Here is a 131457-nt window from a genome sequence, read left to right on the forward strand (position 1 = left end):
TTTGAGTTCAGCTCATGAAAAATGGGAGCAAAAACAAAAGTGGTGCGTTTATATTTTTGTTCAATGTATTTTACTAAAAAATTCACTTTTTCTTCAGTTTTCTCTGTTTCTCATATAATAACCTTCAACTTTCAATATGAGTTTTTATTAACATCTACATTTCAGTGTAAAACAACTAATTTTCCCTGAAAAATGCAAATTGCAGAGCATAAGATATATAAATAAATGGAGATAAATCACTTAAGAAAGGTTATAATATAAATAGGGAAAAATTGATTTGGGAAGTGACATAAACGTAACACTGGGTCTTTATGGGTTTAACAAATACACACTGAACAGTCTAAATGTAAGACACCACCATGAGTATCAGACTGTAAATAATAAATACCTCATTGTGAGGAAAGAACAACCTTTGACAAGGGCTTACAGGAAATGTTCCTACCATTCAATATATAGAATAAATATTAGGTCCCACATTAAGACAACCTAAATCCGCCTCTTTAACATCCACATCTGTCTAACAAGACACTTTCGACGCTATGAACTGTTAATCTCAATCACGTTTAACACCACTGGACTGGTCTACCTGCATCCATGTACAGTTTAACAGCCGAAACAGGGTTTTTTTTATTCCTTGTGCTTTGTGCACTGTCACCGTGTTGGCTGCTCCTCATACGAACAAGGTCTCTTCAAACCACCGTTACTTCCAAACAATCGTTATCTGATGCCCTTAGAAGACAACATGTTCTGTATTCATTTGGCGGTCGCCACGTCTGGAGGAGACAGGAGGGAAGGGGGTGGGGGGTGGGTGGGATGAAAAATTACTCATTTTGTTTTGAATTACACAATAAATGACGGGATACCCTTGTGAGTGCATCTACAGGTTATTTGCTTTGAATAAATCAGACGGAAATTTACGTAACAAGGATGTTTTTGATTGCAGGAACATAAATCAACACTGAGCAGCCGTGCACTAATGTTTTAAGACATAATACATCATAGTAAAATCAATCCAAGGTTATTAATGTAGCAATTTTTGTGATTTTTTTTACAGTCAAGGCACAAATATCAACTATGATTAGGTTTACGACATTACAAAAATCACGCATGCAGGAATATTTTACCTTTATGTGCTTCAAACAGCTGCAAAATATTAGACGTAGATATTAGAGAAGTCTGAACTTTCAATGGTGCATGAACTGACTGTAAGTTTTTTACAGTGTGTATCCATTTCATAGTTTATGTTTTAAAACTGTAAAATGAATAAGGGCAATATTTTAGTATTTTCAGGTGCGTTTTTCTCTGAATTAACCATAAAATCATCAGTTCTTACCTCGTCGTGTGGTATACAGTGATGGAAGTCCACCATTCCAGACACTAACTTTTCTGATCGTGTTGTGTAGAGTTGTCTGGGGATCTGAGGAGACAAGGAGGAGACGAGGAGGAGATGAGGAGGAGATGAGGAGGAGACGAGGAGGAGCCAAGGAGGAAACGAGGAAGAGATGAGGAGTAGATAAGGAGGAGACGAGGAAGAGGTAAGGAGGAGACAAGCAGGAGATAAGGAGGAGACAAGGAAGAGGTAAGGAGGAGACAAGGTGGAGATAAGGAGGAGACAAAGAGGAGACAAGGAGGAGATAAGGAGGAGGCGAGGAGGAGACGAAGAGGAGATGAGGAGGAGACAAGGACAAGACAAGGAGGAGATGAGGAGGAGACAAGGAGGAGACAAGAAGGAGACGAGGAGGAGACGAGGAGGAAACGAGGAAGAGACGAGGAGGAGACAAGGAGGAGACAAGGAAGAGGTAAGGAGGAGACAAGGAGGAGACAAAGAGGAGACAAGGAGGAGATAAGGAGGAGATGAGGAGGAGACAAAGAGGAGACAAGGAGGAGATAAGGAGGAGACGAGGAGGAGACGAGGAGGAGACAAGGAGGAGACAAGGAGGAGATGAGGAGGAGATGAGGAGGAGATAAGGAGAAGACGAGGAGGAGACAAGAAGGAGATGAGGAGGAGACAAGGAAGAGACAAGGAGGAGACGAGGAAGAGACAATGAGGAAACGAGGAGACAATGAGGAGACAAGAAGGAGACAAGGAGGAGACAAGGAAGAGACAAGGAGGAGATGAGGAGGAGACAAGGAGGAGACAAGGAGATGAGGAGGAGACGAGGAGGAGACAAGGAAGAGATAAGGAGAAGACGAGGAGGAGACGAGAAGGAAATGAGGAGGAGATGAGGAAGAGACAAGGAGGAGACGAGGAAGAGACAAGGAGGAGACAAGGAAGAGACAATGAGGAAACGAGGAGACAATAAGGAGACAATGAGGAGACAAGAAGGAGACAAGGAGGAGACGAGGAGACGACAAGGAGGAGACAAGGAAGAGACAAGGAGGAGACAAGAAGGAGACAAGAAGGAGACGAGGAGACGACAAGGAGGAGACAAGGAAGAGACAAGGAGGAGATGAGGAGGAGACAAGGAGGAGACAAGAAGGAGACGAGGAGGAGACAAGGAAGAGATAAGGAGAAGACGAGGAGGAGACGAGAAGGAAATGAGGAGGAGATGAGGAAGAGACAAGGAGGAGATGAGGAAGAGACAAGGAGGAGACGAGGAGGAGATGAGGAAGAGACAAGGAGGAGATGAGGAAGAGACAAGGAGGAGACGAGGAAGAGACAATGAGGAAACGAGGAGACAATAAGGAGACAATGAGGAGACAAGAAGGAGACAAGGAGGAGACGAGGAGACGACAAGAAGGAGACAAGGAAGAGACAAGGAGGAGATAAGGAGGAGATAAGGAGGAGACAAGGAGGAGACAAGGAGGAGACAGGCTCAGTGTTCAGTAAATGCTTTACGGATCTACATATATTTGAAAAGCCATATACCAGAAAAGCAGATGCAGTGCAGATGCAGGTTAGACAGTACTAGACAGAGGACAGACTGGGTTCTGTCTGCAGCTCCTTCTACACAGCTCAGACTAAAAACTACACGTCGTTGCATAAGGGTCCTGAATGTAATGGACTGTATGCATCTTTAATCTGTGAACCTGGTCTGGTTCCCAAAGTGGGGTACACGTACCCCCAGGGGAACTTAAAATTGAAAAATACATTAAATAAGTCATCATGTACGGAATACAAAATAAATAATGAGGGTTAATTCTAAAATATAAAACGCAATAAATACATTCATACAATAAAACTGACACTCCTCATTTTATTTCATTTCAATACTTGTATTTGTTATATTATTATTATAATTATTATTATTATTTTTATTTTTATTTTTTTTAATTATTGTGTGTCATCTTGCTTAAGCTTTGGAAACATTTTAAGAACATTTCTATTTTATATTATTCGAAATGAGTTTATTTGAGTAATTAAGCAATTATTTTTTGTTGCTGAAAGGTTCATTTATTCATTCATAACCATTTAATTTATTTTTCAAAGTTTCAATTTTTTATGAATTTTTTAAAATCTTTTTTCTTCTTACATTTACTTATAATGGGCGAAATGTCAAATGTCTATAAAAACATCCATTTTGTTTCAATTTACTTCAGATTTGGCACATATATAGAGGTAATTATTATGCTGACATCACTACACTATAGACATGATGACATCAGCTGGATTGATGACAAAATAAGATACAATATGTGTGAGGGGCGGGGCTTGTTGTGCCTGAAACCCAGGGGCGCCACTACTAACTGTGGGCGCTTTCATAAAATTCAGTATCTTGTCGATCTGAGGGGGGTGCACGATCTACACATAATATCACTTGCGATAGCGTGAAAACGAACACTTAACATGGTTTCAACGTCCAATTCCCGACCTCTATGCCTCTGTCATCCCATAGGGGTCTGAGCCTATTTTGGCCGTTTTTCAGTACTTCTGATTTTATATACTATATAAAGAAATGTTTATTATGCCCATGTTTTGTTTTTTTTGTTTTTTTTCCAGCACAATTTCATCTCTGTCATCTGCCTATTATTTTTTCACTTTAACCTACTATATCAACACAAAAGGACAAAAAAACTCACAAAAAATCTAAAACCGATTTGAAAAATTTATATAATTCATTGCATAAATAACACAAAGATGCTTAATGAACCTTTTCAAAGACTTTAAAAGTAAATATTGGTTCCAAATATTAGGTATATAATATCAAAATTGTAATAAATTAAAACTATACTGAAATATTTGACATAAAAGCAGATCTTAACATTCTCCGGTTTTCTCACCCCCCCCATTCCAGTTCAGGTGGGGGTCATTCTCCCTCTTACCTGCAATGCTAATGCAAAGAAATATAATGCTTGCTTTATATCGCTATAATAACACTATATCGCTTGTTTGCTCTAGTTTCTAACACCATACCTCCAGTTGTATTTATCAACATCAGATAAAAATGGGAGTGTTTTAAATCAGCACTTTCGAATGCAGTTATCCCCAGTGGTCTACGTGACCGACTTCCGATGCTACGACGTGTTGAAAATGTCATGTGATTCAGTCACAAATGCTGGAACCCATGAATCTGTCACGTTTACCCCCTCTTATCGGCGCCCCACCTGGCACCACTTGTTTGTTTTTTCTGATTTCTTCCAAACGCAGCTTTAACAAGTACTTTTTAACTACTGATTACAAGCCAATATTCTACCAATATGTGTGCAAATAAGTGAACAGTTCACGGTCTGTATGTGCATCTTAATATAAAGTTTTATATATCCTCCTGAGACCCAAAAATGCATTTTTGTCCTCTGTAGGGGACAAAAGTTTAACAGTTTTACTTAACCTCCTCAGACCCAGCTAGGGGTTTTCTGTCCACATTTGTGGACAAGAGTTTCACAACTTTATACAAAAAAAAAAAAAAACGAAAAGAAAACTGTCCACCACAAAGGACATTCCATAAAAATTTTAAAAACTGCATCTGAAAAAACTGTTGCATCATGTTTCCAGTATAGGCACTTACAGGGTGGGGAAGCAAAATTTACAATATTTTGAGGCAGGGATTGAAAGACAGTGTATGACCAATTAGTTTATTGAAAGTCATGAGAATTTATTTGCCACAAGAAAATTGACATAATAGAAAATGTTTTTATTCTATGTGTCCTCCTTCTTTCTCAAACTGCCTTCACACGCTTCCTGAAACTTGCGCAAGTGTTCCTCAAATATTCGGGTGACAACTTCTCCCATTCTTCTTTAATAGTATCTTTAAGAACGTCGACATTGCTGTGTGATGTTCTATTGGGAGCATGTTCTAAAACGTCCCAAATAGCAGAATCCAGAGGGTTTAGATCTGGGCTAGAAGGCGGCCATAAACATGATTCCCAAAAATTGCTAAAGTTGGATTTGTTTCTGTTGTCAACAAGTGTGTTGGTGTTCTTGTGTAAGATTTTAACTTCAAATCATATTTTACTGCATTTCTAACGGTCTTGTTGTCTACCTCAAGTTCAATTGCCATTTTTCTCATGGATTTGGTTGGATCCTTTAGGATTTTGGATTTGAGAGCTTTAATAAAAGCTTTGGTACGTTTTTTGTTGCTTCCTCCACTTCCAGACTTTCTCATAATAGTTTTGCTCATAGTCATTCTCTTCTTTCCATTATAAACAGTCTTTATGGACACTCCAACTAGTTTTGAAATCTCCTTTGGTGTGACGAGTGCATTCAGCAAATCACACACTCTTTGACGTTTGCTTTCCTGATTACTCATATGGGCAAAAGTTTCTGAAAAGGTATGGATAATAGTGTTAGGTATGATTATGACATCAATATATGTTTGGTTTCAAAACAATTGATGTAGTGCCTGCTGAGAAAAAACAACTAAATGTTCATTGTAAATTTTGCTTCCCCACCCTGTATTTAATAAAAAACAAAAAAAGCTTGTACTTTGCTGACATTTCCTGGGTCTTAGGAGGTTAAAAAATACTGTCCATTGCAAAGGATATTCCATTAAAACATAAATGAATAAATAAAAAATAATAATTTTTAAAAATGTGTTTGAAAAAACTGTTGCATTATGCAATTTCCAATCAAGACAATAACTTAAAGTAAAACAGCTAAAATTTTCACTTTCCTGGGTCTCAGGAGGATATAGCAGAGAAATCAACAACTGTGAAGGTGAATGTTAAATTATGATACAAAACAAAGATATGAAATATAATACAGACAGTTTGTTAGGGTAGTTAGTTCCTGTTAGTTAAAGGTTGAAGGCTGGTTTTAGTATAGTTTAGTCACGTTAGCCATTAATGCTCAACTCCGTTTTATACCTCGATACTTAGATGTACATTTTCAATGGAGGCAAAATGCTCCTGTTCAGAATGTCTGGACTGAGTAGAAGCAGAACTTGAAGGACACGGTAATGTGGACACTTGAGTTAAGACACCATCGTCATTCTCAAACACTGGGTTCACCCTCAAAGTATTCTCAAAGGCATAAGGGGCGAGGGTGTGCCTATAAGGTAAACGAGACCAGGTAAGGCTTACAAACGAAACACAACAACAGCACAAACATCAAGAAATAGAAACTCAGCCAGTATGTCCATGTGGGCCCCAGAAGGGTTACATGTGGGCTGTATATAAGGGTCCCATGTGGGTTTGTCCACAGTTTCCATGGTGACCCCACGTGTGTTTGCCCACATCAGAACCAGAATCAGAGACCTGAATATGTCATATTATTTATTCTTCACACTATTTATCCCACGATATTTGTCTCACATGTCATTTGCACTACTGCTCATGTTATTTGCACTACTTAAATTCTATATTTTACAACTATCTTAGTTAGCAATACTTTTTATTTTTTAATGTAAATAACTGCACCTTTTACTGATATGTGTTGTTGTTTTACTGATATGTGTTTTTATTTTACTGATATTTGTTATTGTTTTACTGATATTTGTTTTTATTTTACTGATATTTGTTGTTGTTTTACTGATATTTGTTGTTTTACTGATATTTGTTATTGTTTTACTGATATTTGTTTTTATTTTACTGATATTTGTTGTTGTTTTACTGCTATTTGTTGTTTTACTGATATTTGTTGTTGTTTTACTGATATTTGTTTTTATTTTACTGATATTTGTTGTTTTACTGATATTTGTTATTGTTTTACTGATATTTGTTGTTGTTTTACTGATATTTGCTGTTGTTTTGCTGATATTTGTTATTGTTTTACTGATATTTGTTGTTGTTTTACTGATATTTGTTCTTGTTTTACTGATATTTGTTCTTGTTTTACTGATATTTGTTCTTGTTTTACTGATATTTGTTGTTTTACTGATATGTGTTGTTGTTGTTTTACTGATATTTGTTATTGTTTTACTGATATTTGCTGTTGTTTTACTGATATTTGTTGTTTTACTGATATGTGTTGTTTTATTACTGATATTTGTTGTTGTTTTACTGATATTTGTTGTTTTACTGATATTTGTTTTTATTTTACTGATATTTGTTGTTTTACTGATATTTGTTATTGTTTTACTGATATTTGTTGTTGTTTTACTGATATTTGCTGTTGTTTTACTGATATGTGTTTTTATTTTACTGATATTTGTTTGTTTTACTGATATTTGTTGTTTTACTGATATGTGTTGTTGTTTTACTGATATTTGTTATTGTTTTACTGATATTTGTTATTGTTTTACTGATATTTGTTATTGTTTTACTGATATTTGTTATCTGTCTGTAAATTCTTGCACTGAACCTGAGAGCTTTGCCTCATTTTCATTGTACTTGGTCCAATGACAGTAAAGAGATTCTGATTCTGATTTTTATTCTGATTTTGATTCTGATTCTGATATGGGCAAACACATGTGGGACCACCATGGAAACTGTGGACAAACCCACATGGGACCCTTATATGCAGCCCAGTGGTAACCCTTGTGGGGCCCACATGGACATGCTGGCTGGGAACAGGGGGTTATACTTACACCAGCGTTATAGCCTTTTTGGGTTTTAAACATTTCTTGTTAATAAATATCAAAATGCCGATGATAGCGCAGACAAGGCAGAGACTTCCCACGAGGCATGTTACAATAAGCGGCGGGTCGACGGGCATCGACACCAGCTCGTTGCAGCGTTCTCCGTGGTAGTGCCAGTATTTACCCACAGGGCATCTGCGACACATGAGATAACATTTTAGGCTGCGATAAAACAACATGCACAAACAGATTAATTAATGTCTTACAACAGAACATTTCCCACCTCGGACATGCATTAAATGTTCAACAAATTCCATCAAATGTACCCTTCAGCAATTCTGCCTTTTCTAATTCTAATTGTAATTCGCCCATGTGGAAGTGACTGGTTCCTGTGTATGATGCCTGACTTGTGCTAAATGGGCAGCCAGATGCTTCATTGTCATTTTAAAGGATCACTGAACTTGCTAGCCTAAAGATGCTGACTGTACACTGAAGTGAACTGTGTCCAGTGGAGGAACATTAAATTTGCATATGCTTTTGTCAAAGTGGAAGTAATTTGGGACTCAAGGACACTTTAACATGTAGACAGAAGCAGCTGGGGCATCTCATTTCTGGTTTTCGATTAATAGCTAGCATTTATTCATTCTGCGTCAATTAATGCAAGATATTCCACTTTGTCATCACGATAGAGCTAAAGTGGCTTTATGTGATTATTTTATCCTAATTCACACTTAATTCACAGTTGCTCCATATATACTTGCAGTAAAACCCACGGTGTTTGATCAACGAGAGTGGATGGAGACACTTGGTTTATGTTCAGTTAATGATAGATTTTGCTGAAAAAGTCACTTTTTCTTCAGTTGTCTGTATTTCTGGTATAATAATCCTCAACTGTGCTCCAAGCTTTTATGAATATCTACAAGATCAGTGAATTAAATGTTGGAAAATACCTGATTTTTACTGAAAAAAAAATAAAAATAAAAAAAATAAAGAAGATCATATTACAATAAATGGTGATAAACCACTTAAATATGGTTAAATACAGACAAGAATTAATTTGGGAACTGCGACAAATCAAACTGGGTTCTTATGGGTTAATATAACCTATAGAACCCCCAGGATCATTATACATTATCTTTAACTGAAGTTTGGAAATCTTTTGACCTTGAATTTATCTCCCATGCAACTGAGTGTAAAATACATCTTTATGCTGATGACACCATACTGTACTGTGATGAAGTAGCTATATAAACTTGGCCAATAAATCAACTTTAGCACTACTGTACTCATTTTGAAGTTGCAGTCCTTCATATAAACTAGTTCCAAATGCAGAAAAAGTCAATCCATGTTCATATTGAGATAAATATTGACCACAATAACCTCGTCGTCTTCACTAAAAATGTGGCATCAAGCTTTTTCTTGTATTGTTTTTGGCCTGCACTGTCTGTTGTCAGTTATGAGGTCAGTTTCTATCAAAAATATTTTTAAAAAATGTATACAATTTTCAGATAATCAGCAAAAGAAAACGCAAATTTATGCAGTTTTTCATCCACTTGTATTATGTGGATATGAAGTACTGGTACTTCATCATGATAATACCCAAGTTGTTGACTGAGGAGCTGACCGATGTTAATTAATTTTAGTAAAACTTTGGGCTGAAACCTTCGTATACCAAACCAAACTGCTGGTCTGGATCAAACCCTTCCACAGTTTATCAAAGCCCTTCATTGATCCCCACATGCACTGATGTAATCATTCATTAAATCTGTTTTCCACTCCATTTATTTGCATTAACCTTTCGGTGATTCACCAGTATCTCCGTACCTCCCAAGGCTGGCAATGTTTACTGATATTTCTATATTTTATTTTTCAATTTTTTTAATTTTGTATTTTCACTCAGGTTTTTAAATGAGTAAATTAAACAATCTAATCAACCACAACAGCACTGGTTTTCATGTATAGAATAATTGGATAATTTTTGCCTCTGATGACCAGTTGGGTTTAGGAAAGCTTAACATATATGTTCTCTGATATTAGACACTATATCATCTGTCTTACTGAGTGGCTAATTAAGTCCAACCTAATTAAGCTGCATTTCATGTCACATTTAAGGTAACTGTTAATTAATCTTCTTTAATTAATGGTGAAGTAGAAAGTGATCAAATCATCTGACAGTGACTTGATCATAACAGAAATTAATGCATTAACCGTCAAACATCTACAGAGTTACTGGCAACAAAATACATCCACTGATGTAAAATGTAAAATAAGTTTTGACCCACTAATTCTATCAATATTTTGAAATAATTAAGGTAAAATACTCTTCAGAAGCATTAAATGTGGCCCATTTGGATGTTCAGAAGCTCCATAGTGAACATGGAAACATAATCAGGTTCTGCAACATGTTGTAGACACTGGTTATTAAGTTCAATTAATGATATATTTTGTTAAAAAAGTCTTATTTCTTCATTTTTTTCTCTGATCTGATATAACCTTGAAATGTGCTCAGAGCTTTTATGAACACCTACATGGTAAGTAAATGAAATGTAGGAAAATGCCTGCTTTTAACATCAAAATTCAGAGGATAATTGTATAAGTAGTGATAAAAGGAAAGGTTGGATGTGGACAGAAAAAAAAAAACAAAACACTTGTGGAAGTCACCATAATAGTAGTTCTAGGTCTTTACAGGTTAAACCATGATGAGTCATGCATTAGATCAGCATTATCTGTATATAGTTGTATAATGTTATACATACAGTTCTGGGAAAAAAAAAAAATGAAGAGACTACTGCAATTCCCTGTGAAATCAGCATGTGTGCATATATGACAGCCATTCCATTCCTGTGTCTGTTGAATTCCAACGCAAACACACCTTACTCTACTTAACCCTTTCATGCATGAATTATGAGAACCTTAACCAAGATTTTTTTTTCCTGAGTGTTTTTATTCCTCTTTAGGCATGAAAAAATAATAATGTGATTGATTTTTTTTTTTTTTTTTTTTTTTTAAATCAACCTGTTTTTCATGGAGTTACAAAAATGTCCACTCAGCTACACCATGAATTTTATTCTTGAAGCAAAGAAACATGTATTTAAAACCCAATATCATACAGTGATATGAGAACAGTGAAATGAAACCATGTTTAATGCAGCTAATCTGATGTTTTCTCACATTTTAGCATATTCTAATACTAGTTATTACTCACTTCATGGAGATAATATGCAAAAAATAAATATTAACAATTGATTTCCACTCAAGAACCAATCAAGAACAGCGAAGTTACAATAATGGTATGAATTGCAGTTTATGAGATGATGCATAAGTGTTCACTGTGTTGGTTGATATGGAACTAAAACAACAAAACCCATGAATAAGGTTAACAACGTTCATCTAAAAACTATTCCTTGACTGAACAAAAGAAAATAGTATATTTATTTATTTAAAACCCATGAATATACAAGAGTAAAGCTGTAGAGTAACTGTCCACTGTAGTGACCACTATGCACGAAAGGGTTAAAGGTGCAGTATGTAGGAATTATGTTCTAATTATAAAATGACCCTGACTGTCACCAGACATTAAGGAATCATGTTCATTTCAAATACTGATATCACTGACTGTAGTAGTCCAGCCAGAATATTTGCATTTGAAAAGCTCAGTGTCAGCGCCAAAATGATGTTTATGTTGTCATTGTGTGTTTTGGTCTGAGGCTCCGCCCATCACCTGTCTGCCAATCACAGAGTCAGTGGCCTTTCAGCATCCAGGTTGCCAGTTCCCACTGAGCTGCAGCTGGAACATTTCTGATCATAAATGTCTGACGTTATTAAACCTAAAAGGCCTCTTATTATTCACAAATACATCGTGACAAAGTGAGAAACAGAACAAGGAGATGTATAGGAGATGATTTTGAAACATGGAGACGGATGAAAGAGGAGAAGAATTTGAAGACCGACGCCGGCCAGTCTGACCACCCGGTAAGAACCACTGAGAGCCGGGGCTGCAGTCTCTTCACCCGATCCCAGACCGTCGGTGTTTTCTCCCGGGGCCGGGCTGCAGTCTGTTCTCCTGGCCCTGGTGAAGAGACTGCTGGTCCGGGACTGGTGAAGAGACCGAGTACTGGTGCAGGACTTGTCTCTTGCCATGGTAGCTCCTTGTAGTTCAGTGTTTTCTGTGGAAGTGGCCTCTTCATGTAGCGGTGTGTAATCCAAAAGGGGGGAAAGCTCTGTAGTCCAGTGTCCGTGGTTCAGCCGGGGGGGGGGGGGGGGGGGGGGGGGGGGGTACTGTGGTGATCCGTGCCACTTGTACTTCATGGAAGTAAAAGTGCAACTTAAGGCTCATTTCCCTTTTCCCTACCTCCTGAATCTGTGCAAACTTTCATTTGAGTGGGCAGGATGTTCGTCCTGGAGTATTATATATTATACTTATGTATAATAAGTCTGGTGATTTTTTTTTTTTTTTTTTTTTTGTATGATTATGGTGTGGTGACAAGGATTAGTGGAAATACTAGTAGTAGACGCTCATGTTGGATCTGGCAACCCCTAGCCTGGGGGGAGGCGGAGAGGATACCACGCTCTACAGTATTTTGAATGTGATTACAGTACCAGTTTTGGCCACAATCCTACATACAGCACCTTTAATAAACACCTGATACATGTCTTATTCAAGAAGGAGAAGTAAAAACCACTACTGTGGCCATCACTTTCTTCTTACAATAGGCAAAAACAGTGTTATTAGTTCCACAAAAGTAATTGGAATCCAAAAATAACTATAGAAAACTACTGGACTTCTGCTCTGACAGTGTTCCCAAACTCTGAGGACTGGTTCTTCTATCAGGACAATGCTCCTGACCTCAGCTAGGTCAATAAAGATGTGGATGACAGACCACCAGATGAAGACCCTGTCATGGTCACACCAATATCCTGACCTGAACCCACTTTGAAAACTTCTGGAATATAATCAAGAGGAAGATGGATGGTCACGAGCCATCGAACATTGCTGAGCTTCTTGAATTTCTCTGCCAGGAGCTGCATAAAGTCATCCAACAGCAACGGTGGAGAGCCAAGGCATTATTTGAGGTCTGAAAACACTCATCTTTTTGTTATTTTGACCACGTTCTGCAAATACATGCTCTAAATAACAATATTTTTATTCGGAATTTGGGAGAAATGTTGTTGGTGGTTTAGAGAATAAAACAAAAATGTTGATTTTAATCAAACAAAGTGCTAATTTTACAGTGGTCTCTTATTTTTTCCAGAGCTGTGTATTATACATAATGTACAAATGTCTGTTCTAATTGTGTGTTATAGAGTAGAATACAGTGTTTTAACATGTATATTTGTATTGTATGTATTTTTTTTTAATTTTTATTGATAATTTCTTTTCTGCTACTTTTTATTATATTTGAATGGAGCAACTGTAACACACAGCCAGTGGTGTAATCCAGGGGGTACAGCAGTAAACAGAGTATACCTACTTATTTTTCAGTCATCATTGCGTATACCCACTTCTAAATCCCCCTGATGCACACCATTCAGTAGTATCTGCAGCCAAATTGCCCTCGTTTCCCCCTAGGATGGTGAAGCCATGACCCGCCCTACTCTGCCTCTAATTGGCTAGTACTTGGTACCGTCACTGATTAGATTGGTTAACTTTAGGCATGAGGACTGATGAGCCAATCAGAGGCAGAGTAGGGCGGGTCATGCCAGGGAAAATATGGCTGACTAGTGCTGACCACCTCTGGAACCTGATTGGACACCTCAGGTGCCAGTGCCACCCCAGTTGATTGACGGGTCATTGCATGTCTCGTTGAAAGATGCACGATTATTAGAAATGTGAAAGAGAAAGGCAGAATAAACGTCTTTCAAATGAGTGACACATATTGAGAGAATCTACTTTCGTGGAATATATAATTCTTAGGTACGTTTTAAGGTGGTTTCAGAATGAGTCACTATTTTAAACAACTGACCATATGACTGCACATTTAGAGGAAAAGAGATGTTGTCGCTAATAGTTAAACTGTGTGAGTAGGCTAACCTTATGAAAGGCTAATGTTATCCTGTGGTTGCCTCATGTTGAATACATTTACATTCATGCAGCTACTTGTGTGACCAGTAAAACCTACAAACTGCACCTGATCAAGTCCAAGGTTATAATAGTTTTGGATTTTTCATTATAGTTTAGTTTTATTTAGTTTTGACTTTTTTTTTCTCTAATTCAGTTAGTTTTAATTTGTTTTTAGAGCAGGTTTGCTAGTTTTTATTAGTTTTCTTTTTTTTCTAAATGGTTAGTTTCAGTTTAGTTTTAGTTTTAGTTTTGTCGTATCTTTTATCTTCTTTTCGTATTCAAATAAATCCCATACAGGACTCTGCTTTCTCCCAACTTTAGTCTCTATGTTTCCAGGTGGAGTGGGGATGAGAAGCCAACTCTAAACGACAAGTGACGAGAAGTGACGGACCGTGAAGTGTCATATGGTGCCGCTAGCTAAAACTGTTAGAGCGAAATAAGTCAATTTTGTATCAATCCGACATTGACAAAGACGACAACGAGGGGAATTTTATGCATAATTTTTATACGTTTTAGTTAGTTTTGTAAGCACACAATACAGTTTCAGTTAATTATCGTTTTTTCTTTTAATTATACTTTTTATTTATTTCAGTGAACAAAATGTTTTTTCAATTCTAGTTTTCGTCATTTCGTTAGTTTTTTCGTTAGCGATAATAACCTTGATCAAGTCATGATAATTTTATAATAGTGAGCAAATACTGACGGATTTTTGGGTAAACTAAATAGAGTAGTTTGACATGTCACTATTTCTAAAGTTTTTCTGGCATTCTTTAAAAAAAAAAAAAAAAGGGCAAAAATTGAGAGTATACCCACTTCTCCAGGGGCCACTACACCACTGCACACAACAATAATTTCCCTTTAGGATTAATCAAATATTCAGATTATTTAAGTGTATGATGTGTACCTTTTATACAGGGTGACACAAAAAAACAGGAACTTTTTAACAATCCAATGAAACCAAGAGTGATGGAAGAAAAATATTTTATTCATAGTAATTGAAACCTTAAAACATGCCATTTAAGAAACAATGATGGAATTTTAATTTTTTTTAAATTACAGGGTGACCCAAAAAAATGGGAATTTTTGAAGTGCATATTGGCAGACATGAGCAAGTGGCAGCACTGTGAGACAGTGACCTTGAGCAAGTAAACACACCTCCATTTTAGTAACCATTGGCAGCCGTGCGAGAATTGTTCGGTAACCGTGTGATTTCAAGATTCGGTAACGTTCCCTGGCCCCCTAGATCGCCAGATTTGTCCGTTTGTGATTTTTTCTTGTGGGGCTATCTCAAGAGTAAAGTGTACACGACTTGACCAAGAACTCTGGATGAGTTAAAACAGAGAATTCAGGATGAAATTCACAGTATCCCAGCTGAGATGTTGCAGCGGTCAATGAGGAATCTCAACAGCAGATTTCGAGAATGCATTCGTACAGGAGGATGCCATCTACAGGAAGTAGTTTTTAAAAAATGAAAATTCCATCATTGTTTCTTAAAGGCATGTTTTAAGGTTTCAATTACTATGAATAAAATATTTTTCTTCCATCACTCTTGGTTTTATTGGATTGTTAAAAAGTTCCCGTTTTTTTGTGTCACCCTGTATAAAGTGTATCCTACATTGTGGAAAAAAAATCTGTCTCCATAAAAACCTTTAGAGCTGTTTTGGAAAATGGCTGACAGTGATAAAGTATAATGTTTGCTGTTCTGTCACACATCAGCGTTGGCGTACCTGCATGTGGCTCCATGCCCCGGGATTATTTCACACAGTCCACCATTAAGGCAGTAGTCGGGCTGCAGCGTACAGGTGCTCTGACACGGCAGGCCGTCCACGGTGCTGTAGCCCGGGTCGCAAAGACACTCCGCCTCCTCCGTCCAACTGTTTACCACACAGCGGGAGAACTCGTTGCAGGCCAGAAACTTACAGGGGTCTGCTTGGTCAGCTGAAACCACCATGATGGAGGCAGCAGAAGAAGAAATACAGAGGAGAGAGAGGCTCATGAATATTAACGTGGCGTCCACCTGTCTCTCACAGTCTACAGACTCAGTGCAGAGATGAAAGGCCATTTTGATGGATGTGAATAGAGGTGTCTGCTTTCAATAAGGTGTGTTTAATGAGGTCACATACAGTCATGAACTCAGGCGTCAGATTTATGCTCCTCTACACCTACAGACTGCACAACAGCAAAATGAAAAAAAGCTATGTGTTGTAGATAGGCTCTCTGACCTTGTGGCATGAATGAGCACAAGTCACTTTATGGATTTTTTTCTGCGTTCGGTGGATGCACAAGAATGACAATACTTCAATAACATAACAGAAAAGCCTGGGTTTCACTTCTGTACATTTGATTCTGCTACAATGATGCATTGGCACGCATTTTTCCGAGACGAGCAGATTGCAGAATCCAAAAAGTATGGCAGTGTATTAGAGTCACAGAGAGGGGAAAAAATCTGATATTGACAAAACAGAACACTGGGTTCAGACTGTTCAGCTGGTAACTGAGACATCCTTTTTTTCTTTCTACAATGCTTGGCTTTGAGGTTAACCTTTAATCAGTCAAGTGACTCTTATTCATGCAATAACTTGTTTTTACCTTTCAGTACTGTTATTATTATTATTATTATTATTATTATTATTACTTTTTTCCTGATCAGTACTCTATTTTACAAATGTGTATTTGTGTTTGTCTGTGCAATTATTGTTTTTTATATGTTTTAGCTGTGTTTCTGTTTTGTTTCTGTTTTTATTCATGTCTTTTTCTAACTCCGTGACTCAGGGAAACGCACAAGAATTCCAATGTAACTATACTGCCATGTGTCTGTGCAAATGGCAAATAAAGTCTATTCTATTCTATTCTATTCTATTCTATTCTATTCTATTCTATTCTATTCTATTCTATTCTATTCTATTCTACTCTAATTTCCGTAAACATTAAATATGGGGCCAATCCCATGCCTCAGTAGTCACTTTTCCATCTGACATATGCGCAAAACTTTACCAATATTTACTAAATGTCAAAAAAACAGAAGTGCAAAAATTCATTTTTTCCATTAAACGAGTGATATTTTGCTTTTTTCATGGAATTATGCATTTTAAAACATCTCCCTGTAGTCTACATAAACTGTAAAGGCTATGCTTTGGTCTGAATTCTTCATTAATTCAACTCCACAGGTCCATCTTCAACCCTATTTCTGAGTAATAACAGCAGAAAGGTGGTTTTGAACGCTGGCCCTTTGAATGCAAATTAACAACGAATTAAGAACAAATTAAAATGGGTTGTAGTTGTACTTTTGGAACTATTAGGCTCCACAAATACACAAATAAATGTACCAAAGATTTCTAAAATGGGTTTAGTAAAATATGACCCCTTTAAATCCCAAATGCAATGATTTGTTTATTTATTATCACAACATGTCATGAGAAGTCATTCCATAATCATGGCAACGAACATAAATATCTGTTCTTTTGAATCTAGAATGCTCGTTACCTGTCTACCCTGTACTAAATTCAAAAATGATTTGGTTTCCTCCTGTGCCCACACATTCCACGCCATGTTTGTTTTAAAACTCTTCTCCTTCGCTTGTTGTAACATCTGTCACCATCTGGGTTTTTTTTTTGTTCACATGACTCTAGTTGCACAAAAAGGTCTTTTCATTGCAGTTTTGTGTGATGTACCAATTTTGCTCCACTCAAAAAAATAGGACCAATGGCCCTGTAGCTTACCGGCCAAATTAAAAGCTTTGGGAAATGTATCCAGATGCCACTTATTATCACCCAGTTCTGTGTATTCATTCTATTACAGAAATAGCCCAAGGTGAAAGCATGGATGGTTGGGATTTATTCTTTAATAGACCTGGCTTTGTTGAAACAAGTGTTTCACAAATATTATTCTGAAAACAATGTGCATACAATAATGGCTTGACTGACTAACCATAGGTCAACTTTGGTCATAAATTCTAGTGAAATGTGTTGGCAATATATATCTCAAATTATTTAACCATCAAATAACAATGGAAGGACTTTAAGGATCTATATGCAGCAAAGGGTGCCTGAATGCCTTTGGAATGAAAATATGGTATTTCAAGACGGGTCATCTATCATGGTATTTGGAGGGGCTGTGTGGTCCAGAGGGTTAGGTGATGGACAGACATACCAGAGGCTATAATTGCATCAATCCACTTCCTATCTCTTATAATGGGGAAACTTTTCAAAGTCGCACCAAATCCAGAATCAGATCTGGATCCAAATAATTTCCCTAACTTTTGTTGACATCATCATAAAGAAGCTGTATACCAAGTTTGAAGTCAATCGGAATTGTAGTTTTGGAGAAGAAGATGATTGAAAGTTTTGTAACGGACTACAGACAACGACGACGCTGGACGCCGCACGATGACAGTAGCTTACAGCCTATCAGCCGGTAAGTTAAAAATCACCTCCTGCAAGCATAAAACTTTCTGTCAAAAAACGAGTTTTGGTGAAATTTTCATGAGGAAAATTTTTATGTGTAAGTTATATTCGCGCATTTTGAGGGTCAATGGAAAAGTGACCAGTGAGGTCAAGAAGCATGTTGGTTTTTATAACACTGTACAGAGATTCAGAGAAACTGTCAAGAAATTTTGAAGTTGTGAATAGTGAATATGAGTGATTTTTGTCCGTTTATGACCTTATAACAGTTGTTTTATCGCATATGTTTACTTTTTAGCAAGTGCTGCGAGGATGTTTTATGGCAAGAGAAGGGAGACTGTTGTCACGGCAATAGCAGGAGGCAGATGACGATACATTTCTGAATTTTTTCTCAAACTATTACGACTTCATTTTAAAAAAAGATTTCTGTTTCCTAATAGTCTTTCATTAAAAACTCCCCTAATGGGGAAAATTATTCTATTTTCTTCAAAATCACAAAATGTACATCTGTTACTGGGAAAAGCTAATTTTGTTAGGCTGATTTCCTAAAATTACTATCCACTGACACATTAAACTGAAAAATGATGCTAAAAAATGGCTAAAAGTCATGTTTATTTAAAATAATGAGGACACAGTCATTCAAAACCAACTTCTTATGCTTTAACTGAGAAGTTCTGCAAATGGACAAGTAATTCAATATGTTCCTAGTTTGTTTCTGGTTAATTTTAGCTCAGTAGCAGAACAAAAGATATGGAATAAACATGAAAATCATCCTTTTTGGAAAATTAAACAAGACTCAATTCCTGGACGTAAGGCCTTTTTTTAATGTTCTTCTCACCTGGTTCTACTTCCAAGGACCGACTGTCAATCTCGATGTCGAGCCGTTTAGATGCTGCGTTACAGAAATCCTCCAGAACACAGTGTACAGACTCTGTGACGTTATACGGTACCGGTTTGTCCAGTTTCATCTTGCTGTTGACCACAACGCTGCCGTTCCGGAAGTTGAGGATTTCCAGTTGTTTGAAACCGGTCAAATTGGTCTCTAGATACGGTAAAAGCTGCCGAGAAAAGAGAAATCATTTACAATTTTGCTTATAAATTGTTTTGTTTTCTATTCTACAGGTAGACATAAAGTAGTTCTCTAATACTTCAGTTAGATCAGTTTTGTGTGCTGTTGTATGTTGGGTTAGTGGAAGGATACAGTCACGGAAAAAATTATTAGACCATCAAAAGTCATCAAAAACAATCAAGTACTAACTCCTGTGTGTATCATGTGACTAAAACAGACAGAAAAGAAAACGTGGAATACCTAAAAGCACTGTTTTGGCAGTACAATGCTAAAGAACTGAAGTGATTTATTGTTATTATCAAGAAAACCATGGAAAATAGCTAGATATCAGCTCTGAAATTAAATTCTTATGAGCTATTTTTGTTGTTACCATTATATTTGTCCAAACAAATGTACCTTTAGTTGTACCAGGCATTAAAATGAGCAAGAAATTGAAGAAAAAAAGGGTGGTCTAATAATTTTTTCCATGACTATAGGTTACAAAATAAACTTTAAGCGCTAAAAAAAAAGTCCACTTTAAGTCAGCATCAAGTGTCTGGAAGGAAAAGAGCCGGGAACAGAAACTACATCTAATCCTGTGGTTTTACTTCCACAGTGACACAGCTGAGGTTGTTATAGCACAGTTCATTTCTGAATTATTCAGGTCACATTTTACAGTGTGAACGCTATGAATAGTTAGTAATTAAATTTTGATGCAAGCATGAAATCCTGCCATTACTGCACTGACTGTGTAATGAGATCCAGAACAAAATTAGGGTTAGGTTTATATGCGTTAGCATAAGAACAGAGGAAGTGTTAATGCCAGTCATGGAAAAGTCAGAGAACACATGATGAAAAGATCTGACACTTATAATAAAAGAATTGCATGACAACAAAGCTAGCTCCAGACCAAAAAAGCAATCAATAATATATGCTGTTTGGTAGAGGCTTTTATCTAAAGTGCCCTACAGTAACAAACACATGCTATTGTATCTTTGCATTTTAAGTACACAGAATTACCAACACCATCTGGGCACTAAATAAATCAACGCAGCCAACTTTTAACTTATATTTAAAATTTTTCCACATTGCTGCTTTTGGGACTCAGACTTGCAGCTCAGATAACCGAGGAACCAATCTATTAAGACTATGGACCTGGACTGATGACGGTGGTGATATTTAGGCAGGGAGGAAGTCAACCAGCTGGAGTAATGGACCTGCATCAATGTTCATCGATCTGAACCACTCTCCTCACAGCCACTTGCGTTCACTTCAGACGAGGCAAACATCAAACCGCCGCGGTGTGAGAGGGAGAGATTACGATGCTTTAGCAGGCCTGGCTGTCGAACGGGAGATAAGAGGCCTTAAGGAGCTCTGCACTGATCGGGTTACTTCACTTATCACAGGCCGACAGTTTACAGAGGGCAAGTTCCCTATAGCTAACAGTCTGTGAGGGAAGAGGAGAGTTAGAGGGAGTCCAGAACTCCAAACAAATGGGTGGAAACCGCCTCTGGTGCCCGACACACAACTAGGGGTGTGTATTGGCAAGAATCTGGCGATAAGATACAAATCACAATACTAGGATCACAATGCAATATATCACGATATATCATGATACTGTTAAAAGGCAATTTTTTGTTTGTTTCTTTTTTTTGTAAAGATTATTTCCTGGAAGAATTGAATTCCACCAGAAATATGTACAAATACTAAACACATTGTTATTTGATCAGAACAGAATCTAATGCTATATCAAAATTTTTTTCTAATTCTCTTAGTTTCCAAAGGAACTCACATCTGCCTCTCTCAGACAGTAAAAAGTGCTTTTAGGATGCTTCAAATAACCATTACTTAATAAAACAGTGTTAAATAATAATAAATCGGCTAAAATTTACTTAGGGGGTCAAATGAGTGGCCATTTTTGTCAAAAAAAAAAAAAAAAAACTGTAAGAAATGCACAGAACTGGGTCGAAATAATGCTAATCCATTTGTGCACAGACTACTGATATTATTTGACAGTGGAAGCTCTATTTTCAGAAATATTGGATTTCGAATAGCATGTGTGTATGTGAAAACTTTTGCTGGTGGACGGACGTGACATTACCCATGATGCTCTGGTCAGTACCAGTACTTTATTAGTAATAAACTTATAGACTTACTATTGCTAATTCTCCTCTTATTCATAAATGTTAGTATTGTGGATCTAAAACAATAACAGCTGACACAAAAACACAACATGTGGCAGTGGACGGATGTGACATGGTTGTTACAGATCCCATCATACTGATGCTCAGCAGCCATGTCACCGTTTCCACAAATGATCCCTGTGCAAAAACTAGGATCAGAATTATTTATTGTATAGTTTATCATCATACTAAAGAGTAAATAACAATATAGAATTATTATTTCTTTATAAAAATGCTTATTATTAGAAAACTGTTGATTTAAAAAGTGAAGTGTGACATTCTTAATGTATGTATTGGCGTAACATAAGCAGGATGGATCAGCACCATACTCCATGTTATTACAACCTGTAAAAATAAAACACGTGATATATAGTATATAATCTTGTAAGAAAAATTGGGGAATCTAAAAGAATAGAATATTTGTTTTTCAGGTAAATTCATTTAAAATATAACTTGGCCATTTGTGACATGAACATATGGCATTAATTGTGATGAAATTGGACATTTTTGAGCTGAAAACATAGTTCATATGAGCATCAACATGTTGAACAGAACTGAAATCCTGTAAATTTGCATAACTTGCATTTACCAACACAAAGTTCCTTTGGGGATTCACTTCTATTGATTTCTTATGCACAAAGACGGAAATAAGACCTCTAAGGAAATTTTAGCCGAAATAAGATATAAACAATAAAGAAAAACAAAAAACTAAAATGAACCTCTGCCACATCTGCATTTGAATAAATACCTAAAAATATCGATACAGTATTGTGAAATGAAATATCACGATATATTGCAGAACCGATATTTTCTAACACCCCTACACCCAACTTGTCATCCATTTGTCTCAATGCAGAATGTCAGGTTATACATGTGCAGCGTAGATTAGATACCGATCTTTGCCAATATTGCTTTCAACACAAGGTCAAAGCACGATTCTTTCACAGTCAAACCTCAGCGACCTCTGTATTGTGAACGAAGGCTCCACAGAAACACTATTGTTGTTCTATAGAAAAGCATTCTTCCACTACAGACAGACTAACACAAACACAACCATCCATAGACACAATCACACATGTATCTACTGGTTCTTGTGTTGTAGTGAAACACCCCACCCCCATGATATCAACAGTCTCAAATGTAATGTTGCAGCTGCATGAAAATGTTACTGTAGGAAATAAAATGGTTCCAACCTCCAAGTCCAATTTTAGTGGTTGCGTCACAAACCAGTAGGTACAAGAGCAGCGGACTGGGCTAATGGTTCATATATATATATAAGACATATATATGATAGACAGTCAAGTGTCACAAATGGGTCCAGTATTCATCCAAAAGTTGTCCATTTAAATGGGCTGTGTGATGTATAATATATCACATTTCTGCTTTATTGTCCTCAAGAAATTTATGGGATTCATAAAAACCAGTTGGTACCATCTGTTCATAAATAGCCCATTTAAAGGAAGACTATCCCTATAAGACTGAATGATAACAGACAGGTAATACTTACCCATTCTCATGTCTGACCACATTAGTTATGCCAGGAAGAGCTAAACACATTCATTATTGAGGAGAACCTAGTTTGGGCAACCATTAAAGATTGGAGATGGAGTGTTATTTTGTACTGGATTGGAGTTTTGTCTGTAATGTGTATGTTTGTATCTGTTTGTTTCCCATAAATATTTATAGAAACGCTGAGAAATTCTACATTTGCCACGAAAATAACTAAACCTTCCTGTTGTGTTAGGGTCCGCACCAACACATTTTAGTTTTAAACGCATAAATAAACCACATAAAAGTTGTGTATTACTTCAAGGCTTTTTGACTTTGTCAGGAACCTCTATTTCAACAAAATAATACTTTTATTTTTTTTTTTAAACTAAATTGTGAAATGCTCTGGTTGGAATTGTGACCTTTGTACCTACAGTTAAGGGACTTTTATGACAAAAAAATAAAGCAACAATAAGCTTCTAAAAATGATTATTGGAGTATATTATTCTCAAAAAAATACAAAATTATATCTTCTTTTTTACAAACATTTAATGGGGAATAGAGGTTGGAACACTGGATGTGAAACAGAAATGGGAAAAAGAACTAGGAATGTGTGTCTCAGAGGAGGAACGGATCAATATATGGAGAACTCAACAGTCAACCACTTCTTTAAGAACATGGAGGGAACATTGCTGGAAAAATATAATCTGATTTTTCATAACTCCTAAAATTACAGCTAAATATGTGTGCAGAGTTCAAGAGAATCAGTGTAAATCATGTACATGTCTTTTGGTTAGGTCCTAAACTTGCAACTTTTGGGATAATGTATATTCAACAATTGTTAAGATATAATAATAATAATACATTTTATTTGTAATGCACTTGATATTTTTATCTAAAAATCTCAAAATGCTACAGGCAGGGTACAATAAATACGATTAAAAGGGAAGTCAGAGAATAAAAATAGAAAGTAAGACATGAAAATGGTTAAAAAAAGACAGTTAAAACAGGTGAAGCATGCACAAATGTGGGGAGATCATGGTTATGCTTTCCTGAATAAAATGGTCTTCAGGCCTGATATTCAGATATTGGGTTATGCAATCCCTAAAAGATGTTTAGTGATGTATTTCGGATGTATTATTGGTAATAATGTAAGAAAAAATTATAGATATTTGTTCAACTAAAAAGCTAAAAAAAAAAAAAAAAATAGATGGTAACAAAGAGTCAACTGTCAACCACTTCTTCAAGAACATGGAGAGAACATTGCTGAAAAAATATAATTCAATTTTTCATAACTCCTAAAATTACAGCTAAATATGTGTCCAGAGTTGAGAGAGTTGTGGAGATGTCAGTGTAGATCATGCACATGTCTTTTGGTTATTGTCCTAAACTTGCATCATTTTGGGATAATGCATATTCAACAATTAACCCTTTCATGCATAGTGGTCCCGCCAGTGGACAGTTATTCTCCGGCTGTTCTCTTGTATATTCATGGGTTTTGTTGTTTTAGTTCCATATCAGCCAACACAGTGGATGCTCATGCACCATCCCATAATACACTGACATTCAGTCTATTGCTGTAACTTTGCTGTTCTTGATAAACCTGATCTGCACTATCATATTTGGGTGTAAATCAATTGCTAATTGTTATTAGACTGTAATTAACAGTTTTTTTTTCTTTGTTTTTTTTTTTTAAACAAAAAGTTTTTTTTTTCATATTATTTGAGTGAATAATAACTAGCATAAAATATGAGAAAACATCAGATCAGCGGCATTAAAAATGTTTTTTTATATTATAGTTTTCACACAGTATATCAGTAAATACATGTTTCTTTGCTTCCAAAATTAAAATAATTAAATGGTGTCCAGCGAAGTGGACATTTTTGTAACTCCATGTAAAATAGGTTCATAAAAAACTTTCAATCACATTGTTTTTTTCATGCCTAAAGTTGACTAAAAACACTCAAGGAAAAATCTTGATTAAGGTTCTCATAATTCTTACATGAAAGGGTTAAGATACTGGGTTATGCAATCCCTAAAACATGTTTGGTGATGTATTTCAGATGTATTATTGGTAATAATGTAAGAAAAAATGATAGATATTTGTTTAAAATTATATTTGCAGCCTGTAAAAAGGCTATTATCAAAAAAAAAAAAAAAAAAAAAATGGTGCAGATTAGAACCACCTACAACTAACGACTGGATGTAAATAGTGAATGGAATATTTGAGATGGAGATTCTGATGCATAGATTGAAGACTCAAGAAGAACAGTGTCATGATAAATGGAAGAAATGGACAATTTTCATGTCAACGTCACATGACTAAAACCAATTGATAGTCACAAAGGTTCTTTTTATGGTCAATGTATCCCAAATGTTCTTCATGTTTGTTTTGTATTGTACAGAAATCAAACAATAAAAATTAAAAATTAAAAAAAGAGATGGTAACAGAAAGCTAACGCAAGAGGAAGGTTCAAAGTGTTCAATTCGATTTCAGGAAACAATGTAAAAACCCAAACACTAAACCTAAAACTCTAGATTCTAGCCCTTTATAATCTATTTATCGTAAGCCTGAAGGCATGTCGCTCATTGGAAAACTTAACTGCCCCAGTAGCTTACATCTCCTGTGCTGCTTGGCATCGCGGCAAACACACAATCCAATTTGTATCGATACACAGGTTGAAGCCGAGGCCTTTACATAATACCAAGGCATTTGTGAACAAGCCTAAAAATATGCCCTCTCTAACAACCCCCGGGTAAGCCTTGAAACTAAATAAGGATGTCAAGTGACGCGTCTTTCGGAGATGTATGCTAATCGGCTGAGGTTTACACAGACACAATCCTCGCCCCACTTACAGCCCACTAGTGTAAAATGCAAAAGTCTAAAACTCCTAATAAGAGAAAAAACCTGATGTTTAGGTCCTTAGAAATGAAACTAAAACAGAAAACAGTGCATCGGTTTGTCGGATTTAAACACAAATGCTCCACAATGATGAGATGAGCTCCATGAATCTGTAATGAATTTTATTAGCGTCTTTGATGAGAGATAACCAGCACATGCATACAGATGTCCACACGAACGGGCTGATGTCGCACTAAGCTGATCTGAGCCATTATTAGAACAATGGGTACGGTTACATGATGTTTTTTAAATCCGATTTATTTTTGCAGAAGAAATTAATTCGGAACTAAAGTATTTTCTCTTCTGTTTACATGGAAATGTTAAACCCCAATAAAGGTTTACATGAGGTATTAATGAGGTAGATAAGTGAGTAAAAGGGTTTGTGCTGCAGTGCTCACGTTGCCTTGTTCTTACAGCCCTTCTGTTAGCTTAGCTTAGCATAGTCACTGCATTTCCATGGTCACACGTAGCCAGTTTTTTAAAGGTGATTTGTTGTCTTTTGTAAGTGATTTTCTGAAATCCGATTCTCCTTAATTATTTCTTTAGATCCTTGACTCACTGCACTCATACAATCTTGGGACTGTTGTGTTGACGGAAGTTGGAAAATCTTTTTGTTGGAAGGGATGCATGCGCTACCGTTTTAGCTTTGCATTAGTTTTTATTTCCCAAGATTTTATTAGTGCACATCGCCATGATTTGAGCCTCAATTTGTGATCATATTGACCCCACCGGACTAAAGTAATGATTAGGGAGAACTGAATTTCACAAAACCACTCATAAAATACTACAAATCACCTACAAAAGCCTGGCAATGTCTGACCATAGGAATGAAGCCTTTATGCTAAGCTAGGCTAAGCTAAGCTAACGGAAGGGCTGCGAGAACAAGGCATTCGGTGCACTGCAGTGCAAACTGATTTGCCCACTTATCGAACTCATTAGTGTAATACAAATGAATGAATAAAAAATAAGTGGTGAACTCTTCCTTCAGGGTTTTCCAGGCTGGTAGATCCCATCAGAATAGCCCACTGGAACGGTTTGGGTTGACTAGACTGCATTACATATTCTTCCACCAACGCAGAATGTGTGCGTCATCGCGACAGGACAAGACAACGAACATGTGCAGAATGGAAGGAATAAAGTCCAAACAGAATAAAGGGTTTACATGTCCGAGGAATAATTTAAATCAGAATTAAAAGGGTTAAACCAGTGACTTTGTTCGGGTTTAAATTTAATCCGAACTTTTCTTTTTCAACTGGAATAAGGTGTTTACATGGGCATCTTAAATAGGATCTAACCTTTAATCAGATTAAACCAGGAATAAAAGTTGTCATGTAAACGCACAGAATGAGATGAGCTCAATGAATCTATGATGAATTTTATTAGTGTCTTTGATGAGAGATAACCAGCACATGCATACAGATGTCCACACGAACGGGCTGATGTCGCACTAAGCTGATCTGAGCCATTATTAGAACAATGTGTGTGGTGCTGGAACTGACCAGAATTACTTAAAGCTTCTTAACCTCTGAGGTCTTGCAGTGACTAAAACACTTCCAGGTCTCATGATTCAGACTGCTGACCCTGGGCTACTGCTCTCCCTGACGTCGACCAAACAATGCAGTTTTAGTAACACGAAAGCTAAGTGAATTTCCTTGCTATTGGCTTCTTAAGCATCTGATAAAATCTTGTTATAAGTAGGACTCAGTCTGCAAGTTAAGGCCTCAAACACATTAACATATGGAAAAAGACATCGCTCTAAAGCATGGGTGTCAAACTCATTTATGTTCAAGGGCCACATGTAGGCCAGTATAATCTAAAGTGGGCCAGACCAGGGAAATAATACTATATTAACCTATAAATAATGTCAACTTCAAGCTTTCTCTGTGTTTTAGAGTGAAAACATTAAAATTCCATTAACCCAAAAAGACCCAAACATCCACCATCTACCTACATAATACCTGTTGATCCACTAATCTGATCAATACATGCCAATAATCGGTGTAAAATACAGTTATTCATATTTTCATGGTCATCAGATATGACATATTTGGATGTTCAGAGGCTCTGTAGTTATCATGGAAACACCGTCATCTTCTACAACATTAATTCACCAGTAAAACCCACTGAGTTGGATCAATGACAGTAAATGGAGACACTGGGTTTATGTTCAGTTAATGATAGATTTGACTGAAAAAGTCACTTTTTCTTCAGTTTTGTCCATTTCTAAAATAATCATCCTCAACTTTAATATGAACTTTTATGAACATCTACATAATCAATAAATTAAATATAAGAAAACATCTGATTTTTACTGGAAAAACACAAAATAAAGAGGACAATATTACAATAAATGATGATGGTGATTTAGATATTCATGCCTTCAGGGTTTTTTCTTTTGTATTTTAGTTTTTATACTCTTTTAAAAACATCATTTATACTTTTTATGGCACCTAGGACGTTTGCACTTTTTTAAGATTTTGTTGTACCTGTACAATGACAATAAGGACATTCTATTCTATTCTATTCTATTCTATTCTATTCTATTCTATTCTATTCTATTCTATTCTATTCTATTCTATTCTATTCTAAATCACATAAAAAAAGTTAAATATAGAGAAAAAATTATTTGGGAATTGCTCCAAAAGTAGCACTAGGTTTTATGGGTTAAGGAAATTAAGGAAAATGTTTACATCTACAAACTATTCTAAAAAAAATTTGAATAACATGAGCAACCTGAAATTTCTAAGGAAAAATAAGTGCAATTTTAACAATATTATGCCTATTATGTTTATTAATATTTACACATTTACATTACAACTTACAGATTGCAGTCAATCTACAAATACACAAAACATTTAATAACAAGCAGAATATTGTTAAAATTGCACTTAGTTCTCTTAAGACATTTCAAGTTGTTCATATTTTTTGGTGAAAAACTTATGTGTAAATGTAAGCATTTTCATGTAATTTTCCTTTTTTTTTTTTTTACACTAAAACAAAGGAAAAAAATTGGTTATAGGTTATTATGATAGTATTTTACTGATCTGACCCACTTCGGATCTGACCCTGGCTCTTTTTCAGATTAATTTGGTTTTCTATGTAGAACCTGAACTAAAATCATTTGAACGCCTTTGATTTTAATATCTTCAGTAAAATTTTTGAATGGGCCGGATTGGATCCCTTGGCTTTTGGCCCGTGGGCCGTACGTTTAACACCCTTGCTCTAAAAGCAACAAATTTACAAAAAATAAATTAGAACTTTTGTTATTAAGCATACATATTTTCTCTATGATACGTCATTTCCTGACAGTTCATCTCTATACATTCATTTCAGCTTCTATTAACACCAACAGATCCATGTTATATTATAATACAGAGACAGTTTAACAAACAGCAGCCCTAGAGTAAAACCTATCACTCCAGAATGCTCGTCTGCACACAGAAATGTGTTAATCATTCAAAAGCTTTCACACACATAAAGTCAATTGTTGTTTTGTCCTTTGGAGAAATACTTTCACACTGATTTCACAAAATGAAACAAAGTGTGTAAGAATCTGTAAAGTCCCTGAAAGAGCAGAAATGCTGCACGATTCAAGGATTTAAGGCAAAACACAAAATCAACTTGGGAACCACTTTACAATTCGGCATCAATTTTAAAGAGCAAATAATATGATACGGTGAGATCATTTACTCTACACTTACGTACTGTTTATACAGCCTTTATTAGAATTCATTTGGGTTTCCAAGGTTTGAGTCTATCTATATAAACATTTAATTTATGTCAGTCATTTACTGTGGGGTTTGGGTTCTCATTTTCTATTCATCAAATTAAACAAATACAAGTTTGCTCCTGTAAATATTAATAGAGTCTTTGAATTTTCATCTGGATGTCCCAGCTGCCATTTCCATAAGATAAGAGGGTGAACATTAGAGATGCTTTTCTGAACACTTTGATAAATCTAATGAATTTGATGAAAACCCTCTGGAATAGATGGATTTTTTTGAAACTTGACAACCCAGACTGTAATGTCCTTCAACAGGCAGCTCATGGTACAGCACTGAATAGAAGATATAGACACACTTTTACACAAATTATGCTGCCACAATGTTCATCTGCTGATTGCTTGATGAATGTTTGATAAATATTAAAATATTGATACGGAAGATTTGTACTCTGTGTTGCGCTGGGAAGCAGTTGTTTGTTAACACGACAATAAAGTAGCTCGTGTTATCACTGTAGAAGAACCAATAAAGACCCAAACATCCACTAGTGACCAAAACCATCTACTGATCTGAACTGTTTCATACCTGTTGATCCACTAATTCTATCAGTCCATGTAAATAATTGGTGTAAAATGCAGTTTGTCATCTTTTCATGGTCATCAGATATGACCCGTAGTTACTGTGGAAACACTGTCATCTTCTACAACATTGACTCACCAGTAAAACCCATGGAGTTGGATCAATAACAGAGGATGGAAACACTTGTCTTATGATCAGTTATTAATAGATTTTGCTAAAAAAAAAAAAAAAAAAATCCCTTTTTCTTCAGTTTTTCTTTGTTATGATATAATAACTTTTGAATTTACTATGTTTTTATGAACATCTGCATGATCAGCTAATTAAACATAGGGAAAAATACATGATTTACACTGAAAAATGAAAAATATAGAGGATAATGTTATAATAAATGATTCATTCTTTATTCTTTATGAGCTGAAGTGGCTCTATGAAGTATTAATATTCCAAACTCTCAACAGCAGGGGCAGGTCATGTACCAGAACACACTTAGTACGACCAAAAGCACCAACAAATCAACACTATGTATCCACAGATCACTCACTGAAAAAAGAATAAAGCTCATTATTTACCAAGTTTTCTTCTTCAAACATAACCTCATGGCCAGTTATTTGGACAGTCAGACAAATTAACCACGTCCTATAATCTTCATGTGCTGCATCAGCTGATAGTTTACATTACAGCTCTGTTAGCTTAGCTCTGTTTATAGACAGAAAACAGCCACAGGAAAACCACCAATCACTTCTGTTTTCTGTACAGTTTAAGTTGCCATTAGATGCACTAAAGATCTGTTCGGAATCGTCCAAACAAGGTCAGAACTGTCACAGTTTAGTCTGAACCATGGATCAAGAAACGGTAACTTAGCAAAGATAATAACATTACATAACAAGTGGTGCCAGGCACAACAAACCCCACCCCTGGCACAGAGTGTAGCTTAGTTTGGCATCGGTCCAGCTGATGTCATCATGTCTATGCGTGTGCTGATGTCAGAATATCAATTGCCTCAATATTTGTGCCAAGTTTGAAGTAAATTGAAGCTAAATTGTTTTGAAATTTCGCCCATTATAAGTAAATAGGGAAAAAAATTATTTTAAAAATTCATTAAAAATTTGAACTTTGACCTACTTTCCCCAAAATGTAATCAGATCTATTCTGGATCACTGACAATTTATAAACCAAATTTGGTATGAATTCAATCAATAGTTTTGCTGTTACAGACATTTGAAATTTCACCTATTATAAGTAAATGAAGAAAAATACTGATTTTAAAAATTCATAAAAAATTGGAACTTTGACCTATTTTCCCCAAAATGTAATCAGATCTATTCTGGGTCACTGGCAATCTATAAACCCAATTTCATTTGAATTCAACTAATAATTTTGCGGCTACAGACATGTGAAATTTTAGCCATTATAAGTAAATGGAGAAAAAACAATATTTTAAAGGTCCCGTATTATGCAAATCTCACTTTGTGAAAGTTTTCTTATATTAGTGTGTGTTGCAGTAGCCTCATTATGAGGTTCGAATTTGAAAACTGTCTGTTTCCTCCCTGCCTTGCTACACCACATCTTGTGAAAATGTCTGCTCAAACGGCCGAGTTTGAGTTGGGTCCGCTTATGACGACATAAGCGGATTTAACTCCTCCCTCTGACTGTGCCCCCACCCTGGCAAAGCGAGCCCCGCCCTGGCAAAGTACCTCTTGGACAACAAACATGGCGAAGGCGAGACACGCAAGTTGTGGTGTTGTTGGCTGCACACACCAACACGAACGTTTATTTTTGCTCCCCACTTCCGAGCCTCTCCGTAAAAAGTGGCTGGATTCTATCTTTGATGGTCATGGACCAAACAACATTCCCAAACGCTTGTATGTGTGTGCCCGGCATTTCACGGACGAGTGTTTTTTGAACATGGGCCCATACAGCTCCGGCTTAGCACAAAGACTCCGAATCAAGAAGGACGCAGTACCAACGCTTCGTGACCCAAGTACAAGTGTGGGAGATGTAAGTTCTTCTCATTTTTTTGTATCTTTACTGCATAACCCTACATTACGGATAAGCTGGTGGTTGTTGACGTGTACAACTTTAGCATGGCAGCTAACATAGCTCGGTTACTGCTGCTAACATTTGCGTCCCCGTTAACATGCAAGAGCTGATAATATCGAGAGACATTCAACATAACTACTTTGAACACGGGCCTTTTGTGGTTAGCTTCAGTATAGTTAGCATCAAGCTTGTTAGTAGCTGCCTGCATTAGTGGCGGCAGGCGTCTTTCCGTGTCAGGTCCACGAACCACCGCCACAACACCGCCGTTTTCCGTCGGGGCTAAATCACGCCTCAAGGCAAAGAAAGCCAGTGTTTGGAAAGACGTTCTGTCTGAGACATGTGTATTGTAGACGAGAGAGCCATGGCTTCACAGTCAACATTAGCGCGTAGTACCGCTAGCGGAAGCCGCGTCCTCTCCCAGAGAGGGGAGGGGGAGTGGGCGTGGACAGATGCGTTCATTTGCATACCCGGAAGCAGGCCCAGAAACAGCCTGTTCTGAGGAGGGCTGGTGAGAGTGACTTTTTCGACCGCTGAAACTCCGAACAAAGGATGATTTTGGGGCGAACAAACTTAAATACTATGTTTTTGGGCTTCTGAGACCTATATGACGTGACTGAAAAATAGCATAATAGGGGACCTTTAAAAATTCATTAAAAATTGGAACTTTGTCCTACTTTTCCCAAAATGTAATCAGATCTATTACTGGTCACTGGCAATCTATAAACCCAATTTGGTATGAATTCAACCAATAGTTTTGCTGTTAGAGTGTTAACAAACAAACCAAATCAAAAACAATACCCCTTGCCTCCCCTTGGGGGGGGTTAATAACTAATACACTGATCAATGCACAGGCTGGTATCATGGATGTAGGAACTAAGACATGGAGTTAAATAACCTCAACAACTGTTTCCCAGCACAAAACATTCCAATGCAGACTTCCCATAAGCACATGAACCTGCACCTTGACCCTTTAATAAGGTTAAGGTTAAATGGGTAAGACCATCTCGTAAACCCTTTAGAATACATGCCTCATAGTAAAGAGGTAAACAAGCTTGCTGAAATAACACTCAAACTAACAGTGAAGAGGAGCTGCAGCAGCAAAGGTCTATTATCTACTGTAAGAATGAAAGCAAAGTCAAAAGCTGAAGCTGTCTGTTTTAGAAATGTTAGGTGCTTTCAGATTAGGTTAGATACTGCATGTTGGAAAGGTTAGTTAAGAAACAGAAAGGTCATGCTCTCTCTGAGGCGTTGGACATGTAGTTCCAATATGGAAAAACGAAATACCGGTATGGAAGCTAAAGTTGTCTGTCTCTTAGGCCCAGATTTACTGGAGGCTCCAGGGTTTGGCGAGTTTCTGGACCCAGAGTGCTGTGTCTAAGTGAGACAAAGTGATTTGACCTTCGTTTAAATGGTTCACTACATCATTTGCATACTGTATACAATGACCACACAGCTGGCTACTGTTTGAAGAAATACCAGACTTAAAACTTATACAAAAATAGAAATTTACTGAGGAAATAAAAATATAAATCTTCACTTTTTTTGGAGAAAAATGGCAGCTGTGAGGATAAGGCTTCCTCTAAAGTGCATCCTCACTTCTACAGGGTAACAAGACATTAACCCATAAAGACCCAAACATCCACCATCGACCAAATCCATCTATAACGTTTAATACCTGTTGAACTGCTAATCTAAATAACTGTTGTAAAATTCAGTTTCTAATCTTTTTTTGGTCATCAAATATGACCCATTTGGACGCTCAGAGGCTCTGTAGTGAACGTGGAAACACTGTCATCTTCTACAACATCAATTCACCAGTAAAGCTATGGAGTTGGATCAATGACAGTGGATGGACACACTTGATTTACGTTGAGTTCATGCTATATTTTACTGAAAAAGTCCATTTTTCTTAAGTTTTCTATGTTTTTGATATAACAACCCTCAACTTTTAATTGAAACTTTTATGAACATCTGCATGATCAGTAAAATATTGGGAAATATGTGATTTTCATTTAAAAATGCTAAATACAGAGCATAATGTTACAATAAATGGTGGTAAATCACTTGAGAAAGGTTAAAAATAGAGAAAAATTCAAACTATCACTGGGTCTTTTGTGAACATTTACATGATCAATGAATGAAATAAAGGGAAACGGGTGATTTTCATTTAAAAATGCTGAATACAGAGCATAATATTACAATAAATGGTAATACATTGCTTGAAAAAGGTTAAAAATAGAGAAAAATTCAAAGTATCACTGGGTCTTTATGGGTTAAGCCAACATGAGACTACTCTTCAACATCTTACTCTTACTAAAGTACCACTTTGGTCAAACACTATACTCTCTATATCGCAATATTTACATTCAGTCCTGTTACATGCTTCATCTACCAAAGTAAGTATGAGAAAGAAGCATGAAGGAACATGATATCCAACACAAACGCTTGTGTACCTACCAGTTCAAGGAAGGTATTCTCCAGTGACTTATACTCAGGTGAGTTCTTGTTGAACAGGTCATCAGAAAACATCATGTTAGTGACCCTTAAGCTAAAGAAAACCACTAACTCTCTGCTTTTGTCCACGGCTGTCATCAGAGGGGTGGTGGCCTGTCTCATGGCCGGGGCAGCCGTGGATTCATGTGGACGTTCATCAGATTCTGAAGGGAACCCACTCCCACTCTCCTCCTCTAGAAGCTTGGTTATTTCTGCGTCTGTCCTATTCTGACTCGACTCTAAATCCTCTCGAACGTTTGAAACCGTGCTGACTCCGCCGTGACCTCCACCGGTGTCGTTTCCATCTTCGGGGGCTTCACCGCTTTCTGCAGGGGACGGTAAAGGCTCCATATTTGGTTCCGGTTCTATGCTTTGTATTGTATTCTCATGAGATACAGGTTTTGAGGCGGGGAGTTCTGCCTCTGTGACGGATATTTGTGTAACTGTAGGACCAGCAGACGGTGGCGGGGCAGGGTTCATGTCAGCCGGGGTATCTGTGATTGATTCTTCGGGCTGGGGTTGGGGTTGTGGAGTTCCCTGGGGAAGATCATGTTGTTCTGGAAGTTCATTGTTCGCCATATCAGCTGGTCCAAGTACTGCTGAAAAGAAAAGGAAAGACAGCAAAAGTTAAGCTGCTATTCTGTAGATCAGGGGTTTCAGAGTCATTTAAGTTCAGGTTCCACATTCAGCCCAATATGAGCTCAACTTGACCGGACCAGTAACAGTGAAAAAAGTTAAATGTTCACATGTACAAAGTATCCCTAAAAATCTGAATAATCTGAACAAGCTGAAATTTCTAAGGAAAAATAAGTGCAATTTTACTAATATTCGACCTCAGTTTATCATTTACACATGTACATTATAACTAAAAACAAGACAGAGTGGCTAAAAAAACAGATGTAGACTAATGTTATGAAGCACGTTCGGAAGCACTTTGGGTCTATTTTGAAAATAAATATTTACTGAGATAAAAGAGGAACAATTTTTCAGATAAAACACATTTTTATATTATTTTTATACAAAATACCGCATGTAACACGGTAAAAAGGACATGAAAATTACTATTTTTTTTTTTTTTCAAATATCTTTTTACTCTCTCACAGGTACATTTTGGGAATCAAGCTAATTATCCAAGGCAGAGTGTTTCATAAAAATGACGATTTATATGCATTTAAATGGGCAGGTTCTGCATGTAACACCAGTGGACACAATGGGTTACACGCGAAACCTGGAATGAGACTAAGATTCATGAAAAACCTGCATGTCTAGATTAGAAAAACCACTAGGATCATCAAATTTACCACAGTGTCCTTATTTATGAGAACTTTTCAAGCCATGTTTTCCAGATTAAATACACTGACACCTAGGTAGTTTTTCCTGTCCCAATTTTGGTCCTATTTTTGGCCCCAAAATTTTATTAAAAAATCATTAATTTTGGGATGACTCAGAGTATCATTTTTTTGCAATTATCTGAGGTCATCATTAGGTACATCCTGGGGGGAAATATGTTTAAATTTCTCTTTTATTATTGGGTTTAAAAAGCTGGTAAAGTGCCAGGTACCAAAATGAACCCAGTTTCATAGATGCACCCAGATCACAGTGGATCTACAAATACACAAAACATTTCGTAAATGGCAGAACATTGGTCGAATTGGACTTAGTTCTCTTGAGACATTTAATGTTGTTTATATTTGTTCAAGTGATTCACATTTCTTGTGAAAGGATAATTAGTAAATGTCAACATTTTCATCTAATTTTACTTTTTTACACTAAAACAAAAGAAAGAATTTGTCATTATTTATAGGATGTTATGCTATTATTCTACTGGTCTGATCCACTTTAGATCATAGTGGTCTGTATGTGGAATATGAACTAAAAATATTTTAACACCCCTGATTGTTAATATCTTCAGTGTAATTTTTGCATTTTTAAAATTCATCCCACGGGCTGGACTGGACCCTTTACCGGGCTAGTTTTGGCCCATGAGCCGTATGTTTGACACCTGTTCTGTAGATGATATAGGTCACTGTGTTTTATTATTTAACTGCATGATTAAACCAACATAAATACTGTTAACCTCCTGTGCAGTGTGTTTGATCAGATCTTAAATGTGGCTTTGCTAAAATAATCTAATTTAAAACTCTAATACTTATTGCATTCTCTGTTGTATTTTCTCATGAAAGCTGTATAATGTTTACGCTACACCCTTCTTCACCTATTAGAGCATACATCCATCAGACGTTCCTCTTGCTGTTTCCATCATTTTGTCGACACTTTCTAAAATCTAACCAGACATTTGATGTTTGGGAAACCTGTCAGAACTCCACCAGACTTTAAAAGGAGGCTCTGTGGGTTTGAACAGTTTGAAGAAGTTTGACAGCACAGCATGAGTTTGTAATGAATCATCCTGTTGGCAGGTTTGCTTCTTGTTAAAGGTTTTTCTAATATTCTTTATTGACCCTGCAGGGAGCAATACTTATGATGTAGAACTAATCTACCAAATCTAATTGTACTGGCAATTTCATTTCCTGTTAGAAGTCAGTGGGGTTTTTTTTTCTTTTCTTTTTTTTTTTACTAACACCTTACAGTAAGAAGGTACTTTTTTCTCTCTGCCTCTGAAAAAGATGCATTGTGATATTTTCAATAATACAAATGAATTGGAAAAGATTGGATGTTAGTTTTTAGATGCATTTCTATAACACCCTGTCTCTGATTTTTAATTTTTTTTTTTTTTTTAATTTTTATTCTGTCCACACAGAAAATATGTGTCCACATGGCAATGTACAAAGAACTGAAAACCACTACAAATGCTTAGACAAACCATTGTTTCTTGAACAAACGGTAAAGAGGAGCGCTTCATGGACATCCAGGCGGTAATGAAAAATACTAATGAAAAACGGTAAAAGAGGTGCTCTTTGGTAACGGGACCATCAATGCACAAAAAATACAAAAACCAAGGCACTCTCCTATAATTTCAAAATGTCTTTTTTTTTTATTAATTATGGGATGTCTCATGTCTAAATGGACCTCACTGAGCCCCAACACATTTCAGCCTGCTGGCCTTCATCAGGGGGACAATCAATATCATAATTATTAAAGACATTTTAAAATGATGAGAGTGCCTTGGTTTTTGTATTTTTTGTGCAAACCATTGTTTCTGTTGGATTTAAAACTGAGGACATTGATGTGAAAGATTCGACCTATCAGATGAAATGCCTCTTATGCCTGCCAAAAAACACTGACATTTTAGCTTTTCGAAACTCCCCCTCCAACCTAAAGAAGCACACTGAGGTAAATTAAGTTAAATTGAAATGGGACCTGGATAAACTATATAATACTCCAAATTCTGACTGCTTTTGGTTGTTATTCACATTCACTTGTACTTTTGATTTTACTACTTGAGTACATTTAATGGTCGATTACTTGATAGACTTAAGTACACTGAATACTAGATACTTAAAGACTTTAACTTTTAGATGTAAATCACTTTGGTCTTCTGCAGGTTGTTGTAAAGTGCTATATAAGTAAACTTTGATTGATTGATTGATTGATTGGCTGGTTGGTTGATTGATTGATTGATTGATTGATTATCTCTGCCAGGAGGTATTGTGATCACTTTGCTTTGTGTCTTTGATTATTTGCTTGCTTGTTTGTTTTTTTGTTAGCAACTTTAGGGGAAAACTATTCCAACCATCTTTACCAAATTGTACCCACAGATAGGCCTAGGCCCTGGGACGAACCCATTAAATTTTGGGCCAAGTAGGCCAAAGTTCAAGGTCACAACAAGGTCATAAAATCTCAAATTTTCCTATCTCTCATCATGGAGCAATTTTCGAAAATTCATAAAAAATTCAAAACGACTCTGATTAGCCTCCAATTTGATCCACCCGTAGCTTATAACAATATCTTGTATCCGGCACAAAATTGTCCACATCCACTGTGGAATGTGGACTCAGTGGACATTTCAATTTAACATTGAAAATCCCATTTATGGCACATTTTTCACAATAATTCAACAGATATTGATTGGAATTGAATATAATTGGACATACACATGACTGGTACCAAGCTTCAACTTTTTCTGCTGTATGGAACAACCTTGAAACTATTTAATTTAAAAAGAAATAGTCGATCCACACATGCACACCATTCGGGCGGAGGTTTACATACTCTGAACACTTGTTGATTGATTGATTGATTTAACTTGAGTAGTATTTCAGATGGTGACTTGAACTTCTACCAGAGTATTTTTTTGGTAGGGTACCTGTACTTCTACTCAAGTCTAACTTTTTAGTACTTTATACAACACTGGTCAAAGGTCATGGAGACCTCATGCCTGTCCATTCTAGCTGATGCAATATCTCGTTGAGGGAATTTCTTCAATGTTGACATAAATACTAGGACTCATGGTTGGATTGATTAGATTTTGGTGGACAAAAATCAAAGGTGAAGGTTGATAATTAAATTAACTGACGATCACCAACCTAAAAAGGTTTTCCAGGGCCAGTTCATGGGGTAAGGATGGGGGACATTGCCTCTGTTTTTTTGTTTGGCCTAGTCGTTTGATTAGTTACGTTTCTGCACTCAACACCAACCAAAGGAGAGAGCTTTGGGGTCTTAATGCTTCTTCTTCTGCTTTTTCTTCCTACCATTAAGCTGACAATGATGGTAAATTGGGGATTAAGCTGCTCTTCGATTCTGGTGTTCTTCCTGTTATCTGCCCATAGCTCCAAATGGATTCCACGCCACAATCTAATGTTCCGATCGATAAAGCTCAGGGTTTGTAAACGGGCCTCTCTTGGATGAACTTCACATTCAGCTTTAGGAACACATTCAACCTTACCCTCTGTCACTGGTTCTGCAGGGCTGGCCTCGGACAGTGCCAGCTCATCCACTTCTGGCTCTACTTCCTCCTTTTGCTCTGTGATAGTTTCTACTTTAATCTCTGGTGTTTTCTCTGTAACATCTTCCGTCGACTCCTCCTCTACCGACGCCATTAAAGGAGTCTCATCAGTAGCGGCGGAAGTGGCCTCTGGCAGGATATTGGGGATGAAAGGCACAAAGGTGTGTGTTTCTGGTGCGACTGTAGATGCTTCCAATGAGTTTTCTATCACTGCTACTGTGGGGAAGAAGCTGTGGGTGGGGGTGCTGTCTTCTGTCGGGGTTTGGGTAGTGGCAGCTTCAGATGCAATACTCTCAACTGGATTCATGCCAAGCTCCGCAACTGGAAACACTGTGGTTACTGAAAATGAAAAGATGTCCTTTTAACAATTCATGAAGCTTTAAAATCCTTTTGCTTTTTTATTTTTTGATGTGAATATATTAACTCACCCGTCTCAAAGTTGAGTGTCTGTATGTCCAGAGGTAGCGACGGCTCTTGTTTTAAGGCCTTAACGATGATGTGTCTCAGCTTAGGTGCATTTACATCCTCGTCTGCATCTGTGCCAGGCACCTCAATATCCTCTGGTTCGTCATTGAGCTCCGTGTCTCCATTAAAGACCACAGCGTAACGCACAGACACATCCTCCGAGCTGATCAAGACAGAAAATCATGTCAGAAACTCTCAGAACCAACAGAGTTCACTGGTAATGGATGTCTGTCTGAGTCATTTCCCAAAAGAGAATATTTTCGGGGATGTTATAGTTTCTCTTGAGAAATGAGCAATAAACCACTTCAATAAAAGTCGGGTCAGGGTAAAAGTAGAAGAAATGTGTGTGTAAGTAGGTCTTCTGTCTTATTTACTGTGCTGTTCTGTCAAAATCTATCTTTATTACAAACCAAAAATACAGAGGGCAAACCTTCCATAAAACCACATTCAACTCACCGGAATCCCAGCACTCGGATCTCTTTGAAACCTGCAACTTTTTCAAACACCTGAACCATCTACAGAAAGAGAAAATACTGAACATTAGAGCAGTGGTTCCCAAACTTTTTTGGCTTGTGACCCCATTTTAACATCACATATTTCTGGTGACCCCAGACATTCAAAATAGAGACTTTTTTTTTTTTGCTAAAATTAATTTGTTTTTGATCAGGAAGAGAAAATATTGAACTTTAGAGCAGTGGTTCGCAACCTTTTTTGCCTCGTGACCCCATTTTAACCCCAGACATTCAAAACGGAAACATTTTTTTTTGCTAAAATTAATTTGTTTTTGATCATGAAGAGAAAATATTGAACTTTAGAGCAGTGGTTCCCAACCTTTTTTGGCTCGTAACCCCATTTTAACCCCAGACATTCAAAACAGAGACATTTTTTTGCTAAAATGAATTTGTTTTTGATCATGAAGAGAAAATATTGAACTTTAGAGCAGTGGTTCCCAACCTTTTTTGCCTCGTGACCCCATTTTAACCCCAGACATTCAAAACCGAGACTTTTTTTTTTTTTTTTGCTAAAATTAATTTGTTTTTGATCATGAAGAAAAAATATTGAACTTTAGAGCAGTGGTTAGCAAACTTTTTTGGCTCATGACCCCATTTTAACATCACAAATTTGTGGCGACCCCAGACATTCAAAACGGAGACATTTTTTTTGCTAAAATTAATTTGTTTTTGATTATGAAGAGAAAATATTGAACATTAGAGCAGTGGTTCCCAACCTTTTTTGGCTCGTAACCCCATTTTAACCCCAGACATTCAAAACAGAGACATTTTTTTGCTAAAATGAAATTGCTTTTGGTCATGCAATAGTTGGCGATATGGTGGTGCAGTGGATAGCACTTGTGCTTCACAACAAAAAGGTCCTGGGTTCGATTCCAACACCAGTCAATGGTGGTGGGACCTTCCTGTGTGGAGTTTATATGTTCTCCTCGTGTCTGCGTGGGTTCTCTCCAGGTACTCTGGCTCCTCCCACCATCCAAAGACATGCATTGATAGGTTAATGGGTTAATCTGAATTGCCCATAGGTGTGAATGTGAGAGTGATTGTTTGTCTCTATATGTTCAGCCCTGTGATGAACTGGTGACATGTCAAGGGTGAACCCTGCCTTCGCCCATAAGTAGCTGGGATAGGGTCCAAGTGACCTTAGTGAGGACAATGCGGGTTCAGAAAATGAAAAATAGTTTGCTATACTACATTGCAAATAAACTTAAATTTTAGATGACATTTAAGCTACACTACAAGCAAAAAATTAAGGATATTTTAAATTTTTGGGCTATTTTTTTTAGTTGGGATTCTTGCACAGCGCTTTTTACTTTTTTGTGTGTTAACTGAATTGAAACACATTTTTTAAATGACCAGACATAGTTTTATTTACAAATGGCAAAAATGACAAAAAAATGACCAAATAAAAAAATAAATAAATATCATTAACTTTTTGTTTGTAGTGTACATAATACAGCTTTTTGGTGTCTGCTTCTCACTTTCTCTGGGAGATGTCTTAGCGGGGCAAGGCAGGCTAAGAAATCTTTCCATTCTCTGTTCGGTCCGGTTTTCTGACTACGACTGTGTCCAGGCAGGTTGAAGCATACTCAATCAAGATATGACCTCTCAGATATTATATCCTGCATTTTATATAAACTTGATTTTTATAGGAAGAGTATGTGGTGTTCATTATAATGAATTATATACTGACTCATTAAAAAAAATTGTATTACTAATTTTTATTTTATTTTTTTTTTATATTTATCAATTACTAGAAATATCATTACCAATACCATTTGAATTCCAGGCGACCCCAAGGTTGAAAAACACTGCAATAGAGCCTCAAAGTAAAAGGATGAACAGTATATGGGGGGTTTGGAGGTTTGAACACTGAACCATTAGATTTTTCTTTGTAATTTTAGGAAGCAAGTTCTCCTTCCACCTACGGTACAATCATAAAAAGAGTAGAGAATATAAATGTTTACCCTTTTGCTTCTGTTTTAACCTCTGACAAGAGCAGAGTGGAGATTACAGAACACTTAACATTCAGTGAAATACAGTTAATATTCATTCCTATGAGCCATATGGCCCACTGACATTTCCTGTCAAAAAAAGATACACAACATTGTCAAAGTACACTATATTCTCCCCTTTAATACATTATTCCACTTTATAAATCTTCAGGTCAACACCCATTTATTAAAAAACACACAATGAATAATGAGTGGTTTTATTTAAACCTCACTAAATGCTGTGGTAAGAGCTTCAGTGAGTGCCTTCTTATGCATATTATTTAATCAAGCTCATTGTGAAATACAATGGTGTGTAATACATCATAGTGTTAAAGTGGTTTGGAAAAGTCTTATTAAAAGTACCAGGCTGTGTTTTGAAGGTGAGAATGAAGCGAGTTAGAGGATACTTTTTGATTGAGGAGGAGTCACATGACTAAAAAACTGTTCTGGCATAATTAATCAAATTGCAATCATATAATTGCAAAAGGCTCCAATTTCAAGGGTCAGATTTGGGAGGATTTATGGTGATCAAGTTGAAGAAATTGAAAAAATAAACACTCTTGTACAGCGACGTGATGAATTTAGAGACACTGACCGGAGTTTTTGTAGTTTTAAGGTAGTTTAACTTTGTAAATTTGACTTGGGGAAAAATACAGATATCAAGATGAGTAATCCATGTATTTCTTATGATAACTAAGTAAGTAAACACTCAAACTGCAAATCACAAAATTACACACGACTGTGAATGTGACTTTTTCTCCAAAGTATGTAGCCATTCAATCCTACTTTACACTGGCCAGCCAAAGGAAACCTCTCAGGGGAAAAAGAGCGGTGGATGAAGTGATTACCCATCATGCCTAGTGCCTACAGTACAAGTCTGTGGGAGCAGAGTTATGATCCAGGGTTGATTCAGTTATCCTATATCCTATTCTATATCCTATATTACCTGTATATGTCCTATATTACCTGTATATATCCTATATTACTTGTATATATCCTATATTACCTGTATATAGCCAATATTACCTGTATATAGCCAGTATTACCTGTATATATCCTATATTACCTGTATATCGCCAATATTACCTGTATATATCCTATATTACCTGTATATAGCCAATATTACCAGTATATATCCTATATTACCTGTATATAGCCAATATTACCAGTATATATCCTATATTACCTGTATATAACCAATATTACCTGTATATAGCCAGTATTACCTGTATATATCCTATATTACCTGTATATAGCCAATATTACCTGTACATAGCCAGTATTACCTGTATATATTCTATATTACCTGTATATCGCCAATATTACCTGTATATATCCTATATTACCTGTATATAGCCAATATTACCTGTATATAGCCAGTATTACCTGTATATAGCCAATATTACCTGTATATAGCCAGTATTACCTGTATATATCCTATATTACCTGTATATAGCCTATATTACCTGTACATAGCCAGTATTACCTGTATATATTCTATATTACCTGTATATCGCCAATATTACCTGTATATATCCTATATTACCTGTATATAGCCAATATTACCTGTATATAGCCAATATTACCTGTATATCCTATATTACCTGTATATCGCCAATATTACCTGTATATATCCTATATTACCTGTATATAGCCAATATTACCTGTATATAGCCAGTATTATCTGTATATATCCTATATTACCTGTATATCGCCAATATTACCTGTATATATCCTATATTACCTGTATATAGCCAATATTACCTGTATATATCCTATATTACCTGTATATATCCTATATCACCTGTATATAGCCAATATTACCTGTATATATCCTATATTACCTGTATATATCCTGTATTACCTGTATATATCCTATATTACCTGTATATATCCTATATTACCTGTATATATCCTGTATTACCTGTATATATCCTATACTTCCTGTATATATCCTATATTACCTGTACATATCCTATATCACCTGTACATATCCTATATTACCTGTTCAAAATAATAACAGTGTTCCTCAAAATGTGAGTAAAGCTCAAAATCCTTATAATATTTTTATTTCCATTCATTGGGAACACTGCACATTATGTTTTACATCAAAACATGAAGAAAAGTGTATAAATATTTTAATTACTTTACAGGAAATATAGGAAAAAAAATGATATTGGGCTGTTCAAAAAAATAGCAGTGTGTGCATTTTTCATTACAAACTCAAATATTTACTCAATAAACTGAAAAAAATGTGAAGATTTTGCATTCCTGTGAATCACTAAAGTAATATTTAGTTGTATAACCTCTGTTTTTGAGAACTGCTTCACATCTGTGCTGCATGGAGTCGACCAACTTCTGGCACCTGTAAACAGGTGATTTGACAACCTTCCACAATTCCTCTGCATTTCTTGGTTTTGCCTCAGAAACAGCATTTTTGATGTCACCCCACAAGTTTTCTATTGGATTAAGGTCTGGGGACTGGGCTAGCCACGCCATAACCTTAATGTTGTTGGTCTGGAACCAAGATGCTGCTCGCTTACTGGTATGTTTGGGGTCGTTGTCTTGTTGAAACACCCATTTCAAGGGCATTTCCTCTTCAGCATAAGGCAGCATGACCTCTTCAAGTAGTCGTCTGACAAACTGTCTGTGGCCCCCAAACACTGAATTCAAGCCACAGTACACTCTGAAGACATGGTGCATGGGGGTGCAAGCATCATAATATGGCGCTGTTCTCTTACTATGGTGTCAGGCCTGTTTATCACATACCAGGGATCATGGATCAATTTGCTTATATCAAAATACTTGAAGAGGTCATGCTGCCTTATGCTGAAGAGGAAATGCCCTTGAAATGGGTGTTTCAACAAGACAACGACCCCAAACACACCAGTAAGCGAGCAGCATCTTGGTTCCAGACCAACAACATTAACCCTTTCATGCACGAATTATGAGAACCTTAATCAAAATTTTTTCCTGAGTGTTTTTATTCCTCTTTAGGCATGAAAAAAACAATGTGATAGAAAATTTTCTTCTGAAAAAGAAATTATATAAAATAAAAATAATTTAAAAAAAAAATTTAAAAATGCATTTAAAAAAGTAATAACGACAAAAAAATTATTATGAATCTATTTTTCATGAAGTTGCAAAAATATCCACTCAGCTGGACACCACACATTTCATTTTTGACACAGAGAAACATGTATTTAGTGATAAATTGTGTGAAAACTGTGGGGAAGGCTTGTGATTCTGGGGGTTTATCCTCAGGAGAGATCTACATAATGTTACCAATTCATGTCAGAAAAGACATGTAGTGTCTTAAAACTTTAATAAAGATATGTGTAAAGAAAAAACAAAAACAAAAAAAAAACAACGAAAAGAACAACAAAATCCATGAATATACAAGAGAACAGCTGTAGGATAGCTGTCCACTGTAGTGACCAGTGTGCACCAAAGGGTTAAGGTTATGGCGTGGCTAGCCCAGTCCCCAGACCTTAATCCAATAGAAAACTTGTGGGGTGACATCAAAAATGCTGTTTCTGAGGCAAAACCAAGAAATGCAGAGGAACTGTGGAAGGTTGTCAAATCACCTGTTTACAGGTGCCAGAAGTTGGTCGACTCCATGCAGCACAGATGTGAAGCAGTTCTCAAAAACAGAGGTTATACAACTAAATATTAGTTTAGTGAGTCACAGGAATGCTACATCTTAACATTTTTTTCAGTTTATTGAGTAAATATTTGAATTTGTAATGAAAAATGCACACACTGCTATTTTTTGAACAGCCCAATATCATTTTTTTCCTTCATTTCCTGTAAAGTAATTAAAATATTGATATATTTTTCTTCATGTTTTGATGTAAAACATAATGTGCAGTGTTCCCAATGAATGGAAATAAAAATATTATAAGGATTTTGAGCTTTACTCACATTTTGAGGAACACTGCTATTATTTTGAACACAACTGTATCTCTCATCTGTAGTACAGAGTTAGCTGTTGTATATTTCAGTAGTTCTAGTAGTACTTCAGTAGCATTTGTGTATTTAATATTTTATTCTGGAGCTTTTTGGACATGCCTACATTTTTCAAGTGTTTGTGCTGCTAAATTGATTTTCATTGTTCCTGTGACAGTGACAATAAGATTCTATTCTATTCTATTCTATTCTATTCTATTCTATTCTATTCTATTCTATTCTATTCTATTCTATCACTTTGGTCTACAGCACATCAACATCCCATTTTTATGGTTTCATATGGTCTGTACCTTGTCTGTGAGCTGTCGTGCGATATCATAATCTGCAGCTGATGGATCACTGAGCAACTCGCTGTACAACGGATCCACGATGGTGACACTGAACTCCACAATATACACCTCCATGTTCTCTGGGATCACGTTGGGATCTTCTTTAATCTATGAAACAAAAATCCAGAAAAAAATATACTGTTATGATTTTGTGTGCCTGCAGAAAAACATTATTGTGGAAAAGACTGAAGTGGTTTACCTCATTGGCCTCAGTTGGAAGCAGAATCAGCGGAGGGGTCCAGGTACCTGAGACCAGACAGGAGGTCATTTATGTTAGTGTTCAAATGTACTGGTAACTCTAATTAAACTCATCATATAAATGAATCCACTGAATTAGTTTGATGGACTTACAGTCCATTCCTGGAGCTGGGGTTCCCTCTAAAACTCTGGAAATAAAAGAACACATTAGTTAAAACTTTATTTTATATCATATTATTGTCATATTATAGTAAATAGTGTAGATATGCTTAAACTAGGAAGATTACTACTGTTATTAATAACACTGGTCAACAAGTTTATTAAGTTTTTTGAGCTGATTTAGGATCATTTTGGTGTGCTGAATCCAAAAATCACATTAATTTTGCTCAATCAGGTCAACTTTCTGAACTATGCTACATATTGGCTTTTTAACATTTTTGCTTATATTTATGGGCATTTTCACATCATATGATACAAAATTCTTTCATATTTCTTGCAATAAACGAGTTCTGAAGATTTTACTTTTGCCAATTTATGATTAATGTGTTTTTTAATATTACAGGTGGATGAAATGGCTTCAACTAGAAGATCTTGCAAAAATAAGCCTGACGTATTCTGCTACATCTGCGGTGAATACACTATTGTACCTAACAGGAATCAAGTCACAAGTTTCATACAGTGTGCTTACCAATCTTATTTTGGTATTATTATATTTTGTGAGAAGATCAAATTTTTCAAAATCAAATTAGCAAAAAAACCTGACCTGATTGAGAAAAACAGATGTCATTTTTGGATTTAGCGGTGCAAAATGGTCCTAATTCAGTTGAAAAAACCTAAACAACTCTTCAAAAAACATTTTTTTGTAACCCAGGGTTATTAAAGGAGAAGGGGTGGGAGTTAATAAGTTACACTTCTTCTCACTCCTTTTCGAATATGTATTATATGTCTCATATTTAAGTGTTTAGTTTATTTATTTTCTTCTATTTTGACATTCATATTCGAAATAAATACATCAATCAATTAATCAATTTATTTAATCATCGCTGCTTTTTAAAGGTCCCGTATTATGCAAATCTCACTTTGTGACAGTTTTCTTATATTAGTGTGTGTTGCAGTAGCCTCATTATGAGGTTCGAATTTGAAAACTGTCTGTTACCTCCCTGCCTTGCTACACCACATTTAGTGAAAATGCCTGCTCAAACGGCCGAGTTTGAGTTGGGTCCGCTTATGACGACATAAGCGGATTTAACTCCTCCCCCTGACTGTGCCCCCACCCTGGCAAAGTACCTCTTGGACAACAAACATGGCAAAGGCGAGACACGCAAGTTGTGGTGTTGTTGGCTGCACACACTGACACGATAGTTTATTTTTGCTCCCCACTTCCGAGCCTCTCCGTAAAAAGTGGCTGGATTCTATCTTTGATGGTCATGTACCAAACAACATTCCCAAACGCTTGTATGTGTGTGCCCGGCATTTCACGGACGAGTGTTTTTCGAACATGGGCCCATACAGCTCCGGCTTAGCACAAAGACTCCGAATCAAGAAGGACGCAGTACCAACGCTTCGTGACCCAAGTACAAGTGTGGGAGATGTAAGTTCTTCTCATTTTTTTGTGTCTTTACTGCATAACCCTACATTACGGATAAGCTGGTGGTTGTTGATGTGTACGTCTAACGTTAGCATGGCAGCTAACATAGCTCGGTTACTGCTGCTAACGTTTGCGTCCCCGTTAACATGCAAGAGCTGATAATATCGAGAGACATTCAACAGAACTACTTTGAACACGGGCCTTTTGTGGTTGGCATCAGTAGAGTTAGCATCAAGCTTGTTAGTAGCTGCCTGCATTAGTGGCGGCAGGCGTCTTTCCGTGTCAGGTCCACGAACCCGACACAACACCACCGTTTTCCGTCGGGGCTCAATCACGCCTCAAGGCAAAGAAAGCCAGTGTTTGGAAAGACGTTCTGTCTGAGACATGTGTATTGTAGACGAGAGAGCCATGGCTTCACAGTCAACATTAGCGCGTAGTACCGCTAGCGGAAGCCGCGTCCTCTCCCAGAGAGGGGAGGGGGAGTGGGCGTGGACAGATGCGTTCATTTGCATACCCGGAAGCAGGCCCATAAACAGCCTGTTCTGAGGAGGGCTGGTGAGAGTGACTTTTTCGACCGCTGAAACTCCGAAAAAAGGATGATTTTGGGGCGAACAAACTTAAATACTATGTTTTTGGGCTTCTGAGACCTATATGACGTGACTGAAAAATAGCATAATACGGGACCTTTAAGAAAAATTATCCAATACATGTTCAGTTTCCACACAATAGAGTAAAGACATCTGTAACACCGTATATTTCAGTTAGTGGAGAATCTATATCTGTAATATCACTTATAGGATAAAAAATAATATATGTTTTTTTATTTTTTTTTTTTTTTTTCCTTTGTTTCTGAATTCGGCGAGATCAATGAGATAATAAATGCACTGATGGGTTTATATTCCCTCACTTTAACCAATCAATTTTCCTTTAAAACAAGTGAAAAAGAAGCCAAATATTTTCTGTGAATATAATGTGTTTTTAACCACCAACTGCAAAAACACAGGACACAACAGGGGTAATATTTTAGAAGTGTAAGTGTGGACATACCCCTCATGTTCAGAGTCCTCAGCCACCCTCTGCAATTAAAGAATCAAAAGTTTAGCCAATGGATGGATGGATGGATGGATAGTTATATAAAAGTTACGTTGGCCCAGAGGTGCAACCGCCTAAAAAACCTATCCACTACCCCAAAAATTTATCCACTATAAGAAAAAAAGAGAGCAGCCCAAAAAATTTTTTCATAATAAGAAAAAAAAGAGAACAGCCCAAAAATTTTCACTATAAGAAAAAAAAGAGAACAGCCCAAAAAATTATCCACTATAAGAAAAAAAAAAACATCATCCACCTTTTCAACTAAGGGGGTGTTGTTTACCCGAAAGGTCTCTTGCTTTAAAATTAAGGCCACAACAAAAAATAAAAGCATAGGCTGAAAAATTTTAAGGCCTTCAGCTAATGTGGCTAATGCTAAGGAAGTAATCCACCGGAAGTGGAGGTCAGTGCAGTAAAAATAAAGTTATTTTAAACTCTTTTTTTTTTCTTATAGTGGATAATTTTTTGGGCTGTTCTCTTATTTTTCTTATAGTGGATAATTTTTTGGGCTGTTCTCTTTTTTTCTTATAGTGGATAATTTTTTGGGCTCTTCTCTTTTATTTCTTAAAGTGGATAATTTTTTGGGCTCTTCTCTTTTTTTTCTTAAAGTGGATAAATTTTTTGGGCTCTTCTCTTTTTTTTATAGTGGATAATTTTTTGGGCTGTTCTCTTTTTTCTTATAGTGGATAATTTTTGGGCTGTTCTCTCTTTTTTTATAGTGGATAACTTTTTGGGCTTTTGTCTTTTTTCTTATAGTGGATCATTTTTGGGTCTGTTCTCTCTTTTTTTTCTTAGAGAAGATAATTTTTGGGGCTGTTCTCTCTTTTTCTTATAGTGGATAACTTTTTGGGCTGTTCTCTTTTTTTCTTACAGTGGATAATTTTTGGGGCTGTTCTCTTTTTTTATAGTGGATAATTTTTTGGGCTGTTGTCTTTTTTTCTTATAGTGGATAATTTTTGGGCTGTTCTCCCTTTTTTATAGTGGATAACTTTTTGGGCTGTTGTCTTTTTTTCTTATAGTGGATCATTTTTGGGGCTGTTCTCTCTTTTTTTTTCTTATAGAGGATAATTTTTGGGCTGTTCTCTCTTTTTTTCTTATAGTGGATAATTTTTGGGCTGTTCTCTTTTTTTCTTATAGTGGATAATTTTTGGGCTGTTCTCTCTTTTTTTATAGTGGATAACTTTTTGGGCTGTTGTCTTTTTTTCTTATAGTGGATCATTTTTGGGGCTGTTCTCTCTTTTTTTTCTTATAGAGGATAATTTTTGGGACTGTTCTCTCTTTTTCTTATAGTGGATAATTTTTGGGGCTGTTCTCTTTTTTTCTTATAGTGGATAACTTTTTGGGCTGTTCTCTTTTTTTCTTACAGTGGATCATTTTTGGGGCTGTTCTCTCTTTTTTTTCTTATAGTGGATCATTTTTGGGGCTGTTCTCTCTTTTTTTTATAGTGGATAATTATTTGGGCTGTTGCACCTCTGGGCCACTGCAAAAAGTGGTGTGTGTATACTTTTTAAAAATCTGTTTTAAAAGTCTGAAATCTGTTTAAAAGTCCCTGTTGGTCCCTGAATATTTCAATAACAGTTGACTGCTCCTAATGTGCTAATTGCTAATGCTAATGCTGGGATAATGAAGTGAATTAACCTTTAACCTGTGGAACAAGCTGCTTGAGTGTGTGAGGTCTGCAAAAGCTGATATAGGAACAAAGTAGGAAGATCTGATATGATTTAACTCTCCTCCAAGGTGAAGAACTGTATCTAGAACCAGGTTTCTCAAGTGGTCTTTTGAGTGACTTATGGTGCTGGACTCACTTGGGCCACCAAGTCCAGATGTTCCTGAGAGCTGCTGAAGTTCTGGGCCAGGTCGTCCATGCAGAGGTTTTCATGCTGGCAGGTGTAAACCCACGCTCTGTACTCCTCGGAGTTGGGGACTCTGTCCAAGAAGATACGAAAGGCTTCCCAGATCGCTTCCTGGCAAACTACAGATGAGTTACAAAAGTTAGAAGACGGGTTCGTTAGAAAAAATCCATCAGAATTAGCATGATTATAGCATGATCTACAGCAGGGGCGTGTGGTGGAAAAATTTGCTTTTTATATTTTATACTCTTTATGTTATACTCTTTATATTTTATACTGTTAGTACATCTTCTTTTAATGCTGAGTCATTATTCATTATGTGTGATGTTTACCACTCTGTAACACCCCCAACCCAGGAACAGAGTTCTTGCCTTGAGTTAAAACCCAAACACCTAAATGTCTGAATGTGTAGATAGAGGATGGCGCCTGCACTCCAGATATGATCCAAGCAAGGTTAGAGTGAAGAGGTCATCATGACCTCTTCACGGAGCAGAGAAGGAGTAGTATGGGGTGGTATGATGTACGTAAGGAATGACATCATAGTTTGAGGGGGTTGGATTTGGTTCTATATAATCTTTAGTTTTCTCTTGTTTAATCGGACTTCACTTACAGAGTTTCTCTGTGATTGACTTCTCAATAAATGCATTTATTTTTTAACTCTAACTTTCTCTCCTCCTCTTTGTGTGTGGGTTATCAGTTGAACATTTCCATAACAGGCGTCAAACTCATTTCTTCCAGGGGCCACATACAGCCCAATTGGATCTCAAGTGGGCCAGACCAGTAAAATAAGAACATCAAAACCTATAAATAATGACAATTTTTTCTCTTTTGTTTTAGTGCAATAAAAAGTATTAAATTATGAAAATATTTACAAACTATCCTTTAACAAAAAACATGTGAATAACCTGAAAAAACTGAAATTTGTAAGAAAAATAAGTACAGTTTTAACAATATTATGCCTTAGTTTATCATTTATACATTTACAATACGCAAAATGTTGCACAAACATTTGGTAACAAGTATAATATTGTTAAAAATTTGGATTTTGGAACTAAAATACCAACAATTTCTCATTCAGTTTCTCATTCGCCCAGCTCATCGCTCATTGCTTCTTGGTAGTTCTTCGAGGATCAGCTGGACTAGTTTTGCTTCAAAAGAGCAAAACCAGTACAGTTGAACCTAGAACCAAGAAAAATGGAGTTGTCACTAGTTGCTTTTCCACTGACCCTCATATTGCGCAAATATAACTTACGCATAAAAATTTACCTAATGGAAAAACATCAATTTCACCAAAAGTCTCATTTTTCAATTAAAAGTTTTTGCGCTGGCAAGAAGTGATTTTTCGGGTGTAACACAAATGGTATATCACACAAAACTGCAATGGAAAGACCTTTTTTCGCAACTAAAGTCAGGTGAATTTAAAAAAAAAAAAAAAAAAAAAAAAGGATATTGACCTATGTTACAACAAGCAATAAACATGACGTGGTATGTGTGGACACACCAGGAAACCCGATCATTTTTTTAATTTAGTACAAGATAGAGGGGTAATATATAATATTAATGAATATATCTGTAAGTCAACTCCATATTTAAGTTCATCACCATGTTTATGGAATGACTCCTCATGTTATTTCGCAATAATAAATAAACAAATCATCGCATTTGTGATTTAACCTCCTAAGATCCAGGAAATGTCAGCAAAGTACAAGCTTTTTTTGTTTTTTATTAAATAAGTGCCCATATTGGAAACATCATGATGCAACAGTTTTTTCAGATGCAGTTTTTAAAATTTTATGGAATGTCCTTGGTGGTGGGCAGTTTTCTTTTCTTTTTTATTTTTTTGTAAAAAGTTGTGAAACTCTTGTCCACAAATGTGGACAGAAAACCCATAGCTGGGTCTGTGGAGGTTAATGGAAAAAACTACATTACACACTTCCGTTTTTTCGACATTTAGTAAATATCAGTAAAGTTTTGCGCACATGTCCAATGGAAAAGCAACTACTGTCTACAGGTTATCAGAGCTGCACAATATATCATTTGAGCATCGACATCGAAATGTATGTGTGCACAATAGTCACATCGCAGGTCCTGTAATGTAGGAAGTAAATGAACTCAACATGTTCTCATCTAATTTCAGGGGTACCTGACACACACTGCACATAGCAATCCACAAATCACGTTCATTCTTAATCAATTTGGAGTGAGTCACTGGTGACAACATTGAAAAATGAGCAACGAACAAGAGAAAATCACAGTAAACGAAGACTTGGCCCCAAAAAGAAAAGCAACATCAATTATCTGGAATTATTTTGGCTACAAGAAGGATGATACTGAAACACATTTTCTGTATCGATAGTGTCTTGAACCTGTCACCACAACGAGAGGTAACAACTGATTAGTTTGACCATTTACATCAGCACCAGACAGCTATTATAACCTCCTGAGTATTTTTTTATATTGCAATATATATCGCAGGGTTAAAAAAAAATTGCAATGTCAGTTTTTTCCAGTATCTTGCAGCCCTAGTTATTATGTTATTATTTTACTTTAGATCATATTGGTCTGTTTGTGGAACCTGAACTAAAGTGAGTTTCACACCCTTGATTGTTAACCCTTAAAGGTCTGAGCCTGTTTTGGCCATTTTTGAGTACTTTTGATTTTGCCTTTATGTACTATATAAAGAAATGTTTATCATACTCATGTTTGGTATCTTTTTGTTCATCACAACTTCATCTATCTCATCTTTCACTCTAACCTACTCTATCAAAAAGGACAAAAAACTCACAAAAAATATAAAATCTGATTTGAAAAATGTATATAATTTATTGCATAAATAACACAAAGATGCTTAACAAACCGGACTTTAAAAGTGAATACTGGTTCCAAACATTAGGTATATAAAATCAATATGGTAATAAATTAAAACTATACTCAAATATTTGACATAAAAGCATATCTTTACGTAGGCATTTTCTCCGGTTTCTCACCCCCACCCCCTTCCTGGGTTCCGCATCCAGTTCAGGTGGGGGTCATTCTGACCCTTACCTGCATTGCTAATGCAGTCTGTGGATTAGAATTCACAGATTCGGCCACTTTTTTTCCGTTTTGAAAAAGGACAAAAAAAAAATGACGATATGGTCAGAAATATAACGCTTGCTTTATATCACTATAATAAAGCTATTTCATTTGTTTTCTCCAGTTTCAAAACATCATATCTCCAGTTGTATTTGCTCTATCAACATCAAATAAAAAGTCGGAGAGTGTTTCAAATCTGCACTTTCAAGCGCAATTGTCCCCAGTGGTCTACGTGACCGACTTCCCGTGCTACGACGTATTGAAAATGTCATGTGATTCAGTAATGGGCTCATGACTGTGGACCCTTAAGGGTTAATATCATCAGTGTAATTTTTGCACTTTGCAAATTCATCCAACGGGCCAGATTAGACCTTTTGGCGGGATGGTTTTGGCCCCTGAGTCGCATGTTTCAGACTATTGATCTACAGCAACAAGGAGAGGCATGACAAAATAACTCAAAAGAGGAAACAAACACCTGAGAAAAAAAAAAGGGTTGATTATATTGATCTTTTGGGGATTTATTTATTAAATTTGCTTTAATATAAACCTTCAATTTAACGTGTGAACACCGAGTTTGTATCAGTGCAGGCTTTGCACAATGCCTCAAAGGCTCAGGTTCAAAATACATTTAACCTAATGGGAACACACAAAAAAAGGTACTAATGTCTCTTTCAGTAAATGTCAAATGCTATGTTTTAAAGTCATTGCATGTCCATGACATTTTTGTGAATATTAAAATCATGAGCACAAAGACCCCCTGAAGCAACGGTATTCTTTATCAGCCTCAGCGGGTAGGCTTCACATTGTCCAATATCATGATGCCTGTGGGAAATTTATTCTCTGACAAACTCATTTCTGGAGTGGTGCGATTACCTCCAATACACCAAATTAATCTGCCTCATTTTACGCCACAGCAGCTGTTGTGTATAATTTGTATTACTAATCAGTTGGTCGTAAATGCTTTCTTCCAATCATACACAATCCATCTCTCTTGGACAAAGGCTGATTGTCTATAATTTCAGAACAGCGATTGCTTCTCTATGTTTATTGTCAGTATTATCAGCAGTGGCATCGTGTCAGTGTCACAAAGCAAATTAATAATCTTTATGGAATCGTTCATATTTGAGAAGGTTGAAATATTTTCAGTAAAGTATCCCTGTTGGAAAAACCATTAAAGCACACAGCAACTAATCGAACTAAGTAGACATATCTGTACAGTCAGGAGTCAGTGTTTTGGAAAAGGCTCATTTATTGTAAGATCGAAAACTGATCAGTGTTTAACCGATAAAGACCCAGTGCTACTTTTGTGACAGTTCCCAAATGAATTTTTCTCTTTATTTTAACCTTTCTAAAGTGATTTATCACCATTAACCCTATAACACCAAATGTATCATATTTGATACATGAGTTTTGAAGCCCTCTACATGATCAGTGTGATATTTTTTTTTTCTTGAAAGACCTGATGTATACATTTAGATACATGCAATACACAGATAATCCACCAGGGGGGAGGGATTCATTCACCAGAGGCCTTTCCAGTGACACTACAAGACTGTCATTAATGAAGAAGGAGGCAGAACTTTGGCAATTTTGAAAAGGAATTACCAAATTGTTAGACATGTTTGTTATATTATGTTTTTGTTTGTTCAAAAGTAATAATATTTGAGCATTGAGACCCAGTGTATCAAATATGATACAAATTGAAATTTATACATGGAAATAGATTTTTTATTTATTTATTTATTTATTTTTTTTTAGATTAGTTTATTTCGAATATACAACAAGATACAATAATCTTACTTAGTCCTTAGAAATAAAACAGGTAGTAAGAAGTCATGGAAAAAAGTCATACATGGAAACTGATATTTGAAAAAAACAAAAAAAAAACAAACAATTTTTGGTTGTTTAGAAGGACCAATAAAGGCTCCAGTTTCAAAGAACTGGGATTTTCTGTCAATGATTTAATGATTCAGGCTTTACAGGGTTAATTTTAATATTGTGCTCTGTATTTTAGGCTTTTTATGTGACAATGATGTATTTTCCTGTAATTCACTGATCATGTAGATGTTCACAAAAGCTCAGAGTAAAGTTGAAGGTTATTATATCAAAAAGAGAAAACTGAAGAAAAGTGACTTTTTCAACAAAATCTCTCATTAACTGAACATAAACCAAGTCTCTCCATCCACTGTCGTTGATCCAGCTCCATGGGTTTTACAGGTGAATCAATGTTGTAGAAGATGACAGTGTTTAAATGTTCACTACGGAGCCTCTGAACGTCCAAATGGATCATATGTGATGACCGTGAAAAGACGACAAACTGCATTTTACACCAATTATTGACATATATTGATAGGATTAGTGGATTAACAGTTATTAAACAGTTCAGATCAGTAGATGGTTTGTGTCACCGGTGGCTGTTTGGGTCTTTATGGGTTAAAACAACTTATATTTATAAGATCAACTCTCTATTTACCTCTGAGTTTATAGTAGGCGCGATGGCTGGTGATGACAGCTTTCATCGTCTCATGGGGACACACTTTGACCCCCGTGGTGAAGAGCGTCGACCTCTTCGTCCTGTGTGCATCTTGCTCCGCCCTGATGTTGGTGGTGTGTCTGATCAACCTGGAAGCTTCCAAAAAGTGCCTGTACTTCACATCCCTGAGTCCAGGAAAACCGTGGTCATGTAGATCTGCAAGAGCAAGTCAGTAAAGTTAGATGTTTAGGAAAGAATCCAACACCAGCTGTTAGAAAATATATATATAAAATATATGAGCACTTTTGCTGACTATCATGTGAAAGAGAATTCTCAGCATTAGGTGTTGGTGTGGAGGTGATAACTGCATAAAAAATCTGCACTCTTAGCATTATCTGCTGAGTCGTTAATGACACAGTACATATGTAAAACGTGTTAACTTTGCACTTCTGGATGAAATATACATAGTGGCTGCAATGTATGCAATATTTAGGTGGTTAGTTATTTATTTTTTACTCTGGAATCAGGTTGCAAGGGTTATAAGGACATGGAATAATTTTCATAAACTGTTAAAAAAAAAAAAAAAACAAAAAAAAAAAAAACTAGCTAAAAAGTGCAAGACCCACAAAGACCCAGCACTACTTTTGTGTTGGTTCCCAAATCAATTTATCTGTAATTTTAACTATTCTTATGTGATTTATCACCATTTTTTTCTAATACTCTGTATTTTGCATTTTTAGGTGTAAATCATGTATTTTTCTATATTAAATTTACTGATCTTTTAGATGTTCATTAAAACTTAAAGGTCCAAAGAAAGAAAAACTGACCAACAAGGTCTTGGTGTCAGAATTGAACCCAGGACCTTTTTGCTGTGAAGTACAAGTACTATCCACTGCACCACCATGTTACCCACAATAAACAACATAACATAAGCATAACATGCTCCGCACTTTTAATCCCCCCCGGCCAAACACAGTGTAAGATTCTGTTGAAAGTTACTGGCCTTTAATTTAGATTAGATTGTCTTTGTGTAAAACTTAATACATATATATATATTTGTATTTTAAAGTACTGAGATATTATAACCTCATAAGGCCATTTGACCTTGAAAAAGTAGGTCAAGGTGACGTACTTTCAATAGGCTCTACGCCAAAATGCATCCACAGTATAAATTTGGTTCAGATATGTCAATTCATGCTTCAGATAATGCAATTATGTCCTTGAATGGACAGACAGATGAACAGACAGACAGACAGATGGATGGACGACAAAACAATTACAATACTCCTCAGCCGAGGGGTAAAAACTAAAACTAATTGAAATGAAAGTTAAATGTGAAGTAAAAAGAATTACAGTAGAACCAAGGAAAAATTGAAAACTGGATTATGATCTGAAAAATATTTTAATAATATAATTTCACAGTATATTTAGGCGTCTGTCCAACTGCTGCTGGCCATGTTACTGCCTCTAAACATCGACAATATTAATTTAAACAGGTAATGAAAATAAGTGTTGGGAATCTGAGTATATGAAGTATTTCTTTTGGGTGGTTTTAATTCCACTGTTTTATAAAAATGTCTAGAATCTGGTGTCTAGGCATTCTGTCTGCACCGTTGTCATTTCAAATCTGGGAAAAAAAGTGCACGGATGTGTAGAGAAAGTAAATGAGCAACACTGTCCTCTTTCTAAGGAGGCTTTGCTGAGATGCCCTTGGGCTACTTGACCCCAGTTGCATCAGTGAAGCTGCTCAGGCTAGAGCTCAGGTTGGAGCGTCCAGGTGTGGATGTGCACGAACACATGCAGGTGGATTACAGCTGGAAAAGGACGAGCAAGCCCAGCAAACCTTAAAAAAACCTAAAACTCCATCATGAGGGACGCAGACGGGTCAGCTCCCATAAATTATGTCACTGAGCATGAGTGAAAAGCTATGCCCACAGTGGCGACTGTCCTCATTTTTTGATCACCTTAGTAAAGAAAACAAGGCGGTGAGACATTACACAAAGGTAATTCCACACCGTTACACAAGCTGGTGTGCCACTCCACACAGTCACCCCATTGAACAAAGCTATTTTCAAAGAAAGGCCTTCATTGTGATGCCAGGTGGCGAACCTCCGGGGACTTCTTAAGACAGTAAGCCAGGATTTATAAGACCCAAAACACAGACTGGAGGTCATCAGACCCAAATAACTGTGCCTTCAGTGGATTAACCAAAAAAATAAAGGAACAAAAAGAAGGAGTGTAAATAATATAATAAGTGTGGCATTCGAGGCTTAGCTGTACTTGCTGTGTTTCTGTTGGGGGGAAAAAAAACAAGAAAAGAAAGACCATATGTGTGCGTAAATATTTAATGTACTAGTCATGTTCAGTGTTGTGGACCAACACTTCACAAGAGAGCAGATGTATGGTTGTACAGAACACCCGTGGAGGTGTGAGGTGAGAGCATGCTTCCAGCTCTAAGTGTGTCATCTTAAATTATGGGTAAACCATCTTCGTTGAACAAAATTTGTGTTTATTATAAGATATTTTGAATTGTGTTGGTGTATTCTTGCTATATTGGACCATTCTGGTGTTTATATAAGGGTTCAAATAGGATGATTTGTACATTCTCATCAGCTAGTGCAGTTTATGTCAGATTATGTTAGTTTATGAGGAATTCAAAGTGTAGTACCCCTGACGACCACTAGGTGCTGTCTCCAAAAAGTCCTATTGACTTCCAATTAATTTCTCTCTGGAGTCTGTGGTAAGTGTACTTGTGGTCTTTTTGTTACCCCGCCCCCTGAAGGGTCGGCAAGGGGTATTGTTTTTGGTTTGGTTTGTTTGTTAACGCTCTAGAAGCAAAACTATTGGTTGAATTCATACCAAATTGCGTTTATACATGTTGGGAAAAGTAGGTCAAGGTTTCAATTTTTGTTAGGAATTTTTAAAATCTTTTTTTTTTCCTCAATTACTCATAATGGGTGAAATTTCACATCTATAGCAACAAAAGTATTGGTTGAACTCATACCAAATTGACTTTATAGATTGCCAGTAACCCGGAATGGATCTCATTACATTTTGGGAACAGCAGGCCAAAGTTAACATTTTTTTCTGATTTTTTTATTTTAATTTTCCCATTTAATAACCACTATGTTATGTTGATGATGCTCAGGGAATGTTTTGCCTCAGATGTTCTACTCCAGGTCTGCTCAAAGGTGTCTGTAATATTACCTGGAGCTGTTTGGTGTGATCTGGTGATGATAGAGTGTAGATTAAAACTGTTTGGAACAATTGGTTTCATTGGTCAAATGGATATTTCTGCATAAAGAGATTCATCCGATTTGTTATGCGTTTTTTGCTACATACTTTCCACAGTGTTGTGCAATCATCCATAAGAACTCATTGAATTGTTTTTTTCCAAATTTCTGACCATATCAACTTTAATTCCTCTGCATATAACATAGTATGTACATGTTTATGATGAATGTCATTAACTCAGTGTTTTTCAACCTTAGGGTCACGACCCTATGTGGGACCACCTGGAATTAAAATGGGGTCGCCTGAAATTTCTAGTAATTGATAAAAATTTCAAAAACAGTTACAGCGACATGTGCAGGCTCAGCCGTCCCATTAAATATGGTGAGTTGACAGAGACAATCCCAATCCATAAAAGACATGACAAACTGTGAAGCTGAAACTGAAGCACTGTGGTACTGTTTATCTGTCAAATGTTCATTGTGGTCAGTTTCAGATGCTGCAGCTCTTTCATAATTCATAGTTTGAGTTCTTGTTTGTTCAGTATTAATTGTCAGCCTTGTAAATCCAAGCTGGACTGACTGTACATATCCTGCCTGACCAAGGAAAATAAAATTCACACTTTGTGCAGTAATCTACACCTGGCTTTTCTGCCTCTGTCCATAATAATATACATTATATACAGGGTGGGGAAGCAAAATTTACAATGAACATTTAGTTGTTTTTTCTCAACAGGCACTATGTCAGTTGTTTTGAAACTAAACATATATTGATGTCATAATCATACCTAACACTATTATCCATACCTTTTCAGAAACTTTTGCCCATATGAGTAATCAGGAAAGCAAACGTCAAAGAGTGTGTGATTTGCTGAATGCACTCGTCACACCAAAGGAGATTTCAAAAATAGTTGGAGTGTCCATAAAGACTGTTTATAATGGAAAGAAGAGAATGACTATGAGCAAAACTATTACGAGAAAGTCTGGAAGATACTATTAAAGAAGAATGGGAGAAGTTGTCACCCCAATATTTGAGGAACACTTGCGCAAGTTTCAGGAAGCGTGTGAAGGCAGTTATTGAGAAAGAAGGAGGACACATAGAATAAAAACATTTTCTATTATGTCAATTTTCTTGTGGCAAATAAATTCTCATGACTTTCAATAAACTAATTGGTCATACACTGTCTTTCAGTCCCTGCCTCAAAATATTGTAAATTTTGCTTCCCCACCCAAGTAGACTAAATGTCATCTAAAATTAATGTTTATTTGCAACATAGTATAGCAAACTATTACATGATTAAAAACAAATTAATTTTAGCAAAAAAAAAAAAGTCTTGTTTTGAATGTCTGGGTGATGTTAAAATGGGGTCACGAGCCAAAAAAGGTTGGGAACCACTGTATTAACCAATATAGTTGAGACAGTTACATTAAAAAAAAAAAAAAAAAAAATGTAGGTAGCCATTAAAACACTACCAGCTCCCACAAAACAGGCCCCCATACAAACTTCAGTAGTACCAGTTTGTGCTGAAATTAAGAGCTCATTATGGGACTTAGGGATTAGAATTAACATTAACTTTGAAAATGTAAATGAAGGTCCAAACACAATTACTCTGATGTTTGACTGGAAATCACTGCCTTGGTTATAAATGATGAAAAATGTGTTCATTGTAAAATTAACAATAACCTCTACAATGAACAATATTGTTTTCCTCTGATCTAAATTTGGCCTGCCACCAAGAACATACAAAGAATGTGTGGTCATTGACACTGCCCGTAGCCGTATGGGAAAACTTCTCCCAGTTTACTTCCTGTCAGGCATTCCCATTTAGCCGATAGTCCAACCTTTTTCACACTCCGGGTCAAGTTAGATAGCAGTCTGCGGTTCAGCCAAATCATGTGTGTTTTCATTAATAGTGATGCCATTCAGATAAAAGTTCAATAGGTTTTGAGAAGCAGTGAAAGCCTGAAGCCTGACTTGCACATGCACAGACACGAGGGCCTGAGCGAGAGACGGGAGTTTCAGAGCAGACCCTAATGCCCCATGTAGCCGCTCAAGGCCTCACAGCAGAATTACAAGCCAGAAAAGATTAGCGTCCTGCGACACTAGGAACAGAATGGCTTTTGTTTCCTTCAGGATAATGAGCTCACCCGGGCACATCACACTGAACAAGACAACCAGTGCGGACGCAAATGTTATCATTGCAGAGATGATGCTATCTATCTCAATGCAGTCCCTTTAAACAGAGCGCCTTTATCTTTTTATTCAGCGTGCATATTCATGAGTTTCACAATGTCAGCTGCGTGCATTGATAAAAAAAAAATCAAAGGTGTGTATGGGGGTGATCATTCTATAGTTTGCAATTAAGTCTTTCATGTTGCATTCACACACCGGAAAACTGTCCTGCAGTCCTTGAAGTGGATTCCCAACCCATAGCTCTTTAATGCTCCTGCAGCCAGAAAATATTTTTTCCTAAATGATGGGCTCTAAAAGATGTGTAAAAAAAAAAAAAAAAAAAAATCATGTGTATCATCAGCTGTGGTAGGTTTTCTCAGAGAAAATTTGCCTGGTGTCTACTCTAAAACATGCAGCTATCAAAATCTATTTCACCAATCATTACCGCTAATGGAAAAAACAACTCAAATACACAGCAATTTCATCGTCTCTACTGGATCCTTACCTTTGATTTGACTTGCTTGGAGGGTAAACAGACACAAAATGAACAATATTCCAGACTTCAAAAGCATGGTGGGTAAATTTGGCTATGTATCTTTCAAGCTTGAAGTTGTCATTTGTGTACAGAGTGGTTCAAAACAACAGTAAAATCCAATATGTCTTTATCTTGAGTCCACTGGCAAAGTGTGCTTAAGTCTCCACATGAGTGCTGATAAGGTCTTCAGCTTGTTAGCATGCATCAGCGGTGGGAGTCCAGAGTGTTTTTCCTACTCTTATGTTCAGCTCCTCAGCAGCGGTTTGATTTCAGTCCTGGATGCAGTTGGCAGAGGTGGCTGCATGGATGGACGAACACAAGGAGCAAGGAATGGTTGGAATTCTGTGTCCCTTCTTCCCGCTGTCAGTGTGACAACAGTGACAAGGTTAAAAAAGCAGGTTGTGCTCTTAGTTTAATCTCTTTACCTTCTTCTTGCTGCTTGTAATCCTCTGCGGGGCCACGTGGCTGCCTGGCCTCATCCTGTTAGCCACCTTCTGGGCCCTCATCTGTCAGCTGAGCGTTGGGGAGGTTGGGGAGTTGGGGATCAGCCAAACAGCCTAGACTACTCCCCTCAGGCGCCTCGTGTTTGTCATAGACACCCGGCCGGCCTCTTTGTGTGTTCTCGTCCACTCCTACTACAAGTCACGGAATATCTGTGCATCGCTTCATCCTTTTCATCTCTGTTTAGTTTTCTTTTTAAGAGGATTTTCCCACGTGAGATCAAGCAGTTGTGTTCAGCCTTACAGATTTCTATGCATTCAACTACCAGTCAAACCATGCCCCAGTGTGGTACAGTAACAAAGTACTAATACTTCACTACTGTACTAAAGTATATTTTGGGAGGATTTGTACTTTACTGAGTATTTTTACCTCTGCCAAGGAACGGTGGAGGTTATGTTTTCATTGGGGTTTGTTTGTCCGTCTGTTAGCAAGATAACTCCAAAAGTTATGGACAAATTTGGACGAAATTTTCAGGAAATGTTGATGCTGGCACAAGGAACACATGATCAAATTTCGGTGGTGATCTGGGGGGAGGGGGGGGTGTTGGGGGCAGACTGATCTGCCTTGGCAGAAGTCTGTGCTCTCCGAGTGCTTTTCTAGTTTATTCTGTTTACTTCCACTGTTACGTCACTACATTTCCTAACTCCTAATTCCTGGACCCCAGGAAGAGTAGCAACCGCAATGGTGTAAGCTGATGGGGATCCGTATAAACAATAAACTACATTTCCTAACTCAATTACATACTTCTACTCCGATACGTTTTTAATGAACTGTGTCATTCATTTATTGGTCCCCATTATATTTAAAACAAAATATCTCCAGAGCAGTTTCACAGAATGGTGCAAAAATGGGCACAAATGCTCACTCGGATGCAAAGATGAAATGAAAAAATGTTGGTGGCTAAAGGTCAAAGGCAGTGTTGTATGGTAACGAAGTACTAATACTTCACTACTGTACTCAAGTATGTTTTGGGAGAATTTGTACTTTACAGAGTATTTTGTGTTCTGTTTACTCTCATTTTTGCTTCACTACATTTCCTAACTCAGTTGCATACTTCTACTCTGATACATTTTTTAAGAACAGTGTTGTTACTAATAAAATAAATTAAAGGAAATTTGGTGTTTTCACTGCACAGATTACTGGTCTTGTCTTTATTTCTGTGCATTCAACAACCAGTCAAACTGTGTCCCAGTGTTGTATAGTAACGATACTACATTTAAAACTAAATATCTCCGAAGCAGTTTCACAGAATGGTGCAAAAATGGGCACAAATGCTCACTTGGATGCAAAGATGAAATGAAAAGATGTTGGTGGCTAAAGGTTGAAGGCAGTGTTGTATAGTAACGAAGTACTAATACTTCACTATAGTACTCAAGTATGTTTTGGGAGAATTTGGACTTTATGAAGTATTTTTTATTCTGTTTACTGACACTTTTACTTCACTACATTTCCTAACTCAATTGCATACATCTACTCTGATACATTTTTAATGAACAGTATTGCTACAAAAAATAAATTAAAGGTGTTTTCAGCGCTGAGATTACCAGTGACTGTAATAAATTCAGGAAGAAGATTTGTCATTGGGCCTAATCACGTAATGCGCAAGTGCAAACGACGGTCCACACTCTACCTGTTGGCGATCTGTTGATGTTAGCAGCAGCGTAATATTCAAATTCTGACACCTTTGGTTGTTTTTAGCATTTACTTGTACTTTTGTTTTCATTACTTGAGTAAATTTACTTGTAGATTACTTGATATACTTAAGTACAGTAAATACTAGATACTTAAAGACTTTAACTTGAGTAGCATTTCAGTTGGTGACTTGAAGTTCTACCAAAGTCATTTTTTGGTAGGGTACCTGTACTTCTACTCAAGTGTGACTTTCCAGTATTTTATCAATAATTCAATGAGGGAATTTCTTCAACACTAGGACTCATGACTTGATATACTTAACTACAGTAAATACTAGATACTTAACAACTTCACAAATGGTGACTCAAACTTCTACCAAAGTCATTTTTTGGTAGGGTACCTGTACTTCTACTCAAGTGTGACTTTCTAGTACTTTATACAACACTGCCATGTCCTTCACAGAGCTCATCCTTCAAGGTCTTTCTTCTTCTGTTGAAGAGGAGCATCAATGTCTGACTTCACCTTTTATTCAGTTTGTCCTCAGTCCAACTCTCCTTATTCTGTTGCAAAAAATCACCACTGCAGCTTCACCGTCTTTTGTTAATTCCACTGTCAGCTGCTACACATGAAACATCTTCCTCCTGTAATGTGTCCGTTCGTCTCTTCTCTCTGATTGGTTCATTTGGCTGCTGAAGTTGATCTGTCGAAGGAAGTTGTGTGTAGAGTGTGTGTGGCCTCTCCTTTTACTCCAGTGGAGAGGATTAGCTGTTAACAATTGTCGCACTTAAAAAAAAAAGCCTCTTTAAGAGTAACATAATCCATGAAGGCTGTTTTATGATCTGTAATCTGAACTTTGAACTAATGATTATTGCTAAATGTCGGAGACCTCACAGCATGAGGTGACCCCGAACAGAAAACATGTTGTTAGTTGTGTTTTGTTCATTGGCTCCCGTCGCATTTTACAAGCCAGTGATATAACACTACATTTACGTAACTTTATTTAAATGTCTGAGTCTGCTATTAGACTGAAAGAAGTGATATTTTGCATTTTTAAATGGAATTATGCATTTTAAAACATTTCCCTGTGGTCTACATAAACTGTAAATGCTACACTTGGGTCTGAATTCTTCATTAATTCAACTCCACAGGTCCATCTTCAAACCTATTTCTGAGTAATGACACCAGAAAGGTTGTTTTGAGCACTGACCCTTTAAATGCAAATTACCCCACCCCCTCCAGGTTCTTGACTGTCCCGTTCAGCCACTTGAGTTCGTTAATACAACCAACAACTGAATATTTTAAGTAATCGACTCAAAGTTTGGACATATTTTCAGTATGGACTACAACTGCTGCTGCTGATAAACAATTATGTCGTACTCTGAGAAATGTTCGTCGGAAGTCTTGACCTTATATGTGCAAATGTCGTGATGTAACTAGTTATAAAACGTAACAAATTAAGCAGGAATTAAAACAGGTTGTAGAAATCCACTTGATTTTTGCCGGAATTAATATAAAGATAACTTTGCAGCACCTGGAGGGTTCAAATTCAAACTTTATGAACTTTTAGGGTCCAAATACACAAATAAATGAACCAAAGACTAATAAAAGTGGGTTTAGCAAAATATGACCCCTTTAACGGAAATACTCAGACTACTGCAGGGTTGGTGTATACTGTTTATTATTACAGGTGCTATTTATCGTGAGCATAACTAACAATAGTTTTTCTACAATCTAGTTTACCCCAAGAAGTTAACCCTTTCATGCATGAATTATTAAAGCCGTAATCAAGATTTTTTTTTTTTCCTGCGTGTTTTTATTCCTCAAGTCATTAAAAAACAATGTGATTGGAATTTTTTTTTTTTTTTCTGTGAACCTATTTTTCATGGAGTTGCAAAAATGTCCACTCAACTGGACATCATGCATTTAATTTTTGAAGCAAATAAATGTATTTAATGAGAAAACTATGAAATAAAAACATTTTTCATGCTGCTAATCCAATGATTTCTCACATTTCAACTTAATCTAATACTAGTCATTACTCACTTCATGTGGATAATATGCAAAAAAAAAAAACAAAAAAAACCCAGCAACTTTTTGTGTAAAAAAAAAAACAAAAAAACCCAAAACTGTTAATTACAGTCTAATAACAATAACAAGCAACTGATGTCCACTCAGACATGTTACTGCAGATCAGGTTTATCAAGAACAGCACAGTTACAGTAATGGTCTGAATGTCAGTGTATTATGGGATGGTGCATGAGCGTCCACTGTGTCGGCTCATATGGAACTACAACCAAACCCATGAATATACAAGAGAACAGTTGGAGAATAGCTGTAGAATAACTGTCCACTGTAGTGACCACTGTGCATGAAAGGGTTAATCTATATTATAAAAGCAAAGTGGCCTCTGTGTGTGTGTGTGTGTGTGTGTGTGCATTTATGTGTGTGTCCAAGGATTCACACAAAATCTGGAAAGAGCTGACTCCTGCAGTTTGTCATACTTATGTATTTTTGGTCACGGAAGTCAGCTGCAAAAACGGCAAGTTGATAGGACCAATATTTTGGGAGATATTAGTAATTTTGTAATACAATAGCCTTAAAATCCAGTTGCTATGCCCAGAAGGCTTTGGTGGTGACTGCTGGACAAATGTGGTACAGCATGCACAAATAGTCAACAGCATAAAAATGACCACATCTAGAACCTGTGGATCCCCACGCATCAACGCACTAGTAATTGTTTATGTCAAATATAAACCAGTCAATGTTAAATGCAATCAGTTAATATTACAAACTTGTTATAGTTCATTGATACCTTGAATTAAATGAATAATGGCTAGGTTCAGAAACCAAAATAGCAACAAAATAAAAAAAAAAGATCAATAATATGGCCAAAATTCAAATCAGTGTTTACATGGAGCTAGTAATATTACATATTACACTATGATTTTACCAAATGTTGAAGAAATGTTTTTACAGGAGGTGATTTGTGCTATTACAAATAGTATTAACCTGATTCAGACATGAAGGGACTCAAAGAACTTATGTTGTTAAGAAGTGAAAGCTAATTGTTGAGTCCGTTGCAGCATAAATAAAATATAATGCATAATAAATAATGCAGATATAGAGCTGGTTATCTGTCGTTTTAGTTTCAAAGTTGTGCTCCAAAACTACACTTTTTTGCTATCGTTGTAGAACTTCTGATTCTCCACTTTTGTTTTGATAAGAAGTAAAAGCTTATTGTTTGCTCCAAGGTAACGTCAGTGTGTAACAACAGAGCTACGCCTCCACCATGTTGGACTGAACACTGTCGTCAAAACCCATTGTTTCTTTAGGTGGTTGCGGTCTTTTGGACGATGGAAGTCTGGTTGCTCAAACAAACGGCGCTCACCTTGAAGAATACTCCCCCACATAACGCAGCTGAGCGACGACAATAAAAGAGTATCATTAAGAGCAATATGTGTTAATAACCATACTTAGCCTCAAACGCAAAATAACATTTCTTGATGTCATATAAAGAATACATCTCACATAAAAATTAAACTGCAATAACCAGCTTTTTGACCATTTGGCAGCAGAATTTAGAAACAAATAGACAAAGAAAATATCCTTCATTATGTCCCCAGTGTTTCTGATGAACAGTTTTGAAGCCTTTAGTCTGAATTGAACTTAAGTTTTTTTGAACTAGGGGGATAAAGCTAATGCCCATTTATTGAACGCACAGACCACATGGCAAACCCTGTTACATTAAATGTATTTCAGTTATTACATTTACATTTTACATTTTTACATTTATGCATTCGGCAGACGCTTTTTTCCAAAGCGACTTACAGGGGAAAAACCAAAAATGAAAGAAAAATACAACAATAGATGAAAAACATAAAACAGCTGTACAATTAAAACAGTGTCGTACAGAAGAATAAAAAGCAAAATAATAGACTAAAACACAAGAATAGATTAAAAAGACATAAAAGCAGCTGTACAATTAAAAACAGTGAAATAAAAATACCAAGTAAAAACAACCAAGTAAGTATTAACCCATAAAGACCCAAACATCCACCAATTACCAAAATCATCTATTGATACAAAATGTTAAATACCTGTTGATCCACTAATCCATGTAAATAACTGATGTAAAATGCAGTTTGTCATCTTTTCATGGTCTTCACATATGACCCATTTGGACTTTCAGAGGCTCCGGAGTGAACGTGGAAACACTGTGATCTTCTACAACATCGATTCACCAGTAAAACCAATGGAGTTGGATCAATGACAGTGGATGGAGACGCTTGGTTTATGTTCAGTTATTGATGGATTTTGCTGAAAAAGTCACTTTTTCTTCAGTTTTTCCTCTATTTTTGATATATATATCCTCAACTTTACTCTGAGCTTTCATGGACATCTACATGATTAGTAAATTAACACTGGAAAATACCTGATTTTTACTGGAAAAAACGCAAGAGACAGAAGATAATATTACAATAAATGGTGATAAACCACTTACGGATGGTTAAATATAAAGAAAAATTCATTCGGGAAATGCCACAAATGTCACACTGGGTTAAAAGTAATTTCAGCTACTTGATAAATTTCACCACAAATTCATGCTCACACTAGTCAATGTAGCTTCGGTATGCTTCCAGGCCGAACGTCATGAAACATTTGCATAATAAAATAAAAGCTTCTTAACCTCAACTACATTAGAGCTGCCTGTTATTAAAAATGTTTTATTCATTAAACAGAACCTCCAAAATGTCAAATCTGTTGCACATGTAGGGAAGTTGTCGACACACCTGTCAATCAAAGTCTTCGTGGTAGCCATAGCCATGACCTTAATTGCAATGAATAAGCCTTAATACCATTTAAATGGATGAGTTGTACAAAAATATATCCCAACAGGTGTGAAGAACAGGGAAATTAGCCACAGAATAGACAGCAAAAACCTTTTTGTACCAGTATGTAAACATGTTAATTAGAACTGTAAAGCTGGATATTTTAACCTGTTAAACCCTAACCATATTTTCAGGGGAAAAACGCCTAAAAAGACATACCCAAAGTAAATGAAGAATTACTTCACAATAATAAGGTTCATATGGATGTTCTTGGTGTCTATGGACATTTAGAGACTTCACAGAATCTATTCCTATTATCTAAAATATTGTATCTATTACTATGCTTGAGTAAACTGTAACAAACTAAAAGAGAAATTGGAATTTTTTATCCTCGCCTGTTTTTTTTTCGGCTGGATTGATATGCATAAATTAATTGTTTGTGTCAGATTTTTAATAGCGTATATTTCACCCCACGAAGACTAAAAATCATGTTTGAACATTAAAGTTTGCACTAAAATACACTTTTGATGTACTTTTATTAACATTAGGGTCTAAACTTTGAGCAAAAGTTGAAAAAAAACATTCATTTTCCTGATTTATTACATTTTTAAAGTAGATGAATATTAACATAATTTTTTCAGCCCGCAGGCAGGCATGAATTATGATTAAAATTATGATTAAATCTTTTTTTTTTTTTTTTTATTCCTGAATGTTTACATTCCTCTTTAGGCATGAAAAAAAACAATGTGATTGACATTTTTTTATGAACCTATTTTTCATAGCGTTACAAAAATGTCCCCTCAGCTGGACACCATACATTTCATTTTTAAAGCAAAGAAACATGTATTTACTGACATACTGTATGAAAACTATGTAATAAAATATTTTTTTAATGTTGTGAATCTGATGTTTCCTCACATTTTAACATACCAAAATACTAGTTATTACTCACTCAGATAATATGCAACAACAAAAGCAACTTTTTGCTTTAAAAGAAATTTAAATCACTGTCTAATAACAATTAGCAATTAATTTACACTCAAATATGTTACTGCAGATCAGGTTTAGCGAGAACAGGAAAAGTAATGATGTGAATTGTAATGTATGGGGTGTTGCATAAGTGTCCACTGTGTTGGTTGATATAGAACTAAAACAATAAAATCCATGAACATACAAGAGAACAGCTGTGGAATAACTGTCCACTGTAGTGACCACTGTGCATGAAAGGGTTAACATGGGGGTCTGAAGGGGAATATTTGCCTTTAGAGCCGGCTTCAAGTGGCCTTTCATGGAACTGTGTAATGCTATTATCATCCCACATTTGCAGCTAAGTTAACACCAATAAATCACCTGTTTAAGCATCCAGCACAGAAAATCATGTGTCTGTGTAGCATGGCAACCTCTCCTTTCAGCTGGTTTTTAGTCGTCAATACCTCCTTAGAGAAAAGTCTCACTCTTTAGGAGTTTGTCTCACTAAAAGCAGATGCCTGCTGAGAGTGGTTAGACTGAAATTATTCATAGTGTTCAGCTATCAAGAGTCTGCGTATACTTTACGAGTTGTATAACCAAATCTGACACCACTCTGCACTTCCAGTACACGACCCTGACCCAAATCCTTCGGGGATTAGGATCATGGTCAGGGCCAGAGATCAGGTCTCGGTCAAGCACAGCTCAATTTTTCTTTCATTTATGGTGATATTTTGGAGTAACCTTGGCATCCAGCCCAGTGCATATGAAGAGGAAGTCTAAAATAAAATATGACACTAATGCAACATCATTGTTGAGTTTAAATGTCATTGGCATCATTTATGCATAAAAGCAGCCACATCTTGTTGTCAGGTCTGCAGATTAATAATATATCTCAGTTTATGGTGCATCCATGAGTCGCTTTGATATCTCTCCCAGGATAAACAAATCTTTGTCAGTCTCAGGATTTTATTCAGACAAGCTTGACCTTCTCCCACTGCCTGATGACTTGAATCATTGTCCAATTAGAGAGGTCAGTTTAAATTATGCAACAGAGAGAAAGTGGTACTTGCCATCTGTCAGAAGGGGTTATTTCATTAGGGACGAAGGCAGGATGTCTCTAGTCGGGAGAGTCTGGCGCAGCAGAAGACACCTAAGCTGTAAAATCTGTCATCTGTACCAACAACGGTGTTTGAGCAAGTGAATCCTAGCATGCATGCAGACCATAATTCTGTCCTCACTGACTTTGTTCAGCTAATATAATAATGCAGGACACTTAACCTAAATCAGTGTCACTTCTCATTTTAGTAAGTTGAGTCTAATTTTTTCAACTCAAAAAACCTGTGTCATTCTATTCTAGTGAGGTCCCGGCATTTTTAACCTTCCCCTTGGAGAGCTGAGAAAGACGAGTGCCTCAGGGCTACAGTCTAATATTAGAGTCGTGTTTGTCGTAACGCTCCTCTTTGGGAAAATCCACTCTGGGCTGATTATCGGTGTGATCCACTCCACCACACCTGCAGCAGCAAAAGTGCCATTACCGATGTGGTAGTTTAAGCGTATGTGCCAACATCCAAATCTGTGACCTGGTAGTGGAGTTCATACGTGAGGGTGTTCTTAGTCGTCTATAATCTGCAATGCAGATCTGTTCGTAAGTGTAGTAGAATGCCACTGAGCTTGAGAAGCCCGTGAACCCATTAACACTCAGCATACGCATATTAACTGAGGTGTGCAAAGTGAATGGTAAAGGTCAGCTCCGGCTGCTTGTATTCAGTGGCGACCATCAGGAGGTTCAGTATGTGCGTTAGTGGATTTCTTGAGGCTGACATTTTTTCTGCACATAAAGGTTTTATATTATACGAACGTCTGTTAGAAGAAAAAAAAAAATAAAATACACTGTTCGATTTAAAGTAAAGCTGAAAAAGGTAACACATCCACCTTGTATTCATTGTTCAGCATACTCAGGATTCTCTCTGAAGTCATGTGTTTTCCATTTTTTTTGGAATTTAGCTTGTGTTCAGTGAAGATATGCATACACATGGTGATTCTGATCAGTTTGGACTTGATGTTTAACTAAACTATGACAATTTTTACATACTCGAACATAAAAATAAAAGATTGACACTATGAGGTTCAGTGTGTGCATTAGTGGAGTTCTTCAGGTTGACATTTTTTCTGCACATAAAGGTTTTATATTATACGAACGTCTGTTAGAAGAAAAAAAAAAAAAATACACTGTTCGATTTAAAGTAAAGCTGAAAAAGGTAACACATCCACCTTGTATTCATTGTTCAGCATACTCAGGATTCTCTCTGAAGTCATGTCTTTTCCATTTTTTTTTTAAATTTACCTAGTGTTCAGTGAAGATATGCATACACATGGTGATTCTGATCAGTTTGGACTTGATGTTTAACTAAACTATGACAATTTTTACATACTCGAACATAAAAATAAAAGATTGACACTATGAGGTTCAGTGTGTGCATTAGTGGAGTTCTTCAGGTTGACATTTTTTCTGCACATAAAGGTTTTATATTATACGAACGTCTGTTAGAAGAAAAAAAAAAAAAAATACACTGTTCGATTTAAAGTAAAGCTGAAAAAGGTAACACATCCACCTTGTATTCATTGTTCAGCATACTCAGGATTCTCTCTGAAGTCATGTCTTTTCCATTTTTTTTTAAAATTTACCTAGTGTTCAGTGAAGATATGCATACACATGGTGATTCTGATCAGTTTGGACTTGATGTTTAACTAAACTATGACAATTTTTACATACTCGAACATAAAAATAAAAGACTGAAGCTATTTTTCTAGTGACCTTGTTGCAGCTTTAACCTCAACTCGATTCAGTTTTATCTGCATTGCACCTTTTACACAAATATGCAGCAAATATGAAGTGTTTAACCCTTTAACAATGGCACTTTACAGCATTCAAATTACTGTAACTTTTGAACCGTTTGTGCTATCCATTAAATTCAAATGGTATCGGAAAGGTGAGATCTTGAGCTTTCCGACACTGTGTAACACTTTATGGCAGCAATGTGGGACTCTATTGTAAGTACTGTTTAAGAGACTTCCATTTATGCAAAAAAAATGCCTGGAAATAACAAAAAATATGAAGCCGTAATATGGATACTGAATGTTCAAGACCAAAAAACATGACTGAGCAGGCGTAAAATCTTTGGAAGTTTATTTCTGCAATCTCAAAAAGTTTCATTATGGACATTTACCATTGTTTAGATGATAAATATGCTAAAAAAAAAAAAAAAAACTTCTAGTCTGTTTTTGTTTTTTTTTTTGTTTTTTTTACTAAAACGCACTGTTTTAAGCATTTATCATTCAAAATAATGATAAATAATGGCCAGATATTGAAAGTTGAGTTCTTCCTGTTAACAAATGCGCAAAAGAATGGGCTAAAATGACATTTTCTGGCACTTTTTTTGTAAAGAAAATATGAAGACACCTAGGCAGTTTGTTATAATGGCAGTCTTAAAAGGGTTAACACACAGTCAGGTCTATAAGTATGTAGGCCTTGACAGAAATTTTGTCATTTTGTGTCTGGATCTGAAATGAAACAATCAAGATGTGATTGAAGTGTGAACTTTGAGCTTTAACCCTTTCATGCGTGAATTATGATTACCTAAGTCAAGATCTTTTTCCTGAATGTTTTTATTCCTCTTTAGGCATGAAAAAAAAGCAATGTGATTGAAATGTTTTTAGGAATATATTTTTCATGGAGCTACAAAAATATTCACTCAACTGGACACCATGCATTTAATTTTTGAAGCAAATAAACATGTATTTACTGACATACTGTGCAACAACTATGAAATAAAATCATTTTTAATGCTACGAATCTGATGTTTCCTCACATATTAACATACTATAATACTAGTTATTACTCACTCAGATAATATGCAACAAAAAAACAACTTTTTGTTTTAAAAGAAATTTAAATTACAGTTTAATAACAATTAGCAGTTGATTTACACTCAAATATGTTACTGCAGATCAGGTTTAGTAAGAACAGGAGCAGTAATGGTATGAATTGTAATGTATGGGGTGTTGCATAAGCGTCCACTGTGTTGGTTGATATGAAAGTAAAACAACAAAATCCATGAATATACAAGAGAACAGCTGGAGAATAGCTGTCCACTGTAGTGACCACTGTGCATGAAAGGGTTAATTCAAGGGGTTTAATGAAAAAAGTAAAAAAAAAAAAAAATGCATTGACCATTTAGGAACTGGCTCATCTCTGGTTGATAACTGAAACAGATAAAAGGTCGATGGAGAATTTGTATTTGGTTGCTGTTCATCTGAATTTGCAATATGATGCCAAAAGTGGCAAAAAATGTCACAGGAAGCAAAGGAGACAGACATTCAACTGGAAAAAAATCTATCAGAGAAGTAGTAAAAACTTCAATCAATTTGGTACATTGTTTAAAGAAACAACAATAGTAGACAGTTAATGTGGATGATGAAGAAAAACCTCTTATAAATAACATCCAGCTAAGTTCAGAACACACTGGAGGAGGTCAGTGTGATATTACCGAAGTCTAGAATTAAGAGACCCCTTCATCAGTGTAGATACAGAGGGTCAACACCAGCAGACAAACCACCGGTGACACTCAAGAAGCAGGAAGAACAGATTCGAACTTCACAGAATGCATCTACAAAAGCTGCTCAGTTCAGGAAAAAGATTAACTGGTTCCAGAATGATGGTAAGAGAACAGTCTGGAGAAGACAAGGAACAGCTCATGATCCAGATCAGACCACATCAGTGTTAATTCCAAAGTTACTTCCAAACTGTAATCCATTACAGATTATGTGTTACTGTTATTTAAAAGTAATTCCTTACTTTACAATATTACTGTCTCAGAATTGTAATGTGTTATATGAGTCCTGTATTACTTGTGAGTTGCATACAGACTGTCGTCATAAATGGCATGTGGAGAAGACACCCCCCCCCCCCCCCCCCCGAATGCAGATTCAAAAATCAGAACCGTCCTTGTTTTTTTTTTGTTTTTTTGTTTTTTTTAATATCAGGAAGGCTAGTTATTTTAACCCTTTATCGGGCAAGTGACTATTTTTGGTAATTTCCACATACGTTACAAGACAGTGGCATCAACAGTTACAGTGAGACAACAATCTCAGGTCTAATGTGGTCTACAGGGGGGTCTGTAAGGTCCACCTCTGCATGAACAGTGAGTGTACCTGCTTTGTTAGGTACCATGAAGTAATGGTACTAATGTAAGGAATGATGTTCAAAGGGAGAATGTGGATGTGGACAGGGGTCTGGATCAGCACTGATGTTGGTCTAATGTTCTAAAAGGGAGGTTCTAATGGTTTAAAATACATGTTCCTTTCACCTTACATGTGTTTTCTTGTAATTTTTTATATTTTAATTTTTTTTTTTTTTTTACACTCATGGATAAGGAACCAAATACAGTAACTTCATTGACCTTGATTTTGTACATAATAAAAAAAATCTAGAAACATTTCACAAAAGCAAAACATTCTACTTATGTCCTCCAAAAACACACTAAGGTTGAAATTTTGAATATCAGAGTATTTCTATGAGTGAACTATAACAGCATTAAAAAAAAAAAAAAAAAAAATCTAAAAGATACAGATACAAGTAGAGAGTTGATTCTGGTCTATCTATTTCTTGAAATATTACTTATTTATGTATTTATTTATTTATTTTACACATATGGGCAAGGAACCAAATATGGTAACTTCACTGACCTTGATTTTTTTTACAGGACAATAACAATTTTTGAAAAATTTCACAAAAGTAATAAAGTGTTATGTCCTCCAATAACACACTAAAGTTGATTCTAGTCTATCTATTTCTTGATTTTATTTATTTATATATTTTTTGATGCATATGGGCAAGGAACCAAATATGGTAACTTCATTGACCTTGATTTTCTACATGCCAAAAAAAAAGAAAAAATTTTTTCACAAAATTGATAAAGTCTTGTGATGCCCTCCAATGTCAAACTAAGGTTGAAATTTTGAATTTGAGAGTATTTCTATGAGTGAACTATAAAGGGTTAATATCCAGAGGATGTATTTTCCACAGGGGAGGACGTGAGTGATCTGGAAGACACATGAAATGAAATAGAAATCCTATAAATATGGAAGAACAAGGCCATTCAAGGCTTTATAAATATCAACATTAAAATTAGAAAAGCACTCGCAGAGCACAGGACCCCCCCCCGATCACCACCAAAATTTAATCATTTATTCCTTGTGCCAGCATCAACATTTCCTGAAATTTTCATCCAAATCCATCCTTAACTTTTTGAGTTATCTTGCACGCGGACAGACAGACAAACCAACATAACCTCCTTGGCGGAGGAAAAAATTAAATCTAAAAGACACAGATACAGGTACAGAGTTGATTCTAGTCTGGATCACTGAGGATTTCATTGCCTCCCATAATGCACCAGTCACGTCCCAGTTTGCACAAACACCAACAGAGGGCAGCATGTTAAACAGTCCTGGCAGGAGGCAAAACCACAACAGATTGGAGTCACTGAGGGGAGAGAGGGTGTTCAGGCTCTGCACATACACAAATAACTCATTCAGAAATAAACCTCTTATTTCCCAAGCTACTTTCGCCTAAAACTCATGACCCACTCTCTTCTTTTTGAGCACTTCACAGAGTACGTTTTTTAGGAAAACTGTGGAAATTAATGACTACTATAGAACACATTACACGCTAAATGGATTATATAAAGAAACTGCAGAAAAGCTTAAGATGAAGTCCTGAATCTAGAGCAATGCAACAATAAAGTCATTCAGTCATTAAACACATTAACACACATGATGTATACTTTTTCTTATAAGTGAGTGATTTTAATTTCAGGAGCAGTTCAACACAGAGGAAGAAAACAACGGAAAAAAAAAAACAAAAAACTGCAAAGCTAAATAATTAATTGTGGTAGTCTTACCAAATACCATTTTCATCAAAGGTTCCAGTAAACTCAACAAAAACAATACAAAGACAAATAGTGCAAATTCTACTGGTTTATATATTAATTTTGCAGATGGACACTGGAAAATCAAACACAAATTACATTAAATATATAAAGTTGTTCCTATTTAAAAGACACAATTATGATACTTTTGTAGTCTAGGAAACAGCATATTACAGTATATTTTTAATTTAACCTCTATATAAACAGGAAAAGACTCAATGAGATTAAAAAGCAAGAAATAAGCAGCAGCAAAATTACCCAGGTTACAGACAGCAAAGAAAACAAAATAAAGTCATATATAAACACATATATTATTGAAATATAGGGTGAACATAAGTATGATAATATATGGTCAGTGAAGACAGTAGTTTATATATAATAAATAATAATTTTTTTCTGCAACTGTATGTAAAGGCCTTTTCCCCCCGTTTAATCTGGATTTTTGGGAAAAGACAGGAGGGATATATCCTGAAACAAAAGACTGTAACTATTTGTACTTCTTTGCAGAATTTTAAGAAATAAGGGGAGCAAATCTAAGATATATTTGTACATGAGAACCTAAACTTTGATTTAAATTCATTTAAACTAGGTTTAATTTCAGCATATTTTATTGGACTGTATTAAAAACTGGTTACAGTAGTGAGATTGCCTGGTAGGGGAATGGATGTTAGTTATACATACAAATACATTTACAATGCATTAGTAGAATGTATATGTGGTAGTATTTAGGGATGGGAATTGTTAACAATTTAACAATTCCGATTCCATTATCGATATTGCTTATCAATCCGATTCCTTATCGATTCTCATTGGATGAAAGAATAAAAGAGTACAAACGGGTGTGTTTGCATTAACTGTCTTTTATATTTCCATCTCTGCACAGAAAATATAACATATACAGTGTGTACAAATAATAATAACAGATGATGCCGGGCCTGGGGGTGGACTGCAGTGAAAGTGAAACTAAAGACTTTTTACTAATTCCTCTATTGCCGCATTTCTACTGCGTGGAACCGGTTCGACTCGACTCGACTCGGCTCGGCTCGGCTCGGCTTGTCTCCCGTTGTTGTGCACCTCATTTCCTTTCCCTTCTTCCCTTCGGAAACTTGTATTTGAGGAGTTACGAAGTTTGTTGCCCGCACCGGAACCGATCTGGCGTTCACTCTGCTGCTACATTCACAAGCGCCGCTGAGTAGCGTATCAAATACGTGACATTCCTGTAAATGATTCACATGCTGTGGACAAATGTTTGAGGATATTGGAGGGATTCCACCCTTTTAAAGACATGGAAGCTTTGCAAGTGTTCCAGTGGACCTGGTGTCGTCTTTTAAGACAGTTTCTGCCTTAACGCCATGTTGGCTACATTCTGACCAAAACAATGCAGCGTACGTGTGACGTCATCGTGCATGCACAACAAAGGCAGAATCGATAAGCAGGCAGGCAAACGATTCCAAGGAATGTATATATATATATATATATATATATATATATATATATATATATATATATATGTATATGTATATGTGTATATATGTATATATATGTATATATGTGTGTGTGTGTGTGTATATATATATATATATATATATATATATATATATGTGTGTGTATATATATATATATATATATATATATATATGTGTATATATACAGTGAACCCTCACACTTCGCGGTTAATGGGGGCTGTGACCCCCCCCGCGAATGGTGAAAAACCGCGATGTGGAGTACGACACAGTATATGTACATGTACGCGCGAACGCAAAATCTACGGAATGTACACTCACTTTGACAATCTCTCCTCTGTGCGTGGCTGATGAAGATCTTGATGATGACGATGATGACGATGATGACGATGATCGATGGTAATGAAGATGATGGATTGCCTGTGCAGGTGTGAAGTATGGAATGGTGATACCTGCACAGGTGCTGAGGGAGAGCTTTACTGCTCTCCTGAGGACGCCTCCTCGTCAGCTATTAATATGGGCAGAGGAGACGGATCGTCGACCAACTCCCCTTCCTAGAGAGTAGGAGAGGTTGGTGGAGGCGTACGGGCTGCAGGAGGAGGAGATGAGCGAGCAGGAGTACGAGTGGGAATATTTTTGAAAAATCCATGATGTACTGAGACCGCCATTGCTGAGACCGCGAACTGTGAGGGTTCACTGTATATATATATATATATATATATATATATATATATATATATATATATATATATATATATATATATATATTTATTTATTTATTTATTTATTTATTTATTTATTTATTTTATTTTTTATTTTTTTTTAATACTGTCACAATATCCCCTCTATTTTATGTTGCACTTTAATGAAAAGACTGAGAAATAGATATTATGCCTGTTACAACTGTGTAAAACCAACACTGCTAAGGATGATCTTCGACTGATGTACATTTCTGTATGGTACCGTATCATCAGCATAATAGTGTGGAATTTCCCCTTGTGGGACTAATAAAGGCATATTTTATCTTATCTTTACTATGAAAATTCACTTTAGAAACATGTTGATCAATATTATTCATGTAGATGAAAATGAATTGAAGTGGCCTTAGGAACAACCCTTGGGGCATTCCTTTGGTTAGAGCGAGTAACCCAGATGTAAAAGCTGCCTGTACTGTGTCTCGGTTTAAGAGGTAATTGCTGCGCATGGCATAAAATATCAAAATTAGATCGTTCTAAAATGACTAAATGAAGTATTAAAGCTGTTGCATGTTATAACAGCCTGAAATAAAATATCCAAAACTCTCTATATGTGGGATGATTATTTTTGCCTTTGTTCTCCGTAAGAGATGCCATCATAGATGCCCACGAGGGTTTCCTCCAGCTGTTTGATCTGAAAAGGCGTTAAAAGACAGAGTTCCCATGCTGGTAAAAGGAAGATGGAACTGTGACTCCTGGTATCCTGTGAAATGAAGCCTGTTTATCATGTTCTCCATGGGCAGGCTTCATTTTATCGAGTAGGAAGGGAGTAAAGCAGTGGGAAACTGATAGCGGGGCAGGTGGGAGGAAGGCATGGGGAGGCAGATGACAGAGAGAAATTGACGGGATAATGGGGAACGGTGGAAAAGACACAGAAGTGAAAGAGGAAGGGAGTAAAAACAGGATATGAGAGGCAGAAACTGAGGGAGGACAAGATGGAAAAATAGTGGGGTGAAGCCGGAGTAACAGCGACGTATGGCAACCGAACAAAGACGAGGAAAAGTGTGGGAAGCCGAGAAGGAGGTCAGGCCAATTGACACCCATCGGGTATGCATTTCTGTCCTGGCATATTAATCCACACCTGCTTACAGCTCACAGCAGAATGACAGAGGAGGCAGGGAAACCGTGACCAAATCCAGTGCAGAATATAAACCTGTCAAATCTGCATCAGACACAGGACAACATAAGCATCTCTGCGCTCTGGGGTGTTAAAATGCATGGGTAAATACAACAATTTTAGCAACTCCTAACGGTTTTCAGTCATTCATAGGAATAGGAAATCGTATTAAAAAAAAAAAAAAAAAAAAACTGGAGCTATGTGTCTTGAAAAGGTCATATGTGCTGTTGTTTGTGTGTGTTTTTTTTGCAGTTATGGGCATGTTTGTGTGTTTGTGTTTTGAGTTTAAGTGGATCAGACGTTTTTAATCATGCAGCGAGGCTTTGCTGAAAGTAGAGAGCTCTCGCTTTGTCTGTGGATGCTCAGCTTTCTCACTGAATTTACATCCTGAATGGTGAAATGGCTAATACGGTGTTGCACATTTATGGAAATCGTCAAATAAGAAAACATGCATGCCTGTCAGGATGCAAACATGAGGATGCTCTAAATCAGGGGTCTCAAGCTCATTTTTTTTTCATGGGCCACATTCAGCCCGATTTGATCTCCAGTGGGCTGGACTAGTAAAATAATAGCATAATAAGCAATAAATAATGACAACTCCAAATTTTTGTCTATGTTTTAATGCAAAACCTCCCATTAAATTATGAAAATACTTACTTTTATAAACTATCCAAACAAAATAAAGGTGAATAAAAATAAAAGTGAAATTTCTAAAGAAAAATAAGTGCAATTTTAACAATATTACGCCTCAACTTATCATTTCTACATGTGCATTATGGATTGGATCTGCAAAGACACTAAACATTTAGTAACAGGCAGAAAATGGTTAAAATTGTGCTTGATTTTCTTTAGACATTTCAGGTAGTTCACATATGTTCAGGTTATTCACATTTTATTGTTACAGGATAGTTTGTAAATGTTAATATTTTCAGAATTTAATGTTATTTTTTTGCACTAAAACAAAGACAAATATTTGAAGTTGTCATTATATTATTATATCATTATGTCAGTTAAAAACCTCAGACCTGGCCCGGAATCTGGGTGCTGTCATGGATTCAGACCTGAATTTTAAAAACCACATACAAACAATCACAAAGTCAGCTTACTATCACCTCAAAAATATTTCTAGGATTAAAGGACTGATGTCGCAGCAGGACCTTGAAAAACTTGTCCATGCATTTATCTTCAGTCGAGTTGACGACTGTAACAGTATCTTCTCTGGTCTGCCGAAAAAGTCGATCCGACGACTGCAGCTGATCCAGAATGCTGCTGCTCCAGTCCTCACTAAGACCAAGAGGGTGGACCACATCAGTCCAGTTCTGAGGTCTCTACACTGGCTCCTCGTCTCTCAGAGAATAGACTTTAAAATTCTCTTGCTAACAAATAAAGCATTGAACGGTTTAGACCCAAAATACATCAGAGAACTTCTAGTCCAGTATGAACCATCTAGACCACTCAGGTCATCTGGTGCAGGTCTGCTCTGGGTTCCCAAAGTCAGAACTAAACATGGAGAATCAGCGTTCAGTTTCTATGCTCCGTATATGTGGAACAAACTACCAGAAAATATCAGGTCTGCTGAGAGTCTGAGTTCTTTTAAGTCCAGGTTAAAGACTCACCTGTTCACTGCTGCCTTTGACTAAAAGGATTTTGACTTTTTACATTTTATATTCTCTTTCGAAACTCTGCACTGCAACTCTTACTTTAATGTGTGTTTTTATATTTTTGTCTTACTTTTTGTTTTTAATCACCTTTTACATGTTTCTTTTATGTTTTAAATGTGTTTCTTTATCCATGTCGTATTTCAATGTCCTGTGTGAAGCACCTTGAATTGCCTTGTTGCTGAAATGTGCTATACAGGGTGGGGAAGCAAAATTTACAATATTTTGAGGCAGGGATTGAAAGACAGTGTATGACCAATTAGTTTATTGAAAGTCATGAGAATTTATTTGCCACAAGAAAATTGACATAATAGAAAATGTTTTTATTCTATGTGTCCTCCTTCTTTCTCAATAACTGCCTTCACACGCTTCCTGAAACTCGCGCAAGTGTTCCTCAAATATTCGGGTGACAACTTCTCCCATTCTTCTTTAATAGTATCTTCCAGACTTTCTCCTAATAGTTTTGCTCATAGTCATTCTCTTCTTTCCATTATAAACAGTCTTTATGGACACTCCAACTATTTTTGAAATCTCCTTTGGTGTGACGAGTGCATTCAGCAAATCACACACTCTTTGACGTTTGCTTTCCTGATTACTCATATGGGCAAAAGTTTCTGAAAAGGTATGGATAATAGTGTTAGGTATGATTATGACATCAATATATGTTTGGTTTCAAAACAATTGACGTAGTGCCTGCTGAGAAAAAACAACTAAATGTTCATTGTAAATTTTGCTTCCCCACCCTGTACAAATAAACTTGCCTTGCCTTGCCTTATTTAGAGGCATAATATAAAATAATTTTTTTCACATCAAACCAAGAAGAAAATATGGAGTCATTATTTGTTGTAGGTTAATATGCTATTATTTGACTGTAGATCATATTGGTCTGTATGTGGAACCTGAACTAAAATGAGTTCGACAGCCTTGACTGTGGAATTCTTGCACTTCTCACATTCATCCCACGGGCCAGATTGGAACCTTTGGCAGGCCTCATTTGGCCCCCGGGCCGCATGTTTGACACCCCTGCTCTAAATCCTAACGTCCCTGCACACACACTGACACTATTATATCGCTGAACTGACTCCGGCTTTAGAAGCGACAACAGATCCGGTCACATTTACCTCTGCACCCATTTGACCTTCTGATCTGGGTCATGCGGTGGTTGTCAGTGTTGTCGGTCGGAGGAAAACACCCGCTGGGAAGTCAAGAGGTTGAAATGACCGGAACCTTTCAATCAGAGCGACGTTAACATCACCTTCTATGGTCTGTTACTAGAAACGCTTTCTGAGACCGTTTTTCATTGGCCTACATGCCCCCCTTTTATTACAAGTGACAAATGAATTACCTACACACTGATGATGTGTTCAGGAAGGGCATGTAGATCCCAGTGAGGCTTGTTCCACCTCTAAACTCGGACACCACCTCTGCAAGCAAATTGGGTTGAAATTAGTTTTTTTTTTTTTTTTCTCTGCAGGCAGTTGGCCTCAGTCCAATATGGAAGCACCTACACCTTCACATTGAGGTGTGCTATTTAACTCAATTTGGAGACCTTAAGAAGGGAGGAAAACTTCTTTGACATAAACCAGAGACTTATCCAAAAGGTTGAAAATGAGATTATTTGTGTGTGGTACATTCATTCATTCATTCATTCATTTCGTCTGCCAGGAGGTATTGTGATCACTTTGCTTTGTGTGTTTGTTTGTTAGCAACTTTACGGGAAAACTATAGCAACCATCTTTACCAAATTGTACCCACAGATAGGCCTAGGCCCTGGGACCAACCCATTAAATTTTGGGCCAAGTGGGCCAAAGTTAAGGTCACAGCAAGGTCACAAAATCTCAAACTTTCCTATCTCTCATCATTGAGCAATTTTCGAAAATTCATAAAAAATTCAAAACGACTCCAATTAGCCTCCAATTTGATACACCTATAGCTTATAATAACATCTTGTATCTGGCACAAAATTGTCCACATCCACTGTGGAATGTGGACTCTGTGGACATTTCAATTTAACATTGAAAATTCCATTTATGACACATTTTTCATTATAACTCAACAAATATTGATTGGAATTTAATATAATTTGACATACACATGACTGGTACCAAGCTTCAACTTTTTCTGCTGTATGGAACAACCTTGAAACTGTTTAATTTAAAAAGAAATAGTCGATCCACACACGCACACCGTTCGGGGTGCTTGGCGGAGGTTTGCGTTCTCTGAACACTTGTTTCATTTATTTCATCCATGGATGTGCATTTCATCAGCAGACATTCAATAATCATCAGGTGAACAAATATCCAATCCAATCCAACTTTACTTGTGAAGCACTTTAAAACAACCACAGTGGACCAAGGTGCTGCACAGAAGAATAATTAAAACCAAAAAAGAAGAATAAAATACACAATAGACTTAAAGACAAAGAAACTGTACAAAAAAGAAAACAGTACAATACAAAACCCAAATAAAAGAATAAAATACAACAATAGATTAAAAAAAAAAAAAAACATAAAAAGCCATACAGTTAAAAACAACAAAATAAATAAAATAGATAGATAATTAAGAACAATAAACCACTACCAAATAAAAACAATAGAATAAAGATAGTACCTTCAAACGTCTCACATGGTTTCAAACATATACACACCCATGCTCAAAAAAGAGCAGGATGAAGAAAATCTTATATTTCCTGCCCCCTTCTAAATAACAATAACCTTAATGGTTAGCAATACACAACTAGTTACAAAACCATACTGTATAAAGTCAGATGAACCAAACAAAATACATCCAAAGATAATACCAAAGGAATAGAAAAACAAAGGGCAAAACTACATGTCCAGGAAGTACAAAACACCCAAGAAAAGCACTCGGAGAGCGCAGACCTCCGCCAAGACAGATCTGGCCCCCCCCTCCCCCCCCCCAATCACAACCAAAATTTAATCAGTTGTTCCTTGTGCCAGTATCAACATTTCCTGAAAATTTCATGAAAATCCATTCATAACTTTTTGAGTTATCTTGCTAACAAACAAACAAACATGCAAACAAACACACAAAGCAAAGTGATCACAATACTTCCTGGTGGAGGTAACAAAACATAGGTAAATGTATACCTGATGAAATTTTGCAAAACAATACCAGATCAAAATAAGCAAATAAATATGTCACAAGATGCAAAACAAATACAAAGCAAAATGTAAAAGCTTATAACTGTTCATATAATCTCATTGTTCTGTCTTTATACATGTTTTTCAGTTGGAATATGTGTTTACAGTCCTTCAGCTCATTATAAAGAGAATTCCAGAGTTTAACACCCACCGCTGATATACACATCTGCATGAACGAACACTTGTTTTTCTTGTATTTTTTCTGTTGATGTGGACGCAGTCAGGGGTCGTATTAGGTCGAACTCAGGTTTAGCCTTCGTCACCATTATTTGAACTCCAGATTTAACGGTACTTTGAGTCCATATGGCTGCTCAGTGCCTCAGCGTTTCTGCTGCATCATTGTCTGAAACAGACAGTGTTTCCATGTGATCTCACACTGACAGTTATGATATCTTTAATGGAGCATGCAATATATGGGCCAATTTGTATTCAGTCTATTAAATTTTTATGGTATACCTGCCGGGTTTCTCTAAAACAAAGGTGTCAAAGTCATTTTAGATCAGGGCCCACATTCAGCCCAATATGATCTCAAGTGGACCAAACCCACTGTACTGTCTTTGGTTTGGTTTGTTTGTTTGTTAACACTCTTGCAGCAAAACTATTGGTTTTGGTGGAATTCATACAAAATTGGGTTTATGGATTGCCAGTGACCCAGAATAGATGTGGTTACATTTTGGGAACACTCGTTTAAAGTTCAAATTTTTTATGAATTAAAAAAAAAAAAAATGTCCCCATTTACTCACAATGGGCAAAATTTCAAATGTCTGTAACAGCAAAACTATTGGTGGAATTCATACCAAACTGGGTTTATAAATTGCCAGTGACCCAGAATAGATCTCATTACATTTTTGGAAAAGTAGGTCAAAGTTCAAATTTTTAATGAATTTTTTGAATATTTTTTCTCAATTTACTTATAATGGGTGAAATTTCAAATGTGTATAGCAGCAAAACTATTGATTGAATTCATACCAAATTCAGTATATAGATTGCCAGTGACCCACAATAGATCTGATTACATTTTGGGAAAAGTTTATCAAAGTTCAAATTTTTTATGAATTTTTAAAATCTTTTTTTTCCCCATTTACTTATAATAGGCAAAATTTCACATGTCTGTAGCAGCAAAACTATTGGTTGAATTCATACCAAATTGGGTTTATAGATTGCCAGTGACCCTAAATAGATGTCATTATATTTTGGGAAAAGAAGGTCAAAGTTCAAATTTTTATGAATTTTTAAAATCTTCCCATTTACTTATAACTGGCAAAATTTCAAATGTCTGTAACAGCAAAACTATTGATTGCATTCATACCAAATTCTGTTTATGAATTGCCGGTGACCCAGAATGGATCTCATTACATTTTGCGAACACTCGGTCAAAGTAAAAAAAATTTTTATGAATTTTTAAATTATTTTTTCCCCATTTACTTATAATGGGCAAAATTTCACATGTCTGTAGCAGCAAAACTGTTGATTGACTTCAGGCCAAATTCAGTTTACAGATTGCCAGTGACCCTAAATAGATGTTGTTACATTTTTGGAAAAGTATATCAAAGTTAAAATTTTTTATCAATTTTTACATCCTTTTTTTTTTTATCCCATTTACTTAAAATGGGAGAAATTTCACATGTCTGTAGCAGCAAAACTATTGATTGAATCCATACCAAATTCAGTTTATAGATTGCCAGTTACCCAGAATAGATGTGGTTACATTTTGGAAACAGTATATCTAAGTTCAAATCTTTTTATGAATTTTTAAATATTTTTTCCCATTTACTTATAATGATTGTCACTGATTGTGAATATCTTCAGTGTAATTTTTGCATTTCACAAATTCATCCCATGGGCGAGAGTGGACCCCTTGGCGGGCCAGTTTTGGCCCACGGGCTGTATGTTTGACACCTGTCCTCTAAAAGTTGTAGTTATGGTTGTGTTAAATGTTCAAATAAAAAAACCTAAGGAAATAAACGGTCCAAATGTGCAAAATATGTCTGATTCCACCAATAAACACCTATTTAGTCTTTTATATCTTTATTTTTTCTGAGCCTTTCTTGCGTGGTTTAAAGACACAAGAAAAATTGGACATGACTGAACCATATTGCCTTGAAAACAATCCACTCTGATTGCTTTCATCTTCCTCAGCTCACATGAAAAACAAGCACCCTCCTCCTTATTCCTCCTTTGGATGTAAATACCAACCTGTGTTAAACCGCGCAATGTGAGCAGCTTGTTTTAATGCGAGGTCGGCGAAGGCTAAGGAGAAAGTTCCTTATTAGAGTGACAAGAAGCTCGGGGGTATGTAGACGAGGAAAAAGGCAGAATTAGGTTGTGTCAGGCAAATTTCATGCTAATAGCTTCGGTGACATTTTGTGTTGTTATTGCTTGTGAAAATGGAAAATTACAAACATGCTAGTCAAGTTTCCGTCTCAATGCACCTTCTCATGCTTAATATCAAAAGGTTAATAGACAATATGTAAATTATCCCCGAGGTGTGGGGAAACCCTCATTTATATTCTCCGAAGCTCTCGATGAGACACAAATCCATCTGTGTGTGTGATTTTACTCAATAATACTTTATTAAAGCGGGACATAAAATGGTAGTATAAATAGCTGTTTTTTGACTGTATTGCATTTAAGAATATGTCATGTAGATCAGGGGTGTCAAACATGCGGCCCGGGGGCCAAATGCTGCCCGCCAAAGGGTCCAGTTCGGCCCTGAGATGTTTTTGCCAAGTGCAAAAATTCCACAGTCTTGAACTGAATTAAGCAAAAAAAAATTTAGCTTGAATTGAGGAAAAAATCTTAAATTGAGTCAAAAAAAAAAAAAAAAAGTTCAATTAAGCAAAAAAAAAAAAAAAAATCTCAAATTTAGCAAAAAAAATCTTGAATTAAGCCAAAAAAAAATATCTTCAATTAAGTAAAAAAAAAATATATATATATTGAATTAAGCCAAAAAAAATCTTCAATTAAGTTAAAAAAAATCTTCAATTAAGCAAAAAAAAAAAAAAAATTGTCAATTAAGTAAAAAAAATCTTGAATTAAGCCAAAAAAAAATCTAGAATTAACAACTTACATTTTTTTCTTTTTTTTAATGCAAAAATAACATTAAATTATGAAAATATTTACATTTACAAACTATCCTGAAACAATTAAATGTGAATAATCTGAACAAATATGAACAACCTGAAATGTCTAAAGAAAATTAAGCACAATTTTAACAATTTTCTGCCTGTTCCTCAGTGTTTAGTGTCTTTGTAGACCTGATCCATAATGCACATGTGGAAATGATAAGTTGAGGAATAATATTATTAAAATTGCACTAAATTTTCTTATGTTTTTTTATTTAAATTTCAGTTTTTTCAGGGTTTTTTTTTTTTTTTGGGGATAGTTTATAAAAGTAAATATTTTCATAATTTAATGTTTGTTTGTTTTTTACACTAAAACAAAGACAAAAATTTGGAGTTGTCATTATTTATAGGTTATTCTGTTATTATTTTTCTGGTCCGGCCCACTTCAGATCAAATTTAGCTGAATATGGCCCCTGAACTAAAATGAGTTTGACACCCCTGGTGTAGATGCTTAAAGACAGGATCATCAGATAAAACGGTCGTATAGCCTTATATGCAAAATATCTGGGACCGAGGAGCAAAAATACAGAGAATTAAAGTGACCTCTTGCGTGGAACTGCCATTTCCTCCGCCGTAGAGGTCTTTGCTCTCTTCTTTTTAACGAGAACGGAGTAAAGTTTAGTGTGCATGACCTCTGAGCGGAGCCAACGTGAGTTCAACACAAATGCCAGCCGAGAACAAGCCATCCAACTCCCACCAGCACCTTATTAGACAACGGTTCTCTTTCCGACTTTTAACTTCAGGTGCCCCAGCAAGTCTTCAGTAAACAATAGAAGAATTAACGCCACTATCAAGCTCCGAAAACAGGAGATATGTAAGAAAACAAGTGGAAAATTAATGCCTTTTGTTACGTTTGATTTATACTTTGTAATACGTTGAAGCAAGAAAGCATGTTTTCCAAAATGTCATTACCATCATTACAAGGCACTTAATGATGTGTGCATTTTAACAACAAATATTTACATTATCCTTCACTGCCAGGGCAAAGTCCCCTGGATTCATATATACAGCACTGAGAAAAGCAAATATACGATACAACTGTGTGTGTATTTGACTACTGTGTAATTGCCACTTCATGTTTAACAGCGACACTATCAGAAAATTGATGTTTGTTGCAGCTGGTATGTGATGATTTGGTCATTTTTCAGGTGTGTAAACATACGATGCTGTGTGCTGAAGTAAGGTACTGTGTTGCGGTTCAGTGATAACAGCGGATCGCCATAATGTCTGGAGTATTGGGTACTGAACGGTATTAGATTAACAGTGACAGGAGGGGTACAACAACAGATGGAGTCAGTGTGTTATAGCTACGTTATAAAAGATTGTATAATAAATGCAGTACCGGAAAGTGTTTTAAAAAAATAAATTATCATATATTTTTTTTTATGTTTTCATGTCATAGGTAACATGATACTGACTTACTGATTTATTTGTTTTGCACATATATAACATTACTCAAAAACATAATAAAACAGTAAAGGTACAGGAAAAGGCAGAAAGCCTAAAATGGCTTGTTTTAATTCTTTGATGCATGAATTATGAGAACCTTAGTGAAGATTCTTTTCCTGAGTTTTAAAAAAAATAAAACAATGAGATTTTTTTTTTTTTTTTTTTTTTTTTTAATTAACCTGTTTTTCATGGAGTTACAAAAATGTCCATTCATTTGGATACGATGTGTTTAATTTTTGAAGCAAAGAAACATGTATTTAAAACACAATATCAGAAAGTGACATACTGTGTGAAACTATGAAATAAAAGCATTTTTGATGCAGCTAATCTGATGTTTTCTCACCTTTTATCATACTCTAATACTAGTTCTTACTCACTTCATGGAAATAATAATAAAAATAACCCTTTTTGTTTAAGAAAAGTGTTAATTACAGTCTATTAACAATTAGCAACTGATTTACACTCAGTCATGTTACTGCAGATCAGGTTTATCAAGAACATAAAGTTACAGTAATAGTATGAATGTCAGTGTATGTGATGGTGCATAAGCGTCCACTGTGTCGGCTGATATGAAACTAAAACAACAAAACTCATGAATATACAAGAGAACAGCTGGAGAATAATTTTCCACTGTAGTGACCTATGCATGAAAGGGTTAAAGCAGGGGTGTCTAACTCATTTTAGTTCAGGGGCCATATTCAGCTAAATTTGATCTCCAGTGGGCCGGACCAGAAAAATAATAACAGAATAACCTATAAATAATGACAACTCCAAATTTTTTGTCTTTGTTTTAATAAAAAAAAAAAACCCATTAAATTATGAAAATACTTATTTTTATAAACTATCCAAAAAAAAAAAAAAAAAAAACCTGAAAAAAAAAGAAATTTAAATTAAAAAACGTAAGAACATTTAGTGCAATTTTAACAATATTCTGCCTCAGCTTATCATTTCTACATGCGCATTATGGATCGGATCTACAAAGACACTAAACACTGAGGAACAGGCAGAAAACTTATTAAAATTGTGCTTAATTTTCGTTAGAAATTTCAGGTTGTTGATATTTGTTCAGGTTATTCACATTGTATTGTTACAGGATAGTTTGTAAATGTAAATATTTTCATAATTTAATGTTATTTTTTGCACTAAAACAAAGAAAAAAAAATGTAAGTTGTTAATTCAATATGTTTTACTTAATTTAAGATTTTTTTTTTTTGCTTAATTCAAGATTTTTTTTACTTAATTCAAGATTATTATTTTTTGCTTAATTCAAGATTTTTTGCTAAATTTGAGATTTCTTTTGGCTTAATTGAAGATTTTTTTTTACTTAATTTAAGATTTTTTTTTTTTTTTTTTTTTTGCTTAATTAAAGTTTTTGTTTTTTTTTGGTTTAATTCAGGATCTTTTCCTTAATTCAAGCTAATGTTTTCATTTTTTTGTTTTTTGCTTAATTCAATTCAAGACTGGGGAATTTTTGCACTAGGCAAAACATCCCAGGGGCCGAACTGGACCCTTTGGCCCCAGGCCGCATGTTTGACACCCCTGGGTTAAAGCTTCCACCTTATAAATACATAAACATTATACAAGTTATGAGACCTCTATAGTCCATACACATTCAGAATTCATTAAAAAAAGAAAGACAATATAAAAAAATATAATGTGAGTTTTAAAAAAAATATTGCGAGTTCTTCATCTTTTAAATGATGACTCCAGTTTTAAGATCACTGAGATAGAACGTACACTCTGGTTGGCTGGGATGACGACAGCAAAAAAAATTATAGTTTTGAGGTGGCTCTCAACTCAGCAGTTATCAATAAAACATTGGCTACAAGCCCTTCTCGAGGTGATCTATCTGGAGTGGTCATCAGCCCGTATTAATAATGCTAAGCTTAGAACATTGGAGATGTGGAAAAAAGCTGCAGAAGATGTTAAGAAACTTTTGAGATTCTCACCTATGGTAACTTTATGTCCAATTTGTAATCCTGATTAATATTCTGTTTATTCAGTTATTTTGATTTGTACTTTATTTGTCAGATTCTCGATACCGGAATGTGTGTCCTACAAGGAGGGGAATGGGGGGGGGGGTTGTTCTGTGTGTTCTGTAGGTGTAGTGTACACATTTGATTGTGTAATGTTGAATTTCTTTGTTTATTCTAGCAAACTGCAAATCAAAATCAATAAAAGCAGTTGATCACAAAGATAGATAGATAGATAGATAGATAGATAGATAGATAGATAGATAGATAGATAGATAGATAGATAGATAGATAGATAGATAGATAGATAGATAGATAGATAGATAGATAGATAGATAGATAGATATTGTGAATTAGTGATTTAGTGATGTTTTAACTCCATAACCTAAATACTACACTGTAAAAAATGACTGTAGAATTAACACCTAAAAGTTGTAAAACTGCAACATAAAAAAACTGTAAGTGACAATACGATGCAAAGTTGTTTATTTGAAAAGATTTTTGTGTTAATGATTAAATGAAATATAGTTGTAGTTCTTACAGGAAGAGTATGTGAACAAAACCAGATTTGTATGTAGAAATGATGTATTTCTATTGTTTTTAGAAAATAAAACTGTAAATTGAAAAACAATGTGGTGCCGTTTAAATTGCAAAACCATAATGTTGAAATAACAACGTATTTGCTTTTTTTTTTTATACATAAATAAAAAAGTTATTAAAAAGCAAACATTTAACAATGTAACATTTTAAACTTGTAAATTAATGGGTTGGTAGAGTTGGTAGAGCAGCTCGTCCAATAACCAAAGGGTTGGTGGTTCGAATCCTGGCTCTGACTCTCCATATGTTAAAGTGTCCATGGAAGACACTGAACCCTAAATTGTTCCCATTTGGACCTGGTGGATTTGGAAAGAGCTTTGGACACCATGAAAGGTGCAGAAAATGAGCTAAATAAGCGCAGTCCATTTACCATTTAAATCTACATGTTTAAACTGTTAAATCTACATAAAATGTTAAATCTACATGTTTAAAATGTAAAATCTACATGTTTAAAATGTTAAATCTACATGTTTAAACTGTTAAATCTACATAAAATGTTAAATCTACATGTTTAAAATGTAAAATCTACATGTTTAAAATGTTAAATCTACATGTTTAAACTGTTAAATCTACATAAAATGTTAAATCTACATGTTTAAAATGTTAAATCTACATGTTTAAACTGTTAAATCTACATAAAATGTTAAATCTACATGTTTAAAATGTTAAATCTACATGTTTAACCCTTTCGTGCATACCGGTCACTACAGTGGACAGCTATTCTACAGCTGTTCTCTTGTATATTCATGGATTTTGTTGTTTTAGTTCCATATTAGCCAACAGAGTGGACACTTATGCATCATGTAACTTTGCTGTTTTTGATAAACCTGATCTGCAGTAACATGCTTGAGTATAAATCAATTGTTATTGGACTGTAATTATCATTTTTTCCTGAACAAAATGGGTTTTTTTTTGTATATTAACTCCATGGAGTGAGTAATAACTAGTATTAGAGTATGTTTAAATATGAGAAAACATCAGATTAGCAGCATTCAAAGTGTTTTTATTTCATAGTTTTCACAGTATATCAGTAAATACACGTTTCTTGGCTTCAAAAATTAAACGCATCGTATCCATTTGAGTAGACATTTTTGCAACTCCATGAAAAACAGGTTCATAAAAAACTGTCAATCACATTGTTTTTTTTTTTGTTTTTTTTTCATGCCTAAAGAGGAATAAAAACGGGGGGGGAAAAAATCATGATTAAGGTTCTCATAATTCATGCATGAAAGGGTTAAAATGTTAAATCTACATGTTTAAAGGGTTAAATCTGCATTTTACTCTGTAAATATGTTTACAGTTGGATGTGTTTTTTACAGTATTTTTCTGGAAACCACAGCTGCCAGTTTTTTTCTGTAGAAACAACAGGATTTTTTTTTTTTTACAGTGTAGGAGACATGAATAGGATTGGGATTGATTATTATTTATACACTCTTTAACCCTTTAACAACAGCAATCTCTCCAGCGCTGCATTTTGCAATAGACAATAGATGGAGTCAGTGTGTGATAATAATAAAAGATTATATAATAAATGCAGTTCCAGTGATCTTTGTGATAGACTCAGTGGGTGACTGCAAATTTTATAGTATTTTCAGTCATCTTCATCATCATAACCTTCATTTAAACTCTGAAATATATTGAGGAAGCAACTTCATTTACAATATAGCCGAGACAAAACACAAAACATTTCAAACATACAATAAACAGATCAGAAATATCAAAAAGTAAAAGTGACAAAGATGAATTAAAAACAGAGAAATCTAATAAAATAAAATGCCCTAAGTCACCCTTTAGAACCCTTAAAATGATCTTTTTATGATTTTACCCCTTTTTTCATCGTTACCGTACAGTTTATTTTGTTGCTTTCCCAACTTGTGACCCCTGAACATGAGTTGTTGGATTTGGATTTTGGAGCAAACGTAAAAACTGTGATAATATAATATAGCTTAATATTTCTTTTTTTTTTTTTTTTGGTTTTTTTACATGGTCATGGCCACCTTTAGTTTGAGGACCACAGCAATAGAGTTAAATAATCTCACCACTACTGCTATCAGTAAATTGATGTTTGTTTCAGCTGGTGTATGATGGTTTTGTCATTTTTCAGGTGTGTACACATACGATGCTGAAGTACAGTGCTGAGTTGTGGTTCAGTGATTACAGTGTATCGCCAAAATGTCTGGAGTATTAGATATTGAATGGCATTAAATGAACAGTGACAGGAAGGGTACAACCACAGATGGAGTCAGTGTGTGATAATTAGAAAAGATGATATAATAAATGCACTTCTAGTGATCTTTGTGATAGACTCAGTGGGTGACTGCTGTGGTGGGGGTGATACGTGAGGGGATTGGCTGAAGTTAGGAGGAGGACGGCAACACCCCAAATATGGGTATGAAGGATTAGGAAAAGGGTAACTCTGGGCTTTGGAGGACTAGGAGTGAGATGTCAGATGTCTGTTGGCGAGGGAATGTGATTCTCTGTAACCTTGGGAGACCACACATCTGTTTGATTAATGTTCGTTCAATGATTGATTCATTGCTATTCTTAAATGCTGTTTCAGGTCTGTTTTATGGTCAAGGTAATAAGCAGCGGAACAAACGCAGGGGACAGAGAACTGGAGTCAGATTCATAAATAGAATCTCAACACTAAACATGGAATTAAAAGTGAGAACGCAATACCGCTTTTGTGTTTTCGGTTCAGATCCATACGGTCTAAACGTAGCCTGAGTGTACCTGCTTTGTTAGGTACCATGAAGTAATGGTACTAATGTAAGGAATGATGTTCAAAGGGAGAATGTGGATGTGGACAGGGGTCTGGATCAGCACTTCTAATGTTCTAAAATACATGTTCCTAGCACCTCACATGTGTTTTTCTTGTATTTTTTTTTATATTTGCTCCTTGGATTTTTTGTTTTTTTACACTCATGGATGAGGAACCAAATACGGTAACTTCATTGACCTTGATTTTTTACATTAAAAAATTTTTGAAACATTTCACAAAAGTAGTAAATTCTACTTACGTCCTCCAAAAAACACATTAAGGTTATTATTATTATTATTATTATTATTATTATTATTATTATTATTATTATTATTATTATTATTATTATTTTTATTTCAGAGTATTTCTATGAGTGAACTATAAAGGGTTAATATCCAGAGGAAGCATTTTCCACAGGGGAGGATGTGAGTGATCTGGAAGACACATGAAATGAAATAAAAATCCTATAAATACCGAAGAACAAGGCCATTCAAGGCTTTGTAAATAACGACATTTAAAAAAAAAAAAAAAAAAAAAAAAAATACAGATACAGGTACAGAATTTATTCTAATCTATTTCTTTTTTTCTTTTTTTTGACACATATGGGAAAGGAACCAAATATGGTAACTTCACTGACCTTGATTTTTTTTTTACAGGACAATAAAACATTTTGAAAAATTTCACAAAAGTAATAAAGTCTTATGTCCTCCAATAACACACTAAAGTTGATTCTAGTCTATCTATTTCTTGATTTTATTTATTTATTTATTTTTGACACATATGGGCAAGGAACCGAATATGGTAACTTCATTGACCTTGATTTTCTACATGACAATAAAAAAAAATTAAATTTCACAAAATTAATAAAGTCTTGTTATGCCCTCCAATATCAAACTAAGGTTGAAATTTTGAATTTCAGTATTTCTATGAGTGAGCTATAAAGGGTTAATATCCAGAGGACGTATTTTCCACAGGGGAGGACATGAGTGATCTTGAAGACACATGAAATGAAATAAAAATCCTATAAATATGGAAGAACGAGGCCATTCAAGGCTTTGTAAATAACAACTTAAAAAAAAAAAATCTAAAAGATACAGATACAGGTACAGAGTTGATTCTAGTCTATTTCTGATTTTTTTTTTTTTTGACACGTGGGTAAGGAACCAAATATGGTAACTTCAGTGACCTTGATTTTCTACATGACAACAAAAAAATTTTGAAAATTTCACTAAATAGTCTTATGTCCTCCAATAACACACTAAGGTGTTGATTCTAGTCTATAGATTTCTTTTTTTTTTTTTTTTTTTTTTTTGAATTTTTGTTACCCATATGGGCAAGGAACCAAATATGGTAACTTCAATGACCTTGATTTTCTACATGACAATAAAAAATTTTGAAAATTTTCACAAAAGTAATAGTCTTATGTCCTCCAATAACACACTAAGGGGTTGATTCTAGTCTATCTATTTCTTGATTTTTTTAATTATTTTTTTTGTTTTTTTACACATATGGGCAAGGAACCAAATATGGTAACTTCATTGATCTTGATTTTCTACATAAAAATGATTTTTAAGTTCAGAGTATTTCTATGAATGAACAATAACAGATTAAAAAAAAAAAAAAAAAAAAAAATCCAAAAGATACAGATACAGGTACAGAGTTGATTCTGGTCTATCTATTTCTTGAACTTTTTTTTTTTTGACATATATGGGCAAGGAACCAAATATGGTAACTCCATACATCCATACATCCATCCATTATCTTCCGCTTCTTCCAGGGCCGGGTCGCGATGGTAACTTCAATGAACTTGATTTTCTACATGACAATAAAACATTTTGAAAAAGTTCACTACAGTAATAGTCATATGTCCTCCAATAACACACTAAGGTGTTGATTCTAGTCTATCTACAGTATCTCTTGATTTTTTTTTTTTTTTTACACATATGGGCAAGGAACCAAATATGATAACTTCATTGACCTTGATTTTCTACATGACAATGAAAAAATTTGAAAAATTTTACAAACGTAACAAAGTCTTGTTAGGTCCTCTGATAACACACTAAAGTTGAAATGTTGAATTTCAGAGTATTTCTATGAGTGAACTATAAAGGGTTAAACACCTAATCAACTCCAACACATACAAATCGTACACATTGCACTAAAAAAATGAGAGGATGACCTTCTCTTCTATTCAATGCCAATTACCAGTGTTGCGTCAATGGGCGAATGAATCCAAACAACTTCCTGTTAGCGGCACGTTCACCTCCTCTACCACCACTACATTGAAACAGCCTAACTTGGTGATGTATTGCACGTCAGGCCAGAGTGGAAGTTAAGTGTGATGGATTCACCGACCTCCATAGTGACGGTCCCATCAGTGTAAACACGGCCAGTCAATCGGATCAGCAGTATGGTGAGATTATTTTACTCTATTACCTCGGTTCTCGGTCTAAAGGCAGCCATGTCCTCTCATTTGCATTGCAGAGAAGGATCACATTTTCAGTTTCAGGATGGCACATTAAACGCAGGTGAGCTCGAGGAGAAACTAATGCGATGTGTTGTGAGCATTTAAACTAACCCACTTTGCGTGGAGGCAGAAAAGCCCGTGGCCATGGATCTGCTGTGAAACACGGAGAAAACATGCATGGGTGAAGGCTGTGAATTAACACACATTCACACTAACAAACTGTGTGTACTTGTCAGAGAAAGACCATGTTTCTGCACTTGACCTGAGGTGCGCTCGCTGTTTGTGTGCAGAAATAAGACAGTGAATGGTTCCACCTTTAACTCGTCGCTCCCATTTCAACATATACATTGATCTGAGTACGACATAGATTTATCGTTTTGACTGCAGGCGCCAATACAATGATTTTTTAAGGATGAATGCCTACATTGTATGACAACTATAAAATCGGTATATTCACAAGTAAATGACTTTGAGCATGCATGATAAGCCATTAACCCCTTTAAATAATTTTTTTTTATTTTGTCATTGGCATATACATAAATAAAAAAAAACTTGTAACAAAAGAAGTGGAAGCTAAAAGGGATGTATGGAGCCTCTGGAGAAAGGCAACACTCTCCTAATTGTGTAGATGTGCTCATCTCACATGGGGCTGGAACACAATGTACAATACATCAGCTAAAAATTGAAAGAAAAATCATTTTTGCAGATGTTATTTACGCCTGGGTGTTAGGATATTTGCACCTGAATGCAAAGACGTCTTCTGGAAAGGCTTTCAAACATGTGGTTAACATCATGATAGGCTCTTTTTTTTTTATCCCAAACCATCATCTTTTTGTAAATTTTGGTGAAAACTGATTTTTTTTTTTTTTATAAAACACACAGATGCTAGAAATCTCACATTTTCACAAATTTTTCACCTACTTCCTTCCTGTCTGTTTGGGGACCCATGTAACATATATACAGGGGTGTCAAACTCATTTTGGTTCAGGGGCCATATTTAGCCCAATTTGATCTCAAGTGGGCCAGACCAGTAACATAATGACTTAATAGCATATAAATAATGACAAATCCAAGTTATTCTTTTTGTTTTAGTACAAAAAACCCCCAATTAAATTATGAAAATATTTACATTTTACAAAAAAGATGTGAATAACCTGACAGAACTGAAATTTCATTTGAAAAATTACTGCAGTTTTTAACAATATTATGCCTTGACTTATTATTTATACATGTACATTACACATAATGTTACATAAACATTTGGTAACAGGCAGAATATTGTTCAAATTTTGTAGTTTGGAGCTAAAATTTGAACAATTTCTACAATATTCCATCTCTTATTATTAACACAACTACAGATCACAGTGGATCCTTAAATGCACAAAACATTTAGTAACATGCAGAATATTGTTCAAATTGCGCATTTCGGGTTGTTCATCTTTGCTTTTATTTATGTATTTATTTGTGTTTTATTGTGAAAGAATAGTTTTGTAAATGTAAATATGTTCACAGTGTAATGTTATTTTTTTCACTTAAATTTTTTCCACATAATTTTTCACAAAGAAAATTTGTCGTCATTATTTATTGGTTTATTATGTTGTTATTTTTACTGTAGATCACATTGGTCTGTTTGTGGAACCTGAACCAAAATGATTTGGACAACCTTGACTGTTCAGGTTAATTTTTGCTCTTTCATCCCGCGGGCCGGAATGGAACCTTTGGTGGGCCAGATTTGGCCCCCGGGCCGCATGTTTGACACCTGTGATATAGTAGAAGATAAGTCATCATTTTGTGTCCATGCTTGAGTCAGTTGTCATTGTTTTGCTTCTAATCTTCCATAAGTCATCTTCAAGGAACACTTATGTGGCTTTAACCCTATAACACCAAATGTATCATATTTGATACATGAGTTTTGAAGCCCTCTACATGATCAGTGTGATATTTGTTTTTCTTGAAAAACCTGATGTATACAATTAGATACATGCAATACACAGATAATCCACCAGGGGGGAGGAATTCATTCACCAGAGGCCTTTCCAGTGACACTACAAGACTGTCATTAATGAGGAAGGAGGCAAAACTTTGACAATTTTGAAAAGGAATTACCAATTTGTTAGACATGTTTGTGTTATACTATGTTTTTGTTTGCTCAAAAATAGTATTTGAGCATTGAGACCTGATGTATCAAATATGATACAAAATTGAAACTCATACATGGAAGTTAATATTTAAAAAAAACATTTTTTTAGTTGTTCAGAAGGACCAATAAAGGCTCCAGTTTCAAAGAACTGGAATTTTTTATCAATGATATAATGATTCAGGCTTTACAGGGTTAAGGAAATCGGAATTTAAACTTTAGACCTGTGGACCAAATCAAGGTTATTATCGTTAATGAAAATGAACGAAATGAAAACAGCTAGAATTGAAAAAACATTTTCGTTAACTGAAAAAAAAAAAACTATAATTAAAAGTGAGAAAAAAATGATAATTAGCTGGAACTGTATTTTATGCTTACAAAACTAACTAAAACATATAAAAACTATGGATAAGATTCCCTTCGTTTTTGTTTTTGTCAGTTGTCGGATTGATATGAAATCCATTTATTTCGCAGGAGCAATTTTAGCACGTGGCACTTCACGGTCCGTCACTTCTTGTCCTAACTACCTGGAAACATGGAGGCTAAAGTTGGGAGAAAGCAGCAAAATCCTGTATGGGATTTATTAGAATATGACGGCGAGGAAAATAAAAATATGAAAAAACTAATAATAAAACAAACTAAAACTAAGCATTTAGAAAACAACAAAAACTAATACAAACTAGCAAACCGGCTCTAAAAACGAATTAAAACTGAATTAGAGGGGGAAAATGTCAAAATTAAATCAAACTAAACAATAATGAAAAATCCAAAACTATTATAACCTTGGACCAAACCTCAGGTGAACTAGTGAGATTTGAGTTTTAATCTTAACTTTAATCCAGAAATGGGAAGTAACACATACTTTGTTAGCACAGGAATATTTGTAGGTATTTGTACATTTATTTATTTTTGAGTCATTTACTGTAACCTGGACTCTTCAACATAAATATCTGTGCTTTCTACTCTTTACATCTGCAAAATAGGCTTGTTACTTTCTATTATTTCAACCCAAATGGATGAAACAATAACACAGAGGAAACATGTTATGCACAAACACATGATAAATATAAAAGATGTAGCAAAAGCAAGAGACTAGACCAGAGAGAAAAGATGTCTATTTAATCAGAGTTTGAGACAATAGTCTTTTACTTCTACTCCTTTAAATCCTGATATTCTATACAGTTGTGGCAGAAGGTTTTGACAGTGACATAAATTTCATTTTTGCAACCTTTGCCGTTCCATTTTTTTTTAGACTTTTTCCACATGTTTCTGGAGGACACTGAAGAACAACTGTAAGAATTTTATTACAAGACTTTTATAGGCAAATAAATCACATTAGGCAAAGAATCACAGTGATACCGCTAAAACTTTTGGCTCACATTTGCACATTTATTTGAGTAAAGAAGTTGGATCACGACTTCTTCTTTTACTGTATCTGTAGTTCTATTTGAGTAAGGAATATGTGTGTGTCTGCCACTTCAGCACTGACATGGTGCGTCATCAGTAGAGTAGAGTTTAACCCATTAAGACCCAGTACTACTTTTGTGGCAGTTTATCTATTTCTACCTTTCTAAACCCTATAACGTCAAACGTATCATATTTAATACATGAGTTTTGAAGCCTTCTACATGATCAGTGTGATATTTTTTTCTTGAAAAACCTGATGTATACAATTAGATACATGCAATACACAGATAATCCACCAGGGGGGAGGAATTCGTTCAACAGAGGCCTTTCCACACTGTAAGCCCGGATAAGTAGAGTTTACTCAAAAAATTTGAGGCAAGTGATTGCACTTAAATGATTTGAGTAATGATCGACTAATCAGTTGGTTTAAGTAGGTTTAACTTTAATGCTAAAAGTATTGAACTTAAACTATTAAGTAAAAAACAGTAAAAGACAAGTTATTTGTACCTTAAATCTGTTGTAAAATGAACTGCACTATCCAACCATTCAACTCAGCATTTTAGGTTACACTGACTAATTTTCTCAATTGCAGCAAGATTAAGTTATCATTGATTAGGCAACTTTTTTAAGGTAATCAAACTCAGAATTCTATTAATGACCAAAATAGTTGCAAAATTATTCAGTTTAATATATTGTAGCATAAATGGAAGTCAACTCACTACCATTTGTCAGTATAGGAAATGCTCTTAGTTTGATAAGACATTAAGTTTTCTATAGCACAAAATAGTCTCAGATGAACAGTAAACCCATAGTTCTTCCTGTGGCTCTGACTCATGGTGCAGCTCTACAAAAATACAAAAACACAAAAAGGCCAATAAAAACTGCCATACACACATTAAATCCAAATTAACACTAACACCACAACCCCGCTGAACCCCTGCACAGAAAAATAACACATTTTCAACAACATGCCCAATACCCACAATGCAATGCGAAGATAAAAAGGTGTGGTCATGACTAAAACTTAGTGATTTAAATCCATTCACCTTAAACTTTTTCGTACTTTCAACTATGTCCACAAATTAGTAGAATATACTTAACATTTTATAGTAACATCATAAAACTTAAATCATTTAAGTGTATTGTAATTAAAGCATTTTAGTAAATACAAATTCCGGGCTTACAGTGCAGTGACACTACAAGACTGTCATTAATGAGGAAGGAGGACAAACTTTGACAATTTTGAAAAGGAATTACCAATTTGTTAGACATGTTTGTGTTATATTATGTTTTTGTTTGTTCAAAAATAATATTTGAGCATTGAGACCCGATGTATCAAATATGATACAAAATTGAAACTCATACATGGAAATTGATGTTTGAAAAAGCATTGTTTTTGGTTGTTCAGAAGGACCAATAAAGGCTCCAGTTTTAAAGAACTGGAATTATCTGTCAGTGATTTAATGGTTCAGGCTTTACAGGGTTAACTAATTTATTACCAAATCTTTTAAATATTATCCTCTGTATTTTTCATTTTTTGGTGTAAATTGTGTATTTTCCTTTGTTTAATTTATAAATCATGTAGATGTTCATGACAACTCTAAATAAATTCAAAGTTAATTCTATCAAAACAGAGAAAAATTAAGAAAAATTTACATTTTCAGCAAAGATATTGCTAACTGAATGTAAAAACAAGTGTCTCCATCCACTGTCGTTGATCCAGCTCCATGGGTTTTACTGGTGAGTCAATGTTGTAGAAGATGACAGTGTTTCCATGGTAACTACGGAGCCTCTGAACATCCAAATGGGTCATATCTGATGACCATGAACACACGACAAACTGCATTTTACAGGAAACATTTACATGTATTGATAGGATTAGGGTCAAAACACTATATTGGAAATCACTCTGAGAGGACATTGTAGACAATTTGAGAGAGTAGTGTTGCTAAATGATCCACATTTTTACTATTAAATTCCTTTTTGCTTTAGTTGGATCATAAGGGATTATCCAAGTTCGCTCTTTAATGGGATATTACTGTGTTTTGACCCACTAGTGGATCAACAGGTATGAAACAGTTTATATCTGTAGATGGTTTGTGTTTCTATGGGTTAAGCATGAACAATAACTCCAAATAATTCTGTGCAATAAACCGTACTCATACATATAATCTGTATTCGTGTGTGTGTAGATATGTGTGTAGAGGTGTACATATGAGTATCTCCCATATCTAACTGATGTAAATTATAAATAGCTTTTTTGATTTATTTTGATTTTTGATTTTTTGCTCTTGTATGCTTCATTTATACTCCATTATTGTGGCTGTAACTCTGGAATTTCCCCTTATCTTATCTTATCTTATCTTATCTTATCTTATCTTATCTTATCTTATCTTATCTTATCTTATAAAATAGTAAAATAATAGGATATGTAACTACAAAATGTGTATTTTGGCTGTGGATCTATGCGATTCTACTTTGGATAAAACTCCACTATGTCACCTGTATACACCAGTGTGTGCCTATTATTGAACAGGACTTGTGCAAATTGATAATTACTGGTGCTACGATGCTGATTGCTGTCTCCTCCTCACTTAAGGAAAACAAATATCCCAGTCCTTCTCTAATTATTATTCATCTTCAATCGCCTTACCGTTGTGTGTTGCTTAATAGATGCCTTGCTGACTCGTTTTCCTTCCTGTCAAGGTCAATTGTTATCGCCTCGGTACGGTAATTTATTATTAGCAGATGGGCCCTGGTGCCTCCATTTTGAGGTGATGAATGCTGGGAACCTTCTTGGACCAGAAAGGGTGAAACAATAAAGCTGTTAACCAGAGCTATATTCGGCAAAAGAATATTTTATGGGTTCATTATCCATGTGTTCGGCTTCACTACCTATTACATCAGAAACGTCCTTCAGTCCATAGCAAGGCCTGTGGTGAAGCAGGAACAGACTACACTGAGGTGGTAGAGAACAAAAAAAAAAAAAAAGAAAAAAAAAAAGAAGGAGGTTGTGTAATTAACGTATTTGCTCGTTCAATGCAATCATCCCGTGTCAACAACAGGATAACGCACACCGCTCTGCAGATGGAGGGGCAGTAGTGGTACCTGCGGCATGTCTTCAGCCACACAAAATTACAAGGTGTGTTTGTTAAACAATAACAATCATGTTTTATCAGAAATTAATCTGAGCCGTTATGGATCAAATCTGCTGATGTGGCATCGACAGAACGTACCTCACATGAGATAAGAAAGTTAGGACAACGAGTGTGTATTTCATCCTGTTATTTATTAATCATTTAGTCTGATAATGAAATGTTAAGCCCTTTACTTTTTCTAAACTGTCAACTTGTGAAAATATACGCACCTGTGTACAGTTTATTTTTACCTCCGCCAAGGAGGTTATGTTTTTGCCAGGGTTTGTTTGTCTGTTTGTTTGTTTGTTTGTCTGTCCGTTAGTGTGCAACATAACTCAAAAAGTTATGGACAGATTTGGATGAAATTTTCAGGGTTTGTTGGAAATGGGATAAGGAAGAAATGATTACATTTTGGTGGTGATCGGGGTGGGGGGGGCCACGGGGGTGGGGGGGGGGGTGGGGGGGGGCACTGATCAGCCTTGGCGGAGGTCTGCGCTCTCCGAGTGCTTCTAGTTATTTTATTTTTATTGTTGTTTTTTATTGATTTATTTCAAATATGGAAATGGTACAAACTTCCTGACTGCTACTAATTGACTTCTTTTCACAACATAATACAGAAATGAAAATTCAAGGAAGTAAAAAGTAATATTACACACAAAAAAAGGGGGAAAAGAGTCATATTCGAAAAGGACTGAGAAGAAGCAAAGCTCATTAGCTCTCACCTCAGTTCAAGTACAGTTCAAGTATTTTCATTGTAAACCCTGTGAATGCTAAACTACAATATAAGTACATTTATAGCTGTGAAAGTTGAAACACTTTTTAACCTCATTTGTAAATAAAATGCATCTTTTCTACTTTTAAACCTTCTGTTGTAATGATCAATAACATATTTTGCCACTTTTTTTTATTTTATTAATGTGTCAGACAATAGAATTTTCAGGCATCTTGTAAATTATTTCTACTATACTCAGGTATTTGTTTTTCTGCACTTGCAACTTTTTTAAATATATGTATTTTCCTTGAGTATTTTCTGAATATATATATAAAAAAAACTAAATTAACATAGGATATCAATTCATGAAACTTTATATGAACAGTTTAATGAATCTTTAAGTGTTTTTGATGCAAAAACACTGGATGCTGAGCTATAATTGTAGTGTAACTATGAAATACTGTCATTGAAATAGAAGGTGACATTATTTTATAAAATGAAAATGAAGGATGAATATTGATACATCTATCTTTTTTTTTTAAGATTATTTAAGTGTTAGGCAACAGAATATTGAGACGTTTTGCCTTTTTTTTAAACCAACATTATCATTAAACACCAATTAATGTAACTGTGTATGACTTATTATGGTTAATACATTTATCTTGGTATGTTCTGCATGAAAGATGTTTTTTATTCCCTATTTTTGAATAACAGTAAAAGAGTCTTTTTCATTGATAAACCTTATTTTGTGCTGAGGTATAAATACTTTTACCATATTTTCATATTATTCGTCAATAGTCACACAATGGACAGACACTGGTATCTTTGTCAATTTATGTTGAAGTATATCATTTGCTACCGTAATGTACTAATTTATCAATTATACAAATAAATAAGAGTTGAATACAGTCTTGTTGGTGTTTTCAGTGCAACAAGGCTGTAATTTAAGTGCAGTTATGATACGATGTTACTGAAATAAAAGGTGTTAAAACCTCATTTGTGAATAAAAATAAAGGATTTTCTCTTTAATAAACTCTCTTTTGCAAAAATAAATATAGTCGTTTGAGTTGCATCTTTTTAAAATATATGTAAATAATATAAACTAAGAATTTAACTTTAACCCATAAAGACCCAAACATCCACCAGTGACCAAAACCATCATGCAAACCAATACATGTAAATAATTGGTGTAAAATGCAGTTTGTCATTTTTTCATTCCGTGGTGAACGTGGAAACGCCGTCATCTTCTACAACATTGATTCACACCGAGTTTGATAAATAACAGCAGTTGTAGACACTTGTTTTATGTTCAGTTAATGATATATTTTCCTGAAAAACTCAGTTTCTTCAGTTTTTTTCTGTTTTTTTCTTATAATAACCCTCAAATTTACATGATCAGTACATTAAATATAAGAAAATACCTGATTTACACTGGAAAAAATGCAAAATACATAGGATTAGTTCATAATAAATGGTGTCAAATCGCTTAAGAAATGTTAAATATAGAGAAAAAAATCATTTGGGAACACGAAAAAGTAGCATCGGGTCTTTATGGGTTAATTATTAGGAATTTCTTTCAACCTTCAATAACTGAGTATCTGAAAGGAGGCACTGTACGATAGATGTGAGAATGTCAACAACTGAAAAACAGGATGCACTTGTTGTTACTTTTCTCATTCTTTCAATGAACCCTCAAAGAACCTGGTGCTTAGGATGTTTGCAGGCTCAGGTGCAAACATATTTCACGCATGACGAGTCATATGAAAATTCAGATATGGAAAAGAGAGAGCGTGTGTTTGTCTGTTTTGCGTCAGTCGCCTCCCGTGACTTACTGAACTGTGACAGTGGTTTATCACACAGATCACATCCACCTCCTCCTCTTCCTCCTGCAGCAGAAACAGTCAAGAGGGGTGGGGGGTGGGGGGGTGGAGAGTTTAGAGCAGGGGTGTCAAACTCATTTTGGTTCAGGGGCCATATTCAGCTAAATTTGATCTGAAGTGGGCCGGACCAGAAAAATAATAATATAATAACCTATAAATAATGACAACTCCAAATTTTTGTCTCTGTTTTAGTGTAAAAAAACAAAACAAAACATTAAATTATGAAAATGCTTACTTTTATAAACTATACAAAAAAAACCAAACAAACCTGAAAAGACTGAAATTTAAATGAAAAAACGTAAGAAAATTTAGTGCAATTTTAACAATATTATTTGTCAGCTTATCATTTCTACATGTGCATTATGGAGCAGATCTACAAAGATACTAAACACTGAGGAAAAGGCAGAAAAATTGTTAAAATTGTGCTTAATTTTCTTTAGATATTTCATGTTGTTCATATTTGTTCAGGTTATTCACATTTTATTGGTACAGGGTAGTTTGTAAATGTAAATATTTTCAAAATTTAATGTTTTTTTTTTTTTTTGCACTAAAACAAAGACAAAAAATTTAAGTTGATAATTCTAGATTTTTTTGGCTTAATTCAAGATTTTTTTTTACTTAACTGAAGATTTTTTGTGGCTTAACTGAAGATTTTTTTTTACGTAATTGAAGATTTTTTTTGTGGCTTAATTAAAGATTTTTTTTTACTTAACTGAAGATTTTTTTTGTTTAATTCAAGATTTTTTGCTAAATTTTTTATTTTTTTTTGGCTTAATTGAATAATTTTTTTTACTTAACTGAAGATTTTTTTTTTTTAATTCAAGATTTTTGGCTAAATTTTAGATATTTTTGGCTTAATTGAAGATTTTTTTTACTTAATTGAAGAATTGTTTTGCTTAATTCAAGATTTTTTGCTAAATTTTAGAAATTTTTGGCTTAATTGGCTTAATTGAAGATTTTTTTTTTTTTACTTAATTGAAGATTGTTTTACTTAATTGAAGAATTTTTTGTTTAATTCAAGATTTTTGGCTAAATTTTAGATTTTTTTGGCTTAATTGAAGATTTGTTTTACTTAATTGAAGATTTTTTTTTTTGGTTTTGTTTAATTCAAGGGGTTTTTTTGCTAAATTTTGGAATTTTTTTGGCTTAACTGAGGATTTTTTTTTTACGTAACTGAAGATTTTTTTACTTAATTGAAGATTTTTTTTTTTTTTACTTAATGGACGATTTTTTTTTTTTTTTTTCGCTTAATTGAAAATTTTTTGCTAAATTTGAGATTTTTTTTTTTTTTTTGGCTGAATTGAAGATTTTTTTTGGCTTAATTGAAATTTTTCTTACTTAATTGAAGCTTTTTTCTTTTTTTTTTTTTTTTACTAAATTGAAGCTTTTTTTGGCTTAGTTCAAGATTTTTTCCTAAATTCAAGCTAATTTTTTTTTTTTTTTTGCTTAATTTAATTCAAGACTGTGGAATTTTTGCATTTGGCAAAAACACCCCAGGGGCCGAACTTGACCCTTTGGCCCCTGGGCCGCATGTTTGACACCCCTGGTTTAGAGCATGAGAGGGAGGGAGGCTAATCCACGACAGATCCTGTTCAGTCTTAGGGGGAAGGTCAAGAGGGGCTGATGTGGGATGACTCAGATCCTTCTAAATTTTTAAACTCATGCAAGTGCCTTTCGAGAAGTTGTTGATTTCATTCGCACATTATCATGAGCCTCCACTCCCATCGCTCATAACATTCCAAGTAACACTTCGTTGCTTAGGCGATAAATATGCAACTCGTCTGTCAGCTTGTCAACACACCAGCAGCGATGATAGAAAAAATATTAACAGTTCATTTAGGAGGAACATTTTCACCACAAATCCTGCAACCTTTTCACTCAACAGAACAATTGCACCAAAAATAAATACTTCAAAGCCTTTATTGCACAGCATCTCTGAACGTAGCAGGTAAATTCCTAGAACAAAAATACTTTAATTTCACATCCGTCCTCAGATCAGCAGTATATCTTTTTTGCAGCAGCTCTTGCACACCTGATTTATACAGCAAGATTCAAAGCAGCAGATCCAGATCATTCCCTTAGCCATGACCATTTCACACATGAAACATAAAACAGATACAGATTTAATGTAGCAGCAAACAGACCCACACACGCAGTAAAACAAAGGGATGTTTGTTCAGCAAAATTGAACTTATCATCAGCTTTCAGCTCCGGTGGGTAAATATCAGCTACAGTTTCTTTGTTTGACACTGATATTATATGTTGTTTTTTTTTTTCTCTGGCACAGCAAGAAGACTTATTACTCTTCTGTTTTTTTTTTTTTGTTTTTTTAAATGTGGTTTTCTAAAATGACAGAAGATGAGGTTAGCAGCAAACAGTTTGTGACCATAATCAAAATATATACCCTACTTATTATATGTTATTATCTCTCAAAAACAAGCTACATAGACAAAAATAAAAGTACCACCTTTTTTTTGTACAGATGACGGACAGTTGTATCCAGATGTATCCATATAAGACAGAAAAAAAAAAAAAATCCAAGACTTTATTTATAGTTTTGATTTGTACCATGTCAGATGTTCATTCCTCATGCTGCCTGGTGCAGGCAGGGCGCGTTAATGGGTCAGTCGTCGCATGGGATTTAACGCGATGTGTGCTCCTTTAACATCCCACGCCATCCACAGGCAGAGTGGAATGACATGAAGGGGGAGGCTGTGAGTGGATATGCCCATCAGAAGGAGAATCACGTTACCCCCTCCCCCCTCCTGAGGTGCGTAAAGTTGGGTTTCTCTGCAACACACACACACACACACACACACACACACACACACACACACACACATACAGCCATGTCTGGAGTTTTGCTTTATATATTTATTTTTACCTAATGATTTTTTTTGCAAGTGGATTGAGCTGGTTTTATATTATAGATCAGGGGTGTCAAACTCATTTTAATTCAGCCAAATTTGATCTGAAGTGGGCCAAAGTAGTAAAATAATAACATAATAATATAGAAATAATGTCAACTCCAAACTTTTCTCTATGTTTTAGAGTGAAAAAAGTAAATTTAAATTATGAAAAGGTTTACATCTACAAACTATCCTTTCAAACAATGTGAAAAACATGAACAAACTGAAAAAATAAGTGTCATTTTAACAATATTCTGCCTCAGTTTATCATTAACACATGTACATCATAACCTACAGATCACAATGGATCTACAAATACGCAAAACATTTGATAATTGGCAGAATATTGTTAAAATTGTACTTCTCTTAAGAAATTTCAGGTTGTTCATATTTGTTCAGATTATTCACATTTATTTATTTATTTATTTATTTTTTTTGCAAAATTATACTTTGTTTTAGTGTAAATACATGAAAATATTTACATTTACAAACAGAAAAATTTAGAGTTGTCATTATTTATATCAGGGGTGTCAAAGTTATTTTAGTTCAGGGGCCACATTCAGCCAAATTTGATCTGAAGTGGACTAAACCAGTAAAATAATAACATAATAATATAGAAATAATGCCAACTTCAAACTTTTGAACTCTATGTTTTAGAGCGAAAACAGTAAATTTAAATTATGAAAAGGTTTACATCTACAAACTATCCTTCCAAACATTGTGAATAATATGAACAAACTGAAAAAAATAAGTGTAATTTTAACAATGTTCAGCCTCAGTTTATCATTTACACATGTACATTATAACGTACAGATCACAGTGGATCTACAAACACACAAAACATTTAGTTACAGGCAGAATTTTGTTAAAATTGTACTTCTGGCATAAGACAGTTTTTAATTATGTTTCCCTTGAGTATCTCACTTGTCGATTACACCATAAGGATGATGTCTTTCTAAAGACTTGGGAACTTTTTCTTACCTATATGGGACTGGAAGCTTCAACAGTTGTTAAAAGGGCATTTTGTATTTTGAAATGAAAACATAATTGTTTATGGGCCAATTTTTGTTTTGTTTGGTTGTTCTGTTGATATGTTCTTTGTTTTGTTTATTGTCATTTTGTGAGTGTGTATATAAAGCAAAAATGACAATAAATATAATCTTGAAAAAAAAAAAAGTACTTCTCTTAAGAAATTTCAGGTTGTTCGTATTTGTTCAGATTATTCTTTTTTTTTTTTTTTTTTTTTGCAAAATTCTACTTTGTTTTAGTGTAAATACATGAAAATATTTACATTTACAAAGAGAAAAATTTGGAGTTGTCATTATTTATGTGTTATCATGATAGTATTTGACTGGTCTTGCCCACTTGAGATTGAATTAGTCTGAATGTGGAACCTGAACTAAAAGGATTGTTAATATCTTAGTGTAATTTTTGCATTTCACAAATTCATCCCGAGGACCGGACTGGACCCTTTGGCGGGCCGGATTTGGTCCCCGGGCCTCATGTTTGACACCTGTGTAATAGTAATGTGTAATGTTTTAGTTTTCATTAATGTCTGATTTTTTTTTTAATGATATACAGATGGAGTTATAAATATGCATTTTTTTATTTAATTTTTTTTACTGTTTTTTTTACAGTTTTAGTTTTAATTAATGTCTGTTTTTTTAATGATAACATCAGCCTGCCTAGGGATTACAGGTGGAAATTAGCAGTAGTGCTAGAACCTGGCACACTATATGTCTCCTTTTTAAGGTTAATGTATATTATGCATTGACCCTGTCTAAATAAATAAATAAAATGGAAATAAATAAATAAAAATAAATAGATATTTTTCCTGAATCTGAAACATTCGAACTTTTACTCCATGTCATTTTCTCATACTAGAATAAAATTATTTAAGACATATTTCTCCACAACATGCACACTCTTATTTTATATTGGAATGAGGGAGGAAAGGAAGGAGGGGGGGGGAGGGGTAAAAATAAAACTTATCCGAGCGTTTTTGTTCACGATCTGCAGCATCTAAAGCGCACGAGTTTATGGAAAGCTTTCTTGAAATCCTCGTTGGACATAGTGTAAATGATGGGGTTGATGAGGGAGTTCAAATACCCCAACCAGTTAAAAAAGTCAAATAATTCAGGGAGGAAGCAGGTGTCACAAGTGGCCACCACCAGAGTGTATATGAAAAACGGCAGCCAGCAAACAATATACGCACCGAGGATTATCCCCAGTGTCTTCGTGGCTTTTCTTTCTCTGGCTGCTGAGATGCGCTTTTTCTCCAAGAGCGCATCCGACACCGTCACCTTCACCTGGCTGTCGCTGGTTGAAGACCCGGTGTCGCTGGATGGGGTGTCGTGTCTCCCGTATTGCAACGAGGTCGTGGACGCCACAGATCCGGGGGAATTGGTAACCAGGTGCGCAGAGGTGAGTCTCTTCCCTACTTTTTTCGGGGATTGCTTCAAGATCCGCTTGCGCGCTTCCACGTAAATCCGACCGTAGAGAACCAAAAGCAACAAAGTAGGGATGTAGAACGCCCCAAAGGTGGAGTAGATGGTGTAGAAAATATGATCCGTGTTGACGCTACAGCTGGTGAGCTCCTCCGCTTTGACCTGCCTCCAAAACAGAGGAGGCATGGAGATGGAGATGGCGATGACCCAGGCTGTGGCCACCATCCCGGCTGCGCGTCCTGGCGTGCGCTTTTTGGAGTACTCCACCGCGTCCGTGATGGCCCAGTATCTATCCAAAGCGATGACGCACAGGTGGAGGATGGATGCGGTGCAACACGTTATGTCCGAGGATAACCAGATGTCGCACACGATCTGTCCGAGCGTCCAAGTGTGGATGACGGTGTAGAGGACGCAGATGGGCATGACCAGGATGGACACCAGGAGGTCCGTGATGGCCAGAGAAGCGATCAGGAAGTTAGCAGGAGTTTGTAGCTTCTTCGATTGGGAAATTGTAGCGATGACAAAGGCGTTGGATAAAGTAGTAGCCAGGGTGATGACCGACAGAACCACCGCCAGACTGATCTGATAGGCGAGACTCTCTGCGCCCTCGTCCACTGTGGGCGCATCTGTGATCAAACTGTCATTTGTTGTATTCACCGGCTCAGTTGGATCCACTTGACCGGTGAGCTCCATAACTTTTTTTTTTTTTTTTTAGTCACTTTTCGACATATTCGCCTGGAGAGATGTTCTGACATTTACGCATCCCCATTTTATCCACGCCATCCACATCCACGTTTTAGATCATAGACATCAGCCTGAAATCTAAAAACAAAAACTTTCCTTTCATTTTTTTTTTTTTTTTTTTAATGACTGGAACTTTAGATTTTTAACAAAAAACACGCAGAAATATGACAGTAAATATCCACTCGATTGCAAGAATTTAAACTTCTCCGTTTATTCTTCTTACGCGTAAATGCGCAAAAGCTCTCAGTGCGTATTAGTGTGTCAGAGATGAGCGGTGCGTCCTGATGGCTCCACATCAGGGAGGAGGATGCCATAGATAATCCTCATGTAGGGCACAAGTTCTCCAGAGCTGCGTCTCCTCATGCTGTGGCCCCCTGTGGTTGAATGGTGAGCCGACCCAAAGTCTCGGTTTTATACAGACTCTGACATCAAACAAGCACCACTGATCACAGCCTTGCCCCCCCCCCCCCCACCACCACCACCACCACACGAAGAAGAGTAGGACTGGATCTGCAGGGTCATAGTGCCCAGTGTTTCCTCTGTTCCTCAGATGTTTGCACCTTATATGATGTGATTCAAAGAAGACTTCTGTGAATCACATGGAATCTATACTTATTTCAGAAATGCTTTATCGGGCAAGTGACTATTTTTGGTCATTTCCACATGCATTACAGGAAAGTGACAGCAGTTTCAGTGAGGACAGTGAGTCAGTTACATTTACAGACTAGTCTTTTACAAAAAATGTGAAGATCTGAAATGTCTTAATTCTTAATTCAAGATTTTATTTTATTTTATTTTATTTTTTTTGCTTAATTCAAGACTTTTTTTTGTTTTGTTTTGCTTAATTCAACATTTTTTTTGCTCTGTTCAACTTTTTTTTGTGCTTAATTCAAGATTTGTTTTGCTTAATTCAAGATTTTTTTTTGCTTTATTCAATTTTTTTGTTTGTTTGTTGCTTGATTCAAGATTTTTTTTTTTTTTGTTGCTTAATTTAAGATGTTTTTTTTTTTTTTTGCTTTATTCATTTGTTTTTTTTTGTTTTTGTTTTTTTTGCTTAATTCAAGATTTTTCATACTAGTAAAATACTATCATAATAACCTATAAATAATGAAAACTGTCAATTTGTCTCTTTGTTTTAGTGTAAAAAAAAAAAAAAGTAAAATTACACAAAAATGTTAACATTTACAGACTAGTCTTTAACAAAAAATGTGAATATCTGAAATGTCTTAATTCTTAATTCAAGATTTTTTTTTTTTTTTTGCTTAATTCAAGACTTTTTTTTTTTTTTTTTGCTTATTTCAACATTTTTTTTTTTGCTCAATTCAACTGTTTTTTGCTTAATTCAAGATTTGTTTTGCTTAATTCAAGATGTTTTTTTTTTTTTTTACTTTATTCAATTTTTTTGTTTGTTTGTTGCTTGATTCAAGATTTTTTTTGTTGCTTAATTCAAGATGTTTTTTTTTTTTTGCTTTACTCTTTTTTTTTTTTTTTTTTTTTGCTTAATTCAAGATATTTTTTGCGCTTATTTCAGCATTTTTTTTTTTTTTCTTAATTCAAGATTTTTCATACCAGTAAAATACTATCATAATAACCTATAAATAATGAAAACTGTCAATTTGTCGCTTTGTTTTAGTGTAAAAAAAAAAAGGAAAATTACACAAAAATGTTTACATTTACAGACTAGTTTTTTACAAAAAATGTGAATATCTGAAATGTCTTAATTCTTAATTCAAGATTATTATTTTTTTGCTTAATTCAAGACTTTTTTTTTTTTTGCTTAATTCAACTTTTTTTTTTTTTTGCTCAATTCAACTTTTTTTTTTTTAATCTTAATTCAAGATTTGTTTTGCTTAATTCAAGATGGGTTTTTTTGTTTGCTTTATTCAATTTTTTTGTTTGTTTGTTTGTTGCTTGATTCAAGATTTTTTTTGTTGCTTAATTCAAGATGGGTTTTTTGCTTTATTCAATTTTTATTTTTATTATTATTTTTTTTTCTTTATTCAAGATATTTTTTTGTGCTTATTTCAAGATTTTTTTTTGCTTAATTCAAGATTTTTCATACCCGTAAAATACTATCATAATAACCTATAAATAATGAAAACTGTAAATTTGTCTCTTTGTTTTAGTGTAAAAAAAAAGTAAAATTACACAAAAATGTTTACATTTACAGACTAGTCTTTTACAAAAAATGTGAATATCTGAAATGTCTTAATTCTTAATTCAAGATTTTTTTTTTTTTTTTTTTTTTTTGCTTAATTCAAGACTTTTTTTTTTTTTTGCTTAATTCAACATTTTTTTTGCTCAATTCAACTTTTTTTTTTGCTTAATTCAAGATTTGTTTTGCTTAATTCAAGATATTTTTTTTGCTTTATTCAATTTTTTTGTTTGTTTGTTGCTTGATTCAAAATTTTTTGTTGCTTAATTCAAGATGGGTTTTTTGCTTTATTCAATTTTTTTTTTCTTTATTCGAGATATTTTTTTGTGCTTATTTCAAGATTTTTTTGCTTAATTCTAGATTTTTCATACCATTAAAATACTATCATAATAACCTATAAATAATGAAAACTGTAAATTTGTCTCTTTGTTTTAGTGTAAAAAAAAAAGTAAAATTACACAAAAATGTTAACATTTTTCAAGATGTTTTTTTTTTTTTTTTTCTTTATTCAATTTTTTTTTTTTTTTTTTTTTTTTTTTTTGGTGCTTGATTCAAGATTTGTTGTTGTTGTTGTTGCTTGATTCAAGATTTTGTTGTTGTTGTTGCTTTATTCAAGATTTTTTTTTTCTTTATTCAAATTTTTTTTTTTTTTGCTTAATTCAAGATATATATATATATATATATATATATATATATATATATATATATATATATATGTATATATATATATATATATATATATATATATATATATATAGTGCTTATTTCAACATTTTTTTTTGCTTAATTCAAGATTTTTCAGACAAGTAAAATACTATCATAATAACCTATAAATAATGAAAACTGTAAATTTTTCTCATTGTTTTAGTGAAAAAACAAAGTAAAATTGCGCAAAAATGTTGACATTTACAGACTAGCCTTTTATAGAAAAACAAAAAAAAGTGAATAACCTGAAATCTCTTAAGAGAGGTATGTGGAATTTTAACAATATTCTCCCTGTTATTTAATGTTTTGTGTATTTATCGATCCACTGTGATCTGTAAGTTGTGATTCATATGTATAAATGATAAACTAAGGCGTAATATTGTTAACATTGTACTTATTTTACTAAAGAATTTTAAGCTTGTTCATATTTGTTCATGTTATATTCAAGGACAATTTGTGGATATAAACATTTTTATTACAGAATTTACTTTTTGCACTCAAAAGTTCTTATCCTTATTATTATTTTACTGGTCTGGCCCACTTTATGTCACATTAGGCTGAATGTGACCCCTGAACTAAAATGAGTTTGACACCCCTGATCTACCGGGTCTGTAAGGTCCACCTCTGCATGAACAGTGAATGTACCTGCTTTGTTAGGTACCATGAAGTAATGGTACTAATGTAAGGAATGATGTTCAAAGGGAGAATGTGGATGTGGTCAGGTGTCAGGATCAGCACTTATGATGTTGGAATGTTCTAAAAGTGATGTTCTAATGTTCTAAAATACATGTTCCTTTCACCTTACATGTGTTTTTCTTGGATTTTTTATACATACTTTTTGGATTTTTACTCTGCCCCCCCAAAAGGGAGGCAAGGCCTATTGTTTTTGGTTCAGTTTGTTTCTTTGTTGTTAACACTCTAGCAGCAAAACTGTTAGTTGAATTCACACCAGATTTGGTTTATAGATTACCAGTGACCCAGAATAGATCTGATTACATTTTGAGAGCAGTAGGTCAAAGCTCAAGTTTTTTATGATTTTTTTAAAATCTTTTTTTTCTCCATTTACTTGTAATGGGCGAAATTTCAAATATCTATAGCAGCTGAACTACTAGTTTAATTCATTACCAAATTGGGTTTATAGGTTGCCATTGACCTAGAATAGATCTGATTACATTTTGGGAAAAGTAGGTCAAAGCTTAAATTTTTAATGAATTTTTTAAATCTTTTTTTTTCCCCATTTACTTATAATGGGTGAAAATTCTAATGTCTGTAGCAGCAAAACTGTTTGTGGAATTCATACCAAATTGGGTTTATAGATTGACAGTGACCCAGAAGAGATGTGATTACGTTTTGGGAAAAGTAGGTCAAAGCTCAAAATTTTAATGAATTTTTAAAATATTTTTTCTACTCCCATTTACTTAAAATGGGCAAAATTTCTAATGTCTATAAGAACATCAATTTTGTTTCAATTTACTTCAAACTTGGCACATATATAGAGGCAACTGATATGCTGACATCAGAACATGCATAGACATGATGACATCAGCTGGATTGATGCCAAAATAGGCTATAATACATGCGAGGGTTTGTTGCGCCACTTGTTGTTTTTTTTTTTTGTTTTTTTTGCCTATTTGGGTAAGGAACCAAATATGGTAACTTCATTAACCATGATTTTCTACATGACAATAAAAAAATTTCAAAATTTTTACAATAGTAATAAAGTCTTATTATGTCCTCCTATAACACACTAAGGTTGAAATTTTGAATTTCAGAGTATTTCTATGAGTGAACTATAAAAGGTTAAAGATAAAATAATAAAACATCTCAGGTTGTTTAGTCAAAGCATATTCTCCCTCTTTAATAAACCATCATTTCTGCAAAAATGTACATACATGATAATTACACGATGATTAAGTTTGGTGTTTCCTACTTTCTAATAAACTGGCAACAAAATAATAATACATTGTGTAACTATTAATGTTATTGCCAAAAAATTGACAATCGCTCAAGTCAGTGAGTTCTGTAATTGGGTTTAAGTGGATTTTAATGGCCTTCAGCCTTTTCCCAAAGGGTCAAAGGTTGAACTATCCATTCACTAGATAGATGTTGCTGCCTCATGAAGATTAAATGATGTAGCATATAATTGTAGATGAAGATACACACTAGTAACAACCTGCCAACCTTTCTTCAATCGTCGTAATGGATTATAATTGATGGATGCAGCATTAGTAAAGGATTTAGTGGGGGTTTATAAGGGCACTCGTACAGAAAGCACATGCTTTGTTAGCAAGTGGCACCGATGATTAAAGGTCCGGTGTGTGGGATTTAGGGGGATTTAGAAGGATGTAATTGCAGAAGTGGAATAAAATATTCATAATTATATTTTCATTAGTGTTCAGCGGTTGTTGTTTTCTTATCATGTGCCGTTTATATCTGCAGAGGGAGCAGGTTACTGTTCACAGAGTTGGTTTGTTTGTAACGTAGCTCAGAATGGATGCATCATAGTGAGTGACATCTAACATTAAATTACCATCACCATCTGTGTATAAGTGTGACCCAGGGTTAAAAGCCCAGGAACCAATAAGAACAGACTAAACAATGAGTGACTCTAATGATGGTCCAGGACTTTTTTTTTTTTTTTGTTTTGCAGTGATCATCACGTGATAGTAGTATTCTGCTGGTTACAGCCTGGAACTTCAGGTTAACTAAAGGTTAATTCTCACTTTATTATCACCGTAGGCAAATTGTGCATTTTACCTGTCCTAACATACATGCATTAATTAGCATTAGCATTAGCATGTAGCACGCATTAGGAGCAATGAGCAGCCATTGAAGACGCTCAGGGACCTTCATTAACACTGAAGTCAAGGGCACTGACTGGAGAATTAACCTATGTGTAACTGTTTTTGTGTGAAGAGGTGATATTTATCTTACTTTTTGCATTTTTACAAATATCCAATCCAACTTTATTTGTAAAGCACTTTAAAAAAAATGCAGTGGACCAAGGTGCTGCACAGAAGAATAAATAAAAACACAAAATAAAAGAATAAAATACAAGAATAGATTAAAAGACATACAGTACAAACAAAATATTATATTGTATATTTTAAATTTTTGGGCTATTTTTTTCAGTTGGGATTCTTGCAAAGCACTTTTTACTTTTTTGTGTGTGAATTGAATTGAAACACATTTTTTTAATGACCAGACATACAGGGGTTGGAAAAAATAATGGAAACACCTTCACCTCAAGATGATAATGCCCCAATCCATACAGCTAGAATTGTTAAAGAATGGCATGAGGAACATTCTAATGAAGTTGAGCATCTCGTATGGCCGGCACAGTCCCCAGACCTCAACATTATTGAGCATTTATGGTCAGTTTTAGAGATTCAAGTAAGACGTCGATTTCCACCGCCATCGTCTCTAAAAGAGTTGGAGGGTATTCTAACTGAAGAATGGCTTAAAATTCCTTTGGAAACAATTCACAAGTTGTATGAATCAATACCTCGGAAAATTGAGGCTGTAATTGCCGCAAAAGGCGGACCTACACCATATTAAATTATATTTTGTTGATTTTTTAAGGTGTTTCCATTATTTTGTCCAACCCCTGTAGTTTTATTTACAAATGGCAAAAATGGCAAAAAAAAAAAGACAAAAAAAAGAAAGAAATATCCTTAACTTTCTGTTTGTAGTGTAGAATGACTGTGCAAAAACAAACAAAAAAAAAAAACCAAAACAGTGCTGTAAATATATAACTGTAAATATATAACTTCTTGTTATTGAATAAGGGCTTTGTCATAGGGATCAAAAATCATTTCAGTCAGAAACACTTTTGTCAAAATGTTCACATAGTATTTTGTCAGTTCAGTGTCAGTTATATTTGTCTCTAATTGTCTGAGATGAACTGGTGTCATGTCCAGGGTGAACCCTGCCTTCGCCCATAAGTCGCTGGGATAGGCTCCAACGACCCCCGTGACCCTAGTGAGGACAAAGGGGGTTCAGGTGATGAATGAATGAAAGTTATATTTGGTGATACGACCCTGCTGTGGGAACTTCCTGTTCTTCCACATTCCAGATGCACTGATTCAGCCAGATCCAGAGTGTAACAGTGGAGGTGGGTTAGAGGTGGGATGAGATTAACCAAACAGGATGAAATCAGCTGATGTTGACCTGGCGTTGACACTGGCTGCTGTCAATCATGTACTAATCATGTACACGGGCTGAGGTTGGCGTTACCACCTATCTGAACTAACATCACACTCAATATGTCAATTGAACTCTGACTTCAGATTGACAGAACAAACAAAACACATCACAAATATTTCTGGGGGTTAAAGATTACAAACCAAAAACTTAGAGCTGGATAATGTCACAGTCTTAAATCACAGTGGTTATGATGATGTGGGATCTACTTTTCAGAAGAACTGAGTAGATTGTGTTATTAAATAAATACATATTTAGAAACTTTTCGATTCAGCTAACAGTTTCATTTTATCAGCGGAATTGCAGTATTTTACAAAGTTTTACATATGTATGTGTGTAATTTTAATTGTGTTTAATTTAAAGGGTGTCATGTTATCTTATTTCACAAGGTACCATGAAGTAATGGTACTAATGTAAGTAATGATTTTCAAAGTGATAATGTGTATGTTGACAGGTGTCTGGATCAGCACTTATCCAGATTATAATAGGGAAGTGGACTCTGTTTGTGTGTGTGTGTGTGTGTCTCAGGCTTCACACAAAATCTGGAAAGAACTGACTGCTGCAGTTTGGCGTACTTACGTATTTTTGGTCAAGGAAGAGACTAGCAAAAATGGCAAATTGATGGGATCAATATTCTGAGAGATATTAGTAATTTTGGAATACAACAGCGGTACAATCACGTTGCTATGCCCAGTATCACATGAACACTTTGGCGGTGACTGCTGGACAAATGTGGTACAGCATTCAAAAATACACAACATATATCCGTGGTGGGGGACTGAGATGTTGCCCCTCAGGGTTGGGATGTGGATTTTAAAAATAACCCCCCATTTCGTATCCTACCCTCGGTATAGACAATGATGAAGTCCAGGATCTAGAACCCATCGTTCCCCATGGATCAACACACTAGTGTTGTTCTAATGTTCTAAAAGTGATGTTCTAATGTTCTAAATACATGTTCCTTTCACCTTACATATGTTTTTGTATTTTTTTATGTATGCTTCGACTTATGGGTAAGGAACCAAATATGGTGACTTCATTAACCTTTACCTTCTACATGACAATAAAACATTTAACTTTTTTTTTTTTTTTTTTTGCAAAAGTAATAAACAGGGCTGCACAATATCGGAAAAAACTGACTGTAATTTTTTTTTACCCTGCAATATATATTGCGATGTGAACAAATACTCAGGAGGATGTAATAGCTGTGTGGTGCCAGTGTAAATGATCAAACAAATTAGTTGTGTTCCTCCTTGTTGTGGCAACAGGTGTATAAGGCACTATCGACACAGAACACGTGTTTCAGTATCATCCTTCTTGTAGCTGAAATAATTCCAGATAACTGACGCTGCCTTTCTTTTTGGCACCAAGTCTTCGTTTTCGGTGATTTTCTCTTGTTTGTTGTGTAACAGGATCAATTATTTTGCAGAAATATGGGTATGTAGAGGATATTGTGTATTGTTTGTTATAATTACACAAAATCTGTTCAATGTATTTTAATTTCTTTTGGTTAATATCTGACATTAAGGGCCTCTGAGTTAGTATGTGGAACTTTTAATTTGAGTCTGTTCCCCAACGAGTAATTTACGGTGTGACACTGCCCGCTCTAACTAGAGTTTTAGCACTTTTACCTCTTCCCTTTTGTTCCGGATCTCTATGGGAGAAGTAAGCAGCCGTGCAGTCGGGGAAATTTTTTGGTTTAGCTGAGCTGCTAATTTAATTTTTAAATGAACTGGCTTGCTCAAACTGTATGAGGTGCTTATGATGTGCTGAAACACATTTCTGTATCATTTGGTTTGTGTAGGGGCATGTTTTATGGGGGTCGCTGACCGGAGGTTTTTGTATCTTTGTCACTTTTGTCAGGTATGCTGTATTTTGTTTTAATACTTTAATGCAGTGGCTCTCAATCTTTTTCTGTCAGACCCCCCTTTGGAGCATGAAAAATCTCCAAGCCCCCCTCAACCCCAACAACATTGTACCTGTGGTGCAATTATTACTTTTACTGAAAGAAACATCAGTATCGTAAGAATACTTTTTGCTTTTCCTTGAATAATTTGTTGTGCAAATTAAAAATAACTTAGATTTTTGATTGAACAATACTAATGAACTCAACAAGACTGCTCCCTGAGACATTATTTTTCCAAATAAAAATAGGAAATGAGTCATTATCTTACTACTATGACAATAAGGTAAATTTTTTAATAGAACCACAAACAAATTTGAACAAAGATGAACATTATAACAATATCAGAGGCTGCAATGAGCCCGTTTACGTTCCACATCTCAGATCATTAAAGTGCAAACTGTGCAAAAACAGAAACACTGCATATATTTCTTTTCCTGTCCAATCCTTGTCCATTCTCCAAACCTAAACTCTTTATCTAGTCTAGTGACAGATCACTATGGCAGTAGATTTGTTTGTTGTGCATCCCTAAAATGAGTCCAGGGTGCTCCAACGCTAAAACATTAGTTCCACCTGCTACATGTTCTAACCTGAAGAAAAAATAAACACCTACAAATGATCCCATGCCCCACTGGCAAGCCTTCGCGCCCCCCCAGGGGGGCCTGCCCCACATTTTGAGAAACACTGCTTTAATGTATCTGCCCTTTTTGTTCCAGATCTCTATGGGAGAGGGGCATGTTTTACGGGGGTCGCTGATCGGAGGTTTTTTGTATCTTTGTCACTTTTGTCAGGAGCCGAAAAACAATAAATGGAGACTGCCTCCAAAGTCATACGCGCGGGTCTCGTCCTTAAAAAACACAACGCAGAGTCTGACACCACCAGTTACAGTTGTTAATTTTTCAGTGTTGTTACCAGTGACTCACTCCATGTGCAGGGGTGTGGTCTGCTTCGGCAAACTGATTAAGAATGATTGTGATTGGTGGATCGCTGTGCGTAGTGTGTGTCAGGTACCTTTGAAATTAGATGAAAATATGGTGAGGACCTGCGATGTGACTATTGCGCACACGTATATTGCGATGACGATGCTCAAACGATATATTGTGCTGCTCTAGTAATAAAGTCTTGTTAAGTCCTCCAATAACACACTAAGGCTGAAATGTTGAGTATTTCTATGAGTGCCCTATAAATGGTTAACCCAAATCAGTCACTGGGTTGTACGGTGGCGTAGAGGTTAGTACTTCCACTTCACAATGAGGTGGTTCTACAGGGGTTGGACAAAATAATGGAAACACCTTCACCTCAAGATGATAATGCCCCAATCCATACAGCTAGATTTGTTTAAAGGATGGCATGAGGAACATTCTAATGAAGTTGAGCATCTCGTATGGCCGGCACAGTCCCCAGACCTCAACATTATTGAGCATTTATGGTCAGTTTTAGAGATTCAGGTAAGACGTCGATTTCCACCGCCATCGTCTCTAAAAGAGTTGGAGGGTATTCTAACTGAAGAATGGCTAAAAATTCCTTTGGAAACAATTCACAAGTTGTATGAATCAATACCTCGGAGAATTGAGGCTGTAATTGCCGCAAAAGGCGGACCTACACCATATTAAATTATATTTTGTTGATTTTTTAAGGTGTTTCCATTATTTTGTCCAACCCCTGTATACAGAGCCTGTTCTCCAGTTTTCCCCGTCATTAAAAACAGGTACATGTAGTTTAATTCTGCTGTCAGTGCCCTTGACCACAGAACTGATGAACATCTGGAGTTGGTCCCTGAGCGCCTTCAAAGTCAGTTCACCACTAATAATATGTGCTAATGCTAATGCTAGGTACTGTGTGTGTATTAGAATGGGTAAAATCCAAGGACCGAATTCCCTGAGGAGGAAGATAAAGTGAGTTAACCTTCAACCTCTTAGTTAGCACAGGTCATCAGTCTTGTGAGGTCATTTCAGTCCATTTATATCAATTCTCTAGCTCTTTTTCCTTATTAAAGTGTCCATATTTAGTCTACATTAACTTGTAGAGGTTGTGTAATGTGTTGTGCTGCTTCTGAAGAATTAATGAAGAAGTATTACTGTGTCTGTGTAGTGGTTCTGAACTCCAACGTGCAGTTATTCTGATTTACACAGATGCTTTTTGTCAAAGCCAAAACCATTTTTGATTCACTCTCAAACTCCAATGGGACTAATTAGAGCCGCCTAATCAAGGTAATTAATGGAAACACTGCAGCTGTAAAATGGGAAATGTACATAAACAACAGTAAAAGTCATCACATACTGATTAAGTGCTACAGAGGGAAACTTATGGTTTGGTTGGAAATTGACTGCATTTTCCTAAGACGAGAAAATCATAGATTGTGATTCAGTGCCAAAAGAGTCATATGAGCTTTTGGACATATCACTGAGTACTAGAAATTATTTTAAAGTAGATGGTCTCTGTGATTACGCACCTGAATCACTCCCCTCACGGTGAAGAACTTCGAAGGATACTCCACCACAAACATCCCATTTGTTTACACAGCAAAACGAAACCATCACTCGGGTTTTTTCAGAATTACTTGCAATTATATGTTGCATTACATTGTGTTGCATCATGCATTTTAGCTTTTATTTAGTTTTCATTAACAGTAATAATGGTATTCATGTTCTGGTCCCATAGATGCTTGGTTGAGATCTTTAGACCACTTTTGGTAGGTTCAAACTGATTTACATTAGGAATGAACAAGATCTGGGCCCAGTCTCAATTCACCCCTTACGCCGCCCGCCCCCCCCCAAAAAAAAAACACATTAGCATCAGTATAATCTAAAATTGATCCACTACATTAGAAAGAGAGGGAAATGTCCTCCATTTTCACAAAAAATAAATAAGAAACCATTTCCAAAGTATCCAGTATTTATTTAAGAACACTTTTTGCGGACAGTTTCATTTATAAGCAAAAGATAACCAGATATTTTCGTTACGTCCGAGCTACCCAGGGCCCTTCAGAGGTCGCGGGCCCCTGGGCAATTGCCCAGTTGCCCATATGGTTAATCTTGGCTTGGCTTTGGTCATCTTTTTGCGGCTATCATCTATAAACCGCAGAAATGCGATCTATAACACCTTGAAACGGCATTAAATGGTCGATCAAATGATTAAGTTGTTTACAAAGAAAATACATACCTTTGTGTGTTTCTTTCATCGCATTGCTGCACTTTTTTCCTGTGTTTACCTCCATCTTGCCAACGACTCAAACAGAATTATGGGAAATTTGTCATACCCCGTAGTGTGGTCCCGAAATATCTCTGTTTCAAGGGCCCTTCCTAGGGATGGGAATCGAGGACCGGTTCTTTTTGAGAACCCAGTAGCTCGATTCCTTGGAATCATTTCCCTGCCTGCGTAACGATTCTGCTTATCGATTCCACCTTCGTTGCACATGCATGATGACGTCACGTGTACGCTGCATTGTTTTGGTCAGAACGTAGCCAACATGGCGTTGAGGCAGAAATGGTCAAAAGGGTGGAATCCCTCCAATCTGCTCAAACATGTGTGAACAGCATGTGATTCATTTGATTCGCTTGTGAATCTAGCGGCAGAGTGAACACCAGGCTGTCATCTGAGCCCAGTTCTGGTTCTGGTGCGGGCAACAAACGTTGTACCCCCTCAAATAGAAGTTTCCGAAGGTAGGGGAACGGAAATGAGGTGCACAACAACGGGAGCCGAGCCAAGCTGAGCCAAACCGGTTCCACGGCAATAGAGGAATTAGTAAAGTGTCTTTAGTTTCACTTTCACTGTAGCCCCCCCCCCCCCCCCCCCCCCCCCAAACCAGGCCCGGCGTCATCTGTTCTTATTTGTACATACTGTACAGGGTGGGGAAGCAAAATGTACAATATTTTGAGGCAGGGATTGAAAGACAGTGTATGACCAATTAGTTTATTGAAAGTCATGAGAATTTATTTGCCACAAGAAAATTTACATAATAGAAAATGTTTTTATTCTATGTGTCCGCCTTCTTTCTCTATAACTGCCTTCACACGCTTCCTGAAACTTGCGCAAGTGTTCCTCAAATATTCTGGTGACAGCTTCTCCCATTCTTCTTTAATAGTATCTTCCAGACTTTCTCCTAATAGTTTTGCTCATAGTCATTCTCTTCTTTCCATTATAAACAGTCTTTATGGACACTCCAACTATTGTTGAAATCTCCTTTGGTGTGACGAGTGCATTCAGCAAATCACACACTCTTTGACGTTTGCTTTCCTGATTACTGATATGGGCAAAAGTTTCTGAAAAGGTATGGATAATAGTGTTAGGTATGATTATGACATCAATATATGTTTGGTTTCAAAATAATTGACGTAGTGCCTGCTGAGAAAAAAAAACTAAATATTCATTGTAAATTTTGCTTCCCCGCCCAGTATATGTTATATTTTCTGTGTAGAGATGGAAATATAAAAGACAGTTAATGCAAACACTCCCGTTTGTACTCTTTTATTCCCTCACCCAATGAGAATCGATAAGGAATCGGATCAATAAACAAAATCGATAATGGAATCGTAATCATTAAATTCTTATCTATTCCCATCCCTAGTCCTTCCTCTCCGTCTAATTCAGAATGAGGACAACACTATCCCTTCACGTGTACGCGCAAAACCGAAGGGTAGGGGTAAGGGGGAGGGGCCAAGGGGCGAATTAGGATTCAGCCCTGTAGATGCTCTGATCCAGTGATTTGACCGTCACAATATCCTCTTTGTCAAACTTGCTCTGATTCTACTCTTGCACATTTTGCTGTTTCTAACTCACCAACTTTTAGGTCTAAATGTCCACATGTTGCCTGGAAAATTTATAAAAATTAACATCACTTTGCCTGTCAGTGATCAGAATGTTCTGGTTGAGTGGTGTAAAGCTCTGCACTATGACCAGGTAGAAGGAAAACCACTGATTCTAAACCTCTGGAATCAAAAACAACATTCTGACCTGCCACTGAGAGTGTAAATTTAAAAAAATCCAAAAAAAAAAAAAAAACCCAAAAACTGATCTTACACGCTTTGAGTTTTTCCACTTCTGGCACCTCTGAAGTGTGAAAATATCACATCTGTCATTGATCTGGGGTCACTTTCAGTTAAACCAAACCCACTCTATGCTACAGTTTCCACTAATTGCTTTCACTGAGGCTGCAGTGGGCAAATACTGTCCTCAACAGCCTGATCGTTTTTGTGAAATGAATTTTTCGTCTCGACAGGAAATATATAAATTATGTAATCAGTGTGTGAACCTCCTGCGCGCACATACATGCACAGACACACATCAAGACAGTGTCCATTTCCCAAACTGAAGAACTGAAATGACTCCAAGTAATGAATATGGTCTATATTCTATTCTCATCTCTACTGGTTATAGCAATCATATCTCTCCTTCCTCTACTTTTGTTCATTCCTCATCAGAAACTTTTAATTGAAACTGGCTTGTCTAGTCGCTTCCATTTCTTTCGACATGTATAGTAAGAGGTTTTTTTTTTTTTTAGGTTCACTGTCTCCATCTGCAGTGCTTGGGATTTTCCAAGGACTACAATTAGTAGTTTTAGAAGGTTTAAGGCATATAAAAAGATACCCTTATATTTTTCCTCAAAGTGGTGACTATTTAAGAAGCTATTTAGGATGAGTTTATGCAGAATATGTGGAGAATAAATCAAAGTTTCAGTGCATTTACAGAGTTATAAAGAAATTACAGAACTAAAGAAACAGTGATATTTACCTCATTGGGGTTTGTCTGTGTTTGTGTGTTTGTTAGCAAGATAACTCAAAAAGTTGTGGATGGATTTTGATGAAATTTTCAGGAAATGTTGATACTGGCACAAGGAACAATTGATAAAATTTTGGTACTAATGGGGGGGGGGGCTGCCTTGTCAGAGGTCTGCGATCTCCGAGTGCTTTTGTAGTTGTCATTATTTTTGTTTTGCAGCAAAAATTACCTCGTATATGGAGGCTTTCTTTGCAATGAAGAATTTAGACAAATACCTTCAGTGTCATAAATTCAAAAGGCAGTCTACTTTCACTACTACTATACTATTTTTTAATTTATTTGGAGTGTAGTCAACTGCCTAACGACAGGCACTTCATGCTTGCAACAATAATAGCAAAATTGTACAAAAAAAACAAAAAAAAAGTATTATTGATTTTCTTTTTTTTTTTTTTTTTTTGACAAGTCACATTGAGCCACTGGTTTAAAAGAATTTTTTTGTATGTCGTAGGTCGTGAGGTTCAGGATGCAGTAGATTTCTACATTTTATTATTATTTTTTTTTAATAGCGCAATAAATGTTGAATGTAGATGCTTTGAGATAAAAAAAAAAAATGGTAATAATTTAACCCCATACAGTAAAATTAGACATTTTATTTTAGTTTCTGAAACTTGTAATCTCATTTTGGCTTGATATTGTTATTGCTTTTTTTTTTTTTTTTTTCTCATTTCTCACTGTTTATCTGTTTAATCTGTCAAAAGAATATTATCCAGAAAAAATATGCTTGACCTCAATAGTAAAAAAAAAAAAAAAAGCATGAATTAACCCATAAAGACTCATTGCTACTTTTGTGTTAGTCTCCAAATTAATATGCCTCTCTATTTCACCTTTCTTAAGAGATTTATCACCATTTATCATAATATTATACTCACTATTTTGCATTTTCTTCCGTGAAAATCTGGTATTTTATTGTATTTATTTTCCTGATCATGATGATCATCATGCTGATATTACATTTCAGGATTATTATACGAAAAACCAAGAAAACTTGGGCGAAAAAAGTGACTTTTTCAGCAAAATATATCATTAACTGAACATAATCCAAGTGTGTCCATTGACTGCCATTGATCCAACTCCATATGGGCTTTACTGGGGAATCAATGTTGTAGAAGGTGACGGTGTTTCCACGGTAACTACGGCGCCTCTGAACGTCCAAATGGGTCATATCTGATGACCATGAAAAGATGAATAACTATATTTTACACCAATTATTTACATGTATTGATAGGATTAATGGCTCTAAAGTTATTAAACATTTTAAATCAGTAGATGCTTTTGGTCACTGGTGTATATTTGGGTCTTTATGGGTTAAACATCAGATTTTGGCAAAAACAGTCCTAACTGTCCTTGACCTTATATGCACAGCTTTCTCAGACCATGCATAAATCATGTGTAGTCGTCTACCAAAAATCCTACCGACATATTTTCCATAACTCCTGCTGTAAACAGGTGGATTTTGATCGGAGTTTCTTCATCACACCATGATCTTTAGGTCTTCCAACCTTGAATATGACCAGAGCACAAAAACAGCATGGTGACAGAACAAAACTAATGTCTTCGTTTATCCCTACTGTAAGTCATAAAGTTAAAATTAGATAAAGCTATTGCTGTCTGCTTTACTAAACTAATTTCTGATTGCTGTGATCTCATTAGGTTTCATGTAAGCAAGTAGATACAAAAATAAGTTCTAGAGAAATTCAATAATAATAGACAGAGCAGGAGGTGAAGTCTGTTTTTCTGTAGTTTACAGTGAGTGAGCGTCTCCCTGGTTTTGTTTTAGATCCAGTTCATCTGGTTCCACATGGCTGTGATCCTGGTGCTGAACACAGATCAGTGCAGAAAGTTCAAAAAATCATGGGAAGGAATGCTTCTAGGACCAAAAAAAGAGTTTCTTCGAGGTGCTCTTTGGAAAAAGGGATTCATAAAGTAGATGACAAACAGGAAGAAAACTCCAAGGCACTCTCTTTAATCCTTTCATGCATACTGGTCGCTACAGTGGACAATTATTCTCCAGCTGTTCTATTGTTTAGTCATGGGTTTTGTTGTTTTAGTTCCATATCAGCCAACGCAGTGGACACTTAGGCACCATCTCATGCACTGACATTCATACCATTACTGTAACTGTCCTGTTCTTGACAAACCTGGTCTGCAGTAGGGTCAAAACATGGTATTCAAAATCTCTCTGAAGGGACATTTTAGAGACATCCATCCATTTTCCATTATCCTCCGCTTTATCCGGGGCCTGGTCGCAGGCGTAACAGTCTAAGCAGGGATGCCCAGACTTCCCTCTCCCCAGACACCTCCTCCAGCTCTTCCGGGGGGACCCCGAGGCGTTCCCAGGCCAGTCGAGAGACATAGTCTCTCCAGCGTGTCCTAGGTCTTCCCCGAGGCCTCCTCCCGGTGGGACATGCCTGGAACACCTCCCCAGGGAGGCGTCCAGGAGGCATCCGAAACAGATGCCCGAGCCACCTCAGCTGGCCCCTCTCGACGTGGAGGAGCAGCGGCTCTACTCCGAGCTCCTCCCTGGTGACCGAGCTCCTCACCCTATCCCTAAGGGTGCGCCCAGCCACCCGATGGAGGAAGCTCATTTCGACCGCTTGTATCCGGGATCTTGTCCTTTTGGTTATGACCCAAAGCTCATGACCATAGGTGAGGGTAGGAACGTAGATTGACCGGTAAATCGAGAGCTTTGCCTCTCGGCTCAGC

The 131457-nt window shown here is 35.6% G+C and overlaps 2 protein-coding genes across 6 annotated transcripts; both read right to left on the reverse strand.

The window, feature by feature from the left end:
* Positions 1-233: 233 nt before the first annotated feature.
* On the reverse strand, positions 234-63916 carry impg1b (interphotoreceptor matrix proteoglycan 1b). 5 transcript variants are annotated; one of them, XM_030127365.1, is made up of 19 exons: positions 63162-63916; positions 57254-57469; positions 51661-51827; positions 49814-49842; positions 47332-47366; positions 47180-47226; positions 46942-47088; positions 40636-40694; positions 40143-40342; positions 39655-40053; positions 34776-35407; positions 33603-33692; positions 19195-19414; positions 15684-15894; positions 7905-8090; positions 6244-6427; positions 1334-1417; positions 1125-1143; positions 234-773 (listed from the first exon to the last, which is right to left on the reverse strand). In XM_030127365.1, exons 1-19 carry the CDS (start codon positions 63226-63228, stop codon positions 754-756), a joined length of 3012 nt encoding a protein of 1003 aa, XP_029983225.1. In that variant the 5' UTR covers positions 63229-63916; the 3' UTR covers positions 234-753. The 5 variants fall into 5 exon arrangements, 4 of the variants coding, with proteins under 4 accessions (XP_029983225.1, XP_029983224.1, XP_029983226.1 ...); XM_030127364.1 differs by lacking the exon at positions 1125-1143; XR_003934578.1 differs by lacking the exon at positions 6244-6427 and having other exon boundaries at positions 677-773.
* Positions 63917-112735: 48819 nt separating this feature from the next.
* htr1b (5-hydroxytryptamine (serotonin) receptor 1B) lies at positions 112736-114027 on the reverse strand. Its single transcript, XM_030126978.1, has one exon. It carries the CDS (start codon positions 113957-113959, stop codon positions 112826-112828), a length of 1134 nt encoding a protein of 377 aa, XP_029982838.1. The 5' UTR covers positions 113960-114027; the 3' UTR covers positions 112736-112825.
* Positions 114028-131457: the final 17430 nt, after the last annotated feature.

Source organism: Sphaeramia orbicularis, chromosome 22, assembly GCF_902148855.1.
Source record: "Sphaeramia orbicularis chromosome 22, fSphaOr1.1, whole genome shotgun sequence".
Classification (NCBI taxonomy): Eukaryota; Metazoa; Chordata; class Actinopteri; order Kurtiformes; family Apogonidae; genus Sphaeramia; species Sphaeramia orbicularis.

Excerpts from the sequence above, each read along its gene's own strand:
- htr1b (XM_030126978.1), bottom strand. The coding sequence starts at position 113,959 with ATGGAGCTCACCGGTCAAGTGGATCCAACTGAGCCGGTGAATACAACA.
- impg1b (XM_030127364.1), bottom strand. The coding sequence starts at position 63,228 with ATGCTTTTGAAGTCTGGAATATTGTTCATTTTGTGTCTGTTTACCCTC. Across the intron at positions 40,343-40,635 it reads ATCCGAGTGCTGGGATTCCG|CTCGGAGGATGTGTCTGTGC; the intron begins GTGAGTTGAATG and ends TGTCTTGATCAG. Across the intron at positions 40,054-40,142 it reads GACACTCAACTTTGAGACGG|TAACCACAGTGTTTCCAGTT; the intron begins GTGAGTTAATAT and ends TTTCATTTTCAG.